This window comes from Ursus arctos, unplaced genomic scaffold, assembly GCF_023065955.2.
Source record: "Ursus arctos isolate Adak ecotype North America unplaced genomic scaffold, UrsArc2.0 scaffold_12, whole genome shotgun sequence".
NCBI classification, from domain to species: Eukaryota; Metazoa; Chordata; class Mammalia; order Carnivora; family Ursidae; genus Ursus; species Ursus arctos.
The window spans coordinates 2,106,212-2,230,039 of record NW_026622786.1 but is presented as its reverse complement, the minus strand read 5'-3'; the positions used below and the strand labels follow the sequence as shown (position 1 = coordinate 2,230,039).

Sequence of the window (123,828 nt, the reverse complement as noted above, 5' to 3'; positions counted from 1 at the left end):
AAGGAGAAAATGTTCCAAAGAGTAACATAGCTTAAACAAAAGTTTGTACTTGGTAAGCATTGAGCCTGAAGCATGGGTAGCAAAAAGCCCCGTATGACTAGTTACAAGCAGAGCAAAGGGGAAAGGGAGACAAGTTATGGAAGGCCTGGAACGCTAAGGTGAGTAGGTTAAAATAATCTGACAGGAATAGGATGTTGTTTGAAGTTCTCGAATAACATTGTTATTTGTTAAAATGCTTTATTTTAGCAAGACAAGGAAACCTACTAGCAAGAAAATAGGGGGTTCAAGAATGAGGGGCCAGAGGCAGGCAGGTAAGGACGGTGGCACTGGGTACGGAAAGAAATGGATGAACTCGTTCAAAGGGCAAATCCAAACGACTCGACTCCTGCTCCTCAGTGTCCTGTGGAGAGAATCCCACAGTCCCGCAGATCGAAGACTAATAAATTCAGGATCTCCAAGCTTGGAAAATCACCCTCTCCCAATCCTTAGAAGAAGCTATTTCAAACTTCCACGGCATTCAAGTTTCTTTCCTACTTCTTCCCTTATCTCAGCAGAACCCACATGCATCTTCAGAGAAAACAGTAGTAATGTGAGCATTCCATCAACTTCTTGGGCCCTCTCCAGATGCCCTCAGCGGCATCCTCACATCTCTGGCATCTCAGTAGATGAGGCACCATATTGCCCGCCCCAGGTTCACCTTTCCACATTACTGTAAGCTCTGTGCACACAGGGCCTAGCTAGGCTGCCTTGCTTGTCTCTGTATACTTTGCACCTAGTAGAGTGCCTGGCACATAGCAGGTGTTAACTATTAACACATTGGTCGCCTAAATCTGTCCCGTCTCCTACTTAGGGGCCTTACTCCACATGTCTTCAAATCCTTTCTCCTTCATTTTTAAAAAAAGATTTTTATTTATTTGTTTGAGAGAGAGAGAGCATGGGGGAAGGAGCAGAGGGAGAGGGACAAGCAAACTCCATCTTGAGCCCAACTCAGGGCTCAATCTCAGGATCCTGAGATCATGACCTGAGCCTGAAACTGACTGAGCGACCCAGGAGCCCCTTTCTCCTTCATTTTTAAGCTTTCCTTTTTCTACTGACATTTTCCCCTCAGTATCTACACATGCTCAAGGATCTCGTGTGATTAAAAAAAAAAAATTCTCAACTTCCCCTCGATCCTTGCCTGCATTTAACTATTGCTCAGTGTCTTTCTTCCCTTCACGGCTAAACTGTAGAGCCACCTATACTCACGGTATCCAGTTCCCTGTTCTCATTCACTTCTCAACCATCTTATTGTTTACCCCCATTAATCCACTGAGATTATTCCCATCAAGGCCATTAATGACCTCCCTGTCACATTCAGTGAACAGTTCTTCAGTCTATCCTTTTGGCCTCTTTATGACATTTGACCCTATTAACTCCGCCTTCCTTGAAATGCTCTCCTCTTTGGCTCCTGGGGACTCCCTCTTGACAGAAACTAGGGACTTAATAAATATATATATTTTATTAAAAATTTTTTTAAAGATTTACTCACTTCAGAGAGAGAGAGCATAAGCGGCAGGAGCAAAGGAAGGCGAGAGTATGTCAGGCAGACTCCGCCAAGCACAGAGCCCGAGGCGGGGCTGGATCTCATGACCCTGAGATCTTGACCTGAGGGGAAACCAAGAGTCAGACCCTTAACCGACTGCGCCACCCACGTGCCCCAATATATATTTTTAAAACGTGTGAGTGACTTCACTTCTATTACTATGACCTCTCTTTCTCAGCCTTCTCTGACCTCTCCTTAAATGTTGGTGTTCCCTAGGGTCATGCCCTCAGCCATCTCTTCTTGCTCTTCACATTCTCATTGGTCGAGATAAGCCACACCAAACGTTAAAATAATGACTTCTGTGAGGCCCCTGGGTGGCTCAGTTGTGTCGGACTCTTGGTTTCCGACTTCAGTCAGGATGTCAGGGTTGTGAGATCAAACCACACAATGGGCTCTGTGCTCAGCATGGGGTCTGCTTAAGATTCTCTCCCTGCGGAGCACCTGGGTGGCTCAGTCGTTAAGTATCTGCCTTCGGCCCAGGGTGTGATCCCAGAGTCCTGGCATCGGGTCCCACATCAGGCTCCTCCGCTGGGAGCCTGCTTCTTCCTCTCCCACTCCCCCTGCTTGTGTTCTCTCTCCCGCTGGCTGTCTCTCTGTCAAATAAGTAAGTAAAATCTTAAAAAAAAAATTCTCTCCCTCCCTCCCTCTCCCTCTGCCCTTCCCCCTGCTCATGCTCTCTCTCTCAAATGAATAAATAAAATCTTTAAGAAAAATGACTTATGTGCTGTTCCTCATAAAATCTAGCTATTCAACCCGGGTCTTTCTCCTAAGCTCTAAACTCACTTTTACAACTGCTTATTGGATACTTCCATTTAGATTTTCCATAGGTTTTCACCACTAAGTGTAAAGACAGGAAGCTTGTCTTTTATCTTTGTACTTCCGGCACTTAGTCATGATGCCTGTCATTTGGTGAGTGGAGGAAGAAATAAGTGCATCAAAGATGTGAACTACTTCCAGCTATGTCAGGCTGAAGTCTTGCTTGACTGCTTCAAGTGACACTGAACTTTCTCTTTCTGAAATGATTCGAGAGTACTGATCTTAACCATGGTACAACCTCAGCTAAACAGAAGCAGAGAGATGTTTCCTTCTGCATATTGTCCCAGAAAACTGAAGTTTATCCAATTAAGTGCAAAACATTTTCATTTTAACGGTTTCAAATAGGGATTATTCACAAAGGTATTATTAATTTCCTGTGGATTATCTAGTGGGAAGAGCACGACTGGGTCATGAAGACCTAGACTGAGCTGTGGAGTATGGTTTGGATAAATCACTTCTCTCTAAGGCTGAGTCTGCCCTCTGTGAGTGGTCACTTTCCCTGCCTGCCTGCCTCACAGGATCAAGTAAAGTAATGCAGGTGAGATGTTTGGTAAATCCAAAAATGTTTCACACATTTAAGATGCCATCACTTAAACAGTGAGGACACCAAAGTCTAGAATGTACATGGTTAATACTGTGCGCTCCCCTTCTATATGGCCCCAAAAGCTAGTTTTCACTTGTGTCCTTTTTTGTTTTCCTAGCCCCCTCTTTTGATCTGTGTGAATTTTCTTTTTTTTTTAAGATTTATTTGAGAGAGACAGAGAGAGAGAGAGAGAATGAGGGGGGAGGGGCAGAGGGAGAAACAGACTCGCCGTCGAGCAGGGAGACAGCGTGGGACTCAGGGAGCCAGACACGGGACTCAACCCTAGGACCTTGGGCTCATGACCTGAGCCAAAGGCAGACGCTTAACCAACTGAGCCACCCAGGTGATCTGTGTGAATTTTCATTGTTATCAGTGCTCTTGCTTCTAAAAGCTTGTCTTTCCTCTTCTAATTTGCTGCTAATTATATGCTGTAGGTTCGGAGGTTACTCAAAATGCGTATAGATTAAGAGAAAATAAAAGACTTGCTCATGAATGAATTAAATGCACAATATTCCATGTGACTGTTATGTTGCCACTATTTCCCCCTTATCTCCTGGCTCTTGGATGGGTCTTGAATTTATTCTTTCAGCCAACATTTATTGAGCACAATGCGTGCCAGCCAGTCTGCAGGCTCTCAGGCATCATCCCTGCCCTCATGGAGTTCACAGGCTAGTGCGGATGCAAATTACAGTGAAGGGAGTCATTCTAAGAGGGAGGTAGACAATTCTAAAGGACTATATATCAGGGGGTCTAATGTGGTTTAGGGACTCGTGATGGCTTCACAGATTCGACTATCCAGCTGAGGCCTGAAGGCTGAGTAGGAAGAGAAGAGCTGTGTGTGGGAAGAGTTCCAGGCAGAGAGACAAGAAGTGGGAAAGTCTAGAACACAGGACAAGGTGGAAGGAGAGGGACGGGAACCACACAGGGTGAGTACTGAAGGAACCGAGAGAATTGCAACACAGCTTCGATACAAGGGGCAGATAGAGCCGAGGATGAGGAGCAGACCTCAGGAGAAGTTGGGGAGGTCAGCGCATAGGAATCGGTAGCAGAATTCTGGATTCAGCAAGTATCACTACATTTTCCTGTAGTCACACTTCCCTTCTTCTTTTTCAATTAGATTGCACATTTCTTTTAAAAAGGACTCTCACTGTCCCTATTTTGGTAGTGCCACCTATGACTGTCCCCAGAACATAGACGAGTGAATTGATCAGAGGATATAGGAGTAGAATCCCGCCACATTCATTATGAGGTCGAACTCACTGCCTCATAATCTTGTGAGGTAGTTAGCAGGAAAGGCACAGGCTTGGAAATCACGCAAGGCCCTCAGTTGGCCATTTAACTAGCTCTTGAATTTGGGGACAGATGATTTAGTCTCTCGAAGCCTCAGCCTTTTCCAATCAGCAAACGGGCTACAGCGACATTTAATTCATAAGGGTACCAGAGAGTTAAATGAGGTCTTTACATAACATGGGGGGGAGTGCACTCAACAAATGCGAGCTCTGGTCTCTCCTCACTTCCCTCTCTAGAACTCCAGCCCACTCTTTCTACCTGCTCCCACACCTTGCCCCTTAGCCACTCCTTCTTGGCACTTTGGAAGCCTTCCTCTCCACCTGCTCCTTCTGCTCAGCCTACAAATGTCCTCAAACCCCAAGCTAAAAATAGTCCCGCTTTCAGTCCAGCTCCCCACCCCCTTAAGCTACCTGGAAAGTAGCTTGCTCTTCATCCCTTTACCATCATACTCCTCAAAGGAGTTGTCAGCATTTCCCGGTGTAGGTTGTGTCAGGGGCCCTCAGCTCTAGACCCTTCATTGAGAGATGGGAAAAAGGAAGGGGCCAAGACTCAACCACTGTCTCCAAAAGGCACAACCCACGGTTGTGGCGTCAGTGCTGAGGGTGGCTTCTACTTCTGAACCTCGATTTACTCTTCAACTTTTGCCAACTGCCAATGTTCCAATCCTTCTGCTTCTACTGGAACTTCTTGTAAAATCATCAAAGCCCGAGGTCTCTTACCAGGCCTCATCCTGTGCTTAAGCAAGCTAAACCCTGATCTAGCAGGCCCTCCCACAGCTAAAAACTAAATGAAGCCTCTAACCCATTCCCGAGCTACTGATGTCTTTCCCGTGATCCAAAATGCCCAATGTCTCCCGACTGCCCACAGAAGTGTGAACGCTTGAGCAAGTCTGTTAAAGCCTACCACGATCTTTTTCCTTTTTCACTTCTTTCTCAGACAACCTGGGTTGCAGACATACAGAATAAATCAGCACTTCCTGAGTATACCCCATATTACCTTTACTTGTTGTATGGCTTATGCTTATTCCCATTGTCTGGGAAGCACTTCTCCCCCATCTCTGCCTTGTAAATAGTTGAATCCATCCTTCTCCTTCTGCCTCTTCGGCCCTCCTATCAGAAATAATCTAAACTTCTCTTTATTCTCATTATTCTTCCAATTTCTATTAAGTTAATGACATCATTTGACTTGCATTGTAGTTACATATGCTTAAGTTTATCTTCCTGACAAGGCTGTCTGATTCGTTGTTGTTGTTGTTTTTTAAGATTTTATCTATTTCTTTGAGAAAGAGAAAGAGAGAGAGAAAGCTAGCACGAGGGGGGGGGGGAGGCAGAAGGAGCCCTGAGGCTGACTCCCGCCCCCCCCCCCCCCCCCCCCCCGGCAGGGAGCCCATCCCAGGACCCTGAGATCATGACCTGAGCCGAAGGCAGACTCTTAACCAACTAAGCCACCCAGGTGCCCCAAGGATGATTCTTGATGGTAAATATTTTGGCCTCATTCAGAAACTGTAACTTACCTTCATTTCTGCATCCCTGTAGCAAGCTGCAAAACACAGCAAGTAGGCTTGTTTCCTCTAGTGGTTCAATGCTGTGCTGCCACCTGCTGGTCACATCTGGTTTGGCCGCCCTTGCCCCCCACCTTCCTTCTCTAGTATCAAGGGTGGGGACAGTCCATGCCACCCCTTACCCAGCCAGGTACTGGAAGTCTGTGCTCGTGGTACCACCACCCTGAGCACTACCCTTCCCTGGAGATTCCAGGAACACACTCACATCTGCCAGTCTCTGGCCCGCCTCTGGCATCTCCAGCCTAAGCTCAATTCAATCTTCAGAACTTTCCCCACTGACCCCTACCCTAGTAATTTGTACTTCACCACCTTCCCAGTACCACAGACATATGAGAAGATCTCAAGGAACCGGACATCAAGGAAATAAAGAGGCAATCAATTTGAGAGCAGAGGATGTGCAATCCCTCCTCCTAACCTCACAAGACCGAGGGTATTCCCTACAGAGTGCTATTCCTTTTAACCTTTGTTGCATTTCTAGGAGGCTCTTGGGCCACAGACCGTCTTAGGGACAGCGTGATGAACCGGAGGTTGAGCACAGACTAGGTAGGCGGGGCTTGAGGGGTGGGGCCAAGCCGGAGGGCCTCTCACTTAGAAGCTTCTCCATTCTGTCAGTTCTCCCGGATCGTCCAAGGCAAGACTGGCACCCAGCACACACGGCAGGTGAGGGGCCGTCAATGACAGAAGGGTAGAGGCTTTAGGGGTGATGGTGGCAGAAGAGCCCCAGCTCTGTCAGCCTGAGCCTTCCATGTTGTGAGACTCTCACTTGACAGAATTCTTGGGTCCCCAGCAGAAGCCCAGCTCAGTCTTCCCTGGGGCAAGGCAGCCTCAGAAAGAAAGACATGGTTTGGGACTGTATAGCGGCAGGGCGGAGGCATGGGGGTGATATGGGTGCGTGACAGAGTACTGAGAGAGATGAGGACATCGTAGGAGACAGGGAGGTAGACATAGGGCCAGAGGGAGAGCCTAGCCAGAGGATCGCAGGGCAGGACCCAGACAAGAGAAGAAGGGAGGCTGAAACAGGAGGGAGAAGACAGTGGACCCGATGTGAGATAACTGTGGGTGCAACGAAGAGCTGGGTAATAGGAAGGCCAAGGAGGAAGGAAGGCTCACATGGAGCAATCTCCTCTTCCGGCTGTGGAGCCTGGTCCAGACAACCCCAGGCAAGGCCAGCAGCAAAAAGCAAGGTTCCAGGTTCCCACTGAACTCATACAGCGGGGAAGACCCTCCCCGCGGCAATACCCATCTCCCCTGTGTCTTCAGGCTCCCATTTTGGTTTGGGGGAGAGGGCGAGGCTGCTCCTCACTGCGGTCACAGCCACATCCTGCAGAGCAGGGCAGGGGGAAGTAAGAAGCAAAACAACCAGAACCACGGGCAAAGACCACGGGGAGAGAAACCTGGATATGTGGCGGTGAGGTGACACCAGGAGGGTCCCCGGTTCAGTCCCAGAAGACCGTGGGCCTCTAGTATTACCTGCCCCTGGACGTGTTTGTTTCTCATGCCCCCTTAGTCTGCATCAACCTCACTGAAAGCATTCCAGGGAAGGTTTCCTTGGGTTCTGTAGTTTGAAGCCCATTTTTATCATTTGCCAGTGACTTTGGCCAAGTTGCTTGATTTCTCCTAGCTTCAGTGCTCTCATTGCAAGACGGGGACACCGACCTTACAAAGGGTTGGGAAGACTGGGACAATTCCCATAAAGCACTTGGCACATAGGTTCTCAATAAAGGTGAGTTATTATTTTTATCAGGATTCCTGGGACCCCTATGTCACTCACTTCCTTAAAAGCAGCATAGCACACGAGCTGCCACAGACTTCTGGAGTCAGGAAGATGGCTGCGTTTGACCTTGGGTGGATTATTTAAAGCAAGCCTCAGTTTGCTGGGCTGCAAAGCAAGGAGAGTAACAGCCACACCTCACAGATGTAGGGTACCAGTCAGTGTCCACAATGGTCGCTGCGAGAACTAGCTGCCAGGTAAGCCTCATCTTCTCCCCTGTAGCGCAGCAACAGCCACATCCCCTTCAGACTTCACCTGCGGGGGCTAGCGTCCTGTGTGCCCTCAGGCCCCCAGCCAAAGCCCTCACTGCCCCTCTGGGAAGCGCAGACATCAAGATTTCCTACAGTTCCACAGGAAAAGAAATGGGAAAAGGCATAGAAGACTGAGGGGGCCCAGGGGAAAGAGATGACAAAGAAAGATGAGAATGAGCCAGAAACCAGAGAAACGGGGAAAAGCCATTTCTCTTTCGAAGGAAGCCTGTGGCCCTTCTTCTAGTGACTGCCCGCTGCCCCCCTCCCCCTTCCCAGGAACCATGGAGTCCTTCAGCTCCAAGAGTCTGGCGCTGCAGGCCGAGAAGAAGCTACTGAGTAAGATGGCGGGTCGCTCCGTGGCGCATCTGTTCATCGACGAGACGAGCAGCGAGGTGCTCGACGAGCTCTACCGCGTCTCCAAGGAGTACACGCACAGCCGGCCGCAGGCGCAGCGGGTCATCAAGGACCTGATCAAGGTGGCCGTCAAGGTGGCCGTGCTGCACCGCAGCGGCTGCTTCGGCCCCGGCGAGCTGGCCCTGGCCGCCCGCTTCCGCCAGAAGCTGCGCCAGGGCGCCATGACGGCGCTCAGCTTCGGCGAGGTGGACTTCACCTTCGAGGCCGCCGTGCTGGCCGGCCTGCTGACCGAGTGCCGGGACGCGCTGCTGGAGCTGGTGGCGCACCACCTCACGCCCAAGTCCCACGGCCGCATCCGCCGCGTGTTCGATCACTTCTCCGACGCCGGGCTGCTCACGGCCCTGTACGGGCCCGACTTCGCTCAGCACCGGGGCAAGATCTGCGACGGGCTCCGGAAGCTGCTGGACGAGGGCAAGCTCTGAGCGCCCGGGGCCCAGCGCGCCCACCTCAGCCCCGCGGCTGACTGAGAACACGGCACCCGACGGGCTCGCTACCGCTGCTCACCTGCACTAACGCTTTTCAGTCCTCAGGCTTCAGGCCTTCCCCAGAGTGCTCCCGCCTCTGAGGCCACCCCACCCCCAAACTGCCGGTGGAGGAGAAGCGAAGCTGAGGGTTGGGGCCTCTCTCCCGCTCCAGCCCCAGGACAGGAAACAAAGCTGCCTGAAAAAGACGAACTGAAACTTGGATCTCTATTTCCCCCATAAGGGACATTTGAAACAGGGAAGCCCCCTCCCTTGTGAACCAGGGGAAGAGGGCATAGCCCATCTAACCCTTCAGGGGACACTAAAGACAGAAGGGGGAATGGGGGCCCCTCTGAGCCACCCTAGACCTCCAGCTCCAGGCAGAGCCTGGACAGATACCAGAGGCTCTGTTCCAGAGCGCAGGAAGAAGGGGCTAGGGCAGGGGAGATTCTCAAAGGGGAAATAAAACTACTAAAACATGCACAGGGCTCAGTGTTTAATCTCTCCAGCTTCTTATACCCTACGACCATCACAGAGGCAAGAGATACAGAAACACCGCTTATCTCACCTCTCACCATTTCCACACGGGAGACTGAGGCATACTTCCAAGTATCACTGGGGTTCCCTTGCCTACTTCTGCTTAAGACACTTAAAAAAAAAAAAAGAAAAGAAAAAAAGAGAAATTGTACCACAGATCAGTGCTACAAATTGCAAATAAATACGCAGTGAGGAGCAAGGCATAGATCAACAGGCTCTGGTAGGAAGGGAGTGTAACAAAGAAACGCCCACGACACAAAGTCTCCCCCAACTGTCCTCTTCTTCAAACTCCAAGGTAATTCTTCTTTCATCCCTTAGCCTCACACAGGCTGAACAGGGGAGCAGGTTAGAAGGGTGAACTGGTGGCATGGAGAGTTCCGGTCCCTACATTGCTGTTTTTTCTCAGAGCAAGAGTTGTGAAAAAGTTATGAACTGGTTAGTCAAAACTGAGCCCAAATTCTTTGAGATTGGGGGAAAGGCCCAGCACTGTCTGCCATTCTCTGCAGAAGGGCTAGATCACAGACTGCCCCATCCTCAGTAACATGCTTGCCTAAGAAGGTGGGGAAGGTGGGGAACCAGCTTGCTGTTCCTGGATCCCCCTCACCCCAGAGCTATAGAAGTCCCATTTTTCAGTTACAAGAGGGAAACAATAAGATACAGCAAATAAATACTACTTCAATATAGCACCAAATAAATTAGGTAACATAGTCAGAAATGGGGAGGAGGCTGGGGGCTGGGGGAGTCCTTGTCTCCCTACTCTAAGGCCAAGGAATGGTAAAAGGGATAGGAAAGGCAGCAGGGATGTAAAAAGAGCCTTCTGAATCTAAAAGACAGCTCTAGATTCAGCCGAAGAACTGAGGAGGGTTCTATTCCCCATCCCCAATAAAGCTGCCCCGGGCCAAGGAACTCTAGATCGACAGGCTGGGAAGATGGCAGGAGGGAGGGAGGTGGGCTGGGAAGCCGTGTTCTTGAGCCTCACCTCGGGCTCCTCTCCCCTTAAGTTGCTCCTTCAACATCTTGCTTCTCTCAATCAGTTCTGGGGACATCAGAGTTTGAAGATTTCATCCTCCTGGTCTCGAAGCATCCGGGTCCGAGAGGTCCGGGTCAGTGGCACGGGACCCAGGACTGCTCGCTGCTGCACCCGCGGGGAGCTCAGGTGAAGGCCTGAATCCTCCCCAGGTACCCTGCAGGTGAGGAAAGGGGGCAAAGCGACAGGTCAGGGGAAGAACCTGAGAAAGGGGCCAGTGAAGAGGTACATGGGGAGCTGTCCTCCCCGCCTAATATACATGAGCTGCTTGCTCTGAGATGGAGTCTCATTACCCTCTCGATAAATTCTAACCCGAACGCTCCTTCACTGATCATCAGAACTACAGCGACACTCATCTATTTTACCCCAATGAGAACAAAGCACCATTTCCTGCTGCTCTACCCATCCCAACAGCCACTGGCTCTGTTGTTTTAGGGCCACCTGGGCGAAAGGCTTTACCTTGCTTCGCTTGCTTACTTGTGTGTCTGGTAAGGTAAGGCTGCAAGGATGAAGAAATCTATGGGGGGGCTTAAAAGGAACTATTCAAGACTCACCCACTTTCCCCCTTTTTCAGCTTCTGGGCAGCAGCCTTCTTTGACAGGCTGATCTGTGAATCAAGCTTCTTAAGGAAATCAGAGGCAGAGAGGTCATGGATGGGAGTTGGGGGTTCCCGGCCAGGTGTGGTAAGGACTTCCCCGTTAGCACGTCCTGAACCTGTCTCTTGTTTCTTCCTGTCAGCTGAGTGTGGGCGAACTTCATCCTTACTTGACTGTGCCTCTTCCTCTCCATCCTTCTCTTCCTCAGAATCCAAACCATTGAACAGGTCTCTGGGCTCTGTCAGGATGGGGATGTAGAGGGTTTTCTTCAGGAAGATGGAGTCATTAGTATAAAGGCGGTTTGCACGCTTAATCTGTTCCATCTTTAAAAAAAAGTCACCGCAATTAATGACAGTAATAGTGATCAATCTTCTCTCTGTTCAGCATCTCATGCCTTTTAAAGGGATTGTACAGAGTCTTATCTGAGCCTATAACAACCAAGCTAAAATACAAAGGGTTGATATGAATATCATTCCTATTTTATTGATCAGCAGTTTCCATACTTTTTGGTGTTAGGGTCCCTTTACATTATTAAAAACTATTGAGGAAAAAAAGCTTTCATTGATGTAGACTATAGCTATCAACATTTAAGATATTATAAATTAAAACTGAACAAACTGAGGGGGCGCCTGGGTGGCGCAGTCGTTAAGCGTCTGCCTTCGGCTCAGGGCGTGATCCCGGCGTTCTGGGATCGAGCCCCACATCAGGCTTCACCGCTGGGAGCCTGCTTCTTCCTCTCCCACTCCCCCTGCTTGTGTTCCCTCTCTCGCTGGCTGTCTCTGTCAAATAAATAAATAAAATCTTAAAAAAAAAAAAACTGAACAAACTGAAAAACGTGTACTTATTTTAAAATAACCCATTACAGGGGCACCTGGGTGGCTCAGTCAGTTAAGCATCTGACTCTTGATTTCAGCTCAGGTCATGATCTCAGGGTCGTGGAAATGAGCCCCAGCTCAGGCTCCTTGATCAGCAGGCAGTCTGCTGGAGACTCTCTCTCTCCTTCTCCCTCGGCAGCCCCCCCATGCTCGCTCTTGCTCTCTCTAAATTAATCTTAAAAAAATAAAATAACCATTACATGTTAACATAAATATTTTAATGGAAAATAACTATTTTCTAAAACAACAACAAATGGAGCAAAAAGAGAGGCACCACTTTACATTTGTGCAAGTCACTTTAAAGTCTGACTTAACAGAAGACCACAGAAGATTCTCCTATCTGCCTCTACATTTGATGGTCTGTAATATTAAATGTCTTGTAGCTTCTGGAAAATATAGTACACTCATGAGAATGAGAATGAAAAAGATCCTTGTTATCATTACTATGAAAATAGTTTTGACCTTGTGGATCCCTGAAGAGTCTCAGGGACTCCAAGGGATCCCTAGACCTCACTTTAAGAACTTTTGTTAAATTGGGGGCTCCTGGGTGGCTCAGTCACGTAGTGTCTGCCTTTGACTCAGGGCGTGATCCCAGCGTTCTGGGATCGAGCCCCACATTGGGCTCCCTGCTCCGCTGGGAGCCTGCTTCTTCCTCTCCCACTTCCCCTGCTGTGTTCCCTCTCTCGCCGGCTGTCTCTCTCTGTCGAATAAATAAATAAAATCTTGGGGGAAAAAAAAAAAAGAACTGTTAAAGATGAAGGAACTAAGGCTCCAAGAGATGAAGTTACTTGCCTAAGACTATCCAGCAAGTTAATGACAAAGCTAGAACTGGAATTCTGGGCCTTTTTACTCCTTCTGGGGATGCTTTTCACACTAATATTAATCATTTCACTGACCACATATTTATTTAGTGCCTATTTATTCATCACCGAACATAGTGATTGGCATTACCTTCCACTTGCCAGCCAAGGTAGAAACATCAATGCCATCCTTAACTCATTCTTTTCTTTCACCACCCACACCCAACTGGTCAACAAAAGTGCTGCGAAAATCTCTCTCCTGTCTAGTCTGAGCTTCACGTTGGCCGCCATCACCTTAGAACAGATTCTTAATATTTCTCACCCGGGTATTACAATGGTTTTTTTTTAACTGGTCTTCCTCTCTCCATTTCTATGTATCTCCACCCTGCTAACATCTATCTTTCTAAAAAAATTAATCCGATCAACCTACTACCCTGCTTATCAACCTCCAATGGCTCCCCAATGGCTCAGAGATAAAATTCAAATTACAATTCAAGGGTTCTCAACCTACCCCCATAAAATGTCTGGCCTCATCTCTCTTCCTCTGCCACCTACACATTTTGCCATCCCGAACTCTTCATTTTTTTTCTGAACACTTTATGATCTTTCTCACCTTTGTGTCTTTATCTACCTAAAACCCTTCAGCGTCCCCTTCTCTGCTGGGAAAATGTCTGCTCATCAACTATCACTCCCTTTGTGTTACCTTCTCCAGAGCTCCCAGGGTATACTGTAAATAATTCCGTATAATACCTACCCTATTATATTGTTATTCACCTCTTTGCATATTTGTCTTGCCCAAACTCTGCGAGTCCTTTGAGGGCAGGGATGCTGTTTCTGCATCCTAAGGCACTCCTCAGCATCACACAAACTTGGCACACAGCAGAGGTTCATTAATGCTTTATGAGTAAATAAACTAGATAACAAAATATAGAGACCGCAAATGTAGAATGTTAGTAAAAATCTTACGCTATAATGTGTTTAAAATAAAACTGGATTAATTTGAACAATAAAAAAAGTTAAAATTGGCTTGCAGGCTTGTACCTTTATTTTGCAAAGCGCTTTGATGCTATGCATTTTATTTTGCCTAGATAATATCCTAAGTCCCTAGCTCCGAGATGCTATGAATTCTGTGAATTTTCTGGTGCTTTTATTATTTCCTAGAAATACTATATAAGGCAACATCATTCCCCCTTTAAAAAGAATGTAACCAAAGCCGAACCCCAGAGGAGTCCTAGGCTGCTGAGCCAGACTGCTGAGCTAGAAAGGCCATTAGAATCTAGTTAGTTTAACGGAGCAGTTCAAAGTGAGGATTTTAGAATGAGACAACCTGGTCTGAATCGTAGCTCTAAGTAGACTTGTAGTCTGCAGCAAGTTATCTCCCTAAGCCTCGCTTTCCTTGTCTTTAAATATCTGGGGACTAGTTACGTTCACTTCATAAAAGCTTTGGAGATAATAGGAGATAATATACAGAACTTGGCACATACTAAGTGTTCGTTAATGACAGGTAGATGATAACTCAGGTAATTATGATTATTTAATACCTCTTCCTCATTTTACAAATGGTAAGGAAAACGAGGTCCCAGACAAGTGAAGTGACTTATGCAGGCACTCAGCTAGTAAGCAGCAGAATGAAGCCAGAACCTGGAACCCTTCACTAGACTACAGAGATATTTTGTACTCAGAGGGTACAGGGCTGTAAGAAAACCTCCATAAATAATTGCTGATTTACCAGTGGCACGGTTTCCTTCTTTGCACAGCTTCTGAGCCTCTGCTGGGATGGAGGGGCTACTCAGTACTTTCATATCCACATCCTTTGTTTAGGCCATGGCCTCTACTTGAAATGTTTACGCTCCTACCCTCCCGATCTCCACCTGTGGAAATCTTAGCCATGTTTTCATTCATTCAAAAAACATCTATTAGCTTCTATGTGCTGGGGACTATGCCAGACTCCAGAGATATAAAATTGAAAGAAAATAGTTCCGTCCCTTAAGGAAAGTACAGGTTATTGGAAAGACAAACATGTAAAAGGTATAAACAACTGGATTATAGGTTTGTTCAGAAGCTACAGGAAGGAACTTCTAAATCTTTCAAGGCACCTTAAAACTCCCTTAAAATCTACACTTATGTCTTTCCTTGTCCCTTTCCAAATAAAAATTAATCTTCTTTTCTTATTTCCAACCCTTTGTTAATACCTCTACAAAATCACCATATTTTGTCACCTGCAATCATTATCCATGTCCCTATTCATTTCTCACTAGACTACACATTACATGAGGGCAACAACTACACATTTTATTTATGTTTCTATCTCTTGGGATGTTTAGAACAGTACTTAAACATACCAAGCATAGAAATGTTGGCCAGGGGTGCCTGGGTGGCTCAGCTGTGGTTGAGCGTCGGACTCTTGATCTCTGCTCAGGTCATGATCTCAGAGTGGTGTGATCGAGCCTGGCATCTGACTTCTGCGCTTAGCAGGGAGTCTGCTTGACATCCTTTCTCTCCCTCTCCCTCTGGCCCTCCCCACCCTGTGCTTTCTCTCTCTAAAATAATAAATAAATAAATCTTTAAAAGATGTTGGCTAAAAATTTTTTAAAAATAAAAAGAAATGTTGGCTAAATTTGACAGGATATGGGAAAAAACTCATCAGTTTCAATGCAATGCATTTTTACACCTATTAAATATATTGCACACCTGGACTGAAATGCCTGGTGTAGAGAGTACCTGTTTTGCACCAAGCAGGCCACCCTACTGGAAAGAAGGCAGAGCACTGAGGAATAAAAAAGAACCAGAAGAGATAGAGTTTAAAAACTTAGAACCAGGGGCACCTGGGCGGCTCAGTGGATTAAGCGACGGACTCTTGATTTCTGCTCAGGTCCTGGTCTCAGGTTCCTGGGCTCCAGGCCTGCCTGTGAGTCGGCTTGGGATTCTCTTTCTCTCTCCCTCTCCCCCCCACCCCCCATCCAATAAATACATAAATCTTAAAAACAACAACAACAACTTAGAACTAGAGTGGTTAGAGTGCTGGTCTCATCAAAACTTAGAATTAGAAACCAGCTCTCTGTTGTTTGCTGTAAATGTTTAATCACTTGCAATTAAAAAGTTTCTATGTGGTAAACAGTACGAGCTTTGCAGTCAGACCTCTCTGAATTCCCACTCTAACACTCATTAGTTATTTAACCTTGGTCAAATTGGTTAGCCAATCTAGGTCTCAGTTTCTTCATCTGTAAACAGGGGACAATAATTGTATGCTTGATAGGGATGTGAGAACCAAATGGGCCAATGCATGTAAAGCCTCTTGGATAAAGACTGACATAATAAATAGAAGCAGCTCCCCTCCCCTGGGATAGTGGCACAGGATCTGTCCCAACCAGACAGGGCAACAATGAGATGGGAAAACAAAAAGATAAAGGTGAATCACCATAACACAACTAGGAAAATTTCAGGGAACGTTGCCTAGAAGGGTCATTACATTCTAATGAGGAATAAATTTCTTCTAAATGGTTGTCTGCATCCCGATCGTGGAAGACTCACCGTCACCCCGTATTTGAGTGCTAGTCCAGCCAGGGTGTCTCCGGGGGCCAACTGATGCTCCAGGCGTCTTTCCCTCACCGGGGAGCAGGCGGACTGCACCAGGCTTCCGTAAGAACGAGCCCGGCTCCCTTGAAGCAGTCCTGACCCCCCGAGGGGGGCCTGTCTAGAGGGAGAAGCCATCTCCTCACCCTGCCGACAGCTGGGGTTGCAACTAAGGGAGGCCTGGCTAAGTGCCCGATAGTGACGAGAGTGGCGTCTAGGAATGGCTATCCAAGAGATTCTTTTCTCCTCCTGTCTCCTAACTCTCCGCCTCCCCCGGCTCTACGCGTCCCCTCAGCTCTCGTTTGTCCTCCTTCCAAGCCTCCTTCCCACAAATCTGTGTCCTGAGTATTCAGTCCCTACCTGAGTCTATCCTTAGCACCCCCTGACTTTCGACCCTCCCACCACAATTCGCTACGTTGACCTCTGACCTTTGAACTGTAGCTACCCTCCTCCACACTCGGCTCCGTTTGCACCCCCGCCCCCGGTCGGGCAGCCCCGACCTCCTGGGTTACCCCCACCCCCTGGCTCCGCCCCGTCCGGGGGTTGGTCCGCTGGTGTAAGGAATAAATCCAGCCCACCCCTGGTGGGCTGTCGGCGGCAGAGGAGGTGCGTGGTGACCTCGAGAGTTTGTAGTACACTTTCCACTTAGAGATCCTCCAAGGCCCGCTCCGCATCAAATCTGTCACAGCATCAAAATCGGTCTCCACGCTTAGGTTCTTGTCTCTCCAGACGCCTCGAATCAGCCAAGACGCCAGGGCTGGGAGCCAGCTGGGCGGCAAGCTCTTTGAAAAAAAAAAAAAAAAGACTTCATTTCCCAAAAGGCCCCGCGCGTGCAGGGTTGCTGGGTAGCGCAGGAAGCGCGGTCCCCTCGGCCGGCTGTGGGCGGGCTTTCGGATCGCGCTGTGCATTCAGGGAAGCGCTTCCAGGGAAGTAAGGAGGCCAACCGGAAAGAAACCCGAAGGAAAAAGGAGAGGCCCATTTTTGCTACGGTGGCCTGGAAGGAGTGGCGGAGGCGGCTCAGGAGAATTGCTCGCTTCTGGGACTCTGTCGGAATGTCTTTCAAGAGGGAAGGGGATGATTGGAGTCAACTCAATGTGCTCAAAGTAAGCACGAGAGGAGAGCGTCGGGAGCAGTTTCACTGCCCTGTGGAGAGCTGTTTTGTTGCTCTGGCAACAGCTGCGGGGGGGGGGGGAGCGGGAGGGAGCGACTAGAGCTGGGTAGTGACCCCTTCTTCGCCCTGTGATCTCTGTTCTCATGGTCCTTATTCCCTTTCAATCCTCGTTCCGGTCGTTTCCCTTCCGCGCCTCCTATCCCTCCGATCCCGTCCGGTTGCCCGCTGTAGAAACGAAGAGTTGGGGACCTGCTGGCCAGTTACATCCCAGAGGATGAGGCGCTGATGCTACGGGATGGACGGTGAGGGCGAGGGGCGATCAAGCCTGAGGGTTCTGCGGTTAGAGGCTTAGTAAAATTTTGTTATCGAGGGGGAGAGCGGGAGTATCTAGGATTCTTTGGTGGGGAGTGAGGGACAGGGATGTGGGTGGTGGAGATGGAGACACCTCAGAGTTTGGCTTTGGAAAGGATTGCTAGGTCAAGGTGGGACCTACAGCCCAGACCCCACTCACCCGGGACCAAATATCTTCTCTCCTCGTCTCCAGCTTTGCTTGTGCCATCTGTCCCCACCGACCTGTACTGGACACCCTGGCCATGCTGACTGCCCACCGTGCAGGCAAGAAACATCTGTCCAGTAAGTTTGAAGGAAGACGGGGTTAGAGAATAAACCCTCCAAATCTCTGCAGATCACTTTTGCCGTTCTGTTTTTAATTCTCTTCCCCTCTGTCCTCAGGCCTGCAGCTTTTCTATGGCAAGAAGCAGCCAGGAAAGGGAATGGAGCAGAATCCCAGACAGCAGAATGAATTGAGGCGATCAGAGACCAAGGCTGAGGTAGTCAGGGAAGGGGGTTGTGTGTGTTTCAGGTGGTCCTGCTGCACACCTTAGGCTTGAAGGGCTTTGCCTTTTTTCTGAAGACTCTGACTCTGTTTCCCATCTCCATACCAGGCTCCTCTGTTAACCCAGACTCGACTTACCACCCAAAGTGCTCTGCACAGAGCTCCTCACTATAACAGTTGCTGCCGCCGGAAGTACAGGTCTGTGGGGTGGGAAAGCCCACCCAGGGGTAGAGAGGGACAGAGGAGATAGATGCCTCTAAAATTATGGTATTCCAAATTGTATTCTTAGGAATACTAGTATTCCAGAGATGTTAACTGGTATTTCAGAAAAAAGAGAATGTTGCCTTTTTTTTTTTTTTTTTTTTAGTTTCGGAAATGGCACTTTGTAATCTTACTTGAAGAATAGTAATATTAATATATTTGAAGGGCTCTACAAAGTCTTAAGATTTTAAAAAAACCTCAAAAATTTTAACCTAGCTTTTTAAAAATTCGTTTGATTCCAAAATTCTTTTTTATGCAGGACACTTATTAATGTCTTGAAGAACACAGTTTAGGAAGCACTGCTGTAAGGGGTTGGGAGTTATAGGAGAATTGGCCCTTTTCCTCTATCACTTTTATAGATGTTGATTCTTTTCTACCCAGACCAGAAACCCCTCGTCCCTCTGTCTCCCATTCCCCTTTGCCACCCCCAGAGGTTGAGTCTGAGCGTGGGAAGATCACCAGGGAACCCATGCCTGGGGCTAGCCCACAGGCCAGAGAGTCAGCAACTGTCTCATCCCCTGCACCCATGAGCCCCACGAGAAGACGAGCCCTGGATCATTACCTCACCCTTCGAAGGTGAGTATGCAGAATCACTTTCTTCAAGTTTTCTGTTTTCTCTCTGACTCTCCTTACTTCAGTCCTTCTCAGTTGTTGTTGTTTTTAAATTCCCATTAACTTCTTAAACCTCTTTTCCTGACCTAGTCTATTTTCTCTGATATTTCTAGCTCTGGATGGATCCCAGATGGACAAGGTCGATGGGTAAAAGATGAAAATGTTGAGTTTGACTCTGATGAAGAGGAACCCCCCGATCTCCCCTTAGACTGACGCCCTCTTTCCCCCTTCGGTTGACAAATAAATTTCCTCAGGCTCTGGGAGCCTAACTTTCCTCGAGTCTGCTTCCTTGTCCCATTTCAGGATTTTATTGGTGGATTTTTTTAAAGTATGCTGCACACCCAGCGTGGAGCTTGAACTCACGACCCCGAGATCAAGACCTGAGCTGAGATCAAGAGTCAGATGCTTAAGTGATTGAGCCACCCAGGTGCCCCCCATTTCAGGATTTCAAATCTGCATTCTCAGCCTGGCTAACTCTTCCCTGCAATGTACACGGCTCCCCATACTTCCAACCCCTCCCCCACCTTCCACCAATGTCATGCCAAGCGTCAGCTGCACGCAGCCCGATGCCCTATTAATAAGTCTGTCAGAAGGAGGTCTTTGCCCTTCATGTTGTCTGCCTTCTTCCCCACCTCCACTCAAAGTCCTTTCCTCCTTCAGATCACATGAGGGTTGTGGATAGGCGCCAGGGGGCCTGGCCACATCTGGAAAGAGGGCTGGGGTAGGTACCCTATGAGAGCAGAAGGGACTAACTGGCATTGGCAGGGCTATGGGGAACACCAAGGGAGGGAGCTCCCCCACCTCCGCCTAGTAACTTGAACCTCCCTGCCTGCTGATCCCCAGAGTATAAATAATCCCCTGATGAACTGGCAGTAACCCTTGGGGGTTAGCGCCAAGATTCCCACCCAAAGCCCAAGGAAGGAGGCAGGCAGAGTGGACAGAAGGGCCTTTATTTACAGGAAGGGGGAGAGATGAGGATTTAGGCATTCATGGCTCCCAGCTCTAGTTGGTAAAGGAAAAGGTAGTGTTATCTCTTTTTTTGCTGGCGACCTGTAACAGGAAAGAGTAAACACAAGTCTTTGTTCCATCTCTTGCTTCCTGCAAGAGTGCTCTTCTTCCCCTTTCCAGTTCCTTGGCCAGACTCATAAATAGGTAATGTCTTAGGCCAGCAAGCATGCGCACCCCACATTAACAAAGCCAAATAAGGAACGACATGGCAAGTAAAAATACCATGCCCACAAACAGGTATGTCTAGATTCTTTTCCACCTTTCTACAGGTATAAATTTGGGGCAGGGGACTTTTCTATCTACTTTCTGGTCACTTATGGACTTCTCACGTGACTGTTGTTTTGGCAGCACCCCAGGCTATTAGTCACTAAGTCAGCTTTCAGGAGGACCCACTACCTCCTTGCCCTTTCCCCCACACAACATGTCTGCATTTACTCACGTAGTTCATTGTTCCGGGTCATGGCCTGGGCTGCCCGAGCTCGTGGCCCCTGCTGTGTAAAGTGGTAGCCAAAGCGAACAATGGAGGGACATTGTTCAAGCACGGTGGCCATCTCCATCTCCACTGCATCACCAGGCCACTGGCGCTGGGAGAGGGAGAGAGGAGACCTGTCAGCCACCCTCTCTGTGTTGTTCATTGTCCCACACCACCAACCATTTGCGGGGACAGAGAAGCTTGTTTCGTCACAGTGGGTGATGAGAGGTACTGACTTGGCTCCCTTCATAGAGACAATGAAGAGGAGAGTTCAGATAAGATCAGATGAGATCCTGACCCAGTGGCTGCCCCACGGAAGAGACTCAGTGAAAATAGCTGAATGCAAAGACCAGGGGAAGGGAATGCTGACCTGGTTGTCTACACGGAGCTCAGTGAGTGTGGCATTTTCCCGAACTGCCTTCAGCACAGCCATGAGCCCTGTGCTGCTGATGAAGTTGGATTCAATGTTCAGGCTCCGTAGGCTACGGTTCTCACGCAACATGTCTGCCACCGCCTGGGTAGTAGGGACTTGGGTTAGGATTAGGGGATAGTTTCACAGATGACTGAGGAGAGGAAGAACAGGAGCAAGAAAGAACACAGCTCTTTGAGAAGGGTCCTTGAGGAGCTGTGGGTGGGGCTAGAGGGAGACGGAAGGGAGCGCAGGTAGTAGGCAAAACACGGAGGTTAAGCGTGCGGTGGAGCTGGTGGGCTGAAAGGGCTGCGGCTCTCTGAGAAGGCGATCTGAGGATTTCAGAGCAATGAGCCATAGGACCGAGGGTGGAGTCTCCATCAGGCTACCCTAAGAGAACACGATGGGAGTAGCGCCCCCAGCATAACCCCTCACGACAGCCCTGGCAGGGGTACATGTCAAGGTATGGGGAGAGGGCTAGGGAATTTCAAGTTGCCTTACGTTGGCGATGGGGTCACCACTCCTTGTGGCCACCAGACTGAAGCTCCGGACGTACGTGTTTGTCTTCATTGCCTCACATAACTCAGTCAGCATGGGTATCGGGATGTCCTGTCGGAGGGGAAGAGATGGCAGGCTAAGGGACTCACATATCTGGGACTCACATGGTTAAATGGGAATTTATTATTTGAAGATTGGGGGGGTCAGATACCTGTATGTTATTGAGGTTCACCTCCTCCAGCTCCTTGTCATTGTTTCGAACACTCTTTAGGATCTCCTCGATGTTCGTAGGATTTGGGGGCTCATCTGGCACTGGCTTATACTTGTCAGGCTGCACCACACCTGGTGGGTGAGGGCCACAAGGAAACCCCAACATGTCCCCCACAATCTCCTCCCCATTGGTTCTCTTATTATTCGTGTACCACATTCTCTCCGTGACCCCCGTTTCACCCTTTGCTACCTTTCCTCAGACCTTGGGACTGCCTGCCATGCCCCCGGACCCACTCACTGCTGATGCCTTCCGTGTTGCAGATCTCTCCGCTGCAGATGGCGTCGTAGTACTGCTTGTTGCTCATCAGCGTGTACATGCCCAGAATGGCTGGAGAGAGCAAGGACAGGGGGTGGGGGTTGTTACCAGTCCCCCTCCGTCCTCATTCTGAAGCGGTGGTAGTTTTAAAGCCTCTTCCACTCTTCCAACGAGGTTCCCACTCTCCCTACGTCCCGAGTTCCCTTCCATGAACTGCTTAAGGTGGTGGTTTGTAAAACTTGGAGACAGGACTAAGGAAAGGTCCCTAAGGAACCCCTAGAGGGTAAGGGAGGGAAAAACGACAGTGTTTCACATTCAGAGAGAAAAAAAAAAAAAGGAAAAAAGGGTGAGGGAGTCTGTCAGACTTCCTCCTGTTTTCAGCCAGGATAGTTCCACTTTTTTCTGCTTTAAAATCCCTGTAAAATTGCCTTTGAGATGTGAACTTGTTAAATTAAAAAACGAATGAGTGAATATATAAACAAAAAATTAAAAACCACGACCTGAGGCTTTCTCTAACATCCGTGTCCTATTCAGGGTCTTCCTCTCTAGTCCCATGCCCTGGGTCGGAACCCCTGCCCCTGGTGTCCCCACCCTCAGCTTGCTACGGCTGCCCACCTGCAATATCACACATTTCCGCGTCCGTCGCATTGGCCAGTGCCTCTTCCAGTTCGGGCTCCAGAGTGATCTGCTCCTGTACAGGAATTTCTCTCTTGGGCTGAATATAGGGTTTCCCTGATGGGGAGATGAAGGATGGTTCAGGTAGAGATCATTCCTCCTAAGATCCTGGTCTCCAGCTTCCTTTCCTTCTCCAGGAGGTGGAGGTCTGGGTCATTAGGGGCCACTGGAAAGCCTGAGTTGTCTACCAGCTCAGAACTCTGGGTCCCCTGACCTCTTCTAAAAGTCGAAGAGTGAATGATGGCATGTAGGTGTCAGGGTGGCCGAGTCCCTGGGCAGCTAGGAGCTGGAAGGTGAGAGGGAAGCTGGAGGGGGTACACTTGAGAAACAACCATTTGGGTTTTGGTAGGCATGGCTGTTAGGGTTTCCGTACCCTTCTTCTCGCCTGTGAAGGGCACCAAGTCATCACGCTCTTTGACCTCTAGTGCCTGCTGCTCCAGGTACTGCAAAAGGGCATCCCGGTCCAGCGGCCCCGTTGGACTCTTCTTTGTCTGGTCACGTTGTCTTAGTCCAGCTGGCAGGAGCATGTTCTTAGGGATGAGTTTTGGGGAGCAAGTCAGACCGCTTCTCTGATCTGGGGTACCTCCAGGGGTCCCTAAAGCATCTACAGACACCTTTTCCCTGGCCCCCTTGGGACTCCAAGCCCTGTAGGCAGCCCTGGTCTTAGCCGCCCAGGGCCCCTCACCCTTCCCAAATGCCTGGAGACTGCTCCTGGTTCCCTGTGCCGGGGCCCCTACCTCGGGGTCCATCTCCTGTAGCTCGCAGTCCAGCTGCTCTAGCTCCTCGGGGCTCAAGGTCCTTAGGATCTCATCTTCATCTATGTCTCTGTATTTCTCCAGTTCCTTCTGATACGATGACATGATGGCCCCCACCCCCTCCCCACTGTGTGGCACTCACGGAGCCTGGGGGACATGGGGAAAGTGATTGGATAATGGAAAGATGTACACAGACGCAGCAGGACACAGACCAGCCAGGGGGCAGAACGGTGAACTAGATGCCTTGGAGGTTAGAAATCTAGTTGGGCATGGAAGGATGGGGGAAGGTTAGGTTGTTTGGTTAGAATCAGAGCTTCCTTCTTCCTGCTTCCCAGCTTCAACCACTCTGGATGGGGATCCCAGGCATCCAAGCTGGATTTGTCTGCCCATTGTCTGACAGAGAAATCCTGGCAGGACCCTCCCCTATAACCTCGCCCGTTGGTGCCTCTTGCCCAAGCACAGCTGCCAGGGCCTCTGCCAACACAGCTGGCCCCATGCCCAGTTCCTATTGAAAGGAAGGGGGGCATACAGAAAGCTTCAGGGAAATTTCTCCTCTCTTCCCCATAATCCAGGCTTTTTCCTAAACTGGTTTAAGAAAGCAAAGGGGGTTGAGGGGAAATGAGACTGTCCTCTTACCCTACCCTCATTTCCTCTTTTATTGTGGGGGAATCAAGATTTCATTTTCTATGTTTGCTAAAACTCTAAATCCCAAGGGAAAGCAAGGGCTCAGAGGAGCTGGGGGACTTCCAGGTTGGGGGAAGGGTGGTATGGTTTCAGGAGAAGGGACTGAGTCCCCATAATTTGTCCCTGGCTTTGGACGGGAAGGTGACACCAGGCCAGTGGGTGGGAAGTGCCATCTAAATGCGATAAAGTTTCTCTAAAAACAGTGGGAAGATTAAACTTTTACAGTCTTTTACATTATGGGAAATACACACAAGCTACATATACACACCATGCCAAATATGAAAGATCCAGAACGTGTGTGAGATACTTGCATTGACAATGTAAACTACGGTTAAGAGGACGGACGGTGGCAGAAACATATGCCGAGGGACAAAGACACACTTTGTATCATTCCCAATAGGAGCCACCCCTCTCCTCCCATCTCCCACCAGGCTCTGATCCATAAGCCCCCTGCCTTCCCCACCTACCAGTCCTGGTGGCCACCTCCCTTCTCACCTCCCCTTCTGTCGGTTGGTCTGTCAGTGCTACTGGAGTACTGTCCCAGCAGCAGGAGGAGCCCGGTGCCGGGGAAGAGGGTGGGGGAACAGTGAGCTCAGCATTTTATTATTTTAGCTCTGGCCAGGTGGGGGGTAGTGGGAGATCACATATACACAGCCCCCATACCCTGCCCAGCCCTGAGAGCCTCTAGTGGCCACTAACAGCCATGGCACTTCCTTCCAACTTCTGCGTAGAAGCCTGAGTCCTAGAAACTGTTCTAGGAGAATCACATAGTTCCTACTCATTTGGTGCCTTGCTATATTCAAAGGAGTGAATATAAGGTGATATAAAGGTAAGTATAAGAATTTTGTTTGGATGTCTAATTTAAAGGTGTTTATAATCCAGCTGGAAGAACGAATACTTAGAATTTAAAATGGGAAGCTCTCAATAAACGCTATTAAACAAAATGAAGACCCATATATACTCAGACATTCACAAAGACTTCTTGCTCCCAACTCTAGATCAGACACCAGACCAAGGGGATCTTCCTCTTTTATTAGATTAAAAAACACAAAACCAGTAGGAACTGCGGGGAAAGAAATATAGAAAAGGGCTGGGCAAAGCTCAGAGTTGACAAAGAAGGCAGGGAAAGAAGGGGAAACGTGAAGAGCCCCAAGTCAGGGCAGGGAAGAGGTTTCCAAGGACGCAACATCTCCTTATTTGATGACAATTTTCTGGCGCAAGGCTCGGGGCCCAGAACCAGGGAGGGGCTCAGGAGGAGGCGGGCCAGGGCCCAGTGCAGAGGCAGTGGGCGGCAGTCCGTGGGCAGTGATGTACTTCTTGTAGGCCTCACGGATGATCTTGAAGGCTCGAGCAGTGGCATAGGGGATGTCTGTGACAGGGTCCCGGTACAGGGCTGGCCGATGGGTCACAGGGCAGACCTCCCGAACAGGGACCTTTGGGGGCCGCCCTTGGGGAAACCATTCCTCAAATGTTGCATCATCACTAAAAGTGATGAAGGTACGGGAGCAGCGAGCTGGAGGGACGACAGGCCCAGTGCCAGGACGGGGAGTCAGTGCAGAAGCGGCGGGAGCAGGATCCAGTCTAAGGGGAGAGACAAAAAAACAGAAAAACCTCTGAGGAGAGAAAACAATAGACACAGAGATCAGACAGGCAAGGAAAGAGAGGAAGCAGACAGAGATGGGAACCTTCTGAGAGAATCTAAGTGACACATGGGGTAGAGCAAGCTGGGCTGGATGGAAAAACTGGAGAGAGAGGGGAGAAGCTAAAAGAAAGAAACACAGAGCTGAGGGAAGAGGACTCTGAAGGACACCTGCGTGTTAGAGAGAGCTGTGTGAGGAGAGCTGAGGAGGGCAGGGAGAAGGCTCTCTCCCCTTCTTCCCTATGACACACTCACCCTTCCACATCCACATTCTCTTCTTTAGGGCCTGGCTCCCCAACAAGCGGCACCGTCACGGAGTGATAGGTGATTATGGGCCCAGGGCACTTCCGTTTCTTGTGCACCTGCTTCTTTTTGTCAGCCTCGAGCCTCTCGTATGTCTCTTCAGGGTCAAAGGAAGGAATGAGGGGATGGTGAGTTCCCCCTGTGCCCACACCACTTCTGTCCCACAGTCTTTCGATGGCCTTCCTGGCTGTCTAGTCCCTGTCTAAGCCGTTCACACAAATCCTCTGAAGGCCCCTAGCACCTGTACTTCTGACATTTTCTGCTTGCCCCCAACATCCTCCCTGCCCGCTTCTCCTGTCCACTTGGTTCCTCGTGCACTCAGAACAGTGGGACTTCAGATCTAGAAGGGACCGTTGGATAAGAAGCCTGCTGTTTCCCTCCACATTCCTCTATGGCTGCCCTGTCTGCTTGCTCCCAGCAAGAGCAGCGTGCTGTCTTCACACATCTTTCGTCGTTACAGAGTTCCTTCCTATTTTAAGCTGACATATGATGTCTGATGACACTTTTACCTTTTTGGGCTGTAAAGGACGCAGGTCTAATCTGTCTTCCCCATGACAGTCCTTTACACAATTGAAATTAGTGTCCATGTCTCTCTAGGCTGATCATAATGCCCGTTTCATCGAGCCATTACGGTTTTGTGATACACTCTCAGACGGGTGCAAGCTGAGCAGCCCACTTAAGCGTTCTGCGTGATCTGTTTGGTATTGCATTGTTTTTTTTTTAAGATTTATTTATTTGGGGGAGGGGAGAGAGTGAGTGAGCACAAGGGAGGACGGAGAGAGGGAGAGAATCCTTAAGCGGATTCCCTAATGAGCTTGGAGCCCGATATGGAGTTCGATCCCGGGACCCTGAGATCATGACCTGAGCTGAAATCAAGAGCTGGATGCTTAACTGACTGAGCTACCCAGGCGCCCTAAGGAAATTACATTTAAATACAGAGATTTCTGGTTCCTCTTAAAATAACAAGAAAATCCGGCAACTCTGCATGTGTATTGTCATGTGGCAACACTGAGCTGAGCGGAATGACTGCCTCTCCTTCTGAGCGCTCCTCTAATTCGCCACCGTCCCCTGGCTGGACCTGTGACACTGCGCTGTGGCAGTTCATGGTTGGTACACACGTTTCCCCCTCAAGGGCAAGGACTGTGACTCATATCATCTACATATTATCAGGGCCATGCAGTGTTCTGCACATTACAGGCACTTAACAAGTATTTGTTAATGCTCAATAGGCCAAAATATTCCTGTCCCTTTCCTCTGAATGAACTCCAAATTTCTGTTTCCTAAATGTGTGTACAATCCTCTAGATAAAGTCAGACCAGAAAAGTGTGCTCTGGAAACCCCACCAATGATTTAGCCTCTTTTGTACTTGGAATTCTGGTTGGTAATATTGCTTTCTTTCCCTTCAACCAACCTTCCAACCTTTCTCCTTTCAGACACTTCCCCGTACCTTCTGGAAATCCTGCTCCATAATCAGCCAATTCATCTATGTCCTCAAGTTCCTCACTCAGCATGCCTTCCACAACTAGTCTTCCTGAAAGCCTGTCACCCCATCAGGCCACCACTCCCCCTGCAGCCCTCTGGTGGAGGCTGCTCGTGCTGCCACATCCCAAGCAGGGTGCGCCTGCGTCCTGTTGAACCCACGCCGCAGCTTTAGATCACTGCTCCTCTACCCATCTGCAAACCCGCTTCCCTTCTGAGACTTACGCCACCAGGCTAGATCACCTCTCCTTCCTGTCATGCTCGGTCGCTCACTCACTGAGGACTTGGGCAATGATTTCCGCTCATCCTTTCCACCCAACTCCTTTCACCCTGGTGACCTCAACGTGTACACAGGTAACCCCTTCAATATCCCATCCCCGCAGTTTCTTTACCAATCTCATCTCTTACCTATTTTCCTGTCCATGGCACTTGAGTTATTCCATTCCGCGACAGCCACAGCCTGTACTTTGTGAGTGCCTGGAACCGCCCCAGCTCTGACACACTACAATCACACATCCGAGGCTCTGGCCACAACGTCCTATCCTTTGAGTCTGTTTGCTCCCTATTCTAGATACCTCTGTTCCTCCTTGATACCTCCTGTACGCAGACCTCTCCACATTCTCTCTACCTGGCAGCCCCCTCCAGTCTTCATTTTCCTTTGTAATTCAAGGTTAGGTTCCTATTATTTCAGTCACTCCCATCAGTCGGAACTCCCTGGCCCAGACCTGGATTGCTGAGTGCTCCTGGAGAAATATTACGCAACGGGGTAGACTGGAACTACCATGAACGCCTGTTCCCAAAATTCAACAGACTCCCCTAACGTCAGCAGAATATTCTATCTCAACTATTTCAAACACTCTTCACTCTCCTCGAGCTTTCAACTCTTTCAACACCTGACAGGTGATAGTGCCTAAAAGACATTAGATGAGAACCACTCCAACATCCTGCTGTGGGTTTACTAACCTCCAACTAGAAGCCATCCTCCCTCCCTCCCTCCCCTAAGCCAATTACTCCACCTGTGCTCTAGCTACCCCTTCCCTCCACCTCTCACTTCTCCAAAAACCCGCACTATTAACTCCTTTCTTTCTTCCCTATCATTAAACTCAGGTGCTTCTCACCAAAGACACAGTTCCTCCAATCTTTGAATAAAACAAACAAGGAAAACTCTGCATTGACCCCAGACCCTATAGCTTTCATTCCTTCTTCCATCCTTCATAGCCAAACTTTTTAAGCCTGCTTCAAAATGGCATCGTCCCCAAACAGTGCTCCTTAAGGTCATCTCTGACCTCTTTGTCACCAAAACAAATGGAAATGTCTCAGTTCTCCTGAGTGGCATCTCTGCAGCATTCAGAAGAGACTCTCTCGCAAACATTCTCTTTGCTTGGCATTCTTAAGGCAATTCTCCTGGAGTTCTCCAACTCTCTGGCCACTGCTAAGCTCCTCATATATGAGCCCATTACATTCTAGTGTCTGCAGGATTCTCTTTGGCCTCTCTCTTCTCTTCCCCATGCTTTCTGCCTGGCTGATCTGACCACTCCAATGTCACCGATGCTATCTGTACTCTACAGACTTTCAAATTTGTTTCCGGCCCAGATCTTTTGTCCAAACCTGGATGTGTATATTGAACTGAACTCTCAGCACTGCCTGGACTGTTCCCAGACTGCTCAAATTCAACAAGTTCAAAAACGAACTTACTTCCCCCCTGCTGAACCTGCTTCTGCAGAGTCTCCTGTGTCAGCTACTATATAAGAAGCCTGGGAGTTACCCTCCTCACAGTGGTCCAAACCAACCAATGAGGTCAAAGGATGTGGACTATAATTTGTGACATCAAGGTCACCTCACGGTTTGTGATGGTTCTCAGTCATTTGAGGGACAGCTACTGTTTGAAAGTACTGAATTACCATCATACAGATGAAGATTAAATATCCGATTTAAAATCAATATAATGAAACAATCATGAAAACACATCCTGAAGATGTTGGAACTGAAATAAATCTTTTCTCAATCATTGTGTTCTTTCGGAGTTATCTAAATTTGAGAAATATAAAAGTGGAATGGGTTGGGTCCCAGATATTCTGTGTAAACAATCTTCCACTCCACATTTGGGCTATAAACATTCAATTATACATTCTTGCTCACCTAAGAGAAAGAAATCAGAGAAAGACTGACTGGGGGAGGGGTGTACAGAGAAAGAAAAAGAACAAATTAAATACTACAGTTGATTCTGTGTTATTTCACCCAATGAAAGTATGCCCTACATTTAGCATTTGATGGGAGGTGTGTAATTTACTGTTCCCTCATGTACCTCTCATGATTTAAGACTCTCAACACCCTATAAAGAAATGTGTATTCTGGGGTGCCTGGGTGGCTCCATCAGTTAAGCGTCCAACCCCCTGATTTCAGCTCAGGTCTTGATCTCAAGGTTGTGAGATTCTCTCTCTCCCTTTCCCTTTTCCTCCCCCCTCCCCCGCCCCCAATTCCCCAGCATTCTTTCTCTTAAAAAAAAAAAAAAAGAAAAAAAAGAAATGTATGTTTTGTACATCTATTATTGTACACGATTGTGTACTCAGCAGATAAACTGAAGAGATTTTAAAGAATTTTGACTTAAAATAGTTCATCTCATGAACTAATTCTGGTGAATTTCTAATTTTCATGATTATCATTAAAGTAGGCATTATCACCCCACTTTGTAAACCAGGACAGCGAGATACAAGTAGATTTACTTAAGTAACTTGCTGGTAGTCTTACAGCCAACGAACAGTACAACTAGGTTTGAACTCAGTTCTATGCAATTCTTATTTCATACCAATACTTTCTCTTCAATATAACTTGTACTTCAGAGCCCTCCTAACTGCCTTGTTCCTTGCTCCTCATCCCACTCTCTGCACTTCCTTCTTTTGATTCCCTTGTTCCAAATCTCCATCTTCCCAACTGCTCAGGTCCTCCAGGCTCCACTTTTCTCATGCTCTTCAGCCCTCTGCCCTCTGTTCTCAAAACCAGACTGACCCAGTGAACGTAAGTTGAGCTCCTCTGTGATCTTGGCCTCTCTGAGCAGCTCTTCCTGGGTCAGTGGCCGCTCAAAATGGGGCCCCTTTCGCCGCCGTGACTGGCCCTGCCTCTCTTGTACCCGAAGGAATGTCTGTCGTGTATGCTCAGCTGTAGACTGACGCATGGACTTCCGACCTGGGAAAGAAGTCAGAGAGGAAGAAATTTTTGAATTCATGTCCACCTCCTTTATTTCTTTATTTTTTTAACTTTAAAACTTATTTGGAAATCATTTCGAACTTACAAAAAAGTTGCAAGAAGAGTCCATAGAATACCTATGTATCCTTTACTCAGATCACCTCCTGTTAACCTTTTGCCCCATTTGCATTGCATGTGTTTTCCCAAATGATCTGAGGGTTAAGTTGCACACATCCTAGCTCTTGACCCTAAATACTTCCGTGTATATTCCCTAAGAATAAGGGTTTTCCTTATATAACCATAGTAATCAACTTTAGTAAATTTAACACTGATACAATACTTTATTATGTTCCAATTTTGTCAATTGACCCAAACGCCTCCACTCACTGTCAGAGCCATCATCCTGTAGTTCTAGTGGCAGCAGTGCCTTCTCTTCTCGGGCCTTCTGAGAGCTACCAGCTGGAGTGCTGACCTTTCGAGGCCTCAAGCTCTTGAGAGGCTCCTGGGGACAGATTGGAATCAGATACCAGGGAACAAAAGTGATAAGGAGAAAGATGAGGATCTTAAAACTAGCACTGTAGGAAACTGGAGTGGTTGGAGGGGTGGAGTACTGGGACCTCATGAAGGGCACAACAGAGATTATGGGAAATTATGTAAGTCCAAGAAAACCAGGATACCCCCAGCACCTTATATGCTTTGGTGACTACTCGGCGCTTCCTTCTTGGCTCTTCTGCTTCTCCATCACTGGATGGTTCATCCCCTTCGTCAATGTCAAAGTCGGAGTCCACCTCATCCTCTGTGTCTGACTGGTCCCCTTGATATTCATCATCTCCCGATTCCTGAGGACATAGGGAGATGAGGTTCTCACTGTCACTGGAGTCATCAGTGCCCCTCCAGGAACAGAATCTCTTTGCTTTCTTGATGTGAGAGTTGCTCCACTCTCCTTCCCAGCCCAGCCCTTCAGTTTCTTCAGGCAAGAAGCCTTCCAAGCTGATGGCCTTTGGCACCAGCACCACCCTGTCCAGCATTAATCGATTGCCCTTTACCTGTAGCACACTGTGTTAAGTGCTGGGGTACAAAAAGATATGGTTTGATCTCTACCTTCAGGGGTCTCACAGTCTGGCAGAGGACAGGACATAATTGTAAAAGGACGTTTGAATACAAGGCAACTATAAAGTATAAAATGGTACTAAATGGTACTAATATGTTACAGGAGGAGCGCCTGGGTGGCTCAGATGGTCAAGCAGCCAACTCTTGATTTCAGCTTAGGTCATGATCTCAGGGTCCTGAGACCGAGCCATGTGTTGGGCTCCACGGTCAGTGGAGAGTCTGCTTGAAGATTCCCTCTCCCTCTGCCCCCCTTTCTCTCTCATAAATAAATAATTTTTTTTTTTTTTTTTTAATGTTACAGGAGCTCAGAGGAGGGCACACTTCCCATACACTGGTGGTCTGGGAAGGTCTAAACTTTAGACTTTATTCCTTTAGAGCCGGGGTTGGCAAACTTTTACTGTGAAGGGCCAGAACGGGTAGTGGGCCAGATTTGGCCAGCAGGTCAGGGTTTGCTGAGCCCTGCTTTAGACTCTAAAGAACACAGAGGATTTGAGTTGTGGTTTAAAATACTGGTAGTGTTTAGAGAGCCAAGAGGGCAGAGGTATCATGGGTAGATGGAATAGCAAGAACGAAGGTGCAGAAGCAGGAATGTGTATACCTTGTTTATGGAATAAAGATTTAGACCTAAGTAAAGCAGACGGTTTGTTTTGGGCAAGAAATCTTCCTAGCTGACTACCTTTGACTCCAGCACAGCCTTCTTCCAACAGTAACTGCCCTATAAGGCTAGAAGACTTGAAAAGCTTGCATCCAGTCAATAAAGAAACTTAACATATCAGACTGATAAACTCATGACTTTAATTTGCAGGCCAGTGATTCTCAATTGTGTCCCTCTCCTTACTCGTCCCACTACTGATAATCACTGTTGAGGTAAACTTTTACTGAGAAATATGTTTCATTCTTCAGGTGTGTTGGAACAGAAAAATAATTGGGTACTAGTACTCTGTATAATGGGGAGTCAATGAAGGTTTGGGGAGATAGAAAAACTGTACACAAGGGGTGTTTCAGAAAGCTCCGGGGTGGTTAGCCGAGTGGAATAGAGAACATGGCGTACCGCCTAGAATTGAGGGGCTACAAGTTAGTATAGAATGGCAGCCACATTGAAAAGTAAAGGGAAAAACACAGTTGAGGGCAGGGGAGTCAACTGGGCAGGGTGGCACCTCAAACATGTGGCTCTCTCTTCAATCAATGATGTAGACAAACAGGCTAATCTTGGTACACTTGCTGCCAAAGCAAGCAAATAGCACAGACAGTTGACACTCCAAGCTAGCCAGAGTTCGGTCTTGCACTGATGACCATCATTTCCTCCCAACTGATGTTTGTAAAAGACAGCCTGGGAACACATTAATCCCCTAGCTCTAACCTGGTATTAAGTCATCTCACCAGAGCGGAGTAGTGCAACTACACATTAGCTTTAGTGTCCAATCAAAATGCTTTCATTGTTAGGGATTTACTACCATTCCTTTGGCTTTTATCAAGGGTCATGAATAGGCATGACTAGATGAGAATGTTTCTACATCATCTACCAAATCCGTTACTCTAGATATCTTATATAAGGATGCAACTCTTCCTGGGATTTAATGCTGAATAAATTTTTCTCTCTTAAAGAACATATATGTCTCTTTCTTACTGAAAAAAGAAATTCAGGGTTTGGCTGCCAGGAAGCTCACGGCTAAATTTAATATCAATTGCTATCACCAATTTAGCAGAGGCTCCTGGTACAATTACTTCTGACCTGTCTCTATTTTTACTGTTCCTACTTTTTGTTTGTATGGTAAGCCTCCTTTAATCCTTTTTGGAAGCATGAAGGGTACATATTAAATAACGACTCGTAAAATGACAGGAATAGGAAAATGGCCTTTGGGGGAGGGATGAGAACATTCTATTTTAAACTATAGTTAGTCAGGGCAGTGTAAGTAATGACTCCCAGTCATCAAGTCCTGTGGATTCAATTTCCTTAATTTGTCTTGAAACCTACTGCCCATGTTTCTCTACTCCCACTACTTCCTTCAAACCACTCTCCTCATTAGAGTGAGCATTCTAAAGTACAAATTTGATCATGGTACTTTGATGAATCTTCTCAGTCCTCTGGATGAAAAGCAAAACTCTTTAACATGGTTCACAAGGCCCACCATGATCTGGCCTTTGCCTACTCCCTCCAGCCTTACCAACCTTTATTCTCCTACAAGGTTTGGAGAAGAAAATAGGCATGCATGTATCAGACTCAGTACCTTTACATATTCTGCCCCACCCCCTCGGTGGGTTAACCTTTCTCCTCACCCTGCTCCCAGCCCTACTGTTACTCATCCAGCCAACCCCTACTTTTCATACTGTAGTAAGTTTAAACATCATGTCTCCCAGGGATGCCAATCCTGACCAATGACTCTGGCTCCCACATGTTACCACAGCACCCTATGCTTACCAGTTTTTTTACTCCTTATCACACAGTATTTCAACTGTTAATCCAGCTGGCCCCCCCACTGGGGTCTGGAATACGAAGAAGAAAGTGGTGTTTTTAATACTCTCTGCTTCCCTAGAACTTAAAACAGTGGTTGGCTTGCCCTCGCTTCTCAACAGATATTTTAAGAACGGATAGATTCAATCAGTACCAGTGCCAATCCAATCCAGAGAATGGACGTATGCCGTTGAAGAAAACAGACCATTTCTAAACGTACAGAGCTTACAACCTACTAGGAAAGTATAAACAAGTACGCAAACCAAATCTAATTACAATTTGAAATATATTCTATGTAGGAAATAAATGGGCCACTTTTTAGAGCAGTCAAGGAAAGGTAGTTAACATTTACACTGAGATTTGAAAGCTGAAAAAAGAGTAGGCTAAGCCCCTCTATTTTAAAGATATATTCCTTTCTATACTTCAGGGGGGTAACCAGGCAGTGGGCCAACGAGTATATACCGCGTGACTACGACGAGCTCGCCTAAGTTGTTAGACGTCAGAAGTGCGGTGAAACATGCAACTAGAGAATTACACAGTTGCTTTCTTTCATATTCTGAGGTGCCTCGGGAGAGCCCTTCCATCCCTGACCCCGCAACCCCATCCAGGACTCTCCTCTCTAGGACTCCATTTTATCCCCCGGCGACTGTCCCACCCGGTCTCTAGCATCAGCTCCCCAGGGCTCCTCTCCATTCCCCGCCCCCTTCTTTGTCCGAGGTTTCTCCGCTCAGGACTCCTTTTAGCTTCCTCCCCTCCCTCTTCCTGGGCCCGGCTCTTGCCTCTGTGAAACCCCCATAAGTCGTCTGGTAGAACTCATCTTCCTCCTCTGCCTCCAGGAGCCCAGAAAGCCGATTCCCCGCGGTCTTCCGGGGGGCCCGGCCCCCAGCCAAACTCATACTGCCTACCGAGACTGCGCCGCTACCAGCAGCCCCTCGCCCAGTGCGGCGGTCGGAGCTCGGCGCTCGACACCACTACCTGCGGGTGGCAGGCGACGGCGGAAGCCCGTCGCCCACAGGCAGAAGTAGCAGAGCATCGAGAGGTTCCAGTCGAGTCAGCCAAACCTTCTCTCTGCAGCCCCGCCCACTGGGGACGCGGAGACCACTCCCCAACTCACGGCCCTGGCTCGCTGCTACCTGGACCGTGGAATGATTCGACTCGGTGTCATCAGGAGCCTCACTACCCTAAGTCCAGAATTTGGGGTCAACAAATGTTCACTTAGAAGTGGTCAGACCCCGTCTGCTCCAGTCCGTTTTCCATTCTGCTTCTAGTAGTGAACTTTTCTAAAAACCCATTTTTTGGTCACTCTTTTCAAAGATCTTTAATGGCTCCCTGGCATCTACAGGTTAAAGTCTAAAATCCTTGAGGCAGAATAATAGTGTGGTTAAGACCATAGCTTTAGAGACAACCAGACTTGAGTTTGAGTTTAAGGTCTTCTAGCTGTGTAATTTTGGACAAGTGGCGGAATCTCGTTTTTCTTATCTGTAAAAGTGAGACTAGCAGCGCCTGGCTGGCTCAGTGGGTAGGGCATGCGACTCTTGGGCATGGAAACTACTTAAGAAAAATAGTAAGATGGGACTAATAATATCTACTTTTTAAAGTTGTTGAAAAAGGGGTGGGGCTATGGGGTGGCTGGGTGATGAACATTGGGGAGGGTATGTGTTGTGGTGAGCTCTGTGTATTGTGTAAGACTGATGAATCACAGACCTGTACCCCTGAAACAAATAATACGTTATATGTTAATTATAAAACAAAGTTGTTGACAAGGTTAAGAGATATAATCCCTGTAAACTGCTTCACACTGGATTTAGTAAGCACATGGATGGTTTGTAGTAGTTATACTATTAGTTATACTATTAACATGACATTCAAGATCTTTAATAATTTGGCCTCTCCCTGCCTTTCTAGCCTCACCTCCTGCTTCATCCTATCCTAGCATCACTTCCCTATTCTCTGTTGGGCCTGCGTGCTTTTCCTTCTTAGGATTCTTTCCTCATCTTGTATACCTGGCAAAATTCTGGTTCTATAGGATGGTGAAGTCTTCTCACTCACCCACCTCGTTTCCTGCCAGTTTCCATAACCATGGAGATCATGCCTCCTCAATTCTCCAGAGTAGTTCCAATCTCAAACAGTCTGTGGCATTTTCAAGACCCTGTGTCAACTTCTCTTCCCATCTTTTATTCTGAAAATATGGTTGTCAAACCGTAGCAGCTGTATGTACTCTTTGATGGCAGCTATTACATTTTATTCTAATGATTTGTATATCTACCTGATTAGCCTGTGACCTTTTTGAGGGCAGGGACTTTATCTTCATCTGTGTGTACCAGGAACTCTCATAGTGCCTAGGACATAGCTGGAACTAAATAATGTCAATTCAATGAATAAATTAATGAATGACTAATTGAATGAATATGGTACCCACCCTCTTATTTTGCATCTAGGTTGATCTTGCCTGCTCCTAGCCCCTCCATTCCGACCTCAGGAACTGTTTTAAGACATGAAGGTCACTTTAATAAAGCTCTGTGTGAGTGTGTGTGTGTGTGTGTGTGTGCGTGCGTGCACAAGCCTTATCTCTGTTAAGTTTGTATATGGGCCCTATTTTGATTGCTCTGCTTTTCCGAAATATATATTGGTAAACTCCCTTTTCAATTTCCTTGGGGGCACCAAGCCAACATGTTCTGCTTTGCTTCTGCTTCCACACCCTGCCACGTCACCCCAGTTCTGCTATGCCAGGAATGTTACTGGGGAAAAGTTGTTCTATGACTCAGAGGACATCCCAGGGATTGAGTGGGAGTGGAGGTAGAGACAAGGTATGGGAGAAAAGATGGGAGACACCCATAGCCTCACTTTTTGAATTTTGCCTTCATCCCTTCATATATTCAGGAGACATGTATTACACATCTACTTTGTGCCAAGCACTATTCTAGAGCTTGAGATCTAAAAATGGATAAGATGTAATCTTTGTCCTGAAATGTTCAGTCTTAGGAGGGAGACAAACAAGTAAACAGACTGACATAATACAAGGTAGTAGGAGTAATAGTAGCCATTTTCTAGTGTATAAAGAGAAACAAAGATCCCTAAGAAGCTACAAAACAGGGATCTCTTCTTTTCAGGAGGGCTGAAATCAAATTCACTGATCAAATCCCAGGAAGAATCCCTGTTTGACCTACTGCCTTGGTGAGTCAGGGCTTTATTGGTCTCTTTCCAATTTTAAAATCAGAAACAGCTTTGTATCTACACCAGCTGATTTCTAAAATAACTCAGGAAATGGTAGCAGTTCCATGCTTTTAATGAAAACAAGGATAATTTATTCAACAAATATTTATTTATTGAAGACCTATGAGTGAGATCCTGTGCTAGACAGTGTGCCCCCACCCGCCTAGTTCCTGCACTGTTTAGTTGGGTGGAGGGATATATATATATATATGTCACACAATTCCATTGCTATGGAATGAAATGGCAACCTAGTCATATGAAGTTTGTCTACCTTCAGCATCCAAAGGAATATGAATAATCCAGCAGATGGCAGCAGGGAAACAACTATTTTTATCTTGATGAGAGAGGGGTAGAAGGCAGAAGTAAATAGGCAGGGATAGTCTGGGCTTTTGGGTCCTAGATTCCCTTTCTAGAACCTGTAAGACACCTGGAGAGAAGATAACCAGGCCATCTTGGAGGCTACAAAAGCAAGATCCACCTCCGTTTCTCTTCATTTATTAATTCCACAAATAATTATTGAGCCTCTACCATGTGCAGAGCCACAGATGGGAGAAGCTGGAAATACGAGAGTGAAACAATCATTGCTTACAGTCCAATCAGGGAAAGACAGGTCTTAAGATCCCCACCTGGGTTTACAATTTCCAGACAGTACTTGGTTAAAACTGAGCAGTGTTAGTCCGCACACTAGACTAGAATGGGTAATTTATCGTGTCCCCCTGCCCTTTGGCTCACTTATCAACAGAGTTAAGGAGCTAAGGGTTAGCTTGCTTGGATCGCGGGAAGATTGTGGTATGGTCAGATTGCTTTCTGTGGCCCTTTCTGACAGGTCTTCATTCATTCATTTATCAAATATTTACTGCGTTCAGTAACTGTACCCAGCATTGCGTTTGAGGCAAAGTGTAGATCTGTTTTTAAAGTCATTCATAGGAAGGCAAGACGGCCGCACACGTTACAGTAAACAAAGCAGTAAAGCCGGAAGAATACTAAGTCGCATGTGATGTTTTGTGATATTTGAGTGCTTAATGTCTCTGACTTGACAACAGCGCTTTTGTCGGGAGTTCTTCCCTGGGCTCTAAAATTGAGGGCCGGTCGTGCTCTCACTTATCCCGAGCTCCGGCAACCCAACGCGGTCCTCTCGCACGAAGGAATATAAATTGACCCACCGAGCCACCGTAGGGACGGTCTACAGTCGGGGAGGGCTTGTCTTCGACCGGTGGATTCGTTAGGGCGTCGGGAGCCCGCGTCATATGATCTATAGCAGCCCCCCGATTGGCTCTCAGGGCCTCCCTCTCTTCCCATCGAGGGGGTTGAAACTCTGGAAAGATTAAGCGCATGCGCAGCTCCCGGATTTCCCTAGCCACCCAGAGTGGAGCGGTGGGGTTGGGCGGTAAACAGGCTGTGGCTAGGGAGGAGGGGTGAGGACGTTCGTTCCGTTGGGACTTTTCACGCCCCCTTATTCCTTTAGGTGTGGTTAGTTTCAGACGCGGGGTCCTGGCGGGATCTTGAGCTCACTGTCTTGTGAAAGGGGAAAGAAGCTCCCGTGGAGAGCGGTCGAAGTTGTGGAGAGGGTGCGAGACGGGAGTTCTCCCCTATGCCAGCCAAATGGTGCGGCCCTAAGCTGTTTCAAGACCCGGCCCGACGTGTCTGAGAGAGGCCCCGGAGGGGGCAGGGAGGCGGCCCGCAGAACGCGGGTTCTGTGAAGAGACGTGGAGAAAATTCGATTCGGAGAAGAGGAAGAGCCCGATTGAAAGGGAGCGAGGCCGCTGAGGGGGAGGGGGCTGCCAAGATGGCGTCGGCCTCCTCTGGGCCGTCAGCGGCCGGGGTTTCATCCTTGGATCCCGCGGTCCCTTCCTGCGCCTCGTCCTCAGGTAATCAGGGCGGAGCGTGGGCAGGGGTCTGATGACTGCTGTGCGGTGGAAACGAGAGCGAGACCTGGGAGGGCACCTGTAACTGGGGATGTCCGAGGAGTTGGCGGTAAGGAGGACAGAGGCCGGACTTTCAAATAGCAGGGCTTTCTGAGCGGGCAGGGGGAGTCTGAGGAAAGGATGGATTTGGTTGAGGAAAGGGAGGCTGTCAAAAACACTAGCTGTCTTCGAGGAGACCGAATTGAGGACTTGAGGTAGTAGGGTTAGGAAGGGAGGAAGATTGAAGGTGGGGGTAGGAGGAAAACAAGGGAAACCGAAAGGAGTGGAGGAGAAAACTAAAGTAAATGGAGGCTTCATAAGTAGAGAGGAATTAGTGTAAGAGGCAGGTGGAATCCAGGTTGATTATGGGGTTAATTGGGTAAAAATGTGGAAGAGAAGCCGTGGAGTTGAAACATGTTTAAGAGTTATGTGACGCTTTCTTTTGATTGCTGCGGAGTTAGGGAATTGTGGATTTTGTTGGGGGTAGAAGTTATTTGAGACATCTTTTTCCTTAGAGACTCCCCCTCATGCGTCATTCCTTCTCACTCAGTGCCCCCCACCCCCCCGCCACGCGCACGCGCACGCACTCGTACACACACATATGTTCTATCAAACACCCTACTTCGATGAGTCCCATTTCTAGACTGCCCAATTTTGGGAATGAATGGAACATTTTGAAGGAAGGTGGAAAAAAGACCCTAAAAACAGACGGAGAGGGTGGAATGATTCAGTAGAGGCTGAGAGAGGTTATGGTGGGAATTAGGCCTGGAAAGGATGGTGTGGTCGGGGAGGTGGTTCTTCGTGCTGTGGGGGAATATTGCATAATAGGAAGTGCACTGGAAGAATGCTTAGGCTGTATCAGGAAATTGGCACTTGGAGAATGGAGCCAGGGAACATAGCTCAAAGTAGTTAGAAACTATTGGAGATTGAGGGAAGGCCAAGGAGCCCACAAGAAAAGCAACAGATTGTGTGTAGGAGGGAAAATGTGTATAAGTGTGGGGAGGGGGTGGAGATTGAGTCAGAAACTGTTCTAGAGCTTCCATCCGAAATGTCTGGTGTTCCACAGTGACTGTTGCCTCTAAACTGTGAACAGGAGAGGCTGCCAGATGTTGGATGCTGTACTTGAGATGTTGACGTTTCCTTAGGCCTGGGATTTCATCCTTGCCTTTTGAATTGACTAAATAGAAGGTTCCACCTTTCATATTCCAGCTGGGATGAGTACGACTACATGGTCACAAATTTCTTCATAAGCTGCATCTATTTTTAGTTTCTTGAGAGGTGATTTTTACCTTTCCTGTAAAAGCGTTAGAGGACCACAGCAACTCATGTTGCATTCTAAGTGTGAAGGATGAAGTAAAATGACAGTTTTTTAAATAAAGTAGTCCCTTAATTTAAAATCTTTTCTCTCCTTATCCTAATGCAGAAAGAACAGTGGTTGTATGTAGTCCTTAAACTTAACTATCAGGTTAGGTGTTCTATTAGAAACCAGCTTAAGTTTAAAAACCATGTGTTTATATCCCAAAATTTGATTCAGCCTCTATATCATTGGAAGTACTGGCCGTGGACAGATTTAGGAATAGAGGAAATATTTCTTTATCACTTTTTGATACATCTTTCTCCTGTTCCATCTCTGTTCCTGCTTCAGATAGTCCTCCTATCTTTTTCAGATGTCACCGTATGATATTTTTATATGTTTTTATGTTTTCTGCCAGATCCTAGGGCTGGCAATTAGTAATTCAGATTGCATAAATGTTTTTGTCCTTTTGTGTTTTCACCAGAAAACAAAATATTAGGTTTCAGTGGACCTTACAGCTCCTGGACTCTACTATATTCATATGAGAAGTCAAGGTATAAAAATGTCTAAAAATAGTTTTGGATTTCTATTTTTACTTTTGTTCTTTACACCTTCCCCCTTTGCTTCTTTGACAGATATTGAAGCAATTGGGTTAAGAAAAATTCTGTTTGTAAATATTCCTGAAAACCTAATGGGATTTTTGTGTCCAAATACACAGTGTTGACTATTTGTTCTTCTGCACTTTCACTTAGGTTTGGGCTTAGTAAATTTAATTTAGTAAAATATTTCATTTTAAGGATATGATTGAAGAGGATAGAATATTTGATTCTGATGTCAAAAAAAGGCTATTAAAAATGGGGTTTATTTATTTTTATTTTTTTAAAGTGGGTTTTATTTGTGACTGGGGGTGAGTGTTGCTGTATCTGGATGGTACCAGGGGAATTAGGACATTGACAGGAATGAGTGATGGTTTGTGGCTTCCTAAATTGTTAAAAGCAAGAAGGCTGGTCTTGTAGAAATTCAAAGTAGGTAGTGTGTGTGTGTGTGTGTGTGTGTGTGTGTTTGTAACCATTCTAAAACCAGCTTATTGTTTTTAGATGTTCAGCTGAACTCACTTAAATTTTGGTGAAACTCTGAAAATCCTAAAGGCAAGATTCTTTGGCAATGTTGAAAATAGATTCAAGATAAGAATGTTAGGATTCAGGGACATATTGACTGATGTTTTATAACCTTTGGAGGCTCAAAATCTTTTGGCATTCAAATTAGGAAGGACGGATTATTTAAAACAGTTGTTCCTGTCCAGATTATTTCACCATTAAGGCAGAGCTTGTCTTCTATGTTGCTGGCAAGTGAAATACAGAGGGTAGGTCAAACCATACACTCTAAGAGATGTTTGACATCTTTTCCCATTGGAATAATTACCATGTTTGGATTTGGAGGAGGCAGTTATAAATGAGTGTCAGCTTACAGAAGCCATCATTCTGTGTTCTTATACTTTGTTAATAAAAACTGATGCAATTTGCCATCTAGTCTCAGCTGTTTGGTGTGTAAAGGAAATTTATTCCTACTTTTGCTTTTTCCCCCATCCTCATTATTTGGACAGTGGCACCTCTTAAAAATAAAATTAGCCCTCAAGAGGTGCTGTTGACAGTATGAGCATCTGTCACACCAGTGTGCAGAGAGTCTGTTTCCCTATCTTTAATTTGACTAGTTTATCAAGAGCTTGAAATTCAGGGGCTCCTGGCTGGCTCTGTTGGTAGAGCATGTGACTCGATCTTAGGGTTGTAAGTTTGAGCCCCACATTGCTGTGTAGAGATTACTTAAAAATAAAATGTTAAAAAAAAAAAAAAAAGAGCTTGAAATCAGCTACTGAGTCCCTTTTTCTTTTCTTTTCTTTTTTTTTTTTTTAACTACCAGGAAGGGAGTAAAGAGTTTCTGTTTTGGAGACTTGATTTGAAGTTTGAAAGAGTTAGAAAGTAAAGTTAGAATGATAAAGTGTATACTGCTCCTCTGAAATAAGAGCAGTTTGATAAAATCACATGTGACTCCCCCAAGGAAAAAGCACTTGAAACATTAGAAGATCATGAACCTGTAGTTCCTTTTTCCTTCAGACCAGAACATTTCTGAAATTGTCACCCTTCACCTATATGATTTTATCATGAGCACAAAATTTGGAAGTAACTTTACAGCTCCTTTCTTTCTTTCTTTCTTTCTTTCTTTTTTCTAAAGATTTTATTTATTAATTTGACAGAGACAGCCAGCGAGAGAGGGAACACAAGCAGGGGGAGTGGGAGAGGAAGGAGCAGGCTCCTAGCAGAGGAACCTGATGTGGGGCTCGATCCCAGAACGCTGGGAATCACGCCCTGAGCCAAAGGCAGACGCTTAACGACTGCACCACTCAGGCGCCTCTACAGCTCCTTTTTGACTGTATTTTACTTAACTACTGAGGGAAACCCCAGAGAACACAGACTGAAGCATTTTTGCTTGGGACCTTTATCGTAGGGCCAGCCTCATCAGTCCCTGATTCTGGTGGTTTTGTTCTTTCTAGAAGAGCTTCACTAGTAAATTACGCTCTAATCTGATAACGCCAAATGGTAGGGATTTTGTAGTTTTTTTTGTCTGTGTGTTCTTTGTATCCAGTGTAAAACATTTGTAGGCTGATCCTTTTCCCTTCAATTCTTCCATACTAGTGAAAAATAATACAACTTAAGCCACTTTACTGGAATGAGAAACTGAAATTTGGAAATGTAAAGATAGAACAGAATATCATGTAGTCAGAATATCACTAAGTATCATTTTGGCTGACATTTTATAAGTAGGGAGAGCTGTTTCTGTTTGTTTTTTACATGGGGGTTTTATCACTTCTTTTTTTCTTTTGTTCCCTTGGTAGATTTTGCCAGAAAACTGACATCAGAATGTCATTGTTTTTGATTAACCATTTATTTATTTATTTATTTAATTTTTGAAAAATATTTATTTGAGAGAGTGCGATGTGCACACAAGTGGGGGGCCGGGGCTGCAGAAGGAGGAGAGAATCTCAAGCCAAAGATTTGGCACTGAACTCAGAGCCTGGGGCCGGGCTGGATTTCAGGACCCCAAGATCATGACCTGAGCCAAAACCAAGAGCCAGATGCTCAACTGACTGAGCCACCCAGGCACCCCTGATTAACCATTTATTTCTGCCATGACTGCCCAAGCCTGGTCAAGTATGATTATATAGACTTATTAGGTATCCAGTATCTGATAGTAATTGGTAATAATGTACTGATAAGTTAGCTTTGGCTATCAAAATAATATGTTTTGTTTGTTAGTTTCTGTGTGCTGTTCTAGGTTGATATAAAAGTTTTCTGATTCATAACTTTGCTCAAACAGGTGCCAGCTACTAGTTATTACATATTTTATTAGCCTGTTTTTCTCTGATAATATAATGGAAGCTACAGCCTGTGAAGTGAACAACAGAGATAACACCAGGCCAAAGACAGAACTGGGGATAAAGAAGGAAGGTGGTTATTTTATCCTTTAAGCTGGATATTTTCTTTCCTAGAATTTTTTGATGTTCTGACTTGACATAAAGCAAGAGCAAAGTTGTTAGTTTCTTTCTCTTTTTCCTGAGTGTATTTCTTGATCATGAATAAAAGTATACTTCAGGAAGTATGCTATTTTCTCATAGCCTGGTAGAGGGAATCTCTGTTTCTCTGTGTTCCAAACCCCAGCCCACCATTCAGTCTCAAAGAGAGAGTGTTTGGGCTGATGGTATTTCCTAGAGGAAACCCCTTCCTAGCCCATTTCCCCTATTGCCCTTCACTTCTCCACCCTTTCCTATCAAAAGAGCATTGTTTCTAAGTATGTGTTGGTTGGTTTTGTTCATATCTCCTATGAGCTTCCATCTTCTTTTTATTGTTTACTATTTGAAGTGAACTTTTTTCCTCTACCTCTCCATTTTTTTAAACTTTTGTCTACCTTTTTTTTTTTTTTTTTTTTTTTTAATCCTTCTGTGAAATTCCAGTCTGTTTGTTTGGAATGGCTGTAGACAATGTGTATTTTTTTAAAGCTTTTATTTTTAAGTAATCTCTACATCCAACACGGGTCGTGGACTTACAAGATCAAGAGTCGCGTGCTCTACTGACAGCCAGCCAGGCCAGGCATTCCTGTAGACAATATGTATTAATTGGCAAACATCTGATTCCAGAAAAGGCTCCTTTCTGTTGAGTCTGAGGAAGACTTTGGCAAAAAGTAAGGAGGGCAGGGGCGCCTGGGTGGCTCAGCGGTTAACGGTCTGCCTTCGGCTCAGGTCATGATCCCGGGGTCCTGGGATTGAGCCCCGCATTGGGCTCCCTGCTTGGAGGGAAGCCTGGTTCTCCCTCTCCCACTCCCCTTGCTTGTGTTCCCTCTCTTGCTGTGTCTGTTTGTCAAATAAATAAATAAAATCTTAAAAAAAAAAAAAAGTAAGGTGGGCAGATTCCTTGCAGGGAGTTCAATATATTTTATTGTTTGCCTTGTATACTTTATTGAGTAATATGGAAGTAACCCAGAATAAGCACTATACCAAAGGATCAGTGATGTTTGTAGGAAGTGGGCTAAGGGAAGGTAAGCAAAGGAAGTTGTAGGGAGAGAATGGGAAGAGGGTTTTTTTAGGGTACATACTTAGCTAGAGCAGAGTAGCTTTCCTATGCACAGTCTACGTAAACAAGCCTGATAAACTTCAAATTTTCATTGACAAGAACTTGTATAAAAGGGATGATGGAAAAGTAACATCTCTGATTTTCCTTGTAATTGTCTTGAAGTGCATTTTTGGGGCAATTATTGTTCATTATGATATCATTAAAATTAGACTTTCTCTGCTGAAACATGTACATTCCAATCCAGCAAGAGTCTGCTTTTTCAGGATAGGTGGAGCTAGGTTTGGAAATAAGAGGTGGCAGTCTGCCAAGAAATCTCAAATATTTCTTGGCCATGGGTGGCTTATCCAGGAGACTCAGGTCTTTTATTTATTTATTTTTAAATATTTTATTTATTTACTTACTTTATTTATTTATTTACTTGTCAGGGAGCACAAGCAGGGGGAGCAGCGGAGAGAGGGAGAAGCAGGCTCCCCGCCGAGCAGGGAACCCACCATGGGGCTCAATCCCAGGATCCTGGGATCATGACCTGAGCCAAAGGCAGGTGCTTAACTGGCTGAGCCACCCAGGTGTCCCGAGACTCAGGTTGTTTTTTTTTTTTTTTTTAGAGATTTTATTTATTTATTTATTTGACAGAGAGTGAGAGAAAGAATACAAGTAGACAGAGCAGCAGGCAGAAGAAGAGGGAGAAGAAGCAGGCTCCCCACTGAGCTGGGAGCCCAATGCGATGTGGGGCTTTGATCACAGGACCCTGGGAACATCACCTGAGCCAAAGTCAGGGGCTTAACCGACTGAGCCACTCAGGTGCCCCGAGACTCCAGTCTTTTAAAGAAGACCTCCCCGCCCCCCGTATTTTCAAAGTGTTAGCGCCAAGAGATACATATTTGAGGCCTGAGAACCATGAAATTTGCCTTGTAGAAGCAAAAGTTTATCACTAGAGGGGAACGTAGAGATAGATAGGGAAACAGGTTCAGGGAGCTTGTTACTAGTGGCCTAGGTGTTGCATTGAGTCTATATGTTACCAAGATGAGTCTTAGTTTAAAAAAAAAGAAAAGGATGAGTCTTAGTAAACTTGGGGCTCATTCCTTGGTACTTAGTTGGCTGTTATCTGAGGTGACCCCAGGACTGGTAGATCAAACTGTTTTGGAGCTTTTGTTTCTAGGAGCATCTCTGCCTTTCTCACTTTTTCCTAGAAGATCCTTAGGAAACTTGACACTTGATAGGAAACAGTTTAGTTTTTCTCTGGGATGTGGTTTGGTTTTCTTAATTGACTTCATTTAGTCCCTATTGTGAGGGTATAATGTACTTTTTTGTTTCTAAACACTAAGTTTTTGAGTACTCAGCACTACTACTCAGGAGGTGGGCTGATATTTCAGACATTTCCGAGTATTTTCATTTGAAGAACATATTGTGCCTCCTACCTGCAGGGGTTATGGTCAAAATGGCTTTCAATATTTCAAGGTAACAAGGACCACAGAGATTGCTTCAAATAATGCAGCAGATAACTGGGCTGACTGTGTTTGTATTTTGTTTTGTGTGGGTTTTTGCTTTTAATTTTTTTTCCTTTTAAAACCTCTGGCTCTCAGTCTGATCAACCAAGAGAACCCGTAAGAGTTAGCATTGTTTCCCAAAATTCTGCTTTATATCGCTTTGTGCTCTGTGTAGGTAATATTGACACATTTATGTGGTAGTATTGAGCTGGGTGTCTGGGATTGCTTCTCTACGACCTGCTCAGGCAAAACTCCAGTTGTCTGAGGAATGCACATCCGGCCAGCCTCTAGCATCCCCAAATTATATGTGTACTTGAAACATTGAAGTCAGTCACACACTGCCTCTTAGTTTCTCATCTGGTGAATGATGTCATTTCATCTCCAACGGAAATGCTTCTGCTCTGAAAGTGCAGGGAGAGGCTCTGGTATTAAGGCCAACTCTGTTTTGTTCCACACACTGGGGGGGAAAAACTCTTACTTCGGAGGTTTTTACAATTTGGAAACACCTTTATATCAATTATCTCCTCATTTAAAGCCAACTTCTTTCTCCCTTTGAAGTTTGCCTTTTTTCACTTCTCAGAATTATATTGATGATTTTCCCCTTCCTCTACATTTCCTTCTTCCCCTCAATAGTGAATCTTAATCTCCTGTAGTTCAGTAGTAGCAAGCAAATGTATGGAGAGTCACAGTGGTGTTTTGCCAAGAAATCAGCCCCTCCAGTACCTTTTTCACCAGAAACACAATTTAGGGTGGGGCCAAGGACCAAAATGGAGTGCTTCCTTAAGACTAGGGCAGAGTTACTCAGAAAAATATTCTGTGACGTGGTGTGATGATTCATCATTGTATTTTAGCAAGAATCAATTGGGTTGTTTCCATTTGGCACTTGACTGGTTCAGCTGCTTTGAAATTATTTTAGTAACAAAGATTTCCCAGCTTATTTTCATAATTTAGCGGATAGATCTTTTATATTTTTCAGGGCTTGGTATCCAGGAGATACGCTGAAATTAGGTATCCCCGTTTTATAGGAGAGTATTGATATTTTGGAGGACATGAAAGATAAACCTCTTCAGAGAGAACCTCTTATATGTGCTGATGAAGGTTTGTTTCAGGTCGTACAAGCATATCAAAGTAATATGTGGTAGAGAAAGAGAGTGAGTGTAGAGGAGTCATGTGTATTTGTAGCTTGGGATTGTCAGCAGTGTTCTGGACATTTTCTTTCTACATTTTTTTCTTCTGGTGTGTCTCTGCAGCAGCTTAATATGATTGTAATGAGCTTGAGTTAATGTGTGGGTGGGAGTGACGTTGGTCTATGTATGTGGGACTGTCGAGTAGTGGTTTACTGGGGAAAATGGAGCATATAGCAAAGAGCACAACAATAAAGTCACCCCTGTGTATCTCTTCCTTAATTGCTAAATTAAGGAAATAATTATTTTTATATAAAATTTACATAGATATGGAAAAATAGATATTTAAAGTTACAAAATCAACTTAATTCCATTAGTTAAGATAGTTATACTTAAACATTTTGATATATAATCTTTTGGACCTTTTCAATGTGTATAAATAATACAAGTGAATTTATAGATAAGTGTTTTACAAAAATATGGTACTATGTATTTTTTTACCTTTTTCCACATCCTATCTATAAATATACATAAAAATAATGGTTTATATATTCCATTTTATGGCTAGATTTATGTCACCAGTCTGCTTTTGTTCATTTAGATTCTTTCCAGTTACAGTATCTCTCCAGTAATCGTTTTTATATACGGTGATGCAGTAAATATCCTTGTATATACATTTTTGTCCACTCAATTATTTCTTTAGAATAAATTCCCACTTCTGGGTCAAATTGTATATGTATATTTTTAAGACTTCTTGCTAGATATTGCCAAATTACCCTCCAAGAGTGGAAGACCCTCAAATAAGATGCACACACATTATTTCTTTGAAAGGGTAGATAGATGCCTGTATGCTAAAGAGTTTTACACCTGAAAATTTTTTGCCAATATGAAATCACTCCAGAGTGAAATGATTTGGGTTACAAATTTTGTGACCACTCTTGGAATTTTTCTGCCAGAACTTCTCCTTCTCTTGATTTTTGGACGTTTACCTAGAACTACAAAAAAATCATTTTACATTTCATAGTATGGTGCTGGGGAGCAGGTTAGGTCCTGTTCATAATTTTAAATTTCAGGTTTTTTTTTTAATATGCTTATTCTGCTGTAAGCAAGTAGAACCCCAGAAGTAAGTGATAACTTTCTGTTTTTCCTCATTTAGGTTTCAACTTTCTGTGCTGTGGGGTCAGCTGTAAGAGAGGTAGATCTGATGTGTATCTGTGCTGAAGAAGCATGAGCTCCTTGCAGTAACTAGAAGCCAATTCCTCTTCCCCGTAACAATTGCAGACTTTTTGTAGTGGTAGTGCATGGCCTTCTTCTGAGAAGGCTGTGGATGACTTGCAAGCATTATTTGACATTAGCTCCCATTTCTCTCTGCTCTCCCCCAAAAAGATCCTATCATAACACAGAAGTTTCTTTTCTCACAGTTCCACACTATAATATGAATCAATCGGCTACCTTTTGTCTCCCTCAGAGTCTTCCTATAACTTCATTTCCTTTTGTTTTAGTATATGAGTCTCAATTCTTCTTCTTTTCCCTTTCTGCTGCATTTCTCATTTCCCCTGACCCTTCCATCCTAGAGATAGGTTTCATAATTCACAATGATGATAATAAGTACTAGTATTTGTAGAGCATTTATTATATGTTAAGTGCTGTACATGACTTGTTTAATTCTCTTAACAACCCTGGGGCACCTGGGTGGCACAGCGGTTAAGCGTCTGCCTTCGGCTCGGGGCGTGATCCTGGCGTTATGGGATCGAGCCTCACATCAGGCTCCTCCGCTGTGAGCCTGCTTCTTTCTCTCCCACTCCCCCTGCTTGTGTTCCCTCTCTCTGGCTGTGTCTATCTCTGTCGAATAAATAAATAAAATCTTAAAAAAGAAAAATTCTCCAAACAACCCTAAGAGGAAAATGTTATTTCTCCATTTTATAGATGAGGTAACCAAGACCTAGAGAGTTTTAACTAACTTGTCCAAGGTTGCCTAGTTAGTAAGTGGTAGTTTAGTACTCAAACCTAGGTGTTCTGATTTCAGAGCCCACATTTCTGCCCACTATGCTGTTATTGCTCCCCTGACTAATTTGGTAGTCTGTGTGTGAACTAACTTGACTTTAAACCAGATTAACTGTTTGTTATTGAATGGGTACTGACTGAACCAGGACTCCTTGATGAAGGAGAGAATAGTACAGAAGACAACTTCCCCTTCTGACCTTGGCTCTTCTAGAAAAACAGCAGAATTGTGAGCGCTTCTGTGCATAATATGTGGAGTTACTGATTCTTTCAGTCTTTTAGCAAATATCTTAGAAGTTAATATGACCCCCCCCAAAAAAAATTAATTGCCAAGGATTGGTAACTGATTCTGTAGTCAATTCCAAGATCCCTAAAACAAGAAGAGTTTGTCAGATGCCCTCTTTTTGTCCACTGCAAATTCAATAATCATAAAAGCCTTATGCTTTTAATCAGAGGAAGTTATGGTCCCACATAAACCAAAAAGAAAACTCTAACCTGAGATGAATGGAGCTCTTTTTTTTTTTCTCTGTTAAAGTTGTTGATGTTTTATTACAAAGACAAAAAGGTACTTTCTACTACTAGTGAGGACCTTAACATCTATAAAACTGTGAAACTGCTCTTTCAAGAATCAGACTTGAAAGCAGTTTCTGCTGCTCTAGAATACGGGCATTATTTGGTTCAGAACAAGGATAACCTCACTGAGAGAAGTGAAAGGTATTTTCCTACTATTTTTGTCAGTCACATTGATGACTGTTGCCAGAGGAACAGAGTTGTCATTATTATTAACTTAAGACTGATGGAAGACTGATGGGGGGGCACGTGGGTGGTGCAGTTGGTTAAGTGTTCGGCTCAGGTCGTGAGATCGATCCCCAGGTTGAGCCTTGCGTTGCGCTCCGCGCTCAGTGCCAAGTCTGCTTGGATTTTCTCTCCCTGTCCCTCTGTCCCTTCCCCCCATGCTCGCTTGCATGCTTTCTCTTTCACTCTCTCTCTCAAATAAATAAACCTTTAAAAAAAAAATTGAGAGGAATTGAAGGAGGAGGGACTCTGCTCTTAGTCCTCTTTCAGTGAAAATGAAAAATAGATTTCCTTGTCCCAAGGGAAGAGGTACCTCAGGGAAAGAAAGTTACTGTTCGTATTGTCTGTTAGCAATTCTGAGATTTATTTAGTTTTTAGAGCATTCTAGTTCCCCTGGTGCTTTTTGGCCCACCTAGACTTTAGGTGGCCAGAAAATTGAAAACAAAAGATGGTTTAAAAGAAAGTTGAATTGGGGATTAAGAATATGAATTCCCATTCTGGCTCTGTCATCATCTTTGCTCTGTGATTTTGAGCACAACCCTTATGCTTGTGCTTTTATTTATAAAAAAGAGGATTAGACTAAAAATCTCAAAGGCCCTTTCAGAATGATTTTTTTCATAATATAAATGGTTATTGATTTGTTAGCTTGACAGTGGGCAAGTAGCTTCATTTGTGACTGTGAAAGAGCTGAGTTTTCAACTTGTTTTGTTTAAAAATCAAGTTTCATGGGGCACCTGGGGTGGCTCAGTTGGTTAAGCATCTGACTTTTGATTTCAGCTCAGGTCATGATCTCAGGGTCCTGGAATCAAGCCCCAAGTCGGGTTCTGCACTCAGCACGGAGTCTGCTTGTCCCTCTCCCTCTGCTCCTCCCCCTCCCATTCTCTCTCTCTCTCTTAAATTAATAAAATCTTTTTAAAAAATTAACTTTCATCAACAGCTGTAGATTTCAGCCAGACTGAGCTTGCCTAGCCAGAATTTTTAAAAATTCCCAAAGTGAGAGTGGTGCCAGGGTGGCTCAGCCAGTTAAGCATCTGACTACGGGTCAGGTCATGATCTCAGGGTCCTGAGATCGAGCCTTGCCTCAGGCTTCCCACTCAGCAAGGAGTTGGCTTGTCCCTGCCCGTTTCCCTGCTCATGTTCTTTGTTTCTCTCACTCAAATAAATAAAATCTTTTTTAAAAAATTACCAAAGTGAGAGTACATCCTTGCTCCTCTAGGGTTTGGTTATTGTTTTTGCTTCGCTAAGTCTTCTAGGTTTTCTTTCTGCAGAGGAACTAGTATTCAGAGTTGCCATGGTTGGCTCTATATCATCTGTTGGCCCACTCAAAAATAAGTTATTTGAACCATTATTTTTTTCTGATGCAGCCTGTTTGTGATGGCTTCATGTCTTGCTTTTAGTACTGCAACATTAGCTAGTTGTTTAGGATGTTTCTTGGTCCAGGACCTATTAACGAATAGGAGTCCCAACTTAGTGCGATATAAAGACAGTGTCGCTGTTAGAGCTTCATCTTGATGCTTCCTTTTACCAGAGAAAATCTCTCAGAAAGAAGCCTGCTCAGATGAAGAAGCTTGATTATCCAGACTTGTTTTCTTTTCTTCTGTGGTATTTTTTCCCTAAACTTTTAGTACAAAACTTTTCAGACATACCCGAAGTAGAAAGACCAGTATAAAGAACCTGCATGTGCCCATCACCTAGACTCAGCAGCAACATTTTACCAAGCTTGTTGTATCTATTCAACTTCATTTCCCCACTTCCACCTGCTGTAATATTTTAAAGCAAACCCAGTCTTCGTCTGATTTTAGCATAAATGCTTCAGAATGTTATTTCTACAGATAAGGACTGTATTTTGGGGGGAAAGGGAGATAGGGACTTGTGACATAACCACAGTAGTATCGACACATCTACAAAATTAGTAGTGGTTATTTAATTTCTCCTCTTGAGGCTCTTGTCTCAGAAATCTTTTAAACTGCTATTTTTCTTTTTTGTTGTTGTTTTTTTTTTCTTTTTTCTTTTTTTTTTAATATGGAACGCTTCATGAATGTGCGTATCGTCCTTGCGCAGGGGCCATGCTAATCTTCTCTGTATCGTTCCAGTCTTAGTATATGTGCTGCCGAGCGAGCTCTACTTTACTATTTTTCTAATCAGCATCCAGACAAGTTTCATACATTGTATTTGGTGGATATGTCTCTTAAGTACTTCATTTAATTGGTTCCCATACCCTGTAGTATTGTTTTAAGGGTCAAATGAGCTATATTTGTAAGCTTTTAAAGCGCTATACAAATAAAAGTTTTGTCAGTGGAGAGAAATACCCTTTCTAAAAAGGTATCAGTTCAGTTTAGTCTTGTAGCCAGTATTAAGGAGAACTAGGACAATGTGGAGATGCCCAAGTGATGGCGAAAAACACAGAAAAAATTTGTGAGCTCCTCCAGGCCAGGAACATAAAACTCTCTGTCCATAGTGCACATGCATTGTTCCTGACATGTAACAGATGATCAGTAGTTTTTGAATAATTGAATGAGGATGGGGAACAGAAATAATTCAGCATTGAACTGGTACTGAGAGGTGTTAAAATTGAGCCAATAAGGAGAAGCCAAGCTGTCAGCCTCCATACCCACCCCCATTTTGGGCAGTGTGCTCTCTCTTTTGTAGCACATGCTACATTTCATGGTGTGGACTGATTATGTAGGCGTTTTAATAATCCTTCGGAGTTTTGGGTTCGATGGGAGAGGCGGGTCCCTGATTTCTCAGGAGAAAAGTTTTTTGCTGAGTAAAGTAAATTTTAGCATTAGAACTCTGCCCTATACTCTGTTTCCCCATCCAAAAAGAGAATGATATATGTAGATGGTGGATGTGGATTATAAGATAATGTATCCTTATCAGAGAATATTTTATGCAGAGATACTAGAAAACCAACTTTCTGCTGAACAATATTGCGTTTTTTTGTTTTTGTTTTTTTTTTTTAAGATTACTTATTTGAGGCGGCGAGGAAGGAGCTGGGAGGGAGGGGCAGACAGGGAGAAGCAAGCTCCCCGCTGAGCAGAGTGCCCGAGGCGCAGGCGGGCACACACACAAACCTACCCACCCACCTACCCACCCTGTGGCTGGGAGCTGGATCCCAGGATCCTGGGGTCATGACCTGAGCCGAAGGCAGACAGGTAACCAACTGAACCACCCGGGTGCCCCAACAATATTCTGGTCTTAGCCATAGAGATGAATCTCATTTCCCTTAAACATTGGCTGGCTGGCATTACCAAGCCCAGTGTGGCCATGCTGAGTTGGCCGTCTTGTGGTTTCTGTTTCTCTCTCCTTCCCCCCCCCCCCCCCACACACACTTCTTCCCCTGCCCTCTGCTCCTCTTCCTCTTTCTGTACTAATAGGAGAGAAAGCTTGATTATGAGGTGAACAGGTACAATGCTGTTGACTCTTCAGTCTCATGGACTTCTCCAGTAGACAGTTTCTCATAGGCAGAGACTTGGACCAAGTGGTCCAGCCTTAGCAGGTGGTATCTGGTTCCTTAAAATGTCACTCTGTTCTTCATTGGGTTTCTGGACCACCTGGGTGTTAACAGCAATATTGGTAAAACTCTAGGTGTTTTTCTCTTCCCTTCCATTCTGCTATGGTAGGTTGGAGCTCTGATTTGTGCCCCAGGAGGAAAACTTCAGGCAAGGAAGAGAGTAGTAAGTCTTAGGTCTTTGCTCTCCTCCTCCTGTGTTACTTGGTCTGATTATCATTATATTTTTCTTAAAGATTCTATTTAGAGAGTGAGGGTGCACACACGTGCACGTGAGCAGAGGGAGGATCAGAGGGAGAAAGAATCCCAAGCAGACTCCGTGCTGAGCGGGAGCCCCATGCAGGGCTGTGTCTCACAACTCTGAGATCATGACTTGAACTGACATCAAGAGTTGGAGGCTTGGGGCGCCTGGGTGGCTTAGTCGTTGAGCATCTGCCTTTGGCTCAGGGCGTGATCCCAGAGTCCTGGGATCAAGCCCCGCATCGGGCTCCTTTGCTGGGAGCCTGCTTCTCCCTCTTACACTCCCCCTGCTTGTGTTCCCTCTCTTCGCTGGCCGTCTCTCTCTCTCTCTGTCAAATAAATAAAATATTTAAAAAAAAAAAAAAAGAGTTGGAGGCTTATGGGGTGCCTGGGTGGCTCAGTCGGTTAAATGTCTGCCTTCTGGTCAGCTCATGACCCTAGGGTCCTGGGATCGAGTCCTACTTAGGGCTCCTTGCTCAGTGGGGAGCCTGCTTCTCCCTCTGCCTACTCTGCCTGCCACTCCCCCTGCTTGTGTGCGTGTATGCACGCGCTCTCTCTCTCTCTGACAAAATCTTTAAGAGTCAGAGGCTTAACCTGCTGAGCCACCCAGGTGCCCCTAATCATCATCATCATCATCATCATTATTATTTAGATCCCATTATCACTCTAACTGCATCAGCCGTAGGGTCCTTGGGATTATTCCCAGCTTTACAGTTGCTGATAGCTAAGCAATTGGCACCAAAATTCCACTGAGTAAAGTCTTCTCACCCTGGTTCTGGGTACTTTGCAAGAGTGTAGCAGCCCTAGAGCTACATGTTTGTGGGGTAAAACTAGGAAAGGTAGCAGGTAGAACTTTTCAGGGAGATATGGGGCTTTCTTACTAACCCTGTGCCTTCAAATCACTTACCTGCCTTTGTTTCCTTCCATTGTTTAACTTTGTCTAGTGACTACTTATGTACAGAGGAGGTTATTTTTTAGGTAAGACTGTCAGACTAGGACTGGATGTTGGCCCTTCTTGGTTCTGCCAGATACCTTCCAAACCTTTTCCTCTGTGGTGAAAAAGGAAGGGATAGGCCAAGCACTGACCAAGGAGTCCAGAATTAGTGTTTGTCTTCTCAACCGAAAGCATACCGATTTTCTCTTTGAGAATCAGTGATTCTGTAGTTGCACGTGTGCACTTGCGGGAGGGTGTGGTGGGGGACAGCTGATGGGGGTTTGGGAGGAGCCAAGTAATTTGAGATGCTAATTAAAATTCCTTGAAGGTCTATGTAATTGAACATTAAAACTTGCTGTGAGGCCAACTTTGCTTTTGCTTTAGAAATCACATAGAATATATTTGTATAGCATGTTATGGTCCATTTGATTTAGCTTATCTCATCTAATCTTTACATAAGACTTTTTTTTTTTTTTAAGATTTTGTTTATTTGATAGAGAGTGAGAGAGAGCACAAGTGGAGGGGAGGGGCAGAGGGTGAGGGAGAAGCATACTTCCCACTGAACAAGGAGCCTGATGAGGGCCCAGTCCCAGGATGCTGGGATCGTGACCAGAGGTCACGACACTTAAGGCAGACACTTAACAGACTGAGCTACTCAGGTGCCCGCAAGACTTTTTTTTTAAATGATGTTGGCTCCAGAAGAGCCCAGTGTGGGGCTTGAACAGACAACCCTGAGATCAAGACTTGAGCTGAGATCAAGAGTCAGATGCTTAACCGACTAAGTCGCCAGGTGCCACTACATAAACCTTTTTTTTTTTTTTTAAGATTTTACTTATTTATTTGAAAGAGAGTACATGAGCAGGTGGGAGGGGTGGGGGAAGAAGGAGAAGCAGACCCCCTGATGAGCAGGGAGCCTGACACAGGACTCCATTCCAGGACCCTGGGATGATGACCTGAGCTGAAAGCAGACACTTAACCTACTGAGCCACCCAGGCGCCCCGTAAGAACATTTTATAAAATCTTCACAAGACCCATACAGCTTTAGTGTTGTTTCCCAATGAATTTTTTTAGTTAAGCATAGAGAACAATTTACCTGATCTAACAGAGATTTGAACCCAGGTCTTCTGATTTTTAAATAGCTCAGCATGTTGACTCCTGGCTGAAGGTTGTAAGATATAAAAGGTTAGACCTCAGGGCACCTGTGTGGCTCAGTTGGTTAAGCGTCTGCCTTTGGCTCAGGTCGTCATCCCAGGGTCCTGGAATCGAGCCCCTCATTAGGCTCTTCACTCACTGGGTAGCCTGCTTCTCCTCTTCCTCTTCCTGCTGCTCTGCCCTACTTGTGCTCGCTCACTCTCTCTGTATCAAATAAATAAAATCCTAAAAAAAAAAAAAAAAAGGTTAGACTTTCTTTTTCTTTGTTGATGTACATCTTAAATTTTATAGTAAGTCGGTAGCAGTTTTAATGATAAATCTGAGTTATCCTGGCTTATTGTTCCTTGGAAACTTTAGCTTGGGGTTCCAGTACTAATTTACCTGGTCTTTTACTTAGCTGAAGTTGATCTGACTGAAGATGAAGCATCTATAAAGGTGTAGATTATAGGGCTTTTCCAGTTTTCTGGGTCATTTTATGCAGCAGATCTTCCCAACAGCTAGATGACATTTCCATTGCCTCCTATTTTGGGAAGAGGAATGAAAACCATCTGTTCCCCATTTTTTGCCACCCTGACTCACTATGGGGAAGGAAATTTTGCTGCTCTGCTTATTGGTAACAGAAATATTTGGTCTGTGGCCTCTGTACGGCTAAGGGCTATTGTCACAACCTTTCCTCTGAGCCCAGCTATATTCTGAAATTCTCAGGGCCCTCGATTATTTGTCTTAGACAAACAGTCATAATTAGAGCTTCACCTTATTGCCCTTAATCCCATGTGTTGCTGTTGCTGCCTTACCATTAATCCTTATACATACACTGGAACTGGGATCTTCCTGCTCAGGTATTATTGAAGATCCATCCCATTAGGCTCCTTTTTTAATTTTTCTTTAATATGGGTAATCTTTATTCCCTTTGAATTCTTTAGAATTAGATTGAAGGTATATATCAGTAGTCTTTGAAGTTAAAGGTAAACCTTTTCCAATATGAAGGGGGGAACAGTCTGTCTTCCTGAGTGGACATGTGTCTATTGTGATCATGGATGAAGGTTATGGGTATGGCACACCCTTGAGAACTGATTTAACCTTTCAGAGTAGATTTTCTACAGATAGGTACTTTTAGTCACTTTGTAAACATATTCTTATAATCTTTCCTAAATTTAAATGGATAAAAGTCATAATACTTATGAGATTGAACCACACACTTATCTTACACATCTGCACTGGTTAAACATTTGATAAGTAGAACTCACTTTAGTAAGTAAGTAAACGCCAACAAATTCCTGTTGAGTTTACAGCAGAAATCAAGGTGAGGAGGTAGGGATGCAGAATCTTCATTATTTCAACATTGTATTTTCTCATCCTTAGTTCCCTCATCTCCGTAGATCAACTCTTTACCTATTTTCTGAAATCATTAATAGAGGAGTAAAGCACCATAGATATGCTCTGAAGGTTCTTACCCTTTTAGCTGTACAGGAAAAATTATTAATCAAGCCCTAGATTCTCCAACGAGTTTTAGGTATCTCCTATGCCCTTTCTCTTTCAGCCATGGTATCAAATGATACCCTCTTGACTCTGATGGTTGAATGTATCAAGAACAGATATATTTCCCAGAAAATAATAAGAATTGAATAAAAAAAAGGGACTAGAACAAGAATGGAATATGCATGAGGGTTCTGTGAGTATGGAAGAAAAAGAGGAAGGGATATTTAAAATCCCTGTGCAAAAGGATTTAGTATCAAGAGGCAGGAGCTCATTGTCAGGTTTAGTTGGATTCAAGCCCCAGTTGTTTCTGTGTGCTTGATAGAAATTGTGGGCACTGGTGTGTGTACGCACACTTCTGATTGCGTTTTGTTTATTCTTTTAACAGCATCAGGAATCAAGAGATCCATGGCATCTGAGGTGAGTTTGATACTGATACCATGTTTCTGAAACTTTAATTCTGGGATAGGAGGATACCATTTATGACATCTTTATTTTTCCCCTACTTGGATCTTAGAAGTTAGGTGGGATTCTTACATCTCTTTGGTAAGCTAGAGATTATACAACGACTTTTGTTGTAGTTTATTACAGATATTAATAATAGCTCACGTTGATTGACCTTTTTTTAAATGTATCAAATGTAGTATACCGAAGAGTAAATAATTTATCTAAGTGTCCTTTATTCTTATTTAATCTGGTAAACACTCCTGTGAGCTGAATACCATTGCTATCCCTGTTTTACAGATAAGAAGAGTGAGGAATAGAGTTTCTATAACTTGTCCAAGGTCACACAATTAATAAGGCTGGGATTAAAACCCACACAGTCCGACACGAAAGCCCACTCTTTGGTTTTGCTGTTACTGCTTCCTGTTGCATAGCTTCATTTTTTTTCTTCATTTGAAGAACTTCTTTTAACCATACAGATGCTGTTAATTTCCTAAGTTTTTCTTTTCTGTGCAGAATATCTTCCATTTGCTTAACTTTCTTCCTTTCGGTATTTCCCAAACCTCTTCTTATTTCTTGCCTCTCTCCTGGGTTTTGTGACAGGGTTTCAGAATGCAGGCCCCCTTTGGCCTGGGATTTTAGGTTTTTCTCTTAGAACCTCTTCCAAGATCTTTGAGATGATATACTGAGGGTTTTCTGACATTAAGGGCCTTAGCCAGAAGAGTAGAACTTGAATATCAGGCCCTAAGATCATGACACCCTATTTACACTGGCCTTTTTGCCTCTGGCTTATTAACTTAATGAGTACTGACATCATGAAGAATACCTTTGTGTCTCTTGTACTTCACCTTGATGTAGGAATAGCCTTCTGAGCTCCGCTCTACTGGTATTACTCCTTCCTTATTTTAGGGGCTGTCCTGCGGGTGGAAAACAAAGCCGTATCATGTTCCCGGGAATCTCTTCAAGGCACTGAGGGCTTCTGTCTCAGGGGAGTCGTCTTACTGCCTCGGCTTTTTAATTCCTGGGTTTGCAGTACTTACATTTGCGAGTGGCTAGATCATTTTTACTGGTGAATGCACTTTGAGCAGCTAGTGTTCATGTCCGGTTGAAGGTTAGAGGGGTAGAAGTTTCTGAAAGAAATCTGGTGAAAAAGAACGGGTCTGTGGAACTACTTTTAACCTGTCTTGCTTTTGTGAACTAAGGTTTGTTCTTTTTCCCGGAGCAGCTATTTCATAGTTCTCTTGTTTCTATTTTTCCTTAATGTAACTCATTTTTTTATGTCTTCTTTTTGAGGATCAAAAGTGAAATATATGTCCCTTGGAATTTTCTGTGTTCTTTTAGCCAGTTAATTCATTGGGAAACAACACTAAAGCTGTGTGGGTCTTGTGAAGATTTTATAACATGTTCTTCACCTAGAACGGGTTGAGTGAGTGTTCAGTTTGTTTTAATGCACCATCACGGTAGCCGAATGGTGTATTACATGGGGATCATGTGCTAATTGTGACTCTGCTTTTTCCAGGTGCCTTATGCCTCTGGCATGCCCATCAAGAAAATAGGCCACCGAGGTGTTGATTCCTCAGGAGAGACGACATATAAAAAGGTGTGTCTGGGTGGAACCCTTTCATTTTACTCCAGGAAGAGATAGTTCTGTCCCCTTGGTGTTACTCTTCACATTTTGTCTCATTTCTTGATGTCCTAAGCCTTTGCACAAGAGCTGTCATACAGCTTGGACTTCAGAGTTTGCTTTCAGTTCTGGACCACTGTGGGAGGTGCTCAGGCTTCTCAAGGGACAGTGTTCAACCTTTCCATTGAGTGTCTGTTCCTTGTTTGATACAGGGTATGAAGATTTCTTGGAGTCCTGTTTCTGGCCCACGTAAATTTTTCTTGTGTGTTCTCTGCCTTTATTGTACTGTCAGGGACCTGACGTTCTCTGGGAATGGGGTCGAGGCCCTTGTCCATTCAACGGATATTTATTGAGTTCTATGTGCTGAACATTTAGACAAAAAGATGAGTTTCTAGGCTAATTGGAGAGGCACACACTTCAATCTAGTTTTATATATGTGTATATATATATATAGGGGGGGAGATAGATAATTTGGGGGGGCTAGTAATCTCTAGCAGGGTACCTGGTTGGCTCAGTCAAGAGAGCATGCGACTCTTGATCCCGAGGTTGTGAGTTTGAGCCCCACATTGGGCATGGAGCCTACTTAAAATAAACTAATTTCTACCGCTGACATGGGGCTCAAACTCATGACCCTGAGTCAGCCAGGCACCCCTCTAGTTACCATTTTAGTGCCTAATGAGGACTAAGTAGAAATACAAGTAATTTAATACTTGGTGAGAGTTGGGGATGAAGGAAATCATTTAGAATGAAACTGTCCAGAACTTTCTACAGTAATTGAAATGTGCTATAATCTGTGTTCTCCAGTAGTAGCCACTAGTCTTACTTGAATGTGGCTGGTAAGACCGAAAAGGCAGATTTTCAGTTTTTATTTTGATTAACTTAAATAGCCATCGGTAGCAAGTGGCTAGTGTACTGGACAGCACAGACCTAGATGATGTGATATTTTCCCATGGGATTGTACGAGCGAGGCTCTTCAATTTGTGTTTTGACCATAGTGTGATAATTTTAAATCTAAACACTTCTCTCAGAAATAATTTGAGTCTTTTTAGGCTTTCTTCTTCAGTTAGGAACTTTTTTTGCCACTCTGTCGTCCTTGGGACACCAATCAGGCTCTGCCTTAAAGGACTGAAACTTCTGTAGCCAGGTAGTCCATCATGATATCAGTTAATTTTAGTTGCATTCTGTATTTCATGAATAAAATGTTTGGAGATCCCCAGATACTCTGTGCGCAGCAATCTTTGGAGTGAGACTTAAGATTGTTCTCTCAGTACAACATATCTTCCAAATGTTGATACGGATAGTGGCTTCCAGCTATAGATAGGGATAGGCAGGAACACCTTGCCTAGCTGAGGCTGATTCAGACAGCGCTGCCTTTGCTACTGTGTATCTTCATACCCTTTCAATCTTTACCAGGCTTAACTGCCATGTAAAGCAAGAGGATGGAGGAATTGGATTGTCCTGGTTTAGTCTGAAGTACTAGAAGGGCATTTGCTTTTGAGTGCTTCTTCTGGCTCTTCCCTCCTGAGTTTTTATTGTTCTGATCAGATTTAATACTAGAAACTTTCGTCTCGTTTCTCTTCTGTTTCTCAGACAACCTCATCTGCCTTGAAAGGTGCCATCCAGTTAGGCATTACTCACACTGTGGGAAGCCTGAGTACCAAACCAGAGCGTGATGTCCTCATGCAAGACTTCTATGTGGTGGAGAGTATCTTCTTCCCCAGGTACTTAATGTTCAGGGGAATGTCCTGGGAAGTGTGGCTTTTTCATATCAACCTCAGGCCAGTTTTAGGGGTTCAGGTCTAATTTAGGCATGTGCACAATGTCCAGTCTTTTTTTTTTTTTTTTTTTTTTTAAAGATTTTATTTATTTATTTGACAGAGAGAGACAGCCAGAGAGAGAGGGAACACAAGCAGGGGGAGTGGGAGAGGAAGAAGCAGGCTCCCAGCGGAGGAGCCCGATGTGGGGCTCGATCCCAGGACCCCGGGATCACGCCCTGAGCCGAAGGCAGACGCTCAACGACTGAGCCACCCAGGCGCCCCACAATGTCCAGTCTTTAACTTGATCTTGGGGTGATGTGGGAACAGAGGATTTGGAGAGCAGATGCTGTCCTTTGAATGTTTCCGTGAGCCTCTGGCCTTTGGAGTGAGCCCTAAAAAGCAATTCAGTGCACTAGGTAGGGGGCAGTGTGATTCCCTGTGCCATGTCTTAATCCCTATGCTGTGGCTTTGTCCCACTAAGCAACTGACTCATCTGATCCCTCTGGTTTTCTCAGAAGGGATGTATTGACCTGCCTCTGAGTTACTCTGAGTGTCTGCCCAGGGTGGACTCCCTGGGTGACAGGGACTGGTAAATTACAGCTTTTTCTATTTTAACCCCACAGCGAAGGGAGCAACTTGACCCCTGCTCATCACTACAATGACTTTCGGTTCAAGACCTATGCACCTGTTGCCTTTCGTTACTTTCGGGAGTTATTTGGTATCCGGCCTGATGATTACTTGGTAAGCTTCTGGTTCTCAGGAGCCTATGACTCCAGTATCAGAGGGATCCTCCCAAAGGAAGACCCTCTCTCCACAGTCTTGCTGTAATTTTCCTTTAGAACAGAATTGCATCTATACTTAATTTCTGGTTGGACAGGCCCTGGTATTTCTGAACTTCTTGCTCTCTCTTTTCTGGGCCCCAGTACTCCCTCTGCAGTGAGCCGCTGATTGAGCTCTGCAACTCTGGAGCTAGTGGTTCCCTCTTCTACGTGTCCAGTGACGATGAATTCATCATTAAAACGGTCCAGCATAAAGAGGCGGAGTTTCTGCAGAAGCTGCTTCCAGGATACTACATGGTGAGGGAAGAGGAGCACTGGCTACCTCTGCTGCCCACTCCACTCCTGGACAAGGCTGGCTTGTGCTGTCTCTCGTGCTCACTCTCTCTCAGATAAGTAAAATCTTTAAAAAAGAAAAAAAAGGCTCTCTTCAGCAGGGCAACACAATGTCAGCACTTCTGTCTTAAAGATGTAGTTCATTTTGTGGCTTTTTGCCCCATCTCTCTTGCCTCTCTGGGGCTAAAAGGGGTTTTGTTTATCTGTCTTTTTTTTTTTTTTTTTTTTAAGATTTTATTTATCTGAGAGAGATCGAGCACAAGCGGGGGGTAGGGGTGGGAGTAGAAGAGGGAGAGGGGGGAGAAGCAGATTTCCTGCTGAGCAGGGAGCCCCATGCGGGACTCGATCCCAGGATCCTGGGATCGTGACCTGAGCCGAAGGCACATGCTTAACTGACTGAGCCACTTAGGTGCACCTATCTGTCCTATTCTAGGTATTATTTGACTTAGACCATCCTACCCAAAGTTGAAATTCCGTGATAATTTTGTCTTCTGTTCTTAGGCCACCTCCTACACTAGGGAATGAGGTGGGTTACTTCTCTTGATAGTACTCTACTCCATCTTACTCTGACTGACTGCTCTCAGAGCTTCTGGAGAAGTTAGGTTTGCTTTGCATCACACCCATAAGAATACACTATACCAAGGGCTTAGAATTAAGACTTTTTCAACATGGTCTTTTCTTACACCTCTTTAAAAGACTATACCCATCATATATTGAGTATCCTGACTGATTACTGTATTGGAGGGTCTGTGGCTCAGCTTGGCGGTGATTGATCACTGAGATAGAAGTATTGGGAAACTGTAAACAAACATGATGTGGGCTTATGGGCAGATAAATTGTACCTGAATCCCATATAGCAGACCAAGGAAGGTGGGAGGCAGCTTTTACTCTTGAGTTTCACTGAAAATCAGCTGACTTGCTCTCCTGCTTCTTTTTACTTTTGTGCCCTCAGAACCTCAACCAGAATCCTCGCACTTTGCTGCCTAAATTCTATGGACTGTACTGTGTGCAGGCAGGTGGTAAGAACATTCGAATTGTGGTGATGAACAATCTCTTACCACGGTCGGTCAAGATGCACATCAAATATGACCTCAAGGGCTCGACCTACAAACGCCGGGCTTCCCAAAAAGAGCGAGAGAAGCCTCTCCCCACCTTTAAAGACCTGGACTTCTTACAAGACATTCCAGATGGTCTTTTTCTGGATGCTGATATGTACAATGCTCTGTGTAAGACCCTACAGCGTGACTGTCTGGTGAGTTTATCATATTTCCTTCCCTCTCAGATACCAAAAATCTCAGCCACTAAAACAGCTTATTGTTCTTAGGCATTAGATCTGTTTGAGATGGGACTCAGTTCCTTAGCTCCACATGTCCCAGACTTCATTTAAAATAACTTTTACATTAGGTTATTGCTGAGCCTTTACATTTTTACATTCTGTTTATCCTCTCCCACCTGGCTTCATTTTCTTTACCTCTCCTAGGCCTCATCATCCTAGAGTCTCCTTATTTTCATACCAGCACCATCATTCCTCAGGCCTTGGTCCTGCCTGCCAAATTCAGATTTATATCTTGGAAGCTGAGTGCTGCTGAAGAAAATCACACACCTGTGTCTATTCTACCAGCATCTCTGTAGGTTGATGCTGTCCAGACTCAGTATTGTTCACGAGTCCACTTCCTGTTCTCAGCACAGATGTCACATGATTGGCACTATCCAAACCATTTTTTCTTATCCCCCAGCCTTGTTTCTCAACAGACTACCTTAGTCTTCTATTCCATATCATCCCTTTGTCCTACCCCCATCCCCAGTTTATAAACATGTATACACCTACCCATCTTTAATCTCCTTTCTGCCCAATTTGGTGGCTTATTCCAAGTCAATCACTTTTTCAGGACTGTTTCTTTAGGATTCTGTTTCAAATCTTGCTTCCTTTCGCTCCCCTGGCTTCAGCCTCTATCAACTGTTTTCTTTCTGCATGCAAGCCAACTTTTATCTCTTCCATCTTAAGGTTAGGAGGATTTTTTCCTTTTTCTTTTTCTTTTCTTTCTTTCTTTTCTTTTCTTTTTTTTAAAAGATTTTATTTATTTATTTATTTGATAGAGAGAGTGAGCACAAGCAGGGGGGGCGACAGGCAGAGGCAGAGGGAGAAGCAGGCTCCCTGTGGAGCAAGGAGCCCAATGCAGGGCTCTATCCCAGGACCCTGGGATCAGGATCTGAGCTGAAGGCAGTCACTAAACCAACTGAGCCACCCAGGTGCCCTTGGAGGATTTTTTTTTTTTTTTTCCAGTGTCTCCATTTGTCCTTTTCATTTATCGTCTCCTATTCCTGCATCAACCCACTGTCATGGCTTTTGCTCTCACCCCTTCAGTTAAACTACTCTCCCTCAAGACCACCTCAGATGCCAAGTAGAGAATATTTCTCAGTCCTTCCTTGCTTTTTCTGCAGCTTGAAAGTTGACTATTTCCACTTTCTTAATGTACCTTTTTGTTTTTGTGGCACCTTTCCCTACTGGTTTTTACATTTCTGATTGTTTTTTTCTCAACCGCTACTGTGGGATCATCTTCCTCTACTCACTCCATAGCGTTGTCCATCCTTGTCCTTTGCTTACTCTGCATCTACTTATAGGGTAATGCCTAGTTTAGTTTGGCTCCTTTGGTTGAAAGGACTGGACACAGTAGAGAGTTGTTTTCAAACTATGCACAAGAATCACTCCTGTGCTTTCTTCATCCCTTTCTCCCACCAACCTAGCAAAATACCCTTGGTTGAGCTGCATCACCAGAGTGGGCTGCTGGAACTGGTGTGAGTGTACTGTTCTGCACCCTGTTCTGGAATGGAAAGAGGGTTGAGAACCATAGGATATAATCCAGGCTCCTTGAGGCGCCTGGGTAGTTCAGTCGGTTAAGCGTCTCCTTCGGCTCAGGTCATGATCCCAGGGTCCTGGGATCAAGCGCCACATCAGGCTCTCTGCTCAGTGGGGAGCCTGCTTCTGCCTTGCCCCCTCCCCCCCTCACTCCCCCCACACTCGTGCGTGTGTGCACTCTCCCTCTGTGTGTCAAATAAATAAATCTTAAAAAAAAAAAAAAAAAAAAAAGAATCCAGGCCCCTTAGTATGACACATCAGGCCTGTCGTTTTGCCTCTATCAGCCTCTGGAATCTGCCACATCTGGCCTTTGCATTTTCCATTTTAGCAGTACCAAATTATACCTCCCTGCACATACTGGGCTGTTTGTTTCATGCTTCCAGGCGTTGAAATAGTCCTTCCTTTATTTATTTGGACTTACTTTCTAATTTATTCTTCATAAACTTATTTGCATATCACTTCCTGATCTCCTCCGTACTATCAATCATGTAAGCACTTCTGTTGTTGCATGTATTAGACTTTATTGGATTTATTTTTACATTTGTTTTCTAAATTATAATATTGTTGAGAACAGAAACTCTTGAGTATCTTTGTGTCCCCATAAACAGGCACAATGCCTGCAGGTGGTAGGGCTTCAGTAAATACTGAACTGAATCAAAGCTGGTCATATAAAGTCCTGCAACAGATATACTGCATCATGAAATGTACTTTTACCACACTTCCCTTGCGGATTCTTTATAGCACAGATATGTATTCCACGTTCCCTTGAGAATATAATGCTCTTTTCACAAAGAGATACAAGGAAAGAACAAACAGGGAATGTTGTGGGCTAGGCAGTGGCCTAATACATATTTACCGAAATAGAAGAAAGCTGAGGGAATAGAAATAATGAGTGACTAGAGGAAGTTAATATATATATTCTTCTCCAGGGAGTAGGAGGAGCAAAGGATAAGCCTATAGTTAATCCTGGAGGTCAAGAATACTTGAATCTTGGGGTACCTGGCTGGCTTAGTTGGGGGAACGTGCAACTCTTGATCTTGTGGTTGTGAGTTTGAGCCCCACATTGGGTGTAGAGATTACTTGAAAATAAAATCTTTAGGGGCGCCTGGGTGGTGCAGTCAGTTGAACATCCAACTCTTGGTTTTGGCTCGGGTCGTGATCTCAGAGTCATGAGAATGAGCCCTGCGTCGGCTAAAGTTTTTCTCTCCCTCTGCCCCTCCCCCTCCTTGTGTGCCCCCCCCCAAATAAATCTTTTTTTAAAAATCTTAAATATATATATATATATATATATATATAAAATAAAATAAACTTAAGACAAAAATGAGGGTGCCTGGGTGGCTCAGTCAGTTAAGTGTCTGCCTTCAGTTCAGGCCATGATCTCAGAGTCCCAGGATCGAGTCCCATGTCAGGCTCCTTGCTCAGCGGGGAGTTGGCGTCTCCTTCTGATCTCCCCCCCCCCCCCCCGCTATGTTCTCTCTGTATCACTGTCTCTCTCTCAAATAAATAAAATCTTTTAAAAAATCTTAAAAAATAAAAAAAATAATTGAGTCAGGAAAGCTGTGAGATCCTGAAAAAAGTCTTCATATCTCCCAAGGCTCAGAACATGGTTTGTTTTTTTTCCTTCCATTAGGTGCTGCAGAGCTTCAAGATAATGGACTATAGCCTCTTGATGTCGATCCATAACATAGATCATGCACAACGAGAGCCCTTAGGCAGTGAAGCACAATCCTCAGCTGACACTCGCAGACCAGCCCCCCAAAAGGCTCTCTATTCCACGGCTATGGAATCTATCCAGGGCGAGGCTCGGCGAGGTGGCACCATGGAGACTGATGACCAGTGAGTGGGCTCAGGGGCACCAGGATGGAGAGCATAGACTCGGCATTTTTTTTTTCTTGAGGAAAAAATGCAGACCCTGGCGTAAGAGTAGCCCCGATTCAGCAGTTGACAGTCTTAACACTTACAGAACTATAGAACAAGCCTTCTTAAGGATGTAAAAGGAAAGGAGGAGGGCTTAAGTGGGGGATCTGTAGTACATCTGGGAAGGAGAGCTATTGAAGATTAAAACACCTTTCAGAAAGAATGTACTTAGAGTCTTAGACACGTGTCTGCATATTCTATTAGAACTTCACCAAAGCTAATTTAACTACAGGCAGCTTTATGGAAGGCGTCTTTCTTACCATCCTGGTTCTATCAAGGAAGTGTATTTACTGAAGCATCATAAATGTCTTGGAAGTGGTTTCATTTTTAAGATGTCCTGTACTGTGACTCTCAAGAAGAGAGTCCTAGTGGGTATGAATTAAACTACGAGAGTACTGAGGAAGTTCAGAGTTATCTGAGCACTTCCAGCGTTGCTGAGTAGGGGTGACTTTAGATTCTCTCTGGTGGACTTGGGGTCGGAGAATCAGGCGAGTGAGACTAGGAGAGAAAGAGGTTATAATACATATTCCAGAGTGGCTCTTGGGGTTGGAGGAAGGTTTTCACTCTTCCCCAGTTTATGGAAGATGGGACAGTTATGTTTAGGTCTCAGTTCCCTGTCCTGATCTGACTTGAGGTTAGGAGAAGCCCTTATGTGCTAGGCCCAAGATTTTCTTACTGTTTTCTTCTTGTCTTCCGGAGCAGTATGGGTGGCATCCCTGCCCGCAATAGTAAAGGGGAGAGGCTGCTGCTTTATATTGGGATCATCGACATCCTCCAGTCTTACAGGTGAGGAGCGTATGGATTCCAAGTGAGGGGCCAGAGTGGTTGCAGATAACCATTCACATTTTTCCTTTAGAGGAGTTTGTCACTAAATTCTACCTGAAACAGGAACAGTGAAGGCGCATTCTAGCTGCTTACCTCATTGGGTTTCAGATGGGGGTTTATTTCCTGGATTTTGCCTGTCTCCCTGGCTTCGTTACCCTGCCACCTTCCCAAACGTAACATACACCTCTGTGGAGAGCTGAGTCAGTCCTCAGAAGCAACAGGGTAGAATACACCGTCTGTCTCTTTGTGAAAAACCTGTGAGATGAGTCCTACTCCACATTGGGATGCAGCTGGAAACGTGTTCCTCTTTTCCTCAGAGGAGAAAAGAGGATCACTGCGTCCTGTGCTAACTATTAACCTGTGGAACTAAGGCAGTGAAGCGATAGGAGGAGCTGGAAAGGTTAGATCCCAGTTTCACCCTGTAAACAGGTTTCCGCTACTGACGGGGACTGGGCAGTCCTTGGTTTACTGTTCCAGAGTATTGTCATCCAGTTTTAATTCCCCTCTTCCAGGCGTGCCCATCTGTCCCTTCATTTCTCCTTTTGCAATAAGTGTCCTTGTTCCTGACTTGCCGGGGACATACTAAGTACCCTTTTTCCATGGGGGAGGTAATTAACTTCCCTAGAAGCAGCTTTGATCTCCATCCTGATCAAACACTACTGTGTCTGTTCTTTGGAAAGCCAGTGTGATAGAGGGAGTGCTTTCCCAGCTGCTTTACTTCATAAAAGAGAAAACTGTCATTCATTTAAAAACTCTGTGACTATGTGATACACATTTTTCTTGGCAGGTTTGTTAAGAAGTTGGAGCACTCTTGGAAAGCGCTGGTACACGATGGGGTGAGTAGCCGTTTGCTAGAGGCTCTCCTCCTGCCTCCTACAGTTCTGATTTGCCCCCTCAATTTCTTCTTTCTTTCTTATTTCATTTGTGGGTTCTACCCTTCTGCTAGGGTCTCAGCCTAGAGGAAAATGGGCCTTGGACTAAATAGCGATCCTCTCGCTGGCCTCCCCCTCTCTAACTCTGCAGCCATCTCTTCTGCTCTGCAGGACACCGTATCGGTGCATCGCCCAGGCTTCTATGCTGAACGGTTCCAGCGCTTCATGTGCAACACCGTGTTCAAGAAGATACCCCGTAAGTGGCTTCTACCAGATGACCCCCCAGTGACTCCCTTACTCCAGGCGATGGGTGGGCAAGACACCTCTGTCAGGGAACTGCCAAAGCCTCTTCTGCTCTACCCACCTCCCGTGAGAGCTGCTGCCCGTCTTTATGTCAGTCACTCTGTCTGTCCCAGTGGTTTCCGAGTTGCTGCTTTTCCCCTGGCTCTCCCTTCGTGTGTCATTGAGGTGAGGGGCATTTCTGGGAAATTGGTGGGATTGGGGGGAAGAGTGTCATTGTGGGAGTAGGATCCATGCCATAGGCCGAGATGGAGCCAGACTTACAGACAGAGATAGGCAAGGGTATTACCAGTGTTCTGTTTTCTCTTCATATCCCCAGTGCCAAGGAACTCTCAGACTAGGATCAAAGGGTTGATCTGATTTCTGCGTAGCAGTTGTTCTTACTCTCTTCCCTCAACTTTCTTGGTTTGAAAGTGCCAGTATCTTTCTTTCCCAACCTTCCAATGCTGCTGCCATTGGCAAATTTCCAACTCCTTCCCGTCTCCTCATCATAGGCCTCAGTCATCTCTCAGTGCAGCAGAGAGGACTTAGGCATGCCAGACAGTCTTAAGAAGCATGGGAAAATCCCTTCAAAGTCTTTTCAAAGTGACATACAAGCAAGTGTAAAGTATCACAGTGCTGTGTGCGTAAGTGCTACAAGGATGCAGAGTGAGAGGGTCATCTTCGTCAGCTTGAACTGGGGGATGCTGTTAAAGAACAAGGGAGGGACGGAATGGAGGACATCTCATCAGGTCGAAGCAAAGCCATGGAGGTTGCGTGTAGCGGGGGCAAGATATGTATGTGTCTGCTTTCCTCTAGGTTTTCTGCTTTCCAGAGTGAAGTGAACAGAGATGTGCGCCCTCTCCTCTGAAGAGTAGTTCATAGAGCCTGTCTTTGTTGACATTAGTCCTTCTTCCCGCTTTGCAGAGCACCTTTGGGTTTGTGTTGGGGATGCTAGCGATTTGTATCTGTATCTTGGTGACGGTTTCTCAGGTGGGTGCTAAGTAGGCTTTCTCTTTCCCTTTTGAAGTGAAGCCCTCTCCTTCCAAAAAGTTTCGGTCTGGCTCATCTTTCTCTCGGCGAGCAGGCCCCAGCGGCAACTCCTGCATTACTTACCAGACATCGGTCTCTGGGGAGCACAAGGCACAAGTGACAACCAAGGCGGAAGTGGAGCCAGGTCAGCGCCAGGGCTGGGGTTCCCATGTGATTGGGCACTCCCTCCCTTCCTTCTGAGCCCTATCTTATCTGCCTAGGACCTCTACTCCCCGTTCCTATCCAGGAAAAGCCAAGTTGCTACATTTTCCCCCCTGTATTTCCCCCACCCCATTTTGTCTTCCTTTTTATTTATTGATTTTCTTCCCTTTTCTTTTTTCCAGGCGTCCACTTCGGTCGTCCTGATGTTTTACCTCAGACTCCACCTTTGGAGAAAATCAGTGAGGTCTCGACTCTTCCTGACCCCTATTTCTCACCTGTAGTTGGAGAGACTTTGCAAATGCAAACTACAAGGTTGGTTCCTTGGCCCCTTTCTTCATGTAATCTTTTCATCTCTCTCTTCAGGTCCTTGGGAACCTCCATAATTTTGTTTTTTCAAGAGATCATTGTTTGTCCTTTGCTCTTTACTAGATTTTTCTGGGTTTACTTTCCTTTAGCTCATCTTTAGTGATTTGGAGGTGTGTCAACATCTCTGCATCTTTAGGGGGAGTGTAGACTTTCTGATAGTCAAAATACGCCCCAACTAACCCTTTATCTCCTGGTGAGTTAGGTGAGAATTCTCAGCTTACTTTGTAAGCCTGGAAATGTTCCTGGGCAGTGAAGAAAATGAACAGTCTTGTAAAAGGATCCATTCTAAAGATAGTGATTTAATTTTGTTACATGGTGTGTTGATTATCTATTCCATCATAATAAATTAACCCAAAACTTAGTGGATTAAAATAACAAATACATATTATAGCTTCTGTGGGTCAGGATTGTGGGTACAGCTTAGCTGGGTCCTCTGGCTCAAGGTCTTTCATGAGGTGTTGGCCACGGGCTCCCATCTCGTCCGAAGGTTCAACAGAGAGGCTTCACTTCTAAGCTCATTTATATGCTTATTGGCAGGATTCAATTCCTTGTGGGTTGCTGGACAGAGGGCCTTAGTTCCTTGCCTGCAGTTAGCTGGGGCCTCCCTTGGTTCTTTGCCACATGAGCCTCTCCTTAGGACGTCCTAACTCAGAACATCACAGCTGGCTTCCCTCAGAGCGAGCAAGTGAGAGTACATGTACCTATACGGAAGCCATAATCTTTTTGTGACCTAATCTCAGAATTGACGTCGTATTACCTGTACTGCGTTCTAGTCACTAAATCTAGCCCACACTCACAAGGAAGGGATTACACAAAGGTGTGAATACCAAGAAGCAGAACTCATTGGGAGCCACCTAAAAAGTGACCTATCACAGTCCCATCTCCTGGCCCCCAGTGATTCCTATCCCTCCCTGTGCGAAATGCATTCATTTGTTCCCATGGTCTTCAAAAGCTTCATCCCATTATAGCAGCGGCTTAAGTTCCAGAATTTTGTCATCTGAATTAGGTCTTGATTTGGAGGAGCTCCCCAGGTATTGTTCCTTGAATACAGTTGCTCTCAATCTTTGGACTTGTGAAACTAAAGAGACAGCTGTTCTCTCCCTACCCACCCAGCAGACAGTGGTGAGGCAGTCAGTAGATAACCAGTGAACACATGCCTGTCCAAAAAGAGGAGTGAGGGAGGCACAGAGGAGTCACTGGTTCATAGCTAGTCCAAAATTCAGCAATTGTTGGAGTTTCTTTAATCAGGGGAAAGGCTTGGGAGTAATTCTCCATGACTCTTGACTCTATCTTGTGAACTCTTGGTTTTGCTTTCTGGGTCTTCCTTTTTCATGAAAGTTAGAATCTGTTTGCAGCTGAATAGTTTTCTCAGCCTGCTTCCTGCCAGTACAGTTTTGGGGTCCAGCGGTTTCTTTGTTTTGCACTGTGTCTGTCCCTTTCAGTCCCAAGCTGTGAATGTTTCTGCTGTTATAATGCCTTCAAAGATTTTCTGGGCCTCCCGTGAGTCTCACTGGTATTCAGTCCCCTAGACAAAAGCCACACCCATAGATACCTTCTTCATAAGCCCTCTGCTTCTTAGAGATCCTGTTAAGTTGAGAGGATCTGGGAGATGTTAATCTTTTTGAATGGCCTTTTGTATGATTGAATAGTACTCTAAGGAACCAACTTTGATTTTTCTGAAGTCTTAAAAAAATGTTTTACAGTCATACATACCCTTGGCTTTGTCTCTAGATCGCATTTTCCTGGCAGTGCTTGCTCACAAGCTGTTTCTTAATTTTCGCATTGTTTGGTATCTGGAGGAACTCAGAATTCTCAAAACCATCAAGTCCTGGCAAGCCCTCCTTTTATTTAACAGTCCTTCCCTTAATTTTTTTCTTCTCATTTTACTATAAGCATTAAGAAGGAACCAGGTGGCAACATTAGCACTTGTTTAGAATTCTCCTTAGGTAGATCACCCAATTCATTAGACACATTCTGCTTTTCACATACCTGCATATGACGTTGTTGCAAAACTTTGTTCCACTGCATTACAGGGATCCCCTTTCTTTCACTTTCCTGTAAGATTTTTCTCACTTTCCTTTGAGCCCATACTGGCAACTCCCTTGTTCAAGTCTAAAATTCTACAGTATATTCATGGCACTTCTAAACTTTGACTAACACTGTCCTTAAAGCCCACTTCCCTCTTCCAAAGCCACTTCCACTTTTTAGATTTTTAGTTCAGTAGCACTTCACTTCCAGGTACAAACATTTATGTTATATATATTATTGTGTAACAAATTACCCCCAATTTGGCAGCTAAAAACTACAAACATTTATTATCTCAGATTTTATGTGGCTTCAGTATCTAGGAGTGACTTAGCTGGGTGCCACTGGCTCAGGGTCTCTCAGGAGGTTACAGTGAAGCTGTTAGTCACGGAAGTAGTCTCATCTGGAGGCTCACCCCGGGGGAGGATCAACTGGCAAGCTCGCTTATATGGTTGTTGGCAAGGTTCAGTTCATTGCAGGCTGTTGGCCAATGGTCCTCCCTCAGTTCCTTGTCACATGCTCTCTCCATGTGGCGACTAGCCTCCCTCAGAGCAAACAGTTGGTGAGAGAGCTCGAGCCCAAGAGGAACCTAGGTAGGGTCTTTTTGTAACTTAATCTCAGAATTGATATTCCATCACCTGGCCTATATTCTGTCCTCTGGAAGAGAGTCACTAAATCCAGCTGCATTCAAGAGGAGAGAATTACACAATGGCACAAATATCAGGCAGCAGGATCACTGAGTGCCTACCACACCTGGGAATTGAGGACAGAAGGGGAGGGTATTAGGAAATATTTTTGTAGTACTCAGGAAGCTAAATAGTTAATTAAAACAACTTGCTTCTAAGTCTGGTAGTTTCTTAGCCTCCTCTTTCTGAATCCTGAGTTGATCCTGAAGTGAAATATGGAGAAGCAGTATGAAATTTGACTTGAGAGGATCGTCCTTTCTCCTTCTAATTCTTCTCCTCTCTGCCTCCATTTTTTTTCTCCTGTTAGTTCAGCCCTCTTGGAAAAGCCTGAAGTTGCAGAGTCAGAGTTCACCCATGTGAGTGTCTGGGACGTGGGGGAGGTGAATGCTTTCTTTGAAGGGTATAAAGAGTATCACTGATGGAGTGGAACAGGGAGTTAGTTGGCAAGGTTAGAGGGAATGGGTGCCCCTTTAATCTTGCCTTTTTAAATTTTGTTGAGACCTTGTACTTGGAAGCGGAGGATGAAATAGAAGAAAACTTAACTCTGCCAGTCAGGCTGAAATGAACTTGAATTCCATTCCTGCCTCCTCATTTCATACTTCACATCCTTAACCTTATACCCTTTCCGTTTCCAGTGAGCAAAAAAACTCAGAAGACCTGGAACAAGATTCTACCAGCTTGGTGATCCCAAGGAGCCAGCCCTTGCCCCAGCAATGCTGAGTTTTCTTTGTGGTCATCACAAAAGGAGTATAATGGAGGCTAGGGGAGCTCTCTGTCTCCTTCCTGAAGAAGAACCTCTTCTCCTTCCCCTTCCTTATGAATGGGCATTAGTGCCTCGGACAGTTGAGGACAGCAGCATCTTCTCCACTTCTGAGTTAGGTGGCACGGATTTTCAACTGGCCAGCCTTGGCTTCCACAATTGAATTGTTTTCAAACCCCCATTCTTCCTGCTGGAAGTGGGGTTGCTGGACTTGGTGGTTTTCTTCCTCTTCATCTACCTTTCACCTGGAGCTGGACTCTTAATTTCCTCAGGACAGACTGGCTGGCACATTATCTCCACCTTCACGCTTTCTCTGGAAGAAGACCCTTGTAATCTTTGTAAAGGTTTTTGGGAGTAAGGGTGTTAAGCCAACTTCCACCTTCCTTTTTCTTTTTCCTTAAAAAAAGGAAAAGAAAAACTAGCACACAGCACACAATTTGAAGCCAGACAGTTTCAGATCAAAACTGCAGAAGTGTTGGGAGAGATGCCTATTTGTGGGGTTCCCTCAGAAGAGCCCCCTGGTGTTTGAGAAATGGAAGTATGGCACTGCTTTGCCAGGAGCAGCTCCTCTTTAACTCCTCCTCTCTTGATGAATTTCTTAAGGCTGAAGGAATGGAGAGAGTGGGACATGGGGTAATCTTTACCCCTTTTGTTGAAACAGTAGGGCAGTCATGGGACCAGAAGATCAGAGCCCTTGCTAGGCCGGACCCTACTCACTGCCAGGCCATCACGATTATTACTGTTTTGCAATTTGAAATGTATTCTGCTTGTTTTTCTAAATATGAAGACTTAATCAAATGAATTTGGATCCTTCTCAAAAGGAGGTTTCTTCCTTGCTCTTCCCACCTTTTCCGACAGTGTTCTGCTGTTCGAGGGGCTGAGGTGGAGAGGGGACACCTGTGTCCGTTTAACAGTCAGTCTGTATGAGGCTAGAGAATATTTGCTTAGACTCATGGGGAGCCAGCAGATTCTTGCCTAGGTGAGGTCATTGCTGTGCCACATGCCCTGTCTCTTCTCATGCAGAGAACTCGGAAATGGGAGCTGTGTAATCCGTCTGTTCCCCACCTCCAAGAGTTGTGGCTCCCCACCTGATCCTCCTGTCTGGGGACTGAGGGGGCCTGGCATCTCAGGCAGGTCGTTGAATACTGTCCCGTCTCCCATCCCGCCCGACCTTGATAGTAGGTTAGCCCATCCCTCAAGTAACTGTCTATATTAGACACCCCCAGCCAGTTTCTGGCTGCCTGTCTTTGCTGCCATGTTCTTTTTTACAAGAAGGAAAGAAACAATTCTTGCTATTTTTTTTTCATAATTTACTATTTATGATGTATTTAAGTGTTTTATTCAGGACAGAGTTCTGTAGGGAGCGGGAGGGAATATTTGAGGGAGGCTGGGTCTTAGGGAAGGGAATGGGGAATCAGCATTTTTATGAAGTGTCACTATTTGCCTCCACTTTGTATTGTTCAGAAATGGCAAATGCAATATAAAAGTGATAAATACCTGGTTTTAATGTATTAAACTTTCATCAGTTATTTAGACCTCTTGTTTCTTGCGGATTCTTTTTCATACACCATCTGCTCCACCTTCCTGCCCCAGCTCGGGCTCAGTGTTGTTTACGTTGCCCTGAGCAAATGCTGCATCCTTGCCAGTGGCCTTCAGTCTGGTGCAGGCTGGTGCTGGCTTCGTTCCCTACCTTCCAGCCACCTCTGCACTTGAACAACTTCAACTTGACAAGGAAAAGCTGTGAATGAATATGAAGGGAATTACTGTAGGTCTGTTGCCTAATGGCAGCCTACTTTAACTGACCGATCTGGGAATCCAAAGCTCTAAGTCTTCCTCAAGTTTAGGGGGAAAGGAGGAGGGACAAAGCAAGCTCGAGGTCATTTGGCCTTTGGATTCCCTTTCCTTCCCCTGACCTGATGCTAAGGTGTCACTTCGAGGACCAGAGACTGGCTGCTTCCCTCAGTTCTGTTTTCCGCTTCTGTGAGGTTGAGCTTAGTTATTAATTAGGCTTTTTTGCTGTGATGGGAAACGACCAAAGAGGGGGTGCTTGTTCTAAGGCATGCGTGTGGGGAAGTTTGGAGAGAAGCAAGTTAACTAAATACTGTTCTTTCCACAGTACTATTCCTTATCTTGTTACGATCATTCTACAAATATTTATGCAGGAGCTAGTGAGCAATGCACTGGGTAGCTGGAGGTCAAAAGAAGTAATTGAGCTTCAAGAGTTTACAGGAGGAGCACACACATACTTGTGTGTACACAAAAACGATGTTTTAGGTGGATTACAGTTAAGGGTTTCAGTTCTCTGAGAGGGTGGTACAGAATATATTAGGTGGAAGAAAATGAGAGGTTACTGTGGACTAGAAGTGTTGGAGAAAGTTGCACATGAACCCAAGAGCCTAGAGGTATGAGAGGGGTCCTATTTTGGAGAAGAAGGAAGACCCCACAGTGGAAGCAATGGTGAAGGAGATCTGAGTGAGAATCCTGGAGTAGGTATAGGTGGGGGCCACACGGGAAACGTTGATGGCTAGGCTGAGGAATTTTTTTTTTTAAGATTTTATTTGACAGAGCATGAGCAGGGTGAGGGTGTGCAGAAGGAGAGGGAGAAGCAGGCTCCCCACTGAGCAGGGAGCCTGACCTGGGACTCCATCCCAGGACCCCGGGATCATGACCCGAGCCAAAGGCAGACGCTTAACCGGCTGAGCCACCCAGGCACCCCTAGGCTTGAGGCATTTTTTATTTTAAACTGTAGGCAGTGAGGAACTGTAGGATGTTTTTTGCCTCTAAGTAGAACATGATCAAAATTATTCAGACTACGGATGCCTGGGTGACTCAGTTGGTTAAGTGTCTGCCTTCAGCTCAGGTAATGATCCCAGGGTGGTGGGATCGAGTCCTGCATCGGGCTCCTTGCTCGGTGGGGAGCCTGCTTCTCCCTCCGCCTGCTGCTCCCCTGCTTGTGCTCTCTCGCGCGCTCTCTCTGATAAATAAATAAATAAAATCTTAAAAATAATTCAGACTAATCTGTTGACAAAGTTCTGTAAAAGTAGATAGAACAAGCAGGTCAGACTATGATTTAGGTGTGAGGTGGTGTGGGAGAGTAGAGGTGATGATAAAACTGACAGAACAAGTAGTAATTGAAGGAGGAACTGGGGATTGTCATTTGAATGTGAGTTTAAGTCACTCCTTTAGACTGGATAAGGAAAAAACTTTCCTTAATAGAAATCAAATCTGGACCTGTTTTAGGCGTAAGTGGTCTTTCTGCCACCCTTTTGTGGTCACTCCCTCTTCAACTATCCATGCAACTGCCGAGTGGGGGCAGTAGCTGCCCTCTCACAGTCAGAGGGTCCCTCTAGTGGTGAGCGGCAACCGCTCCTACAGCGGGACCCTGCAATCCAAATGCAGGTAGGGCCTGCTAGGGGAGAACTGCGATAACTCAAGGAAACCGAATGAGGCCATAGGATAATAAAGCTGGAGGGGCACCTGGGTACCTCGCTTAGGCATCTGACTTCGGCTCAGGTCATGATCTAGGGATCCTGGGATTGAGCTCCGTTTGGGACTCCCCGCTCAGCGAGGAGTCGGCTTCTCCCCCTCCCCCTGCTCCTGCGCACGCATGCGTGCGCGCGCTCTCTCTCTCTCTCTCAAATAAATAAGTAAACCTTAAAAAAAAAAAAAAAAAAGGATATGGGGGTCCTGGGTGGCTCAGTCAGTGAAGTGTCAGGCTCAGGTCATTATCCCAAGGTCCTAGGATCAAGCCCCACGTAGGGCTCGCTGAGCCTTCTTCTCCCTCTCCTTCCTGCTCGTGCTTGCTCTTGCTGTCTCTCAAATAAATTTTTAAAAAATCTTTTTAAAAAAAGATAATAAAGCTGGAAATCCTGGTTTAATGTTTTTCTCTTAAGCATGTCAATCTCAACTATTCTGAAAGTTATTCACCAGAGGTGGAGTCTCATCCCTTCTTGTCATTTAACATATGTTCCAGGGGATGCCTGGGTGGCTCAGGTTAAGCATCGCCCTCTGCTCAGGTCATGGTCCCAGGGTGCTGGGATCAAGCCCCAAATCAGTCTCCCTGCTCAGCGGGGAGCCTGCTTCTCCCTCTCCCCCTGCTTGTGCTCCCTCTCTCACTGCCTGTCAAATAAATAAATAAAATCTTTTTTTAAAAAAGGAACTTTTTTTAAATAAATAAACTGTGTATTCTTTAGTTTTTTCTCTTTTCTTTCTTTATTTTTAAGTAGGCTCCATGCCCAGTGCAGAGTCCAAAGTGGGGCCCGACTGAGGACCCTGAGATCAAAACCTGGGCTGATACCAAGAGTCAGACACTTAACTAACCGAGCTGCCCAAGAGACCCTCTTTCTTCCTTTTTTTTTTTTTCTTGAAGATTTTATTTTTTAAGATTTTATTTATCTGAGAGAGAGAGAGAGCTCTAGACAGGGGCGGGGAGCGGAGAGATCACAAGCGGGGGGGGGGGGGGGGGGGGGGAGGGATGGAGGGAGAAGCAGGCTCCCAGCTGAGCAGGGAGCCTGAAAGGGGACTCGATCCTAGGACACTGGGATCATGACCTGAGCCGAAGGCAGATACTTAACTGACTGAGCCACCCAGGTGCCCTTAAAGATTTTATTTTTAAGTAATCTCTACACCCAACATGGGGCTTGAACTCACAACCCGGAGATCAAGAGTTGACTGCTTTGCTGACTGAGCCGGCCAGGTGCTCCTCTTTAGTTGTTCAAGGACACAAAGAGGTCAATATCATCTGTAAACTTATTTTTTTGAAATATTTTATTTATTATTTGACACAGAGAGAGAGAGAGGGAGAGAGTAAGCACAAGTAGGGAGAATGGCAGGCAGGGGAGAAGCAGGCTCCCCGATCAGCAAGGAGCCCGATGTGGGGCTGGATCCCAGGACCCTGGGATCATGACCCAAGCTGAAGGCAGGTGCTTAACGGACTGATCCACCCAGGCGCCCAATTCAACACATATTTGAATGTTATTCTTTTTTTTTTTTAAGATGTTATTTATTTATCTGACAGAGAGCGACAGCCAGTGAGAGAGAGAACACAAGCAGGGGGAGTGGGAGAGGAAGAAGCAGGCTCCCAGCGGAGGAGCCCGATGCGGGGCTCGATCCCTTAACGCCGGGATCACGCCCTGAGCCAAAGGCAGACGCTCAACGACTGAGCCACCCAGGCGCCCCTGAATGTTATTCTTGATTAACAAACCAAATGGTTTACTAGTTTGTCTCCCATTCTTTGGGAGATTGGTTATAAAAGGATTGAGTCGTCAAACCTTTTCTGGGTTCTTACCATGTGTGGGGCTCTGTACTGGGCTCAGGGATTATAAAGATTAAGACAACTTTCCTGCCCTTAATTAAATGGAAGAGAGAGATATATATTCAATTCTGGAGGACACGGGCTTAGTGGTTAGGTGCACAAAGCGCTATGGGGCAGTGATAGAGCTGAAACGTCGTTAGCCAGCCCACAAACTTCTAAAAATGACGATGCTAGCAAACATATCCACAGCAATTTCAAGGGGTCCTCCACCAATTCTTTTAGATCCTCCAGCAGGGAATTCAACCAGAGAACTCGGATAACAGGGAAGGTAGAGGTGGACCCTTTTTTTGTGTGTCACCTCAGTCCTCCGTCTGTCCCCCACATACCCTTTTATTTTGGCGGCGCCTACAATTCCCAGAGCGCAACGCGGACGGAAGCGGAAGCGGAAGCAACTGGCTGAGCGAGGCCTGTGATTGGTGGTGAGCGCTGGGCCAATGGGAGGAGTTGTTGTTAAGCCGTCTAGAAGAACCGGTCGGGGAGGGAGGAAGGTGGCAAGATGGTGTTGGAAAGCACTATGGTTTGGTGAGGAGCTACCTCGGGACCCGTGGGGGGCCGGACTGCGTGGGGGGCGCGTGTTGCGCGGAGGCCGGGTGGGCCTGGGGTGGGGGTGGGGCACCGATCGGTGAGATGCGGCCCTGGGCCGGGAAGGAAGGAGCCCCATCGACTCCCTGAGTCATCCCAGGGCCCGGGAGAGGAGGACGGGCCGGGAGTACCCCAGTATCCCTCAGCCCTCGGATTGTCATTGACTGGCCGATCCTCGCTTCTTTGCTCTATTTTAGCGTCGTCTCCCTTAGACCAGTCCCAGATCTGCTGTCTGTAGCCAGAGTCTGCTTCTCAGACTCATCAGCCCTCCTCTCCTCTTCTCAAAATAGTGGATCTTAGCAAGAGAGATTGTAAATCCTTTTCCCGCCCCAGTCTTTCATCTCTGTATCCATTACCTTTCCCTGTATCATCTTCAAAGGTACTATTTATAAATTGCTTCCTATGTGTCAGGCATTAATGTACGTTTCCTCACTTAAACCTCACACCACTTCTAGGTAAATATTCGTCGGTTTTACAGATGAGGATACCGAGTCTCAGCAGTTTTAGATGACTTACCCAAAGTCACACGGGTAGTTAAGTGGGGGAGCCAAGATTTAAACCCTAGGCTCTCTGACATTAAAGCTCTTCTCTGGTGAGCTGGCCCTCCTCTTCAGTCTCAGACTTGGGCTGAGTATCTTATTATGAGTTGGATTAGAAGCAGAGGACACAAGCTTTTGCAAGGTTTTCAGTTTCTTCGAACTATGAGAGTAGAATATACTATGGAATAGTGCACAAACAAATCGCCGTTGGATGGAACAGCCACCTAAGAGTTTCTTTTGGGGAGGTGGGGGGGAAGGATAACTTTGCCAGATAAAATATAGGATGCCCAGCTAAATTTGAATTCATATAAACAGCAGTTTTTAACATAAAAATGCCTATAAGTCTGTCCTAAATATTGCGTAGGACATATTTATCCTAAAAAGTTATTTGTTAATTATCTGTACTTCAGATTTAACTGGGAGTCCTATATGTTTATGTGCTAAATCTCGCAACTTCTGGGACAGAGCGTGTTAGAGTAGAAAAAGGACAGGATTTGGAATCCAAACTCCTGTGTGTTCTGCTACTTACTTACCAGCTGCATGTTCTTGAGAATGTAGTAAATCTCTCTCTGGGAATAGTCATAATGTCCCCTTGCCCTACACTCCAGTTAGGTGAAATGCTTGTGACGGCGCTCTGTCCTGCATAGCATTGTACACCTGTTAGTTGCAGTGTACCTGAGGAGTCCTCAAGAGGGAGTTTAAGAGGGGCCTTGAAGGAACTTTGACAAATGCTGAGAGACCCTGACAGGTAGGGGTAGGGGCAGAAACAAAGCTGTTGAAATGTAAATGCCTAAGGTGTGGTTAAGGATTAGGGTATAGGTTATCATGACTTGATTTTAAGGTTGATTTACGGTAGTTTCTTTCTTTCTTTTTGAAAGGTAGAAAACCACAAATGTCAAGCTCAGGAGGTTGAACTCTGGTACCTTTCAATAGAGGACTCCTGAAAGAGTTCTGAGCATGGTGGAGGCAGAGCTGTATACAAAATACGGTTTAAAAATATTGGCCTGGGGGCACCTTGGTGGCTCAGTGCGTTAGGTGTCTGGCTCTTCATCTCAGCTTAGGTCTTGATCTCAAGAGTACTGAGTTCAGGGGTGCCTGGGTGGCTCAGTGTTAAGCGTCTGCCTTCGGCTCAGGGCGTGATCCCAGGGTCCTGGGCTCGAGCCCCACATTGGGCTCCCTGCTCCGCTGGGACCCTGCTTCTTTCTCTCCCACTCCACCTGCTTGTGTTCCCTCTCTCGCTGGCTGTCTCTCTCTCTGTCAAATAAAATAAAATAAAATAAAATAGTAAATAAAATAAAATAAAATAAAAAGTTCTGAGTTCAAGCCCCAGGTTGGGCTTCATGCTGGGCATGGAGCCTACCTAAAAAAAAGAGAAAGAAAGGAAGGAAGGAAGGAAGGAAGGAAGGAAGGAAAAGAAAGAGAGAAAGAGAAAGAAAGAAAGGAAGGAAGGAGGAAGGAAGGAAGGAAGGAAGGAAAAGAAAGAGAGAGAGAGAAAGAAAGAAAGAAAGAAAGAAAGAAAGAAAGAAAGAAAGAAAAGAAAGAAAGAAAGAAAGAAAGAAAGAAAGAAAGAAAGAATACTGGCCTGGCTTGATGGGAGGAAAGATTAGCCCCAGAGAGACCTGTTGGTGTCCAGTCGTCGCAGCCCAGTCACAGGACAATGATGAGAGCCGCTCCTTTTTTCTGTAGAGCCTCATGCTCTGCTGTGCATGAAAATTCTGTGGAGTTTATTTGACTCCGCCTTCCCTTTGCAGAGGCAGACTCCCAGCCAGGGAAGTCCAGGCGTCTTTATTCTTTTTTTCTTTTTTTAAGATTTTTATTTATTTGACAGAGACACAGCAAGAAGAGGGAACACAAGCAGGGGGAGTGGGAGAGGGAGAAGCAGGCTTCCCGCTGAGCAAGGAGCCTGATGCGGGGCTCGATCCCAGGACCCTGGGATCATTCCCTGAGCCGAAGGCAGACGCCTAACGACTGAGCCACCCAGGCGCCCCTGTATCCTTTTTTAAATGAAGACTTTATGGAATAGCTGGATGATATCATAAGCCCTTGTTTTGAGATGGATTTTTGTTGGGAAAAATTATATACTGTTGAGCAAAAGTAGTCAAGAAATAGGTATATTATTCAATTCATATAAAGTTCAAGACTGGAGAAACTAAACAGTGTGTTTTTTAGGGATGTGTGCCTAGTTTGTTAAGGCATCTGTGTTTTTAGTACCCCCATACTACCATCACCCTCCCAGCGTTCTGATGGATGACAAAATGTGAGCCCCGCTTCCACATTCTCCAGTGTCTGTTCTCCCTGCCTCTCACGTTGCTGGTGCTCGCAGCCTTTCTTCCAGCCCTCCTCCACCTGCTGCTCTTGCCCACAGCCCTTATACGTAGTAGCTGTTCCAGCCGGACAGTCCTCAAAGCCTCCATTGTTTTTTATATTTGGACTCACTGCTGTATTTGAAGCTAGAGAGGCTGTTGCTTCTCTGCTGGGAGAATCATCAGGAACAGTGTATCAGGGAAAAAAGAATATAATGCGTGGTGAGTAGAGTCAGCCCTTGACCTCACTACGTAGATGGAGTTTCCCCTATGAGAACTAGTCTGTGTTTCCTGCTTATTGTTAGGCGCTGTGCTAAGTACTTCTATGCATTCCATCATCATAGCAATCCTGTAAGCCTACCTTCTCCTCCATACAGTAAAACCCACTTCACAGATGAAGTAACTAGACCCTAGAGAAATTAAGTAACTTTCTTAGGATCATAGTATTAATAAATAACAGATTGGGGATTTAAATCTGAACCTGAACACTGCCGTTTACTCCCTTTTCTGTTTCTTTCAGTAGTTTCTTAATTGCCTTTCTTCATCGTTTTTGGCTTAGATTTATTGCCAGTCAAAGGATATTAAAGAAAAAGATTGCCCCCACCCATATTTTTTTAAAGATTTTATGTATTTATTTGTCAGAGATGAGCTTGAGCGGAGGAAGGAGCAGAGGGAGAAGCAGACTCCCCACTGAGCAGGGAGCCCGGATTCAGGGCTGGATCCCGGGGCCTCCAGGATCATGACCTGAGCCGAAGATGTGCGCTTAACTGACGGAGCCGCCCAGGCGCCCCCAGCCCATATTTTGTTAGCCAGTGGAAATGAAGTGGGTCAAGTCAGGAATCCTGTTCGCAGCTTGTATAACTGCGTCACTTTCTTGCCTTCTTATGGTCTCTGGGAAGCCAGAGCTTGTATTTCATATTATCTGGATTTCTTAGATTGGGAAAATGCAAGCATAAAAGAAGTGAGACCCCATCCATGGAACCTCATTTTTGCAGTTTGGTCCAGCTGCCAAAGCTGTTAAACATTTAACCAGACGATTGCATTGCACTTTCCTGCGCTCAGTGCTGCTGAGCACGTATTATTTTATAAGTATTTTCTACCTTTGGAATACTTTTTTTTTTAATGGATTCTTAAAGATGTTTATTTATTTGACAGAGAGAGCATAAGCAGGGGGAGCAGCAGGCTCCCCGCTGAGCAGGGAGCCCAGTGCGGGGTTCGATCCCAGAACCCAGGGGTCATGACCTGAGCCGAAGGCAGACACTTAACTGGCTGAGCCACCCAGGCGCCCCAGGAATACTTCTATCTTGAAGGCAAACTTAGAATATTCTCCCGTGACAGTGCCTAATGTGTTTAACTGCAGCTTATAAGAAGGTGATTGTGGTACTGGAACAGATTGCAGTGTTTGGTGCTTATCAGAATCATTTGTGGAATGGAGATTTAAAATGTGTTTCCTCCTTTGGTCTTTTTTTTTTTTTTTTTTTTAAAGAAAGGGAGGCGTGGGGCAGAGGGAGAAGGAGAATCTTACGTAGTCTCCACACCTAGCGTGGAGCCCAATATGAGGCTTGATCTTACAACCCTGAGATCATGACCTGAGCCAAAATAAAGAGTTGGCTGTCCTACCGACTGAGCCCCCCGGGCGCCCCTCCTTTGATCATTTTGAGTCAGTAAGTCTGGTGTAAGGCTTGGAAGTCTGTGTGTGTGTGTGTTTTAAGTTGTAGGTGGTTCTGTGTTTCACAGAAACTGACAGCCGCTGCTGTGCATGACAAAGTCCCTCAAAGAAGTGTTGAAGGAGGGTAGGGGTCCCTGGAACTAGAGAGGATGTCTCAGATCTTACAATACGTCCTCTCTCTTTCTTTTAATCTGACAGTGTGGACAACAGTGAGTATATGCGGAATGGGGACTTCTTACCTACCCGGCTGCAGGCTCAACAAGATGCTGTCAACATAGTTTGTCACTCTAAGACCCGCAGCAACCCTGAGAACAACGTGGGCCTCATCACACTGGCCAAGTACATGGGGCAGAGGAGGAAGGGGCTTGCTAGGTGGGTGGGTGTTTTCCCATATCTAACCCACTGTGGTATCCAGGTTGCTCTCCTTCTGTAGGTCCCATGAAGTTGCATTTGCCCATCAACCTTCCTAGACTAACTTCTTCACTATTCAGAAGAAGTATAAATAGCAACTTGAGTTTATTTATTTATTTATGTATTTATGTATGTATGTATCTTAAAGACTTATTCACATATTTGAGAAAGAGAGAGCATGAGCACAGGGTGGGTGGGGAGGGGCAGCGGGAGGGGGAGAGAAGCTCCAGTGGACTCCCTGCTGAGCAAGGAGCCTGATGTGGGGCTCGATCTCAGGACCTGGAGATCGTGATGTGAGCCAAAATCAGGAGTCTGATGCTTAACTAACTGAGCCACCCGAGCGCCCTGCAACTTGAGTTTAACATTAATCTGAATTTAATACAGCTATGAAACTAAATCTGGGGTGCAATTTCACAATATGTTTTAGTCAGTGAAAAGTCATTTTAGGCAAGAGTGCCCAGGGCCTGTATCACACATCCTCTTACCCCAAAAGTGATTTGTTTTAAGAACTGATAACCCGCAAATGAGTAACCTCCCATCCCAGTATTTATGTTGCTAGCTGGCAAGTGGGTCTGGAAGTGGAGCAGCGAGGAGACATAGTCACCAGCATCGAACTGCGGCGGGAGATTCTTGGGGCCTGGGAGCAGGATAACATGAGAAGGACTCAAGGGAAACATGGGGAGGAAGAGGGCAGGTTTCTTGCAAAATCAACCGCTTATTTCCTGTGCTCATATCTACCAAATACTAGATGTTTTTCCCCATTTTATTGAGATACAATTGATACATAACATGGCATAAGTTTAAGGTACAGAACATAACGATTTGATATATGTATATATTGTGAAGTGATCACTGCGCTGAGTTTAGTTAATGCCCGTTTCTCACATAGTCACAAATTTTTCTTTCCTTGTAATGAGAACTTTTAAGACCTACCCTCTAAACACTGGATGTCTGATTAAGAAAAGTAGAGATTACAGTTACTATCGAGGTCTTTAAAGAAAAGGTGAGTCAGGGCACCTGGCTGACTTAGTGGGTAGAGCATGTGACTCTTGATCTCAGGTTTGTGTGTTCAAGCCCCATGTTGGGCGTAGAGCTTCCTTTAAAAAAAAGGGAAAAAAAGATGAGTCAAACACAGGTTTGGAGGCACTTGTCCTGACCTGAGATCACAGAAACCCTTTCCCTCCATCCCAGTGACTGTGAGGTGCTGACCACACTCACCCCTGACACCGGCCGCATCCTTTCCAAGCTCCACACCGTCCAGCCCAAGGGCAAGATCACCTTCTGCACCGGCATCCGCGTGGCCCACGTGAGTCCCTCTGGGTCCCTGTGATTGCTCCCCCTTGCTCTGCGCTGCTGCCCCCAGCGTCATTCGTTTCTTCCTGGAATGTGGAGCTAGAACCAGAGCGGGGGAAGAGAGGTGACCCAGGGAAAGGAGTAGAGGATATGGTGGGATGGATTCCACGACTGGTGATGGTGGTGAAGGAAAAGACCCCTGGAATTAAGTCTTAGCCCCTCTTCCTTGTCCACACAGAGGCACAGCAGGGAGGGAAGGGTGGAGGAGGGGTTAGACCTTACGCGAACATGACGGTGGACTTGAACATAGAAACCATAAGAAAAGAAGCAGGGTGCCAGGAGCGAGCTAAGTGATTGCTCTGGCTGCCTGTGAGAATTTGCTCTCGCTTTACAAGCTGGCTCTGAAGCACCGACAGGGCAAGAATCACAAGATGCGCATCATTGCCTTTGTGGGAAGCCCCGTGGAGGACAACGAGAAGGATGTGAGTCCAGGTGACGGCCGGGGAATGCGGGAATGGGGCCTCTTGGGGAAAGGCGGATATGGAGAAGTCAGTGTTTCTGCTGGGGGGGCCTTGAGGAGGTTAACCGATTTCCGTATGCGCTTGTGAGGTGTGTCATTTCCCCTCATGGTCTGGAACAGATTTCCTCATTTCTCTTCCCTCTCCCTAGCTGGTGAAACTGGCTAAACGTCTCAAGAAGGAAAAAGTAAATGTTGACATTATCAATTTTGGGGAAGAGGTGAGTAAGGACGGGTTGGGGGGCATGGACTCAACTTGGTTATAAACAGAACAGTCCTCACCCAGAGGAACGCCTGCACTGTGAGAGGGTGGTGACGGATGGAGCTGAAATGGCAGAGGAGGGGGAGCAAGGCGGTGAGGAGAGCGTCCTGTGTTCTTCCCTCCCCCAGGAGGTGAACACGGAAAAGCTGACAGCCTTCGTAAACACATTGAATGGCAAAGATGGAACCGGTTCTCATCTGGTGACCGTGCCCCCCGGGCCCAGCTTGGCCGACGCCCTCATCAGTTCTCCGATTCTGGCTGGTGAAGGTGGTGCCATGCTGGGGCTTGGTGCCAGTGACTTTGAATTTGGAGTGGACCCGAGTGCCGATCCCGAGCTGGCCCTGGTGAGCAAACGTCGGCCTCAGGTGGAGCCCAAGGGTCCTCCTTTGTCCTCTTATACTGAGGACCCACATACCACAGAGTGTCTCTAGGCCTGAACTGTCCTGAACACCCTCACTCATTTTCCCAGACTCCCTTTTGGTCCCTTCTCCCCTTAATCCTGTGTGATCTCTAGGGGCGCCAATGTCCGATTCCCTTGTTCACGTCTCCTCAGTACACCCCAGGTTTCTCCCAAGTCCGTCCTTTTTCCCTGTATCACCTCGCCCCTCCCCACGTTCTTCCCCATGTGCATAAACCAGAAGCTGCCCTTTGCGTTCCCTTCCCACCGCTCAGCTGACTTCCCCAAGTGCCTGTGAGGAAGGAGGGCGGAATATCTGACCTTGCCCTGCCCTTTGCCAGGCCCTCCGTGTTTCTATGGAAGAGCAGCGGCAGCGGCAGGAGGAGGAGGCCCGGCGGGCAGCTGCAGCCTCTGCGGCCGAGGCGGGGATTGCTACAGCTGGGGCTGAAGGTGAGGGACGGGGCCGAGCGTACCCCGTGGAGCGGGGCGGAGACGCTGGAGTAGCGGTGGGGAGGCCTGGCAGCATGGGAGTAGAGGGGCTGGGGGGGCAGTTTGCGGGTGGGCCTGTGTGGAGCAGGCACCTGTTCTCCTGTGCCGCTCTCCTCCTTTTTCCAGACTCAGACGACGCCCTGCTGAAGATGACCATCAGCCAGCAGGAGTTTGGCCGCACTGGGCTCCCTGACCTAAGCAGTATGACCGAGGAGGAGCAGATCGCCTACGCCATGCAGATGTCCCTGCAGGGTGCAGGTGAGCCAGGGCCCGGGAAGCGGTGCCCAGGCAGAGGTTGGATAGGGAAGTGGAGCTAAACAAACTGACCTCTTTTCCTCAGAGTTTGGCCAGGCAGAATCAGCTGACATTGATGCCAGTTCCGCCATGGACACATCTGAGCCCGCCAAGGTGAGGGCCAGCGATGACTCCCCACCCCCACCACGTTTAAGTCCCCTGGCAGTCATGTCCGTAGCCCTCTAGGCCTGGAACCATTCTTCAGGGTTTCATAGATGAGCTTCTTGACGAGCAGAGGGAAAGAAACACCTCGATCTACATTTCGTATTTGTAAACCCTGCTGAGGCAACAGAATGAACACATTCCGAGTTGGATAAGTGTCTGACGTTTGGCCGTTTTCCTTCCTTCTTGGTGGGAGCTGTCTGAACAGGTGTATAGGCTCTTGTTTTCCCGGGAGGGTGAGAGAGGGTCTAAGGCAAAGAAAAAGGAGTGGGTGGGTGTCTGATAGCATGAAATCTGAACATGATGACGTCTGGTTTTATCCTGTGTGCTCAGGAAGCAAAGTTCCGGTTTCTCTGTTTGGTCACTCGTGTGTGAGTTCCTACCATACGTAGGCACTGGGTCTGTTCCCGAATTGTCCTTTCTACCCTTGGCCGGAGGTGGCCCCAGCCCCAGACAGTCAGGTGCAGAGAGGGGCTCAGGCAGCAGCGCTTTCCCCAGGTGGCCCAGCCCCTGCCCGAGCCGACACTGCCCTTTTTCAGGAGGAGGATGATTATGACGTGATGCAGGACCCTGAGTTCCTTCAGAGCGTCCTGGAGAACCTGCCAGGCGTGGATCCCAACAATGAAGCTATTCGAAATGCCATGGGATCCCTGGCCTCGCAGGCCAACAAGGATGGCAAGAAGGACAAGAAGGAGGAGGACAAGAAATGAGACTGGGGGCAGGGTGGCTGAGCCCGCTCAGGGGGCTGCATAGCGTGGGCGGGAAAAAGGGTTAGATACGTTATCTGTAACCAGTACAACCTAAATAAAGCTTGGCAACTTTTGTTTCTCTTTTGCTTCCAATAGTGGTAGCTCTAAGTGTGACAGAGGGGAGGAGTGCCTGGCACAAGGGGAGTGTTCCCTATTGAGTCCTCTGTGTCTCCAGCACCTGGCCTCTCAATTCTGACGCCTGCTCCCTCCCTCCCTGCTCCATGCCAGTCTCTCCTGACACTTGCCCTGGGGCTGTTTCCCTGTCTCAGGAAGAGGAGCTTTGCTGAGAGTCAGTTTGGGGTAGGCTCTGGGGCCACAGGGGTGAGTAGAAAACAGTACTCGCCTTAAGGTGCCTGGCTGGCTCAGTCAGAAGAGCATGCGACTCTTGATCTCGGGCTCACGAGTTCGAGCCCTCCGTAGGGTGTAGGGGTTACTGTAAATACATATATACATAGTAACAGTACTGGCCTTCGGGGACTCGAGCGCAACACAGGGCCGGCCTGGAAATGAGTGCTGACACATGTCTGGTAGGTGCCCAAGGGGGCATGAACAAGACCCTGTGGAAACAGGAGAAAGGACTAAACCCTCATAGCCTCTGGGAGGCCTGTGACAGGGTGAGACATCAGCCAATGGGAGAGATGCAGGTGTGTCCAGCCAACAGGAACAAGTATGTGCTGATGGACCGAGGCACTTGGGAGGGTTGGGTAGCTCAGAGACTGGTTGGGCAAGTGGCACAAGATGTGAAAATAGGCAGCAATCAAAACACTGAAGATCAGGGATCCTTGAAGCCTGACTGTCACGAGGTGGGGTCTATGAAGCCGCGAGGTAAGCATGGTGTATCTCTGAATGCAGACGTGCGAACCCACATTTAGAGGAGGGTTGTCTTACAGGGTCTAGAAGAGAGAGCAAAATTCACATAATCCCACAGCAATTTCCTAAATGGGAGAAGATACTTGCAAATGATATATCCGGTGAGGGGTTAATCTCCAAAATATATAAAGAACTTCTGCAACCCAACAATAACAACAACAATTGCCTAAACAATGGGCAGACGACCTGATAGACATTTTTCCAAAGAAAACATGGAAATGGCCAACACACGAAAAGATGCTCAACACCAATCATCAGGGAAATGCAAATCAAAGTGCAAATCACCCATACCGGTCAGAAGGGCCAGTACCAGAAATACACGAAATAACGAGTATCGACAAGGACAAGGGTAACGAAGGAAAGGGAACCCTCATGCACTCTGGGTGAGGATGTAAATTGGTACCATTGTGGAAAACAGATTGGAGTTTCCTCAAATTAAAAACAAATACCATACAAACCAGTAATTCCACTACTGGGTATTTACCCAAAGAACACAAAAGTACTTGCTTAGAAAGACAGGTGTACCACTCTAACATCTATAATAGTCAAGATGATTGAAGCAACCCGTGTCCATCAGCAGATGAATGGATAAAGAGAAAGACACATGTACATATATAGATTGCTATATCTCTATAGGTATGTCTGCATATCTACACACAGACACACAGACACGGGGATAGTAGCCATAAAAAGGGTGGGATCTTGTCATTTAAGGCAACATAGATGGACCTAGAAGGTATAAGTGAAATAAGACAGACAAATATAGTTTCACTTATATGTGGATCTTAAAAAAAAAAAAAAAAGGAACAAACACCAAAAAAGCAGAAATAGTCCCATAAATACAGAGAACAAACTGGTGATTTCCAGAGGGGAGGCGGATGGGGGGTAAAATGAGTGTAGGAGACACAGGCTTCCATCATGGAATGAGTCAGTTATAAGGGTGAAAGGCACAGCATAAGGAATACAGTCACTGGTATTGTAATAGTGTTGTGTGGTGACAGGAGACTTCAGTAGTGGGGAGCACAGAATACGGACTTATGGAATCACTATGTTGTATACCTGAAACTATGGTAACAAATAACTATCAGCTATACTTCAATTTAAAAAAAAATCATATTGTCCTCTTGTTTACTATATTTAAAGAGGTAATTAATATTTGACATAAAATAACATATATAAATCATGAAGCATAACAACAAAATGAACATATCATCTGCACTCAGTTTAAGACCTAGAATATTCCAGGGGCACCTGGGTGGTTCAGTCAGTTAAGTGTCTGCCTTCGGCTCAGGTCATGATCCCAGGGCCCTGGGATCGAGTCCCGCATTGGGCTCCCTGCTCAGCGGGCAGTCTGCTTCTCCCTCTTGCTCATGCTCTCTCTCTCTCAAATAAGTAAAATCCTAAAAAAAAAAAAAAAAAAAAAAAAAAAAAAAAAGCTATAGAATATTCCTAATGCCACATACCTATGTGTGTCTTCTTGAACCCACTTCTATGTCCTCCTCAGAGATAACTATTTTTTAAGGATTTTATTTATTTGACAGCACAAGCAGGGGAAGCAGCAAGCAGAGGGAGAGCGAGAAGCAGGCTCCCTGCTGAGCAGGGAGCCCAAGGTGGGGCTCGGGCTCATGACCTGAGCTGAGTGCAGATGCTTAGCCAACTGAGCCACCCAGGCGTCCCACCCTGAAACTTTTTAAACAAATGTTTCATTTCGAGGGCTCTTCAAAGTTGTTGCATGTAGCTGTTCATTCATTTTTTCTAGTTGTATTACATGCTGTGGATATACCACAATCTTTCCATTTTCCTGTTGATGGCCATTTGCATCGCACCTAGTTATTTTTCTATTAGCAACAGGCTTACAGTGGAGTGTTTTGCACACCCCTCCTGATGCACATGTGTGAGAGTTTCTGGGCTGCTTTACAGAATAATCCTCAATTGTTTGTCAAAGTGGTTGTATGGATTGTACTTCTTCCTGTGGTGTAAGAACTATTGACCAACATCCTTTCCAGCCCTCGGTATCATTAAGACTTTTTAATTTCTGCCAATCTAATTGGGATAAATGATAATTCATCATGCTCTTGATTTGCATTTCCCTGATTACTAATGAGATTGATCTTTTTATAATTTTTAAAACTAGGTTTTTGTATTTCCGTCTTTATGAAATGTCTCTTCATGTCTTTTGTCCATTTTTCTATTGGGTTGGCTTTTTGTTTTAATATTTATTTATTTGACAGAGAGCATGGAGCATGAGCTGGATGGAAGGAGCAGAGGCAGAGGGAGAAGCAGACTCCCCACGGAGCAGGGAGCCTGATGTGGGGCTCGATCCCAGGACCCCGGGATCATGACCTGAGCCGAAGGCAGACGCTTAACCGACTGAGTCACCCAGGCGTCCCTGGGTTGTCTTTTTATTGATGTTTTGTAAGAGTTCTTTAGCTCTTTTTGATACTAAATTACCAATTATATGCATATTATTTTATTTTATTTATGATTTCTCTTTTCACTTTATTTTTTATTTTTTTTATTAAAGATTTTATTTATTTATTTGACAGAGACAGCCAGCGAGAGAGGGAACACAAGCAGGGGGAGTGGGAGAGGAAGAAGCAGGCTCCTAGCGGAGGAGCCTGATGTGGGGCTCGATCCCAGAACGCCAGGATCACGCCCTGAGCCGAAGGCAGACGCTCAACCGCTGTGCCACCCAGGCGCCCCTCTCTTTTCACTTTAAAAGTGTTTTTTAGTGAACAAAATTCTTAATGTCAAATTTCTCAATGTTTTCTTTCAAGGTTAGTGTTATTTGTGTCCAGCAAACTCTTCCAGGGATCAGAAAGATATTCTGTTTTCTTTTTAAAGGTTATGGCTTTGTCTTTCACATAGAAATTCCGTGTTCTATCTAGAATTGATTTTTGCATACATTGAAATAGGGATACAATTTCAATTTTATTTACTTATTTATTTATTATTTATCTTTTTTTAAAAAGTAGACTCCATGCCCAGCATAGAGCCCAACATAGGGCTTGAACTCATGACCCTGAGATCAAGGCCTGACCTGAGTTCAAGGATTAGATGCTTAGCTGACTGAGACACCCAGGCACCCCCCAATTTCAATTTTTAAGTATGGACAACCATTTGTTACATTTTTTATTGAAAAATTCCACCTTTCACCACTGATCTTCATTATTACTTCTGCCTGGGCCAAGATTCCATGAGTTTTGTTTCTAGTATCCTGAAGTCAGACCTTGAAGTCTGAATATAAACAAGATTCCACAAAAAGAAGCTAGAAAACCTACTATGTGCTTACATTATATTCAGGTTGGATAAGTTTCATTTCTGAATAATGAATTTGTAGGTAATTGTCTCTAAATGTTGGGGGGAGACTCCTATTTTTTGAATCAAATATTACTTGAAAGAAATGGCCCGTTATCAAGTCCTGGGAATCTCATTGGTGTTGGTTGTCAAGATATTGGTCACTTTCCTGGGCCTGGCTGTGGTTGCCCAAGCAAAATCCTGTTCTAGCAGAGCCCATCCGTCAAGTAACGACAGGACCTGTGTGTCAGTCTTCTGACCCTCTGTAGGTCAACTGGGTGACATCAGTGTTCCTGAGAATGACTCAGCCAACACCATGGCCTCTTCCAAATTCATCACCACACATTCATTCTGTGATCATCATCGCAGTTCATTCTTTCACGCTTGTGGCTACACCCTGGATTGTGTCCACCTGAAGTAATGCTCCCTGCTGAAGTAAAATATTCACTTCGTCCACAGGCCCCTGTCTTTTCAGCTCTCCTACATTGATATACTCTGCGCACTTTTCAACACTCCTGTGAAGAAATGGTATACTCCTTGGGCAATTCCACCTCAAGAATTAAGTACCAAAGATTTATGCATAAGAGGGTTCAAGAACTGGAAACAACCTAAAACCCAACAATTATGTTATGTTAGTATGAACTAATGCATTATAAATAAATTTATTTTGCAGGACCATTGGATATTTGGCTATAATATTAACAAATGCTTTTCTTTTCTTTCTTTTCTTTTTTTAAAAAAGATTTTATTTATTTATTTGACAGAGAGAGACAGCCAGCGAGAGAGGGAACACAAGCAGGGGGAGTGGGAGAGGAAGAAGCAGGCTCCTAGTGGAGAAGCCTGATGTGGGGCTCGATCCCAGAACGCTGGGATCAGGCCCTGAGCCAAAGGCAGATGCTTAACGACTGCGCCACCCAGGCACCCCAACAAATGCTTTTCTAACATGATGTGCCAGAGACTATTTTAGATCTTTTATGTGTTTTAAATTATTTAGTTTTCACAACAATCCTGGTCTACTCCCCCATTGCTCTGAGGTAGCTGTGGCATTATTAATCCTACTTGATAAATAAGGAAACTGAAACCCTGCAAAACTAGGTAACTTCCACTACAATGATGATTCTCACAGTGTGATCTGCAAACCCCTGGGCATCCTCAAGACACTTTCAAGGGGGTTGTGAGGTCAAAACTATTTCCATAATAATACTAGAACGTCATTTGCCTCTTCCACTGTGTTGGGATGTGCACAGATACAAAGGCAATGAGGGGAAACTGCTGGTGCCTTAGCACAAATCCAAGGCAATAGCACCAAATTATACTGGTAGTCACGGTATTCTTCACCCCCACATCCTCATGGTTTAAAAAAACAGACAAGAAACTTCATGGTGAAGCAGTAAAGCATATTAGTTTTATTTCATTTCAATCCTTGAGTACACATCTTTAATATTTTCTGAGGCAAAGTGGGAAACACACGGAGCACTTTTGCTGCAGGCTGGAGCTCAACGACTGTCTTGAGGAAAAGCACTTGAGCGACTGTTTGAGTTGTGAGATGAAGTATCCACTATTTTCACAGAACATTTTTACATAAAAGAACAACTGCCAGACAAACAAGTGTTATTTAGACTTGGGTATTTGGCAAATTTTTCTCCCCCAGAAGATGAATGGAAGGGAGCCTTGCTCAAAGACAAACAACCATTTTTGTTGTCAGTGAAAATTTGAGCTCTCGAGTGAAATTTTGGAAAACTAGCATGTGCCACTGAGCTTGACATTCTCAAAAATGTATTTTTTAAGATTTTATTTTATTTTCAAAAAGACTTTATTTTCAAAGATTTTATTTTATTTTTTTAAAAATTTAAAAAGATCTTATTTATTTATTTGAGAGACAGAAGGGAAGGGGAATGCACAAGCAAGGGGGAGGGGCAGAGGGAGAGGGAGAAACAGACTCCCCGCTGAGCAGGGAGCCTGATGCGTAACTCGATCCCAGGACCCTGGGATAATGACCTGAGTAGAAGACAGACGCTTAACTGACTGAGCCACTCACACCCTAAAAGATTGTATTTTTAAGTAATCTCTACACCCAATGTGGGACTCCAATTTACAACCCCAAGATCAAGAGTCGCATGCTCTTGGGGAGCCTCAGTGGCACAGTCGGTTAAGCATAGGATGTTTGGTTTCCACTTAGGTCGTGATTTCAGGGTTATGATCTCAGGGTCATGAGGTCAAGCCCTGAGTCAGGCTCTGTGCTCAGTGCAGAGTCTGCTTAAGACTCTCTCTCCCTGATGCAGAGAAGCCCCCCTCAAAATCAATAAAAATAAGTCAACACCCTGATGTATAATAGTGAAACATGCAAATCTCAGAGCCAAAGAGAAAATCCTGAAAGCAGCTAGGGACAAGAGGTCAGTAATATACAAGGGTAGAAACATTAGACTTGCAGCAAACCTATCAACAGAGACCTGGCAGTCCAGAAACAACTGACATGATATATTCAGGGTGTTAAATGAGAAAAATATGCAGCCAAGAATATTTTGTTCAGCTAGGATGTCATTCAAGCTAGAAGGAGAGATAAAAAGCTTCCAGAACAAACAGAAACTAAGAGAATTTGTGATCACCAAACCAGCCATACAAGAAATATAAAAGGAGTCCTTTAAGCGAAGAGAGAGCCCAAAATTAACATAGACCAGAAAGGAACAGAGACAATATACAGAAACAGTGACTTTACAGGTAATACAATGGCACTAAATTCATATCTTTCAATAGTTACTCTGAATGTAAGTGGGCTAAATGCCCCAATCAAAAGACACAGAGTATCAGGTTGGATAAAAAAGCAAGACCCATCGATATGCTATCTGCAAGAGACTCATTTTAGACCCAAAAGACAGCTCCAGATTTAAAGCAAGGGGGTGGAAAACCATTTATCATGCGAATGGACATCAAAAGAAAGCTGGGGTGGCAATCCTTAGATCTGACAAATTAGATTTTAAGCCAAAGACTGTAATAAGAGATGAGGAAGTATAGTATATCATAATTAAAGGGTATATCCAACAAAAAGACATAACAATTGTAAATATTTATGCCCCTAGGGGCGCCTGGGTGGCACAGCGGTTAAGGGTCTGCCTTCGACTCAGGGCATGATCCCGGCATTCTGGGATCGAGCCCCACATCAGGCTCCTCCACTATGAGCCTGCTTCTTCCTCTCCCACTCCCCCTGCTTGTGTTCCCTCTCTCGCTGGCTGTCTCTATCTCTGTCGAATAAATAAATAAAATCTTAAAAAAAAAAATATTTATGCCCCTAACATGGGAGCAGCCAATTATATAAGCCAATTAATAACAAAATTAAAAAAACACATCAATAATAATACAATAATAGTAGGGGACTTTAACACCCTCCTCACTGAAATGGACAGATCATCTAAGCAGAAGATCAACAAGGAAACAAGGGCTTTGAATGACACACTGGACCAGATGGACTTCACAGATATATTCAGAACATTCCATCCTAAAGCAAAGAATACACATTCTTCTCTAGTGCACATGGAACATTCTCCAGAATAGATCACATTCTAGATCACAAATCAGGTCTCAACTGGTACCAAGAGATTGCATATTTTCAGATCACAGTGCTTTGAAATTGGAATTCAATCACAAGAGGAAATTGGAAAGAATTCAAACACAAGCAGGCTAAAGTGCATCCTACTAGAGAATGAATGGGTCAACCAGGAAATTAAAGAAGAATTTTTAAAATTCATGGAAACAAATAAAAATGAAAACACAACTCTCCAAAATCTTTGGGATGCAACAAAGGTGGTCTTAAGAGGGAAGTATATGGGGCGCCTAGGTGGCGCAGTCATTAAGCGTCTGCCTTCGGCTCAGGGCGTGTTCCCGGCGTTCTGGGATCGAGTCCCACATCAGGCTCCTCCGCTGAGAGCCTGCTTCTTCCTCTCCCACTCCCCCTGCTTGTGTTCCCTCTCTCGCTGGCTGTCTCTCTGCCAAATAAATAAATAAAATCTTAATTAAAAAAAAGAGGGAAGTATATAGCAATACAAACCTTTATAAAGAAACAAGAAAGGTCTCAAATACACAACCTAACCCTACATACACCTAAAGGAGTTGGAGAAAGAACAGCAAATAAAGCCTAAACCCAGCAGGAGAAGAGAACTAATAAAGATCAGAGCAGAAATCAATGAGTTAGAAACCAAAAGAACCATAGAACAGATCCATGAAACTAGGAGCTGGTTCTTTGAAAGAATTATTAAGATTGATAAACCTCTGACCAGACTTACCAAAAAGAAAAGAGAAAGGACCCAAATAAATAAAATTATGAATGAAAGAGGAGATATCACAACCAACACCGAAGAAATACAATTATAAGACCATATTATTAGCAACTATATGCCAACAGATTAGGCAATCTGGAAGAGTAGGATGCATTCCTAGAGACGTATAAACTACCAAAACTGAAACAGGAAGAAATAGAAAACCTGAAGGGACCCATAACTAGCAAGGAAATGGAAGCAGTAACCAAAACTCTCCCAACAAACAACAGTCCAGGGCTGCATGGCTTCCCAGGAGAATTCTACCAAACATTTAAAGAAGGATTAATACCTATTCTGAAGCTGTTTCAAAAAATAGAAATGGGAGGAAAACTTCCAAACTCTTTCTATGAGGCCAGCATTACCTTGATCCTAAAACCAGACAAAGACCCCATCAAAAAGGAGAATTACAGACCAATATCCCTGATGAACATGGACGCAAAAATTCTCACCAAAATACTAGCCAACGGGATCCAACAGTACATTAAAAGCATATTTACCATGACCAAGTGGGATTTATTTCTGAGCTGCAAATCAATCAATGTGATACATAGCATTAATTTAAAAAAAGAACAAGAACCCTATGATCCTCTCAACTGATGCAGAAAAAGCATTTGACCAAGTATGGGATCCTTTCTTGAGTAAAACTGCCCACAGTGTAGGGATAGAGGGAACATAGCTCAATATCATAAAAGCCATATATGAAAAGCCCACAGCAAATATCATTCTCAACGGGGAAAAACTGAGAGCCTTTCCCCCTAAGGTCAGAAACACAGCAGAGATGTCCACTATCACCACTGCTGTTCAATATAGCACTAGAAGTCCTAGCCTCAGCAATCAGGCGACAAAAAGAAAAAAAAGGCATCTGAATTGGCATCCCTCTTTGCAGATGACATGATACTCTATGTGGAAAACTTAAAATACTCCATCCCCAAACTGCTAGAACTCATACCGGAATTCAGCAATGTCACAGGATATAAAATCAATGCACAGAAATCAGTTGCATTTCTATAAACCAATAATGAGACAGAAGAAAGAGAAATTAAGGATTTGAACCCACTTATAATTGTACCCCAAACCATAAGATACCGAGGAATAAACCTAACCAAAGAGGCAAAGGATCTGTACTTAGAAAACTATAGAACACTCATGAAAGAAATTGAGGAAAAATGGTGTTAGTTGTGATCTCTACTCTTTCATTTCTTTCAACAAAGAAATGGAAAAGCATTCCATACTCATGGTTTAGAAGAACAAATATTGTTAAAATGTCTATGCTACCTAGAGCAATCTATACATTCAATGTAATCTCTATCAAAATACCATCAACTTTTTTCACAGAGCTGGAACAAATAATCCCAAAATTTGTATGGAACCAGAAAAGACCCCGAATAGCCAGAGGAATGTTGAAAAAAGAAAAACAAAGCTGGAGGCATCACAATTCCAGGCTTTAAGCTCTATTACAAAGCTGTGATCACCAAGACAGCATGGTACTGGCACAAAAACAGACACATAGACCAATGGAACAGAATAGAGAGCCCAGAAATGGACCTTCAACTCTATGCTCAACTAATCTTCAACAAAGCAGGGGAAAAAATCCAATGGAAAAAAGACAAATCTCCTCAACAAATGGTGTTGGGAAAATTGGACAGTCACATGCAGAAGAATGACACTGGACCATTCCTTACGCCATACACAAAAATAGACTCAAAATGGATGAAAGACCTAAATGTGAGACAGGAATCCATCAAAATCCTAGAGGAGAACACAGGCAGCAACCTCTGTGACCTCAGCCATACAACTTCTTACTAGGCAGGTCTCCAAAGGCAAGGGAAACAAAGGCAAAAATGAACTATGGGGACTTATCAAAATAAAAAGCTTTTGCACAGCCATGGAAACAGTCAACAAAACCAAAAGACAACCGACAGAATGGAAGAAGATATTTGCAAATGATATCCAAAATCTACAAAGAACTTATCAAACTCAACACCCAAAGAACAAATAATCCAATCAAGAGATGGGCAGAAGACATGAACAGACATTTCTCCAAAGAAGACACACAAATGGCTAACAGACACATGAAAAAATGTTCAACATCACTTGGCATCCGGGAAATACAAATCAAAACCACAGTGAGTTACCACCTCACACCAGTCAGAATGGCTAAAATTAACGAGACAGGAAATGACAGATGTTGGAGAAGATGTGGGGAAAGGGGAACCCTCTTAAACTGTTGGTGGGAATGCAAGCTGGTGCAGCCACTCTGGAGAACACGTGGAGTTTCCTCAAGAAGTTGAAAATAGAGCTACCTTATGACCCAGCAAAGATACAAATGCAGTGATCCAAAGGGGCACCTGCACCCCAATGTTTATAGCAGCAATGTCCACAATAGTCAAACTATGGAAAGAGCCCAGATGTCCATCGACAGGTGAATGGGTAAAGAAGATGTGGTCTATATATACATGATGGAATACTAGTCAGCCATCAGAAAACGACATCTTGCCATTTGCAACATTGTGGATGGAACTAGAGGGTATTATGCTAAGTCAATCAGAGAAAGACAATTATATGATCTCAGTCATATGTAGAATTTACAAAAAAAAACCCCGGAGGATCATAGGGGAAGAAAGGAAAAAAATAAAACCAGACGAAATCAGAGAGGGAGACAAACCACAAGACACTCCTTTTTTTTTTTAAGATTTATTTATTTATTTATTTATTTATTTATTTATTTATTTGACAGAGAGAGACAGCCAGCGAGAGAGGGAACACAAGCAGGGGGAGTGGGAGAGGAAGAAGCAGGCTCATAGCGGAGGAGCCTGATGTGGGGCTGGATCTCATAACGCCGGGATCACGCCCTGAGCCGAAGGCAGATGTTTAACGACTGCACCACCCAGGTGCCCTCCACAAGATACTCTTAATCATAGGAAACAAACAGGTTGCTGGAGGCGAGGGAGGTGGGGGATGGAGTTACTGGGTGATGGACGTTAAGGACGGCACGTGATGTAATGAGCACTGGGTGTTATATGAGACTGATGAATCATTGACCTCTACCTCTGAAACCAATAATACATTATATGTTAATTAATTGAATTTAAATTAAAAAAAAACCCATAAGACTGTCTCCTTCTCTCTCTGCCCTTCCCCCAAACTGCGCTCTCCCTCTCTCTCTCTCAAATAAATAAATAAATAAATCTTAAGGGAAAAAAAAAGGCTTGCATGCTCTTTGGATTGAACCAGCCAGGCACCTCACTATGCTCAAAAAAAATTTTTTTTAAGATTTTATTTATTTATTTGAGAGAAAGAGAGAATGAGTGGGGTGGGGAGGGGCATAGGAGGAGGGACAAACAGACTCCCTGCTGAGTAGCCCCCCCCCCCCCGACTTGGGGCTCAATCCCAGGACCCTGGATCATGACCTGAGCCAAAGGTAGACGCTTAACCGACTGAACGACCCAGGTGCCCTTCAAAATTTTTGAGATGGATGATGATACTATTTTTTTCTACTGTATATCAGAATTGTATATTGTAATGTGCCAACATTGGAAAGATCTGCATTATACATTGAACCAGTATCCTCCAAACTAACTGTTCCAAATGCAATAAAAAGCAATGGATTCAAATATATAGATTACAGAAAGTTTATTGATATGGTTTCAGATTCTTTTTTTTTTTTGATGTAAAGTTCCATGATTCATTAGTTGCGTATAATACCCAGTGCACCATGCAATACGTGCCCTCCTTACTACCCATCACCAGTCTGTCCCATTCCCACCCCCCCTCCCCTCTGAAGCCCTCAGTTTGTTTCCCAGAGTCCATAGTCTCTCATGGTTCATTCCCCCTTCTGTTTGGTTTCAGATTCTATTTTGCAACTAACGTTTAAGAAACCTCTATGAGGGGCGCCTGGGTGGCACAGCGGTTAAGCGTCTGCCTTCGGCTCAGGGCGTGATCCCGGCGTTATGGGATTGAGCCCCACATCAGGCTCCTCCGCTGGGAGCCTGCTTCTTCCTCTCCCACTCCCCCTGCTTGTGTTCCCTCTCTTGCTGGCTGTCTCTATCTCTGTCAAATAAATAAAATAAAATCTTTAAAAAAAATAAAAATAAAAAATAAAAAAAAGAAACCTCTATGAGTCCAGATGCCTGGATGGCTGCCGGTTAAGGGGCAGCCTTTTGCTCAGGTCGTGATCCTGGGGTCCTGGGATCAAGTCCTGCATTGGGCTCCTTGCTCAGCAGTGAGCCTGCTTCTCCCTCTGCCTGCAGCTCCCCCTGTTTGTGCTCTGTCTCTTTCTCCCTCTCACAAATACATAAATAAAATCTTAAAAAAAAAAAAAGAAAGAAAGAAAGAAAGAAACTACTATGTGTCAAGTTTTGGTATAGTACAAAAAAAAATATCCACAGTTACCTGAAAAAGCTGTTGAAATATGTCTCCATTGAATCACTAAATTGTACACCTGATACTAATGCAACACTATGTATTAACTAACTGGAATTAAAATAAAAACTAAAACTAAGATATATGCCTCCATTTTTCCCAACAGCATATTCATGAGACTAGATTTTCCTTATATACTTTCAACCAAAACAATATATTGCACCAGGCTGAGAATCCAGTTGTCTTCCTCTATTGAAGAGATTCACAAAAACGTAGAATAGCCAACCCATCTCATTAAATGTTTGTTTTGCAAAATACAGCTTTATTTTTTTCATAAAAACTAAGGTATGTTAATAAATAATGGGTTTGTTGTGATTTTAAATGGATTAATATTTAATTTTTTCTGTTTTAATTTCTAGTATAATAAATATTTATATATATAATCTACATACACAAAATCCTTCAGGGAATCTTCAATTTTTAAGAGTGGAAAGAGATTCTGAGACCAAAAAGTTTGCTCTACAGCTTGGAAGTGATGGAGCAGAGGACGGTACCCAGGAAGTTTGGCTGTAGAGTCCATGCTCTTTTTTTTTTCTTTTTTTTTTTTTTAAGTAGGCTCCACTCCCAACGTGGGGCTGGAACTCATGACCCCAAGATCAAGAGTCACATGCTCTACTAAGCCAGCTAGGTGCCCCTGTAGGATCCATGCTCTTAAATGTTTCATTATACCTATCATTTCCCTCTTTTTACAATCACTGGCAAGACATAAGTGAAAATGGCATAGTATTTATTTGTGGGGGTAGAAATTTGCAGTGTAGTAAAACCTGCAAAACTCACTTTTAAACCACCATCTTGGGTGCCAGGGTGGCTCAGTTAGTTAGGCAGCTGCCTTCAGCTCAGGCTCCTGGGATCAAGTCCCATGTTGGGCTCCCTGTTCAGTGGGGAGCCTGTTTCTCCCTCTCCCTCTGCCCCTCCCCCTGCTCGTGCTCTCTCTCTCTCAAATAAATAAATATTTAAAAGAAAAGAAAAGATCAATAGAATATCTCCCAAAGAACGAAAAGAAAAGGGGCGCCTGGCTGGCTCAGTTGGTAGAACATGAGACTCTTGATTTTGGGGTCATGAGTTCAAGCCCCACACTGGGCACAGAGCTTACTTTAAAAAATAACTAAATCTTGAAAAGAAAAGATAAACAGACTGACAACAGGCTTCTAATCAGCAACAACAGATTAAGAAAAAACACACTGGAATTGTATCTGAAGTCTTGAGGGAAGGGTGCCTGGGTGGCTCAGTCTGTTGAGCGACTGGCTCTTGGTTTCAGCTCAGGTTGTGATCCCAGGGTGGTGAGATCAAGCCCTACATCGGGCTCTGCACTCAGTGTGGAGTCTGCTTAAGATTCTCCCTCTCTTTCCTTCTGCCCCTCCCCCTGCTCTCTCTTTCTTAATTAAATAAATAAAAAGCTTTATAAAAAATAAAGCCTTGAGGGAAAACAAATGTCAGTTTTTTAAAGTATATTTTTTCCTCAGATTTTATTTTATACTTCATTGTCATATTTTGATCAATACTTGTGAGGTATTCTTCTAGTGAACTTCCTGAGAATGAAATGGTGTTAGAATATGAATAAGCTATAAGGCCATTATCTGATTAGTAAGTATAGAAAAATTAGAGTAATTTGACTCTTAAGTTAAGACTATAATGATGAAATAACAGAACGAAACAATGTTTGAAAGAATGATAGAATCAACAGTACCTCAGGGCTATGAGAGAAAAATAACTTCCAATTCTGAGAGGATAAATTTAATGCAAAATAAATTATTGTAATTGAAAATACCTTAGAGTTATCCAAGATGTGTTTTTTTATTAGATTCCATTAGGACACCTAAAATCACTGGGGCGTTCAGTCAAATGTCACTGCTGGGTCTCAAACCCATACTGGTTCAGTACATCTTGGGCAGGGTAATTAATCTGTGTTTTATTTATTTATTTATTTATTTATTTATTTATTTATTTATTTTTAAAGATTTTATTTATTTATTTGACAGAGACAGAGACAGCCAGCGAGAGAGGGAGAACAAGCAGGGGGAGTGGGAGAGGAAGAAGCAGGCTCATAGCGGAGGAGCCTGATGTGGGGCTCGATCCCATAACGCTGGGATCACGCCCTGAGCCGAAGGCAGACGCTTAACCGCTGTGCCACCCAGGCGCCCCTAATCTGTGTTTTAAATCATCATCTCTGGGGGCGCCTGGGTGGCACAGTGGTTAAGCATCTGCCTTCGGCTCAGGGCGTGATCCCAGCGTTCAGGGATGGAGCCCCACATCAGGCTCCTCCGCTATGAGCCTGCTTCTTCCTCTCCCACTCCCCCTGCTTGTTCTCCCTCTCTCGCTGGCTGTCTCTCTCTCTGTCGAATAAATAAATAAAATCTTTAAAAAAAAAATCATCATCTCTGGTAAAACGACATAAGATATTTCAAAGATCACACTATTTTCATATTATATGAGATAGGAATGGACAATATATACACTTTCAACAGATGCTTTAACGTACATAGAAACCTCTATGAAATGTTATGACAAATGTAGAATACGTCTGCATTTTTTGTTGACGTATAACTAACATACGGCGTTACATTAGTTTCAGGTATATCATATAGTGATTCAACAATTCTGTACATTTCTTGCTGTTCATCATGATACGTGTACTCTCAAACCCCTGTATCTATTTCATGCATTCCCCCATCCACTGCCTCTTCAGCAGCTATCGTTTCTCTGTATTGAAGAATCTGGTTTTTTGTTTATCTCTTTTTTCTTTGTTTTGCTTCTTAAGTTCCACATATGAGTGAAATTGTATATTTGTCTTTCTCCTACTGACTTATCTCACTTAGCATTATACCTTCTAGGCCCATCCATGTTGTTCTAACTTCTGCATTAAAAAAAAAAAAAACCAAAAAACTAAACCCATAGCTCATCAGAAACAAAATAAATTTTCGACTTAGTGCTTTGAGTAAATGTCACTTCAAAATTTTATGACCAACTTTGGTTAATAAAACCAGTAAACTCTTTAGCTCACTTAGTTCAGTGTTTACGATAGAAGATTCGGATTTCGTTCCTCAAATACTGCACATGCAGCACCCTTCCCCTCCTCCAACAGCGGACCGTAGTTACTGGGGGTTGTTTGTGTGTGTTTGTTTCGGTGCTGAAAGCCAGGAGACCATAGTTTTAGGATCAGTTAGTATTTATTTATTCTTTTTATTTAAAGATTTTATTTATTTATTTGAGAGAAAGAAGGGGAAGGGGGAGAGGGAGAGGCAGACTCTCCACTGAACAGTTATCCCAACGTGGGACTCAATCCCGGGACCCTGAGATCATGACCTGAGCTAGAGGCAGACGCTTAGCCAACTGAGCCACCCAGGTGCCCAGTATTTATTTTTGTATGGTTATGACTATGTGTATTTTGTTCACAATTAAGCCAAATAATTATGACTAAGCTTGCCTCATATAAATTTTTGTTTTTCCTGGAATTTCCAATTGCCTTGGGGTTTTTTTCTTTGTTGGTTTTGTCTCATACACTCTGTCAGAAGTGTAAACCTCTTGGGGTGCCTGGGTGGCTCAGTTGGTTAAGTGTCAGACTCTTAGTTCTGACTCATGTCATGATCTCATGGGTCCTGAGGTAGAGCCAGTGTCAAGCCCCTAAGCAGGTGGAGCCCTCAGTGGAGCCCTGCATTGAGCTCCAAGCTCAGCCAGAGAGTCTGCTTGAGGATTCTCTCCCTCTGCCCCTCCCCCCACCTGTGTGTGTGTGTGTGTGTGTGTGTGTGTGTTCGCACGCACGCATGCTTGCTTGCTCTCTCTCTCAAATGAATCTTAAAGGAAAAAAAAAGAACTGTAAACCTCTCACGTTGGTTAAACACAGTGGGTAGCCTGTTGACTTCATGTGATGTCAAGCTGGTCTGGCGGCAGGAGGACTGCTGCAAAGTCGTCCTGGCTCTTCCCTACACCTTCGTCCAGGGAATCCCTTTGTTTCTCTTCTGTGTGGATCAACTGTTTATTTCCGGGATACCATGTTTTGATTTTCCCTGGTTTCATGCTCTATTTTAGTACTTCATCATGCAGTAGCTTCCTGAGGAAAGGAGCACAGAAAGAAAATTTCCTGTCTTTGCATGCCTGAGAACATCTAAGAGGAATATAGGATTCTAGGTTAAAAATAATATTCATTTAGAATTTTGAGGGCATTGCTCCCATCATTTCCTAGTTTTCAGGAGTGTTACTAAATCCAGTGCCATTCTGCGTATGCAACGGAGTATCCCTTGTATGCAACCTGATTTTCTCTCTCAAAGCCTTTAAACTGTTTTTTTTTTTTTCTCTTTTGAGAGAGAGAGAGCGCGAGATGAGTAGGGGTGAGGGGCAGAGGAAGAGGGAGAGAGAGAATCTTAAGCGGCTCTGCAACAAGTGCAGAGCCCGCTGCCAGGGTCCGATCAGGATCCTGAGATCGTGACCTGAGCCCAAATCAACAGTCCGATGCCTAACCCACTGAGCCACCCGGGCACCCCTCTCAGGAAGCCTTTAAAAGTTTCACCTAGGGGCACCTGGGTGGCGCAGTCGTTAGGCGTCTGCCTTCGGCTCAGGGCGTGATCCCAGAGTCCTGGGATCGAGCCCCACATCAGGCTTCTCCGCTAGGAGCCTGCTTCTTCCTCTCCCACTCCCCCTGCTTGTGTTCCCTGTCTCGCTGGCTGTCTTTCTCTGTCAAATAAATAAATAAAATCTTAAAAAAAAAATTTCACCTAATATTACTTTGAAATTTCATAATGAAATACCCTTGGGTGTTTGATTTTCAAAAAATTTTTTGTTTCTTTGTTTTTTAAATTTACTGCGTAAGACCCTTTCAATCTGGAAACTCATGTCCTTCAGTTCAGGAACACGTGTTTGAATTATTTCTTTAATAATTTCCCACCAACTACTCTATTTGTTCTGTCTTTCCAAAACTCTTATTAATCAGATATCCTAGCTCCTAGATTAAACCCCTGATTCTTTTTAAAAAAGATTTATTTATTTGCGAGAGGGAGAGAGAGAAAGAGAGCTAGAGCAGGAGTGGGAGGCAGAAGGAGAGGGAGAAGCAGACTCCCCGCTGAGCAGGGAGCCAGAAGGGGGCTCGATCCCTGGACGCTGGGATCATGACCTGAGCTGAAACCAGGAGTCAGATGCTTAACCTACTGCTGAGCCACCCAGGCGCTCCTCTGAAGATATTAATTGCAGTTTTTTGTAATTCTCTTCTGAGCCCTTCATTATCCATTACCCTCTTGGTTCCTTTTCTCGTCTTTCAGGTTTGAGGCTGCCTTCAGCTTTCTGTTGCTCCTTGGCTATCTGTTCCAACTTAAGCGTGAGGTCCAAAAGAGAAATTGAAAGCTCACAGAGGGTCCAGAAAAAGTCACCGTGTAGTGAGGGAGGGAGGAACCAGCCCCTGAGCTCCTGTAAACTTTTTCTCCTGGGTCAGCCATTGTCCCCAAAAAGGAATTTTCCAATTCTCCTGACCCTGCTTTCAAAGGACTAAGACCTTCTAATTTTTTATGTCTTTACAAGTTCTAAGACTCCAATTATCTTACACCGTTTTGGATTCCAACTCCACACCTCATGAGTAGAATGGGAAATATTCAAACTTAAGGATTTACTTTTTTTAAATATTTTATTTATTCATTTGACACACATAGAGAGAGAGATAGTGAGAGAGCACAAGCAGGGGGAGCGGCAGGCAAAGGAGAAGCAGGCCCTCCTCTGAGCAAGGACCCTGATGCGGGGCTCGATCCCAGGACCCCAGGATCATGACCCAAGCTAAAGGCAGATGCTTAACCAACCGAGCTACCCAGGCGCCCCTAAACTTAAGGATTTAAAACCTCACACATATGACTTTCCATTTTTCAAAATTCCATCTCTCATTTGCTCCAGTCTTCTTTCTCTTTGTCCTTGTGCTTTTTGTTTTTTTTATTTCCTTACTCTCATTTTTTTTTTTTTTTAAGTAGGCTGCATGCCCAGTATGGAGCCAAACACGAGGCCTGAACTCATGACCCCGAGATCAAGACCTGGGCTGATATCAAGAGTTGGACACTTAACTGACTGAGCCACCCAGGTGCCCCTCCTTACTATCATTTTGATATAGTTTCTGGAGGGAACAGAGATAAATGTGTGTGCTCAATTCACCATATTTAACCAGAAGCTTCTTCCTGAAGTCTCAGTTATGTCATTTCTCTAACTCCTACGGTGGATGTGAAAATTAACAGTAGGAGTGCATATGTAGCAGGGTGTTGAAAGAGATCCCTCCTGTTGCCTTGGAATTTGAGCTGAGTCCTCAAGGAGAGAAGAAGAGCCTGTAGGTACTCCACATTGTAAGGAAAGACTAGTGGACAGACTAAAGAGAACAATCTCTCCAACAACGATGGTCCCTAGCCTCATCTTCAGCCTACGGAAGATGAGAAAGTTGACGAGAGAATGAAGAGGTGTGGAGATAGAATAGTGGTCTGTTGTGGAGTGCTTTGTTTTCCCCATCTCTCATTGTGAGGGAGATGAGCAGAGGCTATAGACCAAGTAAGGAGGGTATCAAGAGACTGGGGTACTTGCAAGAAACAGACGTGGGCATCTCACTCCTTGGCTGGATGTTTCTTGGGTGGTGCAGTTACTGTCCCAATGGTGCCAAAGAGTACAACAGAGCATAAGTTCCAGAGAGATGCATATGAGCAGAGGGATAGTTTGGTTGGCTGGAGCCAAGACCCGGAATGGCAGTCCTAGGGGGCAGCCTGCACTTCCAGCATTTGGTGTGGTAAGAATGTGGGAGTTTCCCATGAACCAAGAAGACATCATGGAAAAGTACTTGGGCTTGAACCATCTAGTTGGGACCCTGCCCGAGAGGGCCCCTGCAGGGCAAGAAGACCTTGATGGGCACTGTGGGCTGGAAACTCAGGGTACTGTGCAGGAGGTCAGCTGGCGCGTGTGTTGCAAACATGGTGCGGCCGTGCAGTGTGGAGTGCCTTATGTGTCTCCTCCATGTCACCTCCCCACAAGAGAAAGCCAGCACTTAGGCACCTGTTGTTCAAATGCTCTAACAGCCCAGTCAATCATCACCCTTTTTCTTTTCTTCCACTGTTTCTTTTCTTTTTTAAAGATTTTTATATTTTTTTGCAGACAGCCTCTCCTTTGCTGTCTTGCCCACCACTCCCTTGTGGTGTATTCAATAAACTTATTTCTCCTTTATTTTTTAATTAATTAATTAATTAATTAATTGTAGGCTCCATGCCCAGCATGGAGCCCAATGCAGGGCTTGAACTCACAACCCTGAGATCAGAACCTGAGCTGAGATCAAGAATTGGACAGTTAACTGACTGACCCACCAAGGCACCCCAACTTCTTTCTCTTAAAAAAAAAATTATTTTTAAGTTATGTCTACACCCAACACGGGCCTTAAACTCACAGCTCTGAGATCGAGAGTCACATGCTTTACTAACTGAGTCAGCCAGGAGCCCCCTTTCTTCCACCATTTCAACCTGAAGAAGAGGCAGAGTCAGGAGGTAAAAGAGGGTGGAGAAGAGCCAAACCATTGCAGGTCTCGGGCGGTGGGTCCGGCCTGAGCTAGGGGAGGAGGAGGCTATGAACTGAATATAAAAATGAAGTTTTAAAAATGGGCTGTTTAACACTTAAAGTCCATGAAAATTACCAGAAAGCCACGAAGTCTACTTGAGAAATGCGTTCCAGGGATGGGGAAGTTTGCTGACAGCACGGATGAAGGCCGTGATTGATGGCATGGGGTGGGGTGGAGATTCTTTGCCCCTTATTGAATCCAGACAGTTCAACAAACCAGGTATAACTTAAAGTGCCAGGCATTCATTCAACGAGAATTTACTGAGTGCCTCCTCTGTGCCAGATTCTATGTGAATTTCAGGGGATAAAAATGATGAGCAGGGGTGCCTGGGGGGCTCAGTCAGTTGGGCGTCTGCCTTTAGCTCAGGTCATGATCCTGAAGTCCTGGGATCGAGCCCTGCATTGGGCTCCCTGCTCAGTGGGGAGTCTGACTCTCCCTCTGCCCCTCACCCTGCTCTCGTGCTGTCCCTCACTCTCTCTAGCTCTCTTAAATAAATAAATAAATAAATAAATAAACAAATAAATAAATACCTAAATAAAATCTTTTTTTTTTTTTTTTAAGATTTTTTATTTATTTATGTGACAGAGAGACAGCCAGCGAGAGAGGGAACACAAGCAGGGGGAGTGGGAGAGGAAGAAGCAGGCTCCCAGCGGAGGAGCCCGATGTGGGACTCGATCCCGGAACGCCGGGATCACGCCCTGAGCCGAAGGCAGACGCTTTTAACGACTGCGCTACCCAGGCGCCCCTAAATAAAATCTTAAGAAAGAAATGATGAGCAAAACCAAAGGAGTCCCTGCCCCTGTGGATAATCAAGTGAGGAAGATATATGGTCTAAGGTAAAAACTGCATTTAGCTGCTCATAATGGAGACCAGACATAACAGTGACTTGAATAAGATAGAAGTTTTATTCTTCTCTCATATAAAAAGTCCATAGGTAGGTAGTTCACAGAACCCCAATCATTAACAGGGCCCAGGCTCCTTCTCTCTCTCTGTGTCACCATCCTCAGCCTATGGTTTTGTTCTTAAGTTTAACTTGTGGTCCAAGGTGACTGATGGAGCTCCAGCTATTGTATCTGCATTCCAGCCAGAAATCAGGAGGATGGGGAAAGGGCACAAAAAGATTAATATAATTTTTTGTCCTATTTATTTATTTATTAGTTTTTTAAGTTTTTATTTTATTTTATTTATTTATTTTTTATAGTAGGCTCCATGCCCAGTGCAGACCCCAATGCTAGGCTCAAACTCACGACCCTGAGATCAAGACCCTGAGATCAAGACCTGAGCCAAGATCAAGGGTCAGATGCTCCACCGACTGAGCCACCCAGGTGCCCCTTGTGTTTCTATTTTAATCACCCACTGCTTACCATGGCAAGTGCATTCTTTAATCCCCTTCACCTATTTTACCCATCCCACCACCTCTCCCCCCCTCTGGTAACCATCAGTTTTTTCTTTATAGTTAAGAGCCTATTTCTTGGTTTCTCTCTCTCTCTCTTTTTCCCCTTTTTCTCATTTGTTTGTTTCTTAAATTCTGCATATGAGTGAAATCATGTGGTATTTGTCTTTCTCTGACTGACTTATTTCATTTAGCATTATACTCTCTAACTCCATCCATGTCATTGCAATTGGCAAGATTTCGTTCTTTTTTATGGCTGAATAATATTCCATTATATATATCTCACATCTTTTTTATCCATTCATCCATTGATGGGACACTTGGACTGCTTCTGTATTTTGGCCATTGTAAATAATGCTGCCATAAACATAGGGGTGTATGCATCCCTTTGAATTAGTGTTTGTGTATTCTTCTGGTAAATACTCAGCAGTATGGAGAATGGAGTTTAGATAGGTAACTACTAGACTCTGCAGCAGTACATCCCTTCAGCTTTACTCAGTCTCTCTTATGTGGCTATTTGTGTTCCAGCAACCTATACTTATTTATATAAGTAATCTCTGCACCCAACGTGGGGCTCGGATTCATGGCTCTAAGATCAAGAGTCACATACTCTACCAACTGAGCCAGGTGCCCCTAGCAACCTATGAACCAAAGACAAAATATCAACTGCCAAGGCATCTTGTGTACAATGGTGGAATAGAAGAGTCAACCACAAGCAAAGCTGTCTCTTTTTCAGGAAAGCATAGGAAACACCCAGCAGTCGCTAGTCACTGGTCCATAGACCCCCCGAGTGGCTTGCCTATGTTCTCATCCTTTGAACCTGGATGTGCGGGTGTCTGGTTGACCAATGAGGAGAGCGGAAGTGATGCTTTGTAACCTCTAAGGCTAAATCCTGAAAGGCAATGCAGCTTTTGCCTAGTTTGCTGGAACACTGATGCTAGGACCCTCTAAGTTAGCACTCCAACTGCCTGAAGGCCACCATCTTGTGAGGAAGCCCACAGCAGCCTACACAGCAAGCCCTTGAGAAACCCCCAGGATATACAAAAAGAGTGAGATGCCCAGTCATCCCCTGGCTGTTCCGGTTCCAGCTGTGGGACTACTACCACACGAGACACCCTGAGCCCAGGTGCCCAGCAAAACCCTTTGGAGCCACAGAAGCTGTGGGGATAATAACTGATTGCTATTTTTAAGTTTTGGAGTGATGTGTTACACAGCAATAGACATGTAGAACCACACGGCGTATCAAGTCCGGGAGGGGCCAAGGACCAGCCGCGCTGACGGAAGAGTAAGTTCCTTAGTTGGTCGGCTTGGCTCACCCTCGTCTTGCCCTTTGGGAAGATCTCCGCTGTTCTCCATGGCCTCTCCCTCTGCCCTCAGGGAGGTTGTTCTTTGTCCATCCTCCCTCGCGGCCCATCGGGGGAGGCCTCCGCGGGGGACACGGTCCTCAGGGGCTGCGCAGCTTTGGCAGCCGCCTCTAGAGGGAGCCACTGTGTCGTGGAGCCAGGGTGTTCCCGGTTTCGGCCGAAGGCTGGGGCAGGCCAGGTGTGGATTTTCTCTTGTTTGTTTGTTTTTGGTTCTGTTAACATAGTTTCATGAAATAATTAGTAGGATTCCAGTTAATTCTTAAACATGAGTTACTGTGGCCAAAGATATCATACTGAGGCGAGGCTAGAAACCCCTAGTTTGCATCCCGGCCGCGGCGTCATCCTTCCCCTCCCCCACCCGGAGCCCTGCCAATTGTTGGAGGCTCGAAGGGGAAGATGAGGCTGTGAGTGGGATCTTTGCTGGGAGTCTTGCTCCCCGGCCAGGCGCAGAGCTCTTTTTTTTTTTTTTTTTTTATTTTATTTATTTATTTATTCGACAGAGATAGAGACAGCCAGCGAGAGAGGGAACACAAGCAGGGGGAGTGGGAGAGGAAGAAGCAGGCTCCCAGCGGAGGAGCCTGATGTGGGGCTCGATCCCAGATCGCCGGGATCATGCCCTGAGCCAAGGCAGAAGCTTAACCGCTGTGCCACCCAGGCGCCCCAGGCGCATAACTCTTAACCAAAGGTGCTTGAAAAGGTTTGGGGCCACAGTGTTACCTCCTCGTGGGTGACTGTTTGGCAGCCGCCATTCGGAGCTGCTTCGGTGTGGACAGACAAGCAGTGGCTTTCTCAATCCAGCAGCCGCCATATGAGACTCTCTTATCAACTTTTATATTCCTGGTTGTATGTGTGCGCGCGCTCGTGTGTAAAGAGAGGGACAGAGAGTGCTTTCCTTAGCAGTGCTATCTCCGTTTCTTTTCTTTTTTTTTTATGCTTACAGACTGGTTCGAGCGTAATTTCATGTTTCATGCAGAATTTTGCTAAAAGCACTGACAAACGAGAACACGAAACCCTTTCTCGGGGGCTTTGTAAGGTTCCGCGAGCAACTGTTGGATCAAGTGGTTCGCAAGTCCTAGCGACTGCTCGTTTCCAGACTGCAGTGCAATGGGTCCTCCCGAAACGGTCGGCCAGCGTGCTTCCCCTAAGCGAATGCCTCGTTTTAGATACGACTCCACTTCATCCGTCTGGAACTGCATTTATGTTTGTAACTGAGCCTGGAAATAGCAGAGACTTAAACGAGCGGAAGTGAGTTTTTCTCTCACGGTGATGAAGTCCGCATGTAGACCGCCCAGGGCCGACCTGGTGTCGGCAATTCCTCAGCTTCCCTATTTACCATCCTTAGCCTGTGTTTTCCACCGCGACGTGCCTCCAGATCACAAGATCCTTCAGTCATCAAGTCTGTGCTCCAGATAGGAACAGAAGGTGGGGAGGAGGGAAAAAGGATGAAAGAGGGTGTATGTCAGCTGTCTGCCCCTTCTTTAAGGAGCATTTCTGGAAGATCCATCCAGTAAACGCCACTCACGCCTTTTTCGTGTTTATATACATAGAATGTAGTCACATGATCACAAGTAGCTGTAAGAGGTGAAAAACGTAGTCGTTAAACCAGTCACGTTGCTACCCAAGAGAACAGGGGCACGAGCAAACTTTCGGGTTCATCTTCTGCGTGGTGCTGATGGCTTTGTGCACGTGTAGTGAGTGAGACAAATTGTGCATTTTAGGGGTGCCTGGGTGGCACAGCGGTTAAGCATCTGCCTTCGGCTCAGGGTGTGATCCCGGGGTTATGGGATCGAGCCCCACATCAGGCTCCTCTGCTATGAGCCTGCTTCTCCCTCTCCCACTCCCCCTGCTTGTGTTCCCTGTCTCCCTGGCTGTCTCTGTCTCTGTTGAATAAATAAATAAAATCTTAAAAAAAAAATTGTGCATTTTAAATGTGTGCAGCTTATTGTATGTCAGGCATACCTCAATAAATCTCTTCAAAATGTTGTATGTGTTCGAGGAAAAAAATATGTATTCTCTAGTAATTGGCTGCAGGGTTTTACGTAAGTTCATTAGGTCAAACCGTTGATTGTGTTGCTCAAATCTTCTATATTCTTGATGAAAAACATACACACATGTATTTTTTCTGTTTTCTTGATCCATCAATTAACTAAGGGACCTATGTTAAGATTTCCCACAACTGTGGTGGATTTATCCATTTCTCCTGGGCATTCTGTCCATTTTTTCCTGATAAAATTGAAACTGTATTATTAAGAACATGTAGGTTTATAATTATCGTGTCTTTGTAGTGAATTGAAACATATCAGTGTAGTAGCTCTTTTTATCTGTGGGTACTTTTGTCATAAACTTTATTTCGTTTTTATCTGGTTTTAATGTCTCTACACTAGCTTTCTTTTGGTTGTATTTGCCTGGCACATATATATTTTCTAGTCTACTTTTAGCCTTTGTATTTCTTATGTTTTAGGTCTCTTGTAATCAGTATATATGGTTGGATATTAATTTTTATTTAGTCTAATAAATAAAAACTGCCTTTTAACTGGATAATTCACTTTATTTATATTGATTGTGATTGGGAGATCATTGGATTCATTTCTAGCAAATTTTTTTTGGTGGTTTTTATCCATTCAGAGTTTTCTAAGTCTTTTATTTATTTTTCTCCTTACATGACTTCTTCTGGGCTATTTGAGTCCCCCTCCATTCCTTTTTTCCTCCCTACCTACTTGGATATTATATACTCTGCTTCTATTCTATTAATATTTAAATGAAAAAATTTATTTTATTTTTTATTTTTCTTGTTATTTTGTTGTTGTTGTTGTTGTTGTTGTTGTTAAGGATTTTAAGTAATCTCTACACCCAGTGTGGGGCTTGAACTCACAACCCTGAGAGTCGCACGCTCCATTGACTGAGACAGCCAGGTGCCCCTAAATGAAAAATTTTGACATGAACATGTAATTTAACAATCAAAATTAAAACCTTAGAGTAACTTTAATCAACCCCTCCCAACCAATATGCAGTTAAGCTCAAGATTTTTTTTTTTTTTTAATTTATTCGACAGAGATAGAGATAGCCAGCGAGAGAGGGAACACAAGCAGGGGGAGTGGGAGAGGAAGAAGCAGGCTCAGAGCGGAGGAGCCTGATGTGGGGCTCGATCCCATAACGCCGGGATCACGCCCTGAGCCAAAGGCAGACGCCCAACCGCTGTGCCACCCAGGCGCCCCTAAGCTCAAGATTTTAGTTCTATCTTTTCTAGTTTTAGTTTTGATTTTTGAGTTATAATTTGGAGGTAAATAGTTACAATACTTGTTAAAACAACACATCCCAGCCCACTCTCTCCGTTTCCCCCTGCCTAGAAGCAACCGCTTTCAACTCCTGTGCCTGGTAATTTATCAGTTACCTCCATAGCCCTAAATAACATCTTATATTGTGAATACTTCATTTTTTGCTTTATAATATTATGCATGGATTTCTAAAATGGAAGATGAGGACTCAGCTCTTCCATAGCCTCACCCTCCCTCTCCACTTCCTCCATGTAATTATGTAACAACTTTGGTTAAAGGAGTATTCAGAATTTTCATTATTTTGACTATGTAAATGTTATTCATGGATGTGTCACCATGATACTTTTCCTTCCTTGGAGTGCTTTTTGTCTTCTGCTTATTACTAACTGACCCTAAACTCTTCGCCAACTGTCTGCATTTCCTCTGAAAGCACTCAGTCAATCTCACCTTCCCACTGAAGTCTTTTCTGAGAAGGCTCCTGACCCGATCCTCTCTGACCTCTTTGCCCTCTCCCGTGACTTCCCTTCGCTCTCAAGCCTGCAATTCTCCTTGCTTCTTGCCTCTGTCAGATCCTATTTCCCACATTCCACTGGAGTTCCTTCTTCTTCTTCATTCGTGGGCCAAAGCCTACAGTTTTCTTTGAAAGCGTTATCCTAGCCCTAGCAGCTAACAGGCAGCCTGCGCTAATCCGCCGGTCCCGCAGTGAGGGAGACCACAGACCCAAGGAATCCCAGGTATCTCACCAAACAAAGGAAGAGATACGGGGACTACAGGCCTTGGGGCAAGGGTGAGGCTTAGGTGAAATTTAAATGAAGCGGTGTTCGAATAGGCTCAAGGTAAACAGGGATGCCTGCAGAGCGGTTCGTATCAGGGCTGGACTGAGAAGTAAACGTAGATGTGGAATACTATTCCAGAAACCCCTTATCTGGGGGCACCCGGGGGGCTCAGTCGTTAAGTGCCTGCCTTCCGCTCAGGTCCTGATCCCAGGGTCCTGGGATCGAGCAGCATCCGGCTCCCTGCTCAGCGGGCAGCCTGCTTCTCCCTCTCCCTCTCCCACTCCCCAGGCTTGTGTTCCCTCTCACGCTGTATCTCTCTCTGTCAAATAAATTTTAAAAAATCTTAAAGAAAAATAATAAAATAAAAAGAAAAGAAAGAAAGAAAGAAAAAGAAAGAAAAAGAAACCCCTTATCTGGAGCTCTGAACCTGGGTTGTAAATCAGGACTGCTTTCCGTCTCAAGGTGACTTGGGTCCTTCAGGCCAAAGGAGAATGACTCATCCTTACTGATAGGCTTTCAAATAGCAATGTTTCTCGTACCCCGTGAGTTTAGAGAACAAAGTTTCTCAGTGAGTGAGAAAGCAGTAGTTGCAGGAGGGAGTCCTTACGAATTTAATGCTACATACCCGGGGAGAAAGAGTGTTTTTTGTTAACCTTGCTGGCTTTCTGTGTCTCTTATTCCTAGCCTCATGAATGGACAGGGCAGGCTTTTACCTTCTTTAGGTTTTACTTTTTTGGGGTGTGTGGGAGACACTGTTTTTGAACCTTGGTGGGGAGCTGTTAGCTGGAAGGTTCTTTCTAGCATGATCTGGCCAGACATTTTCCTGGGGGGGTTCCTGATGTCAGTATCTTTAGATCAGATCCTTTGAAGCAAGCATATTCCAGTCTCTTTCTTGGAAAGTATGGCTCTGATTGCTAGCATTCTGGGTCCTGAGTTTGGAGAAAGGGCTGGGGTTCTCAGAATTCAGGGTGTAAATGTTCTTTTGGTCCTCTTGTTTTTAGCACGATATTCCTGCCCTCTCTGGAGCATAAGACTCCACTTTCTGCCGTGGTGGAGGGAGTCACAGAGTGCATGGAATGCGTTAGGGGACCTGGGATACCAACCTCCTTAGATTTTCAAATAGTTTCCCTGTGTTTCACCATGCCTTTGTATCCCCGTCAGAAGTACCTGGTGTTGCTGACTCCTGATAGTCAAGGGTTCTATTCCTGCAGTCTAACCAGTTTGTCTTCCAGCTTTGCCCACTGACTTAGAATTCGGTTTTCCTTGGTCTGTGCCATCGGTTATAAACGTTCACCTGCTTTCTAGCTTCCCAGATTTCACTTTTCTGATCTCCTTGTCTTTGTGAGCTTATGTCTTTTTGGAAAATGCCTTTATTTTCATTTCAGTAGATTTCAGGAAGGAGCAAAACTAAATGAGTATCTATAATATTCCCTCTCTACCCAAAAGTCTGTCTTGCTTTTGAACCACACAGATTAGGTATGATTATTATTGTCATATACAAGCAGTGTTGATTTAGCTTTACCCCCAAGTTTACTAATTTTTTTTCTCACTGATTTTTTGCTTCATAGACCTCTCTGGGGTAGTTTGTGTGCCCCCAGAAGGCAATCCTGTAACATTCTTATACTAAAGCTGGAGGTAAACCCTCTGCTTCTGTCGGTGTAAAAATGTCTTTATTTCCCCTCGTATGTGCCAAGGAGTTTGGACTTCATCATGTGGGCATTTGGAGAGAATGAGGGGTTTTAACCATCTCAATACGCTTAGTTTTGTTCTAGGAAAACATTCTCACTTGGGGTGGGGCAAGGGTAAAGAATCTGTTGCAAACAACCAGGTTAGATAGGATGGTGGCTGGAACGAGGGTTGTGATGATGGGTCTGGGGGTGGATTTAAGAGACATTAAGGACTTAGGCCTCGGTCATCACGCGTGATGAGGAAGAGGAAGCCGCCTCCCAGGTTTCTGTGCGTGGGTTAGCGGTGCCAACTTTCCCTGAGATGCAGGTCCTGGGACGAGAGAATGTTTGGTAGAGAGTGGTGAATGTGGTTCTCATGAGGGGGCCTTGGAAGTGTCTGGCATTTCCGGGTGGCACTCTGGACCTCAGGTGGGAGATCTCCCAGGTGGGAGACGAGTGAGGGACACACATGAGGAGCTGTTAGGCCGAGGTGACTGGTGTTTGTGGCTGAGGCACTCAGGAAGACTGTGTGGACTGAAGAGGGGGTTTTGGGGTCCGGGGGTGTGAGGCCTTCTAGCATCTGAAAGCTGAGTCTACCTGGGTGACTGCAGTGGCGGGGGGAGGGGGGATGAGACTGAGCCGACTTGGGCTACACTCTGCACACTCACGTAGGGTCATTTCAGCAGCTCACTTTCCCCTTAGGGGGCAACAGCCTAAAATAAACCACAGGAAGGCTTTTCCCTTCTTCGTTACCACAGTTCCACCAACTCCATAACAAGGGTACAATTGCTGGGACAATTAGACAAATTTAAGCTCCAGGCAACAATATGTGTACCAACAGCACTGGAGACAAACCCGATGAGTAGTACACACAGGTGGGAGGTCTTGATTGGTCAGGGTTCAGTGCAAAAGCCAAAATCCAATCTTAAGAAGAAAGGAATTCAATTTATTGAATTAGGTATTTGCAAAGTACTCGGAAGGGTTGCAAGGGAGGGCTCTATTCGGGGCTTCCAGGAATGATTCTCAGAAAATCGCAGAACTAGTCCGCCAGGGAACTGTTATTTTTGTCATGATTAGGAAGTTGGGAGAGTATCAGGAAGCTACTGGTTACTACTGGAACTATTCATTTCAAGAGCACAACACTACTCCATTGCAATTGGGGGCGGGGTGGGGGGTGGGAGGAGTGGGGGAAGGATGGTCTTTTCAGTAAATAGTGAATATCCATATGGGGGAGAAATGAACTTTGATCCCTAACCTCACACCTTCTGCAAACATTGATTCACAACAGATCATGAATCTAAATGTGAAAAGTAAAACAAAGCTTTTAGAAAAAAAAACAAAAACAAAAACTTCTTGACCTTAACCAGGACACAAAAGCACTAACCATAAATGAAAGGTTGATAAATTAGACTTTATTAAAATTAAGAACTTCTTGGATGATTTTTAAAAACATTCTGCTAAGTGAAAGAAGCCAGACATAAAAGGTCATATATCGTAGGATTCCATTTATATGAAATATCCAGATAGGTAAATTCACAGAACCATACAGATTGCTGGTTGTCAGGGGTTGGGAGGGTGGGGAATGGGAGCGATTACTTAAAAGGTACAGGGTGAAAGGAAAGGATGAAAATGTTTAGAGTCAGATGTGGTGTTTACACAACGTTGCGGTTATACTGAATGCTGATCAATTGTGCACTTTAAAATGTTAATTTTATGTTATGTGAATTTCAGTACAATAAAAAGAAAGAACTTGTGTTCACCAAAAAATACCATTAAGAGAGTGGAAAGGTACCCCCCAGACTGGAAGAAAATAACTGGAATCAACATACTTGACAAAGCACTTGTGTTCAGAATATATAGAAAACTACAAATTGATGAGCAAAAAACCCGCAATAAAATCATGGGCAAAGACTTGAACAAGCACTTTACAAAAGATATAAATGGCCAGTAAGAATAATGAAAAGATGGGGCGCCTGGGTGGCACAGCGGTTAAGCGTCTGCCTTCGGCTCAGGGCGTGATCCCGGCGTTCTGGGATCGAGCCCCACATCAGGCTCCTCCGCTATGAGCCTGCTTCTTCCTCTCCCACTCCCCCTGCTTGTGTTCCCTCTCTCGCTGGCTGTCTCTATCTCTGTCAAATAAATAAATAAAATCTTTAAAAAAAAAAAGAATAATGAAAAGTTGCTTAATATCATTCTGCATTAGGGAAATGCAAATTAAAACCACAAGGAAATACTTCAACATAACCACCAGAATACCTAAAACTAAAAGGTCTGACAATACCAAATGTTGGTGAGGAAATTGTAGGGCAACCAGAACACTCATACATTGCCGGTAGGAGTATAAACTGGAATACTTAGGAAAACTGGCACCATCTACTAAAGCTAAACATACATATCTCCTATGGCCCAGCTACATACTCAAGAAAAATTAGTGCAGCTGTGCATGAAAATACAGGTACAAGAATGTCATAGGAGTTTTATTCAGGATAGCCAAAAACTGAATATTACCAAAATGTCCATTAACAGTAGAATGGATAAATTGTGGGTTTGTCCATAAAACGAAATACTACATAGCAATAAAAAGAATAAACTATTGCCACAGCATTAGATTTCACAACCAAAATGTTGACAGAAGCTAGATACACAAAAATTATATATTGTATGATCGCAGTTTACATGAAGTTCAAGAATGGGCTAAATGAATCAATGGATAGAAGCAGATAGTAATTGGGGCATCTGGGTGGCTCAGTTGGTTAAGTGTCCAACTCCTGATTTTGGCTCAGGTCATGATCTCAGGGCCATACGATCAAGCCCTGCATTGGGCCTGGCACCTGCTTGGTATTCTCTCTTTCCCTCTCTTCGGCGTCCCCCCCCTGCCCCCCCATCTCTACCTTAAAAAAAAAAAAAAAACAGCAGCAGATAGTAGTAATTATTGCCTGGAAAGGGCTAAGCGGAAGCCTTTAGGGAGCTAGTAATGTGGACACACACACACACACACACACACACACACACGCGCGCGCGCGCACACAGCAGTACCTTCTGATTAAACCATGACCACCTCTCCTTGTTGCCGCCATCTGCTGCCCCCACCCCACCCTGTCCCTCTTTCCGGCACTATTCCTGTCCTAATTCTTGACTTCAGCGTCCTTGTAAATGAATCTTCCAACCCTGTAGCCTCTCAGTGCCTTGATCTGCTCCTGAAGGCCTATATCCCACCTTCCTCCAGCTCCTCCATCATCCTCACTTTTACGGGATGGGCGTGACTCTCACACCCCTGCAACAGAAGCAGCAGGAGAGAGATTGACAGCTTCCCTGCCGTGCCCACTTACTCTGCTTTCTCTCCTGTTATCCTTGGCCCTCCACTTGCTAACTATAGCCCACCCTCATCTGTTTAACCACTTGGCTCCAGGAACTTTTTCCTGTTTCTGTTGCAGTCCCAGGTCTTCATCACTGCAGGCTCTGTCCCCTCCCCGTACTAACATACTGTGACTCCTTCATCTTTTTTTTTTTTTTTTTAAGATTTTATTTATTTATTTGCCAGAGAGAGGGAGCACAAGCAGGGGGAGCGGCAGGCAGACAGAGAAGCAGGCTCCCCACTGAGCAAGAAGCCCCACACCGGACTCAATCCCAGGACCTGGGATCATGACCTGAGCCCAGGGTCCCCACAATTCCTTCATCTTGAAATAGACCTTTCCTCACCTCTGTTTCCCGTCTCGTTACCACCCCATTTCTCTCCTTCCCTCCTTGAAAAGAACTGTCTATAGTCACTGTCTCCCCCAGGCCACTATTATTCTTTTGAACCCACTACATACAAGCTCTTGTTCCCACCAATCCACCCAATCTGTATTTACCATGCTCGCCCATAACCTCCATTTTGCTTAATCCACTGGTCAGTTCTCCGGTTTCATCTTATTGGATCTTTCAGTGCCATCTGACAATTTACCATTCTTTTCTCCTCCTCCCCGAAACACTTTCTTAAAAACAAACAAGCAGGGGCACCTGGGTGGCTCAGTCGTTGGGTGTCTGCCTTCGGCTCAGGGAGTGATCCTGGCGTTGCGGGATCGAGCCCCACATCAGGCTCTGCTGGGAGCCTGCTTCTTCCTCTCCCACTCCCCCTGCTTGTGTTCCCTCTCTCACTGGCTGTCTCTCTATCAAATAAATAAATAAAATCTTAAAAAAAAAAAAAAAGCCAAGCAAACAAACAAAGAAACCCTTTATGTGACTTGGAGGATACAATGTTCTCCTGGTTCTCTCTTTTTTTTTTTAAGATTTTATTTTTAAGTAATCTCCACACCCAGTGTGGGGCTCGAATTTACAACCCCAAGATCAAGACTCCCATGCTCCTGATTTCAGGGTTGTGAGATCAAGCTCCGCATAGGGCTCTGTGCTCCGCGTAGAGTCTGCTTAAGACTCTCTCTCCCTGGGGCGCCTGGGTGGCTCAGTCAGTTTATCATCTGCTTTTGGCTCAGGTCGTGGAGCCCCATGTTGGGCTCCCTGCTGAGAAGCCCTGCTTCTCCCTCTTGTCCCTGCTTATACTCTTTCTCACTATCTCTCTCAAATAAACAAATAAAATCTAAAAAAAACCCCAAAACAACAGACTCTCTCTCCCTCTCCCTCTGTTCCGTCCTTTCCCCCCTCTCAAGTAAATAAATCTTAAAAAAAAAAAAAAAAAGCTGCACGCTCCACCTACTGAGTCAGCCAGGCGCCCCTCTCTTTCTTTTCTTTACAATTTTTCTCAGTCCCATTTACTGGTTCCCCTTTTGCCCTGACCTTCAAACTCTGGGGTTCCCCATGGCTCAGTCCTTGGACTTTTTTTTCTTTTCTATCTTCATACATTCCCTTGGTGATCTCATCCATTCTGACTGGGATTTTAAATACTATCCATAAGCTGATGACACCCAAAATTTATATCTCCACTTGGAAGTGTCATATGACTGACCACGACTGAAATTGAGCTGCTGACCTTGCCCTGGAACATGCTTCTCCTGGTAGCATTCCCAGCTCAAGAAATGGCAACGTCCGGTGCATCTGGCCGGCTCGGTCAGTAGAGCATGTGACTCTTAGTCTCAGGTTTGTGAGTTCAAGCCCTATGTTGGGTGTGGAGCCTACTTAATTTTTTTTTTTTTAATGGCAACATTATTATACTTCCTCAGGTCTCGAGGTTTTGAATTTTTTTCTCATATCCCACATCCAACTTTTTAAAAATGATGTTTTATGGGACGCCTGGGTGGCTCAGTCGGTTAAGCATCTCCTTCAGCTCAGTTATGATCCCAGGGTCCTGGGATGGAGTGCCGCATGGCA

General features: G+C 45.0%; 7 protein-coding genes and 1 non-coding gene across 23 annotated transcripts; 4 read left to right on the top strand and 4 right to left on the bottom strand.

Moving 5' to 3' along the window:
* Positions 1–6,409: 6,409 nt before the first annotated feature.
* On the top strand, positions 6,410–9,217 carry TNFAIP8L2 (TNF alpha induced protein 8 like 2). The gene is made up of 2 exons (XM_026486668.4): positions 6,410–6,492; positions 8,131–9,217. Exon 2 carries the CDS (start codon positions 8,136–8,138, stop codon positions 8,688–8,690), a length of 555 nt encoding a protein of 184 aa, XP_026342453.1. The 5' UTR covers positions 6,410–6,492; positions 8,131–8,135; the 3' UTR covers positions 8,691–9,217.
* Positions 9,209–16,697, bottom strand: LYSMD1 (LysM domain containing 1). Of its 2 annotated transcripts, XR_007190377.2 has the most exons (4): positions 16,096–16,697; positions 10,848–11,212; positions 10,246–10,450; positions 9,209–9,377 (listed from the first exon to the last, which is right to left on the bottom strand). XR_007190377.2 is itself a non-coding variant. In XM_026486667.4 (3 exons), the coding sequence occupies exons 1-3, from the start codon at positions 16,273–16,275 to the stop codon at positions 10,312–10,314; spliced, it is 684 nt and encodes a 227-aa protein (XP_026342452.1). In that variant the 5' UTR covers positions 16,276–16,670; the 3' UTR covers positions 9,209–10,311. The 2 variants fall into 2 exon arrangements, 1 of the variants encoding a protein (XP_026342452.1); XM_026486667.4 differs by having other exon boundaries at positions 9,209–10,450; positions 16,096–16,670.
* A 358-nt stretch (positions 16,698–17,055) lies between these two features.
* On the top strand, positions 17,056–20,517 carry SCNM1 (sodium channel modifier 1). The gene is made up of 7 exons (XM_026486665.4): positions 17,056–17,240; positions 17,480–17,550; positions 17,793–17,881; positions 17,981–18,078; positions 18,193–18,281; positions 18,726–18,920; positions 19,070–20,517. The coding sequence occupies exons 1-7, from the start codon at positions 17,190–17,192 to the stop codon at positions 19,167–19,169; spliced, it is 693 nt and encodes a 230-aa protein (XP_026342450.1). The 5' UTR covers positions 17,056–17,189; the 3' UTR covers positions 19,170–20,517.
* Positions 19,888–24,620, bottom strand: TMOD4 (tropomodulin 4). 3 transcript variants are annotated; one of them, XM_044379624.3, is made up of 10 exons: positions 24,479–24,620; positions 23,282–23,446; positions 22,918–23,074; positions 22,485–22,601; positions 21,852–21,941; positions 21,555–21,685; positions 21,347–21,454; positions 20,807–20,950; positions 20,404–20,548; positions 19,888–20,006 (listed from the first exon to the last, which is right to left on the bottom strand). In XM_044379624.3, the coding sequence occupies exons 2-10, from the start codon at positions 23,402–23,404 to the stop codon at positions 19,984–19,986; spliced, it is 1,038 nt and encodes a 345-aa protein (XP_044235559.1). In that variant the 5' UTR covers positions 23,405–23,446; positions 24,479–24,620; the 3' UTR covers positions 19,888–19,983. The 3 variants fall into 3 exon arrangements, with proteins under 3 accessions (XP_044235559.1, XP_026342455.1, XP_044235560.1); XM_026486670.4 differs by having other exon boundaries at positions 24,451–24,594; XM_044379625.3 differs by lacking the exon at positions 23,282–23,446 and having other exon boundaries at positions 24,451–24,552.
* Positions 24,621–24,994: 374 nt separating this feature from the next.
* VPS72 (vacuolar protein sorting 72 homolog) lies at positions 24,995–35,148 on the bottom strand. Its single transcript, XM_026486664.4, has 6 exons — positions 34,929–35,148; positions 31,274–31,426; positions 30,975–31,089; positions 30,411–30,587; positions 25,878–26,022; positions 24,995–25,564 (listed from the first exon to the last, which is right to left on the bottom strand). The coding sequence occupies exons 1-6, from the start codon at positions 35,043–35,045 to the stop codon at positions 25,177–25,179; spliced, it is 1,095 nt and encodes a 364-aa protein (XP_026342449.1). The 5' UTR covers positions 35,046–35,148; the 3' UTR covers positions 24,995–25,176.
* A 3,548-nt stretch (positions 35,149–38,696) lies between these two features.
* PIP5K1A (phosphatidylinositol-4-phosphate 5-kinase type 1 alpha) lies at positions 38,697–76,155 on the top strand. 9 transcript variants are annotated; one of them, XM_044379675.2, is made up of 16 exons: positions 38,699–39,230; positions 48,950–48,988; positions 58,291–58,322; positions 59,866–59,946; positions 61,561–61,691; positions 62,351–62,468; positions 62,651–62,803; positions 63,792–64,091; positions 67,327–67,532; positions 68,316–68,399; positions 69,226–69,274; positions 69,482–69,566; positions 70,620–70,766; positions 70,966–71,095; positions 74,168–74,216; positions 74,496–76,155. In XM_044379675.2, exons 1-16 carry the CDS (start codon positions 39,149–39,151, stop codon positions 74,496–74,498), a joined length of 1,689 nt encoding a protein of 562 aa, XP_044235610.1. In that variant the 5' UTR covers positions 38,699–39,148; the 3' UTR covers positions 74,499–76,155. The 9 variants fall into 9 exon arrangements, with proteins under 9 accessions (XP_026342413.1, XP_044235610.1, XP_057166269.1 ...); XM_044379676.3 differs by lacking the exon at positions 38,699–39,230 and adding an exon at positions 39,281–41,114; XM_026486628.3 differs by lacking the exon at positions 48,950–48,988 and having other exon boundaries at positions 38,697–39,230.
* On the bottom strand, positions 52,606–52,711 carry LOC113246232 (U6 spliceosomal RNA). Its single transcript, XR_003312917.1, has one exon. It is a non-coding gene; the product is annotated as a U6 spliceosomal RNA (small nuclear RNA).
* A 4,189-nt stretch (positions 76,156–80,344) lies between the features above and the next one.
* On the top strand, positions 80,345–89,680 carry PSMD4 (proteasome 26S subunit ubiquitin receptor, non-ATPase 4). Of its 5 annotated transcripts, none has more exons than XM_044379678.2 (10): positions 80,345–80,456; positions 85,226–85,366; positions 86,630–86,744; positions 87,127–87,213; positions 87,401–87,436; positions 87,639–87,854; positions 88,249–88,357; positions 88,523–88,654; positions 88,737–88,804; positions 89,392–89,680. In XM_044379678.2, the coding sequence occupies exons 1-10, from the start codon at positions 80,431–80,433 to the stop codon at positions 89,560–89,562; spliced, it is 1,101 nt and encodes a 366-aa protein (XP_044235613.1). In that variant the 5' UTR covers positions 80,345–80,430; the 3' UTR covers positions 89,563–89,680. The 5 variants fall into 5 exon arrangements, with proteins under 5 accessions (XP_044235613.1, XP_026342417.1, XP_057166274.1 ...); XM_026486632.4 differs by having other exon boundaries at positions 87,401–87,469; XM_057310291.1 differs by having other exon boundaries at positions 85,226–85,399.
* The last annotated feature ends 34,148 nt before the right edge of the window (positions 89,681–123,828 follow it).

Coding starts and splice junctions, on each gene's coding strand:
- TNFAIP8L2 (XM_026486668.4), top strand. CDS start 8,136: ATGGAGTCCTTCAGCTCCAAGAGTCTGGCGCTGCAGGCCGAGAAGAAG.
- LYSMD1 (XM_026486667.4), bottom strand. CDS start 16,275: ATGGCTTCTCCCTCTAGACAGGCCCCCCTCGGGGGGTCAGGACTGCTT. Junction 11,213..16,095: donor CACTCAAATACGGGGTGACG/GTGAGTCTTCCA, acceptor TTTTTTTTAAAG/ATGGAACAGATTAAGCGTGC. Junction 10,451..10,847: donor CTGAAAAAGGGGGAAAGTGG/GTGAGTCTTGAA, acceptor CCTCACCTGCAG/GGTACCTGGGGAGGATTCAG.
- SCNM1 (XM_026486665.4), top strand. CDS start 17,190: ATGTCTTTCAAGAGGGAAGGGGATGATTGGAGTCAACTCAATGTGCTC. Junction 17,551..17,792: donor CTGATGCTACGGGATGGACG/GTGAGGGCGAGG, acceptor CCTCGTCTCCAG/CTTTGCTTGTGCCATCTGTC. Junction 18,282..18,725: donor TGCTGCCGCCGGAAGTACAG/GTCTGTGGGGTG, acceptor TTTTCTACCCAG/ACCAGAAACCCCTCGTCCCT.
- TMOD4 (XM_044379624.3), bottom strand. CDS start 23,404: ATGTCATCGTATCAGAAGGAACTGGAGAAATACAGAGACATAGATGAA. Junction 21,942..22,484: donor GGAAATGTGTGATATTGCAG/GTGGGCAGCCGT, acceptor TGCTCTCTCCAG/CCATTCTGGGCATGTACACG. Junction 20,007..20,403: donor GACCCGGAACAATGAACTAC/GTGAGTAAATGC, acceptor TTCCTGTTACAG/GTCGCCAGCAAAAAAAGAGA.
- VPS72 (XM_026486664.4), bottom strand. CDS start 35,045: ATGAGTTTGGCTGGGGGCCGGGCCCCCCGGAAGACCGCGGGGAATCGG. Junction 26,023..30,410: donor GCTCAACTTACGTTCACTGG/GTCAGTCTGGTT, acceptor TTGACCCTGAAG/AGACATACGAGAGGCTCGAG. Junction 25,565..25,877: donor GAGAATGTGGATGTGGAAGG/GTGAGTGTGTCA, acceptor CTCTCCCCTTAG/ACTGGATCCTGCTCCCGCCG.
- PIP5K1A (XM_057310285.1), top strand. CDS start 39,149: ATGGCGTCGGCCTCCTCTGGGCCGTCAGCGGCCGGGGTTTCATCCTTG. Junction 39,231..58,290: donor TTCCTGCGCCTCGTCCTCAG/GTAATCAGGGCG, acceptor TTCTTTTAACAG/CATCAGGAATCAAGAGATCC. Junction 68,400..69,225: donor GACATCCTCCAGTCTTACAG/GTGAGGAGCGTA, acceptor TTTTCTTGGCAG/GTTTGTTAAGAAGTTGGAGC.
- PSMD4 (XM_057310290.1), top strand. CDS start 80,431: ATGGTGTTGGAAAGCACTATGGTTTG. Junction 85,400..86,629: donor AGGAGGAAGGGGCTTGCTAG/GTGGGTGGGTGT, acceptor CCTCCATCCCAG/TGACTGTGAGGTGCTGACCA. Junction 87,470..87,638: donor TTATCAATTTTGGGGAAGAG/GTGAGTAAGGAC, acceptor TCCCTCCCCCAG/GAGGTGAACACGGAAAAGCT.